The sequence below is a fragment of the Rutilus rutilus genome (assembly GCF_951802725.1).
Source record: "Rutilus rutilus genome assembly, chromosome: 12".
NCBI classification, from domain to species: Eukaryota; Metazoa; Chordata; class Actinopteri; order Cypriniformes; family Leuciscidae; genus Rutilus; species Rutilus rutilus.
The window spans coordinates 7,625,654-7,730,035 of record NC_140217.1 but is presented as its reverse complement, the minus strand read 5'-3'; the positions used below and the strand labels follow the sequence as shown (position 1 = coordinate 7,730,035).

The 104,382-nt window shown below is 37.8% G+C and overlaps 7 protein-coding genes across 7 annotated transcripts; 3 read left to right on the top strand and 4 right to left on the bottom strand.

Moving 5' to 3' along the window:
* Positions 1–7,504: 7,504 nt before the first annotated feature.
* Positions 7,505–22,812, top strand: cavin2b (caveolae associated protein 2b). Its single transcript, XM_084426349.1, has 2 exons — positions 7,505–8,461; positions 20,048–22,812. Exons 1-2 carry the CDS (start codon positions 7,904–7,906, stop codon positions 20,921–20,923), a joined length of 1,434 nt encoding a protein of 477 aa, XP_084282475.1. The 5' UTR covers positions 7,505–7,903; the 3' UTR covers positions 20,924–22,812.
* Positions 22,813–24,153: 1,341 nt separating this feature from the next.
* Positions 24,154–28,306, top strand: nabp1b (nucleic acid binding protein 1b). The gene is made up of 6 exons (XM_084427106.1): positions 24,154–24,333; positions 26,131–26,269; positions 26,369–26,440; positions 26,525–26,612; positions 26,691–26,754; positions 27,973–28,306. Exons 1-6 carry the CDS (start codon positions 24,240–24,242, stop codon positions 28,164–28,166), a joined length of 651 nt encoding a protein of 216 aa, XP_084283232.1. The 5' UTR covers positions 24,154–24,239; the 3' UTR covers positions 28,167–28,306.
* Positions 28,307–45,424: 17,118 nt separating this feature from the next.
* Positions 45,425–46,577, bottom strand: LOC311300775 (uncharacterized protein). Its single transcript, XM_084425309.1, has 2 exons — positions 45,589–46,577; positions 45,425–45,499 (listed from the first exon to the last, which is right to left on the bottom strand). The coding sequence occupies exons 1-2, from the start codon at positions 46,443–46,445 to the stop codon at positions 45,496–45,498; spliced, it is 861 nt and encodes a 286-aa protein (XP_084281435.1). The 5' UTR covers positions 46,446–46,577; the 3' UTR covers positions 45,425–45,495.
* Positions 46,578–46,852: 275 nt separating this feature from the next.
* On the bottom strand, positions 46,853–63,755 carry usp40 (ubiquitin specific peptidase 40). The gene is made up of 31 exons (XM_084425308.1): positions 63,002–63,755; positions 62,048–62,115; positions 61,834–61,947; positions 61,059–61,223; positions 60,371–60,517; positions 59,669–59,812; positions 59,322–59,450; positions 59,080–59,208; positions 58,704–58,811; positions 57,448–57,763; positions 57,151–57,232; positions 56,900–57,071; positions 56,608–56,692; positions 56,244–56,314; positions 55,455–55,816; positions 53,898–54,057; positions 53,129–53,189; positions 51,879–51,932; positions 51,705–51,793; positions 51,505–51,591; positions 51,374–51,410; positions 51,217–51,281; positions 51,054–51,128; positions 50,857–50,965; positions 50,641–50,720; positions 49,373–49,491; positions 49,130–49,195; positions 48,816–49,026; positions 48,625–48,720; positions 48,097–48,185; positions 46,853–47,487 (listed from the first exon to the last, which is right to left on the bottom strand). Exons 1-31 carry the CDS (start codon positions 63,189–63,191, stop codon positions 47,373–47,375), a joined length of 3,795 nt encoding a protein of 1,264 aa, XP_084281434.1. The 5' UTR covers positions 63,192–63,755; the 3' UTR covers positions 46,853–47,372.
* A 654-nt stretch (positions 63,756–64,409) lies between these two features.
* tspeara (thrombospondin-type laminin G domain and EAR repeats a) lies at positions 64,410–81,206 on the bottom strand. The gene is made up of 12 exons (XM_084426872.1): positions 80,569–81,206; positions 76,591–76,811; positions 75,117–75,343; positions 74,686–74,776; positions 74,419–74,575; positions 72,989–73,120; positions 72,025–72,257; positions 69,659–69,848; positions 68,512–68,744; positions 66,356–66,534; positions 66,166–66,267; positions 64,410–65,123 (listed from the first exon to the last, which is right to left on the bottom strand). Exons 1-12 carry the CDS (start codon positions 80,681–80,683, stop codon positions 64,970–64,972), a joined length of 2,034 nt encoding a protein of 677 aa, XP_084282998.1. The 5' UTR covers positions 80,684–81,206; the 3' UTR covers positions 64,410–64,969.
* Positions 81,207–88,386: 7,180 nt separating this feature from the next.
* On the bottom strand, positions 88,387–95,101 carry ube2g2 (ubiquitin-conjugating enzyme E2G 2). Its single transcript, XM_084426568.1, has 6 exons — positions 94,971–95,101; positions 94,572–94,607; positions 94,200–94,245; positions 92,527–92,645; positions 89,588–89,728; positions 88,387–89,314 (listed from the first exon to the last, which is right to left on the bottom strand). The coding sequence occupies exons 1-6, from the start codon at positions 95,011–95,013 to the stop codon at positions 89,202–89,204; spliced, it is 498 nt and encodes a 165-aa protein (XP_084282694.1). The 5' UTR covers positions 95,014–95,101; the 3' UTR covers positions 88,387–89,201.
* Positions 95,102–95,476: 375 nt separating this feature from the next.
* cep20 (centrosomal protein 20) lies at positions 95,477–101,714 on the top strand. Its single transcript, XM_084427100.1, has 5 exons — positions 95,477–95,587; positions 95,844–96,041; positions 96,990–97,074; positions 100,698–100,836; positions 100,933–101,714. The coding sequence occupies exons 1-4, from the start codon at positions 95,560–95,562 to the stop codon at positions 100,825–100,827; spliced, it is 441 nt and encodes a 146-aa protein (XP_084283226.1). The 5' UTR covers positions 95,477–95,559; the 3' UTR covers positions 100,828–100,836; positions 100,933–101,714.
* The last annotated feature ends 2,668 nt before the right edge of the window (positions 101,715–104,382 follow it).

Below are 104,382 nucleotides of genomic sequence, written 5' to 3'. Positions count from 1 at the left end.
TCACGATGGCAGTGTGCACCAATAATGTGATTATTTCCCATAATCAGAGTAAGGGCCTAATCGCAGTAAGATGTTTACACGAGACAAGCAAACCTCTTCACTCATTATTCTGATTATTCACATACCCCATATGCACAGCACAAATTATGAACTCAAATATAGTAGGTATTCTACTGGACACTGTTTTAATACCTTTTCGGGTTTTTTCGGTGATGCGCCCAAAAATGTCTTCATTGCAATCAATATACTGCATTATATCAAAGACTTTAGACATACAAAGACTTAAAGGATTAGTTCACCCCAAAATGAAAATTTACTAATAATTTACTATTTTAAATTTAATAATTTCCAAATCAATGCAGTTTCAAAAGTCTTTGAAGTGTTTAAACGGGCTGTACGCGATCACAGCTGAACAAGAGGTTGTTATCTAGCGAAACGATAGGTCATTTTAAAAAATATATATATAATTTATAGACTTTTTACCTTCAATAGTTCGGATTGAGCTGATCAACAAACGGACAGGGAACTACGTCATCACGTTGAAAGGTCACGCTGGCACCGGCAGAAGTACCGCTCCACTGTTTACAATGCGACCATACGTAGGAGGATAGTTCAAATAGTATTGTTTGCTATTATATATATAGTAATAGTATTCAGTGAATATGAATATGAATATGAATAGTATATAACATTCTGATAAATATGAATAGTAGTTCAAATAGTATTGCCGGCGCCGGCGTGACCTTTCAACGTGATGACGTAGTTCCCTGTCCGATTGTTGGTCAGCTCAATCCGAACTATTGAAGGTAAAAAGTCTATAAATTATTTAAAAAAAAATTAAATGACCTATCGTTTCGCTAGATAACAACCTCTTCTTCAGCTGTGATCGCGTACAGCCCGTTTAAACACTTCAAAGACTTTTGAAACTGCATTGATTTGCACTTAAAAACGATGGTATCCAATGAAGTCCATTGTTAGAAGAAAAATCCAGAAATGTTTTCCTCAAAAAACATAATTTCTCTCCCACTGAGGAAAGAAAGACATGGATATCTTGGATGGCATTGGGGTGAGTAAATTATTAGGAAATTTTCATTTTGGGGTGAACTAATCCTTTAAGATATAAAAAGAAAGTGCAACGCACAATATGGCGGAAGTTAAGTTAAGATTAAGTAGTTACTTCGCAACTGCTAAAAAAGTCTGTTCTAGATAGTATGAATGTGTGTAGCATGAAACCGCCAAGATTTAAATCCTTGAAGAAATGGGATAATCTTTCACTACTGATAATGTGTTGGTTTGTGTTTTATAATTAGATAATCATATATGCATCTAACTACGTTTGCTGACGCTTAGTCAACTTGCTCTCAAATGTTCACAGACCGGCTTTGACTGTTCCAATATGGCGAACAGCTTACGTATAGCCGCTAATGAGGCATCTATATACTTATTAGATGTCTCATTGTTCTGAGACATGTGCCTAGGACTGAAAATTATTTTATTAAAAAAATTATTTTATTTTTGATAGTTTCCCCATTCAAATAGATTGGAGCTGTACTTGCATGACTGGAATAGCTGTCTGAGAGGCGTTTCAAAGATGGCCGCCGAGTGAAATGACTTGCCTGAAAGAGACTCTGATTATATTCATGTCGCACAATGTTGTCAACATGAACTCAGCATGAGTTTATTAAGCACCCCAAAAATGTAATGCTTTCTTTATCACTTTGTTTACGAATCTGCGTATGAAAATGTCAGTGTACATCACAAGCACATGCACACTTTGGTCTGATTGGAACAGATGCAATTCAAGTGTTTACATGCCTGTTTATTGCGAAATCAACATACGCCATTTTACTGTGATTATGGTTACCAATCGTGTCAATCAAAGTATTGTCGTGGAACATTTATGGCATAAATGTAACCACCTTTTTCGCTTCAGCTACATTTTGGATGGAAGCAAAGGCATTGTATCACCTATTCTGATTGGTCAGTTTAGATATTCAGTACTTTTAATGTATAATTTTGGTCACACTTTAGTTTAGAGTCCAATTTTCACTATTAACTATGACTTTTGCCTCAAACTCCAAATGACTGCTTATTAGTTAGTAAGGTAGTTGTTAAGTTTAAGTATTAGGATTAAAGGGGTGGTATAATGCTCTTTTCACAAGATGTAAAATAAGTGTGTATGTGAAGTTTTAGCTCAAAATACCCCACATATAGCATGTTAAAATTGAAAACAAAAAAATATTTTTAAGGGTGAGCAAAAATGCACCGTTTTTTTGTCTGTCCCTTTAAATGCAAATGAGCAGCTGCTCCCTGCACGGGGGGCGGAGGTACGACAGCTTGTGTCCTGAAAATTTCAAAACCTTTTTTGTTTATGTTTAAATTTATGTAGCTGATGTGGAGTTAACTATCTTCTAATCAATGATTAGCATATTCTGTCTTGATAATCTATAAATCGTGTTCCCAGGGGCGGGGTTTATGTAAATCTTAGGGTTAGTGATGTCACTAACCCGGGAAGAATGTTGTGTAGTCCATACCAGCCGTTTGTTGTAGTCCTTAAAAAGCAATTTCTTTAAAAGCAAATATCTCCCGTTGCTTTGAACTTTGAGCATTGTGACTTTGCAGATGTTGTTTATGCTCAAACATCAACATTACTAACTAACTAAAGTTAAAAAAGTGAAATCATAATCAACCACCCCTTTAAGGGATGTAGAATATGGTCATGCAGAATAAGGCATTAATATGTGCTTTATAAATACTAATAAACAGCAAATATTCTAGTAATATGCATGCTAATAAGCAACTAGTTAATAGCGAGAATTGCACCATAAAAAAAACTTTTTTTAAAATAGAATTCATTGTGACATTAATTTTGAACACATTTCGATGAGACTCAGTCAGCTTTATCATTAAATACCTAAGACACTTGAAATGTGAAATGATTTGCTTGATAAGTCTGCTTGTGTTATCTTTAAAATAAAGTCCACTTTGTTTGATATTTGACATGCAGACAATGACATCCCAACAATTTTAAATGTGGCTTTATCAGGCTTCTATAGCCCATATTCTCAAAGCTCAAAAGAAAGACTGCCAAGAGTTTCATATAATGTGCAAATTTATATCAGTAAAGGAATGTGAAGCCTTATAAATAAGCTTGGCAACCACAGGCGATTTTCTCTCACAGTTATGAATAATCTACACCAGGGCTGTGTGTGGCTGTGGAATGATGTGTGTTTGAGGTTGTAAGGTAATAAATTATTTTCATGACATGCTGTAAGTACTGATTCCCACCTTCCTCCCACATGGCAGTGCCAGGTACACCAGAACCCCTCCATCTCCATAGGTTTCCCAGAGCTGGGCTGTCAGCAGGGAATCTCAATAACAAGTACAATATACACTCTGCTCAACAGAGATCCACTGCTTCTGGGGTTACTATAAGACGAGGGGAGGAAAAGGGTTTGGTCTTCAAAAAAGGAAAAGTGTAAAGAAGAGATCATAGGATCACATCAAAAATGAGAGAAAAAGGATAAAAGAAAGGCATCAATATTGAATGAATCCAAGGCATTTTTCATTTTATGATAAATCAATAATGCAGACATTGACTTTAGACACAGAGCTCAGTCAAATGAGAGAGAGAAAGAGTAATAAAATAATTGAGACAGGAGACAAAAGGTTTGAAGGGGCAGTTTGTTGTATATCATATGCATTAATTATTTAAATATATAAAATATGAGAATGGAATTTTAATATTCTGTCCCCTTATTGTTAATAGGCTAAATACACTTCTTGAGATTCTCGCTGCATGGTGTGTGAAAAATGCTAATCAGTGTTTTATATGGTGAGAATTATGTTAACTATGATAAACCCCCAAAATAATGGCACAGATAATATAACCGGGAAAAAACCTATAGAAAAGATCTTGTACTTTCTACAGTAAATTAATTCTAGAAGAATTTAGAAGAAAGCAGTGTTGTGGGTAACGCTTTACAAGTAACACGTGTTACATAATCAGATTACTTTTTTCCAAGTAACTAGTAAAGTAACATGTGGCAAGCAGTGCGGGACAGAGAGCTGTGGGAACGGAGCGAGGTCAGTGGAGCGATTGCTAATGTGAGCGCCACACCGGTCTCGGGTCTCACAGAAGGAGACCCGGAAGGATAAAAGACGAGAGAGGACCAGGCCTGGATTTTATGTGTTTTGTTATGTATACATGCAGCAGTCGTCCATGAGGGGCTGCCGCTTTACTTTAGTTTGTGTTTGTTTATTTTATGATTAAAGATTCATTGAATGTTTGCCGGTTCCCACTTCCTTCCCTGAGCCTTTAACTTTTCTACATAATGCATACTTTTAAATTTACAACAGAATATAAGTTACTTTTTCAAAACAGTAAAGCAAGATACTTTGTTTTCCCATTTATTGAATGACACCTCTCCTTGTTGAGAGAAAGTGAAGAGGTGTTGTGTGCGCTGTGTGAACATGATGGTTATTGTAGTTCTAGACTAAATGTGTGCATGCATTTACTCATCACTTTGCACTTTTACATTTGCCCAAAATAGAACTATTTTGTTGTCTGAAGGGGTTAAAAACAATCAATCAAACCCAGCCCAGCCCAGGTGGGAAAAAGTAACTAAGTAACTAAATTAGTTACTTCTTAAAGCGATATTGTAACATTACTTTTAAAACCGTAACTTTCCCCAACACTGGAAGAAAGCAATGCAAGCATTTGCTTGAGTCTCTATCATGTAGTATTTTTCTTAGACTTAAGACAGATACTTTTAAAATATCAAATACTTCACACAGAAACTGTTTTGGCAAAACCCAATTTCAGCTTCAGATAAAACACAAAATTCATAAAATACTTTCTAGAAAACACCAGCTAGATTAACTGAAATACAACACTGTAGTTACAAATCATTCCATTAAACAGTAATCCAAGGGGTCAGGGTTTGGCTGGTTATCATGGTCCATCAGTCCTCGCTGGAACATGTTCTTAATAGAGCAAAAAGCATTTTTCTCAGTTGATGGCCCATTTGAAAGTAGAAAGCAGCCAAAAGCAGGCTTTTAAGAGACTGACAAGTAAACTGTTACACAAAATAAGACAAAGGCATAATGGGCATGCAAAGTACCTTTTCATTCTCCACATTTGTCACAGCAGATCTTCATCCTAAAATGCAAATAAATATGAATCATGGTGTAGGTTGAGAAACATCACACAAAACTTTTTAAAAAAGGGTCTGTTAAGATAATGACACTGTAAGAAACTATGAGAAAGTGAAGGTGATAAGATGGTAAGTCAAAGTCAGTTATCAGAAACCCAAATATTAAACTGGGTGCCTCAAAAAAACAAAAACAAAAACAAATTGCATGCTGTAAAAAACAATAAGTAGAATCATTAAATGGAAAGCAGGTCAAATTAAATGCTTTTTTCTACAAAAAAGCACTTCAACCAATAAAGATAATGGAGTGTGGGTTTAGTCGTAAATATGTAGAGACTAAAAACACTGTGTCTCAGCAAAGGTGTTAGAATTAGAAAAAGAATTAGAGGCTTATTTCGTTAGAGCAATGTGTACAATCAACTAATTACGTAGCTATGTATTAATGCCACACTGTCTGTCAGGTGTTTTTTATTTAAAATAAAATGGTATTTTATTAATCGTATCCATCTCATGGCCACAACATATTACCATGTTTCCACAAGTTCAGTTGTTGTGGCCACAACAAAATGTGGCCACCCTTCCAGGAAACATTTCTTGCATCATTATCAGCCAAGATTTGATGCTTTCAATAAATAATCATCTTTCGATAAATTTACTGTACTTGGAACAATAAACTTTGTGCTGAACTTGGAATATTTCTTAAATTTGAAGTTGCTTGTGTGGGTTATTTGGTTAATTCTTTACTGACTCCTACTGGTGATATATAACACCAGCCTCTACTCTTCACACACAAGCTGGGTAACTTCTGTGTTTTACTTCCTCACCTCCCAGGTTTTCCACAATGTCACATTATTAAATTATATCACAAGCATTTTGTTTTGGGTTGAGGATTGCATTTTGTGAGGGTTCATTTAAATAATACTCTTTGACTCCTATTGTGTAAAAGGGGTGTAGTGGTGTATTAACTGCCATATACTGACCTTGTGTCACTTCACTGTAAGACTTTCCAAAGAAGCAGCTGTGATATTCCAAACATTCCATTGGTCTTGTTTTTGTGCTGCACTTGTGCTCTGATGTTGCAATTACATAATGTTTTCTCCAGGGGGCGACGAGTCATTTCTAATGGATATATAATCCGAGCTATGTACCTTCAAGCCTTTTGAGAAATTCCCATGAAAAACAAGAGATCAGGATACAAGTTCCCCGGAATGAAAACAATGGAGACAAGAGTCGATAAGGCAAGAATCCCCACCCTTTTAAACATAATCCTAACAGGCAGAAGAACTTTCCAGGTGCATTTCTCTCACCCTATATCTCAATCTGTCTCTTAATTCCTTTTATGTTGTCACTGCAATGCATGTTAAACTGCTAATCGCTAATTAATGAAAGGTTGTAAATTACCATGTTATTTACTACTGCACTAGCCCAACACTAAACAAGCACACACTTGCCTGTAAACTGCTTTGCATTTAAAAAACCCAATATGGACCTTTGCCAAAATTCATGTGCTTGTATGCTATGATAATGTGTTATGTAATCCATCTGAGCATGTAAAGTATCCCCAGAGAACAGGTCAGAGGTCAAGGGGAACGTGAATGGACTCTTTTCCTCTCTCAGAAGTCTGTGTTTCCACAACCATTACCCTGTAAAGGAAAAAGGAGGGGAGATGACATAATGGAGGCATGTATAACAATGCAGAAAGGAGGAAATGGGAGCAATTAAGACGTTGTCTTTGTGTGTATAAAAGGCAAACACCCAATAAAGTTTCACTGAAGTTTTCCCACCATCTTTAAGATTTGGTTTCATGATGATAGTGTTTTTATTATTCACTATATTTCCCTGCATAGTGAAATGTAAATGCAAAGTTTTCCAGTTCTGAATATGTGAAGTTTCGCCGTGCTGTTGCTACAACTGCAGACAGGAAAAATGACTCCACTCAAACGGCTTGAGAACTGTTTGTGTGACATTTTTTCCAGAATAAACTTAGAATGACTTCAACTGTAAGAAAAGGCTCTTACAAAATAAATACAGGCAAACATATACATACATTATTGTGCACATCTATGCACACATAGAAAACTTTTCCAAAACGTTGTTTAGCAAATCTTTACTCAAGGGGAAAAACACACACCTTTGTTCTATCTTCTTTTCTCTATCTTTTACTCTCCCTCTTTATTTCTCTGGCACAGATGAGCTCATTCTGCAAACATGACTCTTAATATACTATTGCTCTCTTCAATATAAACAGAACTAGAAAGCCAGAGAGAGAGAGAGAGAGAGAGAGAGAGTTAGGGGGAGGTACTCCATGTGGAGAGAGTTGCTCATGTTCCACTGTACACACCCATATACTCGCACTTGACACATGCAAACACATAACTCCCTCACCAATGGGCCGGGCTAGATGCCATGGAAACCTAGCTACGCCCCCATAGGGTGTGGATGGCCTTTTTAAGCTGTGGGGAAGCCTCTACGCAGCTCTTCCAATCGCACCAGAGAGGGAGGGAGAGAGAAAGAGTGAATAGAGTAAGAGTGTGGTTATCTTCAAAAAGGGGTGGGAACACTGAACCTGGAAGCTGAAAAGTTATTCCCAAGCCTGTAAACAGGAATTAAAGCTTTAAGAACGTGGAGGCACTAAAATCAACTGGAAGGGGAACCCGGTACAGCAAGACCAGCTCACTTAAAGGTGAAGGTAAAGAACAAGACAATTTTCCTGAGTGAAGTTATCTGTCGAGACCAAGAACAGCCTCAGAATGGGAGAAGATGCAGTGCAGGCAGAGAGGAGCAGCATGATCAGCACACATGAGAATCAGGAGCTGGTGGTGCCAAGCCCCAGCCCTACTCAGTCTTCACCCACCCATAGCCTCTCCCAGCTGGGCACTGGCGCTATCTACGCCTCTAGCGGAGAACCTAGTACCCCTGGAGCTCTGGGTGGGGGCACCACAGGCACTCTACCTGGAGATGGAGCTTCACCCACAGGCCAAGTGAATGCCATCACTGTCCTGACACTTCTAGATAAGCTGGTGAACATGCTGGACACAGTGCAAGAGAACCAGCACAAGATGGAGGTGAGACAGGTCGAGATGGAAGGGGCAGTGAGGGGCATCCAGAATGATATGACCAAGCTCTCCAAGAGTCACACTTCCACCTCCAACACGGTCAGCAAACTCCTGGAGAAGAGCCGCAAGGTCAGCGTCCACATGAAAGAGGTCAAGGACAAGATGGATAAGCAGGCCGTCCAAGTAAAGAAATTGGAGGCTAACCACGCTACCCTGATCAAGAGGAACAACTTCAAAGTGCTCATCTTTCAGGTAAATGTACAGTGTGTGTGTGTGTGTGTGTGTGTGTGTGTGTGTGTGTGTGTGTGTGTGTGTGTGTTGGGGGGCAGTTGGTGGTGGGGTATTTGATATGCTCAGGTGAGGACACTGAATGATTGCATTGTGCGAGGGTTCATTGTTGCATGTCGGATTTCACTGAACCAAGTTCAACTGTCTCCAACTCTGTTAACAATCTGCGATATTACAGTCTTACACAGCTGAGTAGAGTCTAATGAACCAAAAATGTCATTTGACTAAATTACCTCATAGTTGATTAACAGATCTTAGTTTATTAACACGTGCCTCCCTCAGGGTGGGTTCATTTTTAAAGCAGGAGAAAAGGGTCATAGTTCAGAGTGTAAAAATGAAAGCAATGCGTGAGAGGGTGTGATGTCACTTAAGGTCAGTATGAGGTGGGGTGGAATAGATTGGCTAATGCTTTGGGGTCAAAAGCTTAGACAACACTACCGAAACTGTTAAGTGCTTCTGGGATGGTTAAACCTAGTCAAAACTATCATAAGTCCTTGGGGGGGAGCAGCTGGGGCTCCAAACTAAGAGAGAGCTAGAGAGCTCGAGAGAGAGTCAATAGGGGAGGCTTGTTTTGAAGCTTAGCCAAAAGCTATTATTTAAAGCACAATAGCCTTGAATAGAAGGTGTGTCCAGAGATCAGCAACAGTGCAGCGTAATGTGTATCCTGTTGTCAGAAGACCCGTGCTGAAATGTGCTATGCTACACTGGCTAGCTGCTGTTTACTGCAAGACCTGCAATCAACCGAATGACTCAGTGATTCCAAAGTCAGAGAGTGCCGAGAGAGGCCTTCCATTTTCCCCTCTCTCTTACCAACTGTGTGGTTACTGTAGAAGTGCATTATGTAAAGAATGAGAGGGAGCCCAGCGAAACACATTTTCAGAAAGTCAACATTCCATCTCTGTGCGAAGAGAGTGTTTAAAAAGATGGGAAGGTAAATTGCCTTTGATGAAAGTGTGAAAGCCCTCAACTTTTACACTCTGCATTAAACAGTGAGAGCACTCTTTCTGAAAACAGTTTCTACAGTTGCCGTCACAGACAGACTGCTGTTTGTTAAAGCTGGCCAAAAATGTTGTGTGTGTTGCTATGGCAACTACGTTGTTTATTTGCAGGGAAATCTAATTGCAGAGTGCGACAGTTGAGATTTTCTTAGTCTAAATTATTTCAGGCTCGCGACTTCATTTTCTAAGCATTTGCCAAGCAGTTCAGACATGTCTGGTCTAAGGGAATGTGTTTAATCCAGCCATGGGGTTCTTGTAGTTAGGATGGGTGGGACAGTGGAAGACATGGAAGGAAAGTGTGTGCTTTTATATTTCCATCAGACATGCCCGACAGACACAAACATTCCTTAACAGTCATTGTCTTTTAATGTTCCTTCATTAAACCCCCTTCCGCTGTGCCTTGGGGTAGCCTACGTTTATTTCTGAGGAATGATAGGATCTGACCAATACTGAAACTATCCTCAGCCGATTAAACAGACACAACTTCAGCAGGAGAATCAAAGAAACTTTTCAAGTCATTTCTGCCAAATGTTTCACATTTACATACTACCAAACAAGCTTCACAAAAAATGAAAAAGACTTTTCCAGAAATCTCTGTGGTTTCAACACAGAGTCAAGTCAACACATTCTCAGTTTTTTTCCTCATCTCCATAGCTACATTCAGGTGTTCAACACACCCTCTCTGCCTGTGTTTTTCACTTTTATCTTCCCCTGCTACTTTGGGAATAGGGGTGCTTGGCTCCCCCTTAGGCGGACTGCATGCGCAAGAGAGAACGATGTTCTTGCATAAGCAGAAACTCTGGCTCAAATGCTCACATTCCAGAGGTGGAGCAAGTCTCTCCTACTCTCCCAATGATATAAATAGGCCAGTAACCACAATCGATTAGAGCTCCATGAGACATGTATCAAGACATTGGTCACCACAGCCAATAAAGAGAAAAGGAGGACAGAGCTTGTAAAGTCTGCTATAATCAAACATCATTCCATTTGCGATTGTTGATCATGATGCAACTTTCAATGAACACATTTAACTAATTGTCCCTGTGTTTCTCAACTTAACATATGGGTTGTGTTATAGCTGCACAACATCTCATAACTATCAGTGCATAATGCTTCAATTTTCATCATACTGAAAGCCAAATTTAGAGTAGGAAAGTGCAAGATGGAATATTTTTACAACTAGCCCTTCACTATCACCTAATAAGGCTATCTGTGCCTCTCCAGAAAGAGGAGAGAGAGGGGGGAGGGGGAGAAAAGTGTCAGTGCAAGAAGGCCTGTAGGCAGAAAGAAAGGAGACAATAGTGTTTGTTTTCCATTGTCCATCAAAAAGGCATTATCTCTTTCCAAACTTAGCTTACTGTTACAGTTCCCACTGGTGCACCGGGGGTGATATGAAAATGAGACTAGATGAGAAAAGGGCTTCATTGCAATAAAGATTTACAACATGGTTGCTCAGAGATATTTTGAATGGATGTGCAAATTACACAAACTCACATCTCATCTCTCACGACACACTGCATACATTTGACAACAAACTATGTGGAACTGCATGTTAGAGCTACAAATTCACTAGAACAAAAACAGGAAGGCCATCTCAGCTAAGAACTTAGAAACTCAAATACGCAGGAGAAAACAGCAATAAACTGCTAATTAACCAAGTCATAAAGCCTCTAGTAGGGCTGAAAACACAGTTGTAATGACAACTGTAAAGTTTTTTTTTTTGAGGACACAACAGAGTTAAATTCATTCCTCAGCAACAAAACATCCAAAGGTTAGCAGATAAAAAGCATTATCTATTTTCCAAATATGAAATGTGTGACTGTTGCGGTCACCAATCACTGTTACACTGTACTGTAAATCTGGCCTTACTGAGCAGGAGGTAAACAGAGTCATTCACAGACTTTAACGAACAGGGCATTTGTTAAGCTAAATTGTTCCTTTGAAAGGATATAGAAATTAGGGCTGTAAATATGTATGTTTATTACATGGCTTGGTTGAATTCTAATGTAGAATGCGGTCTGTTATTTCTTGATAACAGACCACTGCTAAGTATAACACACCGTTGCCATGAAAAACAGAGCGTTGCTATGGACGCAGGATTCTAACCGTAGAGACGGAACGGACTATTTTTTTTAGCGGAAGCAATACAATCGTTTTTAAATCAATAAACTCCTTTTTACATAAATATTTTGTGTCAAATTATTGATTTATTTGGTAGGTAGCCATGTAATAAGCGGATAATGTAGAGCGAGGCGGTTGTTATAGCGAATACAACCCCTTCAGGCTGATTCAAAACCCCTCCGCACAGCCTGTCGGGGTTGTATTCGCTATAACAACAGCCTCACTCTACATTATCCCTTACATATCAATTCATTGTGATGTTGTTGAAAACGACCAAAATAATTAAATTGAATCCTATCGGAATGTAACAGAATTTAAGAACAGCCAAGCAAATATTTACACCCTCAATGGAAACGTGGCCTCTGGGTGCATTTCACTGTACAGGTTTAAAAACTGAATGAGCATGTGAAATGCGTTACATGAAAGGGACTGAACATGTTTTTGCACATGAGACTAGTAACAACTATTAGGGGTGGGTTATCAATACAGGCTTCTAATTCTAAATTCTAAAACTAATTCATTAAAAGACGGCTTATAAGAATCACTTGTTTCAGGAATCAGGCCACACTGATCACACTGTATGTTTTTGATTCACTAAAAATACGCATGAGAGTAATTTGTGTATAGCATTGTATTTGTGATAAAAAAAAATAAAAAAAATTCCCAGCCATAACTATTATATTAAAGAATGAACATGCTGTACATATGTTGTAAAAGAAAAATGATAAAAAAAACTTCTCAGTTTAGCTTTTACACAGTACATTTCTATACGCTTCATGTTTTGTAGCTATCTGACAGTTGTCTAATGCACTGCCTGCAGGTGTTCACTCCCTTTTCTCTACAGCCACAATGAAATCAACTGAAATGCAAACAAATCATGTAAATCCGTATTTGACAATCAAATCAAAATTGCACTGCACTAAGATATACACACAATAAAATAAAAAAAGACACAAACACACAAAAGCACACCTGTGATAGCGTCATATGCTAAATATTAAATTATTGAAGCAGATGAAGGCAAGTGATACAGTATACCAGTGTCTGACAGAAACACTCACTGGGTCTTCCTGAGCTGGACATACACTGTAATTATCTACAAAAAACAGACATCCTTTTGCACCACTGTTATGAATACTGACAGAGTTCTGGCTCTTTGGTCCTATCTAAGTACACACACACACACATACACATACACACTGAAGAGACAAAAGCTGTTATTGTGTGTGTCCCGTGACAGGGAGCAATGCCAGCTCAGAGGGAAGACCATACACACTCACAATGCCATGGGAACTCCTGTGGACAATATTCTATATACTGGGGCAAACAGCCCAGAAACAGCAGACAGACTACACATCATTTACAAAGAAAACTGCAATAAAACCATGCCCTTTCACACTGATCTTACATCGACCTCTTCATTCAGAATAGAGGTTAAGTAATAAATCACATCAGGACTCCTAATCACCCTGTTCGGGTTTATTTTGCAATAATGATTTTCTGACTGCAGTCACTGCACATTATTCCACGTATTACAGTGTATAATAAAGGAAGGACATGAAATCCTGAAATTATTTTATTATGTGAGAGAAAATTGAATGCAACGATTGATGAATCTGAATCAAGTTAGACAGCATGTAAGAAGAAGTGTTCTTAAACCAGCATAGTTAGAGTTAAAACTAAAACTACCACATAAGTGGCAGTGGTTTCATGAAACTAATAAAAACAGAATACAATTATTGTTAATGTGATTGTGCTCATAACCATAATTGCAGTAGATGTTTTAAATATACAGGCATAGGGTTTAATCAAATTTCTCGCACTCGGATCAAAGTGACAAAACACTTCTCTTTGAATAATTGTAATAGTTTAGTTTTAAGAGGGTTGCTCATGTCATGTAAACACCTTAATCCATGTAATTCCTTACTCTGATTCCTGACAATAATCAGAATGTTGGTGTACATGTAAACATGGCCATTGTTGCATGAAGTTTTTCCAGGGCTGATTTTTCATAGAGAGAGAAACCCTCTTCCGCTCAGCTCTCCCACCCCGTCCTGCTCCAACTATTTTATTCCGCCTGACTTCTTACACACTCAAAAACATACACACACACACACACAGTACATTTCTTGTGAACACAAATAGTGTTGAACCTATAGCTAAACAAGCCACAGTACAAATTACACAATGTATAGTAGTTCAACTACAGTCAAGACAACCTTTAGTAAAAGCCGTTAGCAAAAGTAGACCAAAAGCTACAAACAAAATGACCTACCTAGCTTTAAAAGGGTAAATATATTTTAAATTATACAATTATTAGACTAAGAGTTGTAGGACAAATTCTTTGTGATGATCTTTTTCATTAAACTACCACTTTATTAAAATGAAGCATCCAAACAAACTAACTAGCTAAAATGTCTTACCAATGGTCTCTGAAACAGAGAGAAAAAAAACAGTACTTTGTCATCATGATACTAATGGAAGCTTGTTTCTGCCTAGAATAAATAGATAAAAGGTAACTGAAACGTACTGTTTTATTTATCGTTTATATATATATTGCAAGTTCTGAGACGTATATAAAGATATAAACTCGCAATTGCGAGGAAAAAAGTCCGAATTGTGAGATAAAAAGTCACATTTACCTTTTTTGTTTTTTATTCCGTGCCAGAAACAAGCTTGGAAAAAATGTATTGTTACTTGGAAAACACTATAATGGAAACAGTTGAACTTTGGTCACACTACAAAAAACATAGTTTTAAAATAGTACTGCTAAACACTCCACGCAAAAATATACCCATTTTCTTTTCTCTCCCTCTCTTTCAGTGTGTTGCAAAAATCACTGTGTATTTTTGAAAGAGATAGAGAATGTATAGGGTTACAGGCCTGCCTTTGGTGTGACACAAAAGCAGAGAACACAGGCAAGCTTATGAGGTTAAACAGCTGCTTCCTGTCAGATGGGTTGTTAATGGGCAGCAGGAAGGGAAATGCAAGCATTAAAAACATTTAGAGAATTATAGGGGCTGGAGGTCCCAATGCATCGCTAACGATAAAAAATATAAAAAAAATATCATGAGCTTGAAAATAATTCTCCACCATATACAACTCCTTCAAACACAGCCACTTTCATCTCTCTCTTTACTCTCCACACCCCACGCCTGAGCAAATATTTACCCCCCAATCCTTCATAAGTAGGCCTCAAAGTGACACATATGTCAAGTGTGTTTAGAATGTAAAGTGAATTATTGGGAAAACAACTGGATAGCATCTCTGATAAAGCTGACAGCAATGAGAGAAGAGCGTATGGTACGGAGAGGTGTCTGTGTGTGTATATCACACTTGTCAAAACTAATATAGTCAAGTCATTTAAAAAACAAAACACTTTTTTGTAAGGACAAGATTTGTCAAGGAACACAAGAAACACTGGGGTTTAAATACACAAGGTGTAATTGGCAAACAAGACACACCTAGGAACAATAAAATACCTAATCAACAAGAAAAACTACAAAGGACTACAAAACATTGTACAGAACAGGAAATAACGTAAAAGTCCACACAAAACCAGTCTGGGATCATTATAGGAATACAAAAAAGGACATTTTGAATAAGTTAGCCTTATTCATGAGGAACAGAGTTTTCAAGTTAATGGAGTTTAATTTATGGGTGAACTATCACTTTAAGACTGCGAGAAACTTGAGAAATAGCAGGCAAAGAGTAATATGCGTCTATTAGAACCACATCTGGTCAAATAAACATCAAATAAAACCCAGTCTATTCTTGCACAAAGAGAACGGGCACAAAGCATGCATTGTATGCAATGACTCACACTCACAATGTTTACCAAAACATGCTCTCTAAAAATTGATTCCTTTAATAACCATAAACTGTAACAGAAATTTACCTCTTGTGAGATCCCCTTATATTATTGTGCATATATGAGAAAACATATATCAACTCAGCTATCATAAGCGCCTACATTGCCCAAGGCGAGAGAGACCGGTTTAGTACGCAAATGAATCAAACCTAGAGTATCATTTGACAGGCTGCGCAGCATGAGGTAATCATGCTCTTTAGTGACAACACTGTCTAAAACACAACCAAGAATATGAAGACAATGTAGATGTAGAGGAGGCTATAGTCATTTACAAGTCATTTCCAGATCTCATACCTACAAGGCAGAATGCATGGAATGAACTGTTTGGTTCCCCACTGAGAAAACAACAGGAACTTGTGTCTCTGGAGGCCATAAGGAGGGATTCTTTAACCTGTTTATAACAGCTCTATGGTATTTAATACTTAATTTGAGGGGCTTTTGTTACTTTCTGTTTTTGCCATCAGCATAAGTTATTTCAAATACAGTGGTTCCGGAGACACGCCTGAACCTGGTTAACCTGTCAAGATAAACTGTCCATATTAAACGGCACAATTACGCAAGCTGCTCTCAGACATATATAAAAATGTCAACACATACTCTCATTCTCAGAGACCATCTACAGTTAAAACTACAAAGTTTAGTGGCTGTTGATAGACACTCTTCTTGCCACACAGGCTAGTCCAGTGGCTCAGTGCATTTTCTTTCCCAAATAAGCAATTTGAGCTACGGATTGCCACTTAGAGAGTCGAGGACAGTACTTGAAAACATGCAAATACAAACGAAGAGCAATGTCAAAAGCATCCAAACAACACAGAAACTCAATACACAGCATTGACTCCTCAGAGTTTTGAGTAAACTCTCCAATAAAATCTAAGCTTTACCAAAAAAGCCTTGGACTTAAAGGGACAGTTCACCCAAAAATGAAAATGCTGTCATCATTTACTCTTCCTCAAGTTGTTCCAAACCTGTATGACTTTCTTTCTTCTGCTGAACACAAAAGAAGATATTTTAAAGAAGGTTGGTAATTAAACAGTTGCTGGTCCCCATTGACTTCCATAGTATATATTTTTTTTCCTACTATGGAAGTCAATGGGGTCCATCAGTCGTTTGGTTACCGACTTTCTTCAAAATATCTTCTTTTGTGTTCAGCAGAAGAAAGAAAGTCATACAGGTTTGGAACAACTTGAGGAAGAGCAAATGGTGACAGCATTTTCATTTTTGGGTGAACTGTCCCTTTAAAGGGTCAATCTCTCTATATTAATAAAAAAAGGAAAATATTTTCTAATAAAGATATTTTTCAAAGTGATTATGCAAAACACTCTCAGTCTCATTAATGTATTTTAAAGAAATTTGATCTAATTTATCTAAAGATATTTTATTAATGAATTATAGGACATTATATTGCTTGTTTATGTATGTTTAAATTAAAAAGAATAATTATATTATAACAATGTTCACAATAACTTTCACAATGCCACAATTCTAATGGTCCTACAAGTTTTCAGGTTTCTTAAAAGCTCATAATAGTTCAAATTATACAGAGTAATACTAATATTTGTAATGACCCTGAAGGAAGAAAACGTGTTTATTTGATCTTGCTATGGTAACAATTTTAACTTGGTGAGTTGGTGCTATAAATGAATTGCATTCATTATTATCTAATTCATGATCTGTTGGAGCTGAAAAGAAAATCTGGCATGCCAAATATCGCAGGCATTATCACTGTTATACAAGACTGTGTACAGTATATCCGTTCTTTTATTTTTACAGCTCATTTTGTTCACAAGTTCCCCTTCTAAAATTCTAAAGTGAAGCATTTAATTCCCCTCGTGATTCTTTCTGATTCACAAAATCTTATCATTTGGCATCTCTTCAAGATTATTTTTAAACACATGCTACTAGTTACTCCTAAAAACTAGCTACTCCTCACCAAAAACCACCTCTTACAACCCTATCACAACAGAAAGTAGACTAATACTTTAACAAAGAAACTGTGCACAATGCAAAACCTATCCAACCCTTTGCTTTCACATATAAGATTTCAGCCAATGTTATGTCACACTGTTTTCTACTATGTTTTTAAATTCCAAGTATCCAAGTTTATTATTTGCTGTGGTAACTCTGATGAGAGACTGATGGAACATGGAAATTCCGAGTTAAAGTTTGCAGGACACTCCGCCAGATTCATTCTCAGACTGTGCCAGCAATATCAGACCAATACCTTTGATCCATATTTGCCTTCCAAAGTAAAGCTCTTTCATGGGTGGACAGATCTACTAAATCCCAAAAGCGGTATTTCACCCCTGATTTAGCATGTTGCATATATCCACAAGGATTACCGTCAGTCATTATGTATCCTTTTTGTTAGTTCTCTTCTGTTAGGTCAAATCTCTCCCTCCACTTTGACAGGCCAAACTCGCATTCCCTCACACACAGAGAGCTTCAGAGGCCAGAGTTACAACAGGGGGTTCAGAGGGGAACACAACCTTTCTATCGTGTGTGAAAAGCAGATGTGAACATTAAGGCTCTGTGCAGGCCGCATAAAGAGATAAGAGGAATCAAGGCAGGTTCGAATTCAATGTTTGCGTAACATTCTGTCAACTAAGATTCCTTCATCTCTTCGCCTTTTGAAGAGAGTTTAGTTATATCCTTTGCTGCATGATACCTCACTTCTGTGTGGTTTGGGGGTTCGCAGAAAGATTAAAATGAAGCCTGATGGAGCAAACGAGAGACATTCTGATCATTTAAATAAATGTCAATTAACTTATGGCATTTCTACTGAGAAATAAGCAGCAGTCTAGTATGTTTACATAGGAAAACTATTAAAAAGCCACACACCTGATTCCTGCATAAACTACCCTTTAAAGGGTAAATGAAACACCGTTTTAGCACCTGTTAGTTCTCACCACAATTTTGAAAAATGCACCAAAAGTGGGTGTGGTTCTCTGAGAGTGGAGGGGGAAGAGGGCAGACTGAAACACAACAACAGAGTCTGATTCAAACAGCTTCAAATTAACCAGTTTTCTCCTACAATTAAAACTAATCGAAGGTATGGTAACATTCTCTTCTATGATGTGCAACATACATACTTCTGTTAAAATCTAGTCAAAAAATGTAGTTTACTGTTTCATGACCCTTTAAAGCATATGTACATGTACTGTATGCCCAAAAACAGGGGGTATCTGCATTCATAGTACATTTTTGTGTGCTTATGCATTTCAGACTGATCGAAAACAGTGCAGTTAAAGTGATTAACTGGGAGGTTTCCTGTGTGACGTGACCTCATCCGTATCAGAATTTAGAGTCTTATCGCTAAGAGAGCGAGGCTCTCAGGCTCTCCTTTGAATTTCTGACATGCCATGGAACATTCTGATGGGGGGGGGGGGGAGACAAACAGGGCTTCTGTCCAGGTGTCCCCATTGCTACACTCCACCCCAAATGCTTCCTGACTCTCATCCTATACTCCCTTCCAAAGCTCTACACCAGACTTCCCTGCTTTCTGTTCTCTCTCTCTCTCTTTCCAATTGCCCAACTCTCGCTCTCTTTCTGTCCTGGCTGTCCTCCAAAACTCTGTGGAAACTCTGATATGAGCTGTGTAGGGTCATGCCTGGCCTTCCTTCCCAATCGTCTCGCTATTCTTCAGCCTTTATGATTGTCTCCAGCAGGGAAAAGAGGGTCTGTACACAATGTTTTTCACACCAAATGTTCTTGTTCCCTTGTGTCATTTAAAGGAATGTATATCCACACTACACATCAACACTCCATATAGTACTTCATATTACAAGCTGAGCAGAATGAGCTTGAAGATTTTCGACACTGCGTCATCTTTTAAAAGACAAATTCTTGAAACTATGGTAAAAGGTCACGGTGTGTTGATGAAGAACATTTCTTTGGCAGTGTACTTTTAAGAGCAAAAAGTGTGTTCAACTGTTTCAAATCCCTTCATAATGGCTGCTGTAAAGCCACAGACAAAACTCTGGAAATGTCCTGTTGTACATTATAAGAAGATTTTTTTCTCAGTGATTTTGATCTGGCCAATACACAGATTTTCAGAGAGGTTTCAGAGGTTTTATGTTTATTTGAATTAATTTGTCAGATTAATTAAATTTGCTACTAAGCTACAGACTTTACCATAAAGTTTTTTACCCTGTTCTAAAATCCTGATTAAAAAGAAGACCTACACTTAAGTCTTAAGATTGATTATCTTAAGACTTGCTTAAAGGCATTAATAGAGAATGATGTTATGTAGAAACTATTGAAGATATCTCCCACAAACACATGACAGCTGTATCATAAGCATTCTTAGAGTCCGGTTGCCAAGGAACCAAATACAAATCTTGCAGGCAGCTAATTTGCCACTGACTTGGATTCCTCTGTGTGGAAACCATTGCGTATTACAATAATATGGCTTTAGCAATCAAATATAGCATTATATAGCTTATAGCATTAAACTTGGGAGAACTGTGTATTAAGAGCAATCATATGTGGTGTGAAAATAACGCTGTAAATGGGCAGAACTGTATAATTTATTCTTTTTATTTCTTCATTTGTGTTGTGCAGGAGGAAAACGAAATCCCTTCAAGTGTCTTTGTGAAGGAACCTGCACCGTTACCTGAACTGGAAGAGGAGACCCCGGCCATTGATACCAACCGTTCTCAAGAGGAGGGCCTTCAAACCATCACTCTCTCCTCGGATGAGGAGCAGGGACCAGAAGAGGATGAGGATGACATTTTGAGGGTTTTGGATCTCGAAGCTGAAACCAGAGTTGAAAAATCTCGAGCTGAGAAGATCAAGAGTTCCAGTCTGAAGAAAGTGGACAGCCTGAAGAAGGCTTTCTCCAGGCAGAACATTGAGAAGAAGATGAACAAGATTGTGTCCCAAGAGAAGCGTGATAAAATCAAGAAGAGTCTGACACCGAACCACCAGAAGAGCCCTAGTGCCAAGAGCACCTCTTTCAAGGTCTCTCCTCTAACCTTCAACATCAAGAAGAACCGCAGTGGGGACGGGGAACCGGATTCTGAGGACTCGGCTCAACCGGAGAGCTCGCCAAGTGCTGTTGCCTCCATCGAACTGGCCCCTATTGAGAGCCCAACTGAAAACCTGTCGTTCAAAGAGGTTCACTCCCATCTTGAACCAGGACGGGAGGAAGTAAAGGCAGCTGTGGAGGCAATGGAGAAAGATGAGGTGCCCAGCTTCCTGAATGGCACAGCTGAGGTTGAGCTGTCGATCACAGAAGATGTAAGCGAGGAGTATGCTCTCTCTGCGACCCTGCCCCAGGACGCCTCCAAGATAGTGATGTCCCACAGTGCTTTACAGGAAGAGGATGAAGAGGAAGGAGAGGAAGAAAAGGGAAAGGAAAGAGTGCAGAGTGAAGACCTCCCTCTAGCAGAAGCTGCAGGCCAAGCAGAGGGTGTTGCTGTAGGACAAGCATCCTAATGTCCTGACCCTCCATTCCAGCCCTAGGACACCCTCCTAAGCTGAGAAAACACTCTCTCCCTTATCAGTGCCAGCCATCCCCATCAAGAACCCAGACACCTGGCCTGTCCTTGCAGAAAATAGACTTACAATACAGTCCATTCAAAGGCAAAATTCATGAACTATATGACATTTGCTTATAAATCCCATATCGCTGTTGTTAGTCCCTAGTCTTTTAGCAGAAGTGAATGTGAAAGCAGTCATATCAGTTAGTCTTATCCAACACTCTGTTACAAAACTTGCGCTTGTGAGAAACCCACTCCAGCTGGGATTACTGGACATTCTGTCTTCCTCTGGTGACTACCTGTCAGCTGAGAAAGTTGGCGAAGGAAAACAAATCGCTTACAGCCAAAGGATTCAATGGATGCCAAGCACAGTCCATCTATTCAATGGACATGTTTTGACCATACCCTGGTTTTCATCCCACAATCCCACAATTAATTTTGTTCTGGAACAGCCTGTGCACAGCTGAAAGTGATATTAACTTCATGCAACCAAGATAATTTTCATCCTTGGTCCAATTAGGTTTTGTATGGAAGCTTGTTTGCACCACAGATTAAAAAATAAAAACGGTCATTTTACTTTTTTTTCACTAGATAAAAAGTCGCAATCGTCTTTTAAATCATTTGATTCTGTGGTGTTTTAGAGATTAAACAGCACAGATATACTGCCATGTTCTATCTCTGTATTTATCAAAAAAGTGTACTCAATATTAAATTTTAAGTGTACTGTGAACCCATAAACATAGAGACCAAAAGATGTGAGAAAGCTAGTGTATTGTCCTAAACTACAAATATAATTTCTGATTTCTGCTTCGTAGTGGCTAATAAACATTTAGATAACCTTTTTCTGTCCTGAGTGAGCACACGCCATGCTCACACACGCTTCAAATCTGCAATGCAGCTTATGTGGGGGATCCTGGTCTCCCCTGAGCTCCACATATGTCTCGGACCTTTACTCAGAAAGCATTCCTGCTTTTGATGTACGGCTCTTTTCAGAGACCATTTCTCAAGATCCCGTTGGCATTGTGCTGGCTGAGAAACAGGCACTGTGAAGCCAGTCTAGATTACAGGCATATGTATGAAAGTGATGAAGGAGACGATGCATGCAAATTAGCCAGAGAAGTGTGGAAAATGGTGGAGAACTGAAAAAGTATGAAAAGTGAAATTCTGTTTGGATTTTACTACTGGAGTTTCAAAATGTGAGAACTGAATAACACAAGGGCAAATACAAAACCCCCCTCATCACTTTGGAATAAATGCGGTTAACTGATATTTGTGCACACATCATCACTCGCTATTATACAAATCCATAAATAAAATAGTGCTGTCAGCGGATAAAGAATAGCATGAGGAGCAGCACTGACCAATCAAGTCTGATTTGATATTGTGAGGCAATGAGAATAGAGTTTGGTTCTCATATGTGTTAAGTCAGAGCAAGTGGGATTTTTTTGTGTGCTTATTTCCAGCATATTTTCATTTCAGTATTCCAGTGCTGAACAAAAACATAAAAGTGTGTATCTTTGCTTTGGGTGGATGTCTCTTTTAGTTGAAAAGGGATGAGGTTTTACTTCTTTCAAATATAACAGATTTTAACTAATTTTTGCTGATGCTTGTAATCCCTAATCTGTATTTGCATATTCTTTAAGATGTTAATTGCATCAATGACTTCATAATATATATGAGAGCTATATGTTGTCTTGGTTATATTTTAGAAACATTATGATTCACGCCAAAGAAAATGGCTCAGTTAGCAGAGACCTTGTTTCTGTAACACCTGTTTACCAAGTTGTTTCACGCTCTGTTCAAATTGTTCTTATAATGCAAATAAATAAAAACTTTGAAACATGCCTTTTCATGTCTATCTTGTTCCTTTGAATCTTTAGTATGCTTTCAAAGACCTGTTTTTTTGTTTTTTTTAGTAATCCGTATGACAGAAACAGACTCAAACCTAGACTTTGAATACCTTAAACATTATACATTCATATTAGATGCTTAATAGGCTATATTGAAGTAGAATTGGCTGGCCAGAAAAAAAAAAGTGATTATTACAGTGATTATTATGTTTATAGCATGTCATATGAGTGTGTAGCTTTCCATTTCTTAAACAACCATGTAGGAAGACACACCATAGCCATATTCCTCTTGATGGAAATATTTCAATCAAGAGGTGCATACATTTTTGGTCAAGATCTTGTCTTGACAATGCAAGAGTCCAGCACTCTGTAAAGTCTCCTCCAGCACATTCCAAAGACTTGAATGAATGTAAGGTCTGGACTCAGAGGTGTCAATTCATGTGTGAAAATTATTCTTCGTGCTCATCCCAACCATTCTTTCACAATTTGAGCCTGATTAATCTTGACATTGTCATCCTGGAATATGGCCATGATGTGTCTTCCTACATAGTTGTTTAAGAAATGAAAAGCTACACACTCCATCAATTAGGGTTAGAAGAACTGTTGCCAAACATATAAAGCATATAGGGATGATTTGGAGGCCCTGCCTCCAAGCCCGAGGCCCTAGGCCCTAGGCAACTGCCTAGTTTCTTTTTGTTTCAACGTGAAGAGTGGTCAAATAGAAAACGCGCCCTCTATGACACTTTGAAAAACTCCTTGAGCACTAGCGCCATCTGGCGTTATGAAGACTCAATTAAAACAGCAGAAAACGAAACAAGCGAAATGAATGCTTATATATCATTGTATCATTATACGATTAAACAATTCACCGTTTAACATTTTCTATGTTTTAATTCATTCAAACTAAAAAAAGAAGTTGTTTAACCAGCTCAATAAAATCACGGTGTGCTAAATAACTTAGTAGATAGCGCGTTTTTCACATGTCTTCAATACACAGTCACGGTGGCCGAGAGGTTAAGGCGTTGGACTCGAAATCCAATGGGGTTTCCCCGCACAGGTTCGAATCCTGTTCGTGACGATATTTAGTTTTGATTCCCACTACAAGCGTGTAACTTTCAAACAATTTCAAACCGCACGAATAAACTTATTTGTGAACATCACTTTAATCACTTCTTATAGGAATATTAACGTAAACAATTTAGCACTTTTGTTTTTCCTTTCCTTCCTTAGTTAATATGGCTGAATTGTTCTTATGCAGTTTTAAAGGGGAACGTTTCTTTTGCAACATTCGTTAAAATCTGATCTCATTCAGGTAGCTTATATAAATACCTGGCACAATCAGTCATCTTAGGTGATCCATCCAAGGTGGCTGGCAGTTTGACTGAATTGGATTTCCTTTAACTTTTTTCCCTTTGTTGTATAATGGCAAACGCGTTGAACGAAAGTGTGTGTCTGATTAAAGACCTTAAACCTGGATTAAAAAATATTAATTTGGTTTTCATCGTCCTGGAAACTGGTAAGTCATATTTAAGTGGGAAACGTTTGCTTTTTAACGACCAAACGCGGCCTGAATGATTGCGTTGCTGTCCTCATTTTTTAAATGTTTCTGTGCTCACAAACAGTTTAATGTAGCATTATATAACTTCAAATAAGATTAGTATAATGTCTTACAATTCTTGAAGTCCGTGCTGACTTCCATAAAAAAAAAGATATTAGTCAACATTGTTTCCAGTAGTGAATCCGTGAACGAATCTTTCTTTTGAGTTGGGTCAGAGCCCGTCTACGGAGAGCCTGCCCACTCCCTATTAAGTCCTATTGTACCGAATTTTGGTTGTAGTTCCACCAGAGTTCCACTGGGGGCGATCGCCCATGAGTGCAGAATGAATGGGAGTCTATGGGGCTAGACGGCTAAATTTGTCTCTTTCACCCGATTGCCGTTGAGAAATCTCAGATTCGATAGTAGGTTTTGCAAGTTCAACATGGGTTATAGGTCGAAAGTTGAATGAACGAGTACTTATGACCTTTCGATTTCTTACAGGTTGAGTTGTTGTTGCCCATTACACGCTAGCATTCTGCTAATGAACGCTGATTGGTCAGTGAAGGACTGATTACGACCAGAGATACCGCTTGATGGCATCGTGGCATCCGAAGCGGGACCAGAAACAAACAAAACAAAAACTCGTCTAGCACGTGTATTTACCTGTGTCAGCTGTGTTGTCCATGCCTCAAGAGAAAAGAAAGTGCAGAGCGCGAAAGCACCAAAGTGACTGAAGGATTCCCGTAAAGCAGTATCTCTGGTCGTACGATGTGTATGACGTCATTGACACTTTAAAATACTTTTTAAAGCAAATAAGTGACTCTAAAAAATCTAACACCCAGCAATGTGTAATTTCTTTGCATCTCCTTTCGAATACAATATTCAAATTACTAGACAAAAAATTATATCCTGAGAAAAGTGGATTTTGAGGGGTATACTGCCATAGACCTCCATTCATTCTGCACTCGTCCTGTGAGCGCCCTCATATGGAATCAAAGTGGAACTGCAACCATTTCGGAAGCCGGAAGTGTACTGAGAGTGAAACTTCTCGCCTTATTAGACATTCCATTCTCTGGTTGGGCATACTCTTTGGGTTGGGTCTTTTCTGTGAGTCCTTTGAGCTGAGTCACAATGGCATACTGAATAAATCGTTCATATAGGGTTTAGTAGCCAAATGTGTGAAGGAGTGAGCTATTTCAGTCACAGTTACAGAGTTGTGAATGAATGAATGAATTTCAGTGTTGTTTAAAGTCACCATGAAATCAAAATTGACATTCTTATTTTTTTATGGAATGCACAATTACAAATTATTTATCCGTGAACATTATATTTTTAATTCATGTGCCCTCATAATCTTTGATCAAAATAACTTCCCCTCCTTCTTACATCTCTTCTCTTTTCTGATGACGTTTTTACTGGCGCAAGGGCGGGACAACCTGTCACTCACATGAGATCACTGCAATAGCAAACCACAACGATCCAATCAGTTCTCGATGGACAAAATCAAGTCCTGCCCACTGATCTATATAAAATTACATCATTATATAGATCAGTGGTCCTGCCCCCTTTTTTTTTTTGTGCCCCTTTTTAAGCCGTTTCACTCGGATATAGCCTACCCTACATCACAATAGGGAAGAAAAGATTTTCATTTTTTTTAAAGAAACAGATTTTTTTTTAAAAAATCATGAAAATTAGTTGGAAAGCTAATTTGCCTTCGCCAATTGCCTTACATTTAAGTGTGTTCCTTGTTTGTGCTTCTTTAACTAAATATACCAGGTCGAGTGTCTAAGACAAAGGACGGACACGAAGTGCGTTCATGTAAAGTAGCTGACAGGACCGGAAGCATCACCATATCAGTGTGGGACGAGGTGGGCAGCTTGATACAAACCGGAGACATCATCCGACTCAATCGAGGGTGGGAGGAAAGTTTATTAGGCTGTTAATAATAATAGTAATGCTTCGAATCATAATAAAGCCTTTTCATCGTGTTAAAGAAAATTACATTTGATTTCAGATACGCATCTCTGTTCAAAGGATGTCTTACACTGTATATTGGGAGAACAGGGGACCTCCAGAAGATCGGAGAGTAGGTCTTCACACTCTTATTGAACTTAAGTTCTTTGAAACAATGATGATTGCAATAACCAGTACCTTCTTGCATCTATCAAAGGTTCTGTATGATATTCTCAGAGGTGCCAAATTTCAGTGAGCCCAACCCAGAGGTTCTGGCTAAAATCAACCAAATAAACAACACCCACGTGAGTGCAAAAATACAGCTCAGAGGGCATGAACAGAGAGATGAGGGTAGAATGAGTGTCTGTTTTATCTCTTAACAGGTTAAAACAGAAGCTCATGGCAGCGCTCCTTGTATACCGAATCCCGGACCAGCTGTACCTACAGGTTGACACTTTAGAACCTTGAACGATTGTTTGACAAAGGCAGTATTTATTGCAAATAATCATATTTAATTCAGGGGCCTGGAACCCCTAAGGGGGCCTCAGCATATTTCCAAGGGCCCGCAAGATGGCGTAAGGCCCCGATAAACTCAGCGTGAAGTTCATTTTCATTCTTTGCTTACAGAAGTTTGAAATACATTTGCAGCAATGTACAGTTAGCGAACATCCCGACGCCACCCATGCTGTTGAGAGTGGCATTTAGATGAATATATAAGTCCTCCATAACAAAATAAACTCTTAAAAAATGACAGCGGTGAGAAAATAGCAGGCAAGAAAGCATCTGATCACAGCGATGTGGATATGTTTGCACCAGCTCTATAATTCGGCACTCTAGTAAAGTCACGTCACATTTATTTATATAGCTTTTTTAACAATATATTGCTTTACAGCAAGCAGCTTACATAAAAAACAGTGTCAGTGTCACTCTCAATTAGAATTACAACTTCAGTTTCTACTATAAAGCAGTTCTCCAGTGTGCTCTTTTTTTTTTATTCGCAGACGTCTGACAAAAATGAACAGAGTAGAACTCCACGTCAAAGAAGGCGGAGCCTCAGATCCACACCTACCTATTATGTACTCGGCATGGAACAATGGTAGTTCGAAGGGGTTTACCAGTCGGACTGAACTTTTCCAAAAAGTTTGATTTCGCAAGCTGTTTCAAACTTTAGAAACAAACTTATTGTTGGCCTAATTTGTTTCGAAATGACATCACACCTCTTCATTCTTCGACTTCTCTTGAAGAATATTGGGGCTTTTAAAGATGATTTAAAATAAGACAAAATAAGCTAAAATAGCTCAAAATCAAGATATAGGCTGGAATCATCTTATTTTCATTTGTTCCCTTAAAGGTACAGTACACTATGTAACTTTTGGTTCCCAATCAGTCTAGAATAGTCTGAATATAAACACTTAGAATTGGCGTACCATAGCGATTCAGGATAAGACAAAAACATGTTTTGGAAGATGGATGCATGATGTACTTGCTCATTATATAAATCTAAATTGTTCATGCATAGTGTACCTTTAACAATTAAATGGATAAAAACAAATCAAGCTGTGGTTGCTCATTTTAACCTGTCAGTCAGATGGCTCTCTCTGTATAAATATGTGATTCTTGGCCAGAATAAGCTGAAATATGTACCATTCTCTCTGCCCCTCCCAGCCAATGGCTCTGCTGTGTTTTCTCCTTCTCCTGTCCCCCGAGAGACCTCCTTTGGTAAAGGTGGGCGTCTTTTGAACCGCACTCATTGGAAGAGTGGCACTTCTTCTTCAGTACCAGGTGGAGGAGGTCATGGCCCAAAACCCATTACCACCATAACTTATGGACGGGATCCTCGCAGAGCACCGAAGAGATGAGAACAAGAAAATGCTTTTTTTTTTCTTTTTTTGTCAATTGAGTAGTTAAGAGTTATTTGATTTGATGTATTAGATTAACTTTTTCTGGATTTATGAGAGGTTATTTTGCAGAACAAAGTTGTGTACAAATAAAGTTGCTTAAAATCATGTCATGCTTGTCATATTTGTGTTTTCATAGCAAGTTCGGGCCATTAAAGTGACGTAAGCGATTTCTGAGAATCATTGTTGAACACTTGATATTTGAAATCAACACAAACAAACAAACCCCTCCCTTCATTGCTCCACCCCCAAAGCGCATAAACACGCGATGCAAGACTGGATGTCTCTTTATCATCGCAGAAGTGTAGTAAAAAACAAGCTTCGCAAAAACTAAAGAGAAATTGACGAACGAACGACAAAAATAGAATGTCCACCCCTAAAAAAAAAACTCTGGCCCTGTTCGCCGATACTGTTGTTTATGCTTAACATAAAATACAATTTGAGATCTACACTTATCAAACATGGACTTAAATATTTTACATCAGATTTCAACAGAAACGAACATTCCTTTTATTGAGGATTTCCTTCTCAAACTCCGCCTCCACTTTACTCGTGCATGGTGTTTTAGCGCACCACTTTAATCATACTGCTGGGTTCGAACTTGAAACTGACAAAACACACAAGCATGTACATAGTTCACCATGTTTTATTTATTTATTAATTTTGTAGCTTTAGTCTCACCAGGTTATCCCAAAGTGTTTAACTTGCTGTAATTCTAGGAATTCTCTCCTGCACTGGAAAGCTATCTTTCTTTCAACAGTCTTTCTTCAACTCTCCCTCTTTGCTCATTCTTTCTCCTCCCCCATAATGAGTGGACACACCCCTACTGCTGATTGGCTACAAGTTTGTTGTGATGGTCGGTCAGATACACTTTCAACACTGTTTTCAGAAATCATTTACTGCACCTTTAAAGGTAGAGCCATTATGGAGAGGCTAGCAATAGCAAAGACTGAAAGACGGTGCACTCGTATATGAAGGGGAGAAAGTGCAACACGCAAGCGCAACATGGCGGAATAAGTCCCACCTTCTAAAGAAAAGAGCCAATCACTGATTGGTAAAGCCATCGCTTCGCTGCAGCTACCGTTAGAAGCTCTGGTTCCTAGAAACAGTCAGTGTTCTGAGAGGCGCGCTTAGGACTGTGCATGCGCATTAGCTTGGTCCAGTCTAAAAAAAAAAAAAAAAATTAAGCTTGGCAAACAGTTTAGGAGAATTTGTTGTTTCCCCATTCAAAGAGATTTTCAAAGATGGCCGCCATGTGAAATGATTTATCTTTAAAGGGACTTTGGCCCTGTCCGAAATGGCACACTTCATATGCACTTTCTGTCTTGTGGACTTACAATGGCTGCCGCGTGCACGTGTGTCAGAGGTCGCACGCCTCTGGAGCAACTAGGGGTTAAGTGTCTTGCTCAGGGACACATTGGTGTCTCACAGTGGATTCGAACCCGGGTCTCTCACACCAAAGGCATGTGTCTTATCCATTGCGCCACACCACCCCTGATATGCGTCCTCAATGCGCCCTTTTGCTGAGCCCACAGCTCCATAAGCTCATTGTTTTGGTTCAGGAGGAACTGTAAAAGGCAGCTGCTGTTTGTTTGCAGTGATTGGTGACTGTTTGTCTACAACTCTTCCGGAATGCGCTGATGACGTGTGATGTCATGTGCGAGGCCGTGGTGGTATAGAAATACATGTTGACGGGCAGGTAGGACATCGTATCATTGTATTCGGACCGAACATTTTTTGGTCCTGAGACTTCCACAGAAGACATGTGTACATGTTCTAATATTTAGACCACTTTTATTATTGATTGCTATCAGGATGTGAAGAGAGTTTCAACCAGTAACTGTTCTGTAATGGGAACTTTCAGTGTAATGTTACTGTTGTTGTAGTAGGGGAGAGTGGGGTGATTTGTGCCAGGGGGGAAGTAGTTCCACCCCTTGTTTCTGGAAAACCATAGAAGAAATTGGTCATGTGACCACATCATTTTGAAAAGCAATCACTTTTACTCGTCCTCCAAAGAAGAGAGACACATGGCATGAGAGTTAAGCACATTTTAGTGCAAAAAACAGTTTTTTCCCTTTCAAAGTAAAATTTCTATGATTAAGGTTTTTTGATTGTAGTGTCTGAACAATTCTAGACAAATTTGAAAACATTTCACACATGTTTTAGTGCTTTAGTAGGCTACACAATGAGTCTATACAGTTAGCATGATGTTAGCTCTTAACTGCTGGATCATGCTAGTTTTTCCAGCTTGTGGGTCTGGGGTGATTTGTGCCAAAGGGCCTGGGTTAAGTTGTGCCAGATCCAGACCACCTAGACCTACATACTCAAAGGGGATAATCTTGAGAAGTGATGAGATGGGCATGCCTCATCATTGTTTGACTTAGGCCTGCCTGCTACTTGTTTAATTTAGCTAACACTGATTTCAGTTTTGAGTTTGCACTATGTTATTAAAGAGAAGTTTTATTCCGTTTTTAAGTGGCCTATGTCACAATAAGATGTTTAGAAATTAGCCTAGTCACTTAATTCTTATATGTTACATAATTGACAGACAGCGCTATGTCAACAGGCATCTATTGCCAAAGCCTTTTTGCCTGAAATGATTCACAAATATCATATATTGTGTTGCTATGGTGCTCTAAATGGTTGCTAGGGCGTAGCTTGATACCTTCACAATGATCCTGAGAGACTGATTGGTTGTCTGAGTAAAATGAGCCCGCCCCCTTGTCTCTATGACACTGTGATCCAGAGTTATGTTCAATACAAAATCCCTATGCAATTGACCATAGTAGGAAAAACGCATGCTATGGTATTCCAGGGTGACAATATCTAGATAAACCTTAAAAGAGTAATTTTGTATTGAATTTATCTTGCTTTCATATAGCATTACGGTTCATAACATTAAAATGTTCTGTTTTACTTCAGAAATCACTGGCACAATTTACCCCCAATGTATACCCCCAAAGGCACAACTTCCCCCGCACCAGGGGCAAGTTGTGCCATGAGACCACTTTTTTCCCAAGAGCTATATTTCTGAAACAATTTATTTCAGATCCAAAGTTATTGTTCTCAGGGATGCAACACATCCAGAAATATATGTACATCCTTAAGTTGAAGGCATTACTGCCATGGCCTCACTCAAAGTCCTTTTAGGCAAGTCGTGCCACTCGGCCGCCATCTTGGCAACGCCTCCGGGCAGCTATTTCGGACTAACAAGACCAGGCTCCTATCTAAATGAATGGGCAGAGAGTCAGAACTGCACTTTAACTGGTCACCGGGACATAAAAACTGCATGTATAGAAACAGCAGTAAAATATGATAAAAATCGCTGAAAAAGTTTGATGACTTTGCCCCAAAATAAGGTTTAAAATGCCTTTTTCCCCACAGGTTATACTTTACTACGCATGCGCAAGAGTTTACGACACCAACTTCATTTACGTCTCTATCCAGAATGCCGGTGTTGTGCAATAATCAATGTCAATATTGTTCTCCATTATTTAAATATAAGCAGGTTTGCACTTTATCAGTAATAACAATGTATTATATAGATAAGTTGTTTTAACTATTCATTTACATGAATCGGTTCAAAAGAGTCATTAGTTCGCGAATTGGACGTGTCATACGGTTGTGTGATTATCCCAGCAGTTAGGACATGGACATCCCACAAGGTTAGTGTCAACACAGAAAACATTACATCACTGGATAGGTTTTTTCGTTTATTTAGAGAGTAATTTTATGTCAGCTGAATGTGCGGAATGCATTTCAGAGAAGATAAGGCAACGTATTTTAGCACAAATCACACCCAGCGGTAATTCAGGAAAAAAAAAATCTCAGAATGCTTCACATGAAACTTCGGTCTTCCGACCTTTTACCATAATGTTGTTTTATTTTGATTAATACGCGTGCGGGAGAGAGAGCAAGACAGTGCTTAATTTGGAGACAGTGAAGACGTCTTGTTTACACTTTTGCCTGGCTCTGAGAGAGAGAGAGAAGAGCTGTGTCTGAAATCGCTCCCTATCCACTATATAGTGCACTATTTAGGGTGTCGGCCATTTTGTAGTGGTGTCCGAATTCTGAGTGAACGACATCATTCCCTACATTCGTTCACTACTTTTACCCACAATCCTCTCTGAATTCGAGTGTACATCCGATGTACACTTGCTGAGACACTATTTCCCACAATCCAACACGATAAGGCGATAGAGCGCGAATGAAAAATAAACAACAATGTCACCATGGCAACATCATTCGATTCACATGACGTCACTGTAGCTTTGCGCCGCCATCTTTGCGACCGCGGCGGTCTCAGTAATGCCTGCAATATGTTGTGCAGTTGGCTGCAACAACAGCCGAAAGAGGAACCCTGAACTGGTATTTTATTCTATACCAAAAGAAGAGAGAAGAGAGAATCATTTATTTAAAAGACTTGAAGTCTCATGTTGGTTTGTGGTTAATTATATTTCCATTATACTCTCAGTGGCCAACATTATAGACAGATATCGACAGATAATGTTTTGTCTTCATTTTATTGTTGGATCTATTTAAATGCACTTTATCATGGTAAGTTAGTAAGATTTGTGGTTGTTTTGAATATAACTGTGTCTGTCTGTCTGTTAGTTAATACCTAATCTAATAAATATTTTTCTGAAGTTCATAAAGATATTGTCTTCGTCACATGCGCTTTAGATGTTATTTTGTGTAAGTAACGTTAGCTCTGCAGACGATGCATAATCTCAGCCTTGAAATGCATTTTAAAGGACTATAACGTTAACTTAGTTCCTCCAAAAATGATAATTCTGCCGTCATTTACTCACCTTCATGTGCAAATCCTTTACTTTCCGTGGAAGACAAAGGGACATTTTTGAATATGTAGCCTAATGGAGACTCTTCTTGTCGATGTAATTAACCCTCTGGGCTTCTTCGTATAATAGTCACACTTAGCTTCCTCCCGCCCGAAAACGGGCGAAGCCTTAAAATCTTACTTTACTTTTTCCCAGGATAACCAATCAAATATATTTTTGTTCTATAATGTTTTCTGATTATTATTTAGAATTTTTAGAATTTTTTATGATAGTTTGCATTAATTATATAATTTTTATTAGCTATTTTTTCCATTAGAATTAATATATATTTTTTTATTTTATTTATTTTATTTTATTTTTCAATAAATGCAACATTTCACATCAAATTAGAGTGCAGGCCTAAAAAAAAAATTTTTCAAGTGAGAAGAGCGCCACCTAGTGGCCTCAAAATTTATAAATTTGTGTCATGTCCTATAACCGCCTATAGGCGGCCTATAGCTTTTTTATTTATTTATTTGATTTATTCCCATTCGGAAAGAAAACAATTTATTACTAATCAACCACTGAATGGAACAACACAAATTATATATCATTTTAAAGCTTAGGATCTCAGCTTTCTAATGCATCTAATTACATTTATTAATTCCTAACGAGTGCTGAGTAATTCCTCTAAAACCAAGTGTACCGCCAGCAGGCGCCACCTAGCTGCGAAAATATTCATTACCATATTTTTCAAAAATCTTGCCTTGATTAACACAAAGTTGATGTCATTTGAAAGCTTAGAGGCTGAACTTTACAGTGAATGTATCCACTTTGAAAAACTCTTAAGTATTGCTGAGTAATTTGCTGATAAATAGAATTTCTTTTTTTTCATAATCTATAAAATAATGTACTGCAATGTGTCAAAAACATCATACAGCTCATGAAACATTCTCAGATAATTGAAAATGGCACTTCATTTTTTACAGCATATTATTACAATTAAAATGAGCCAAAAATTAACATAATCTATTGCTTTTATGACAAGATATTCTTCATGGAGAAAAAAATTGCCCATGAGGGGGTGTCAAAGACTGTACAAAAAGGCTATCTCTTTTCCAAATGCTGTAACTTTTGATTCCTTTATCCAAAAATTATTAATTTTTTATCCAGATGCAGCTAACATGTAGGGGGACTTCACTAAAAAAGAATTTTCCTCCTACCTTATTTCCTTCCTGAGTTATTCCATGACAAATAAGAAAGATATGCAAAATCATAATAAAAATTATATATATATATTGTCTTTTATCCGCCGTTTCTTGGCAGGACAATGTCCAAATGTAATGTAATTTATATTTTCAAAAAATTTAAAAAGAGTTCTTTCAAACGATACCTACCTTTTGACTCTCCTTGCTATAGTTTTGGAGTTATTATGATTATATAATTTTTATATAGTTTGGGGCAAAATGTGCTGTTTCAGTCTTACCAGTTCATTTCTCTCTGTGTGTGTGTGTGTTTGTGTGTGTAGGTGTGTGTGGGGGGGGGGGAGGGTGTCTTTTTTGCACTCTTGATGTTTCAGAGTGTCACCCCTTCATTGCTGTACACTTTTTTTCAGCACAGTGGCTGATCTGTAGCTTGTACCACCAAAAGTTTCTCTGAGTTTTCCTATTTTTTCGTATTTCCCATTCATTTCCTATGTCGCCCGTTTTCGGGCGGGAGGAAGCTAAGTGTGACTTTTTTTTTTACGACCCTTTAACATATCAGAATCATCTCCTTGATTTTTTTGTGTGTTCATATAGGTAATAAAAGAAAAGTCACCAAGTTTCACCCCCATCCGATGAAGCAAAAAAATGAAACAATTCGAAACGTTCAAGTTTTCGCCCGTTTTCGGGCGAAGAAGCCCAGAGGGTTAAAGTGAATGAGTAACATTAGCCTACTGAGGGCTGTCACGCAAAAAAATAAAATAATAAAAGACAAAAAAAAAAAAAAAAAACATCACAAAAGTATCATAAAAGTGATCTAATACGACTCGTCCGTTATATTAATATCGTTATTTATTCATATGATAGCTTTATGTGACGAACAAACTGCAATTTAAGTCGTTATATTATAATCACTGAGCTTATGATAGCTTTTAATCGCAGCCGAATCATTCAAAAAGATTCGACTCGAAAGATTCTTTCATTTCGATTTTTGTGTGTGTTAAACCTTCTCTCTGTAATTGAACATCTGTTCTTTCAGACAGATATGGCAGTCTTTTATGATATTCGGCTGATGTCTCTGGCTGTGCTGATGGACGGATTAGATAGATTCATTCATGCCAGCCGAACAGCTGCAGATTCATAGATTCATTCATGACATCGCCTCGACTCTCATGAACGCGCGCCATGAAGCTCTATGACTTAAGTATTTCTATATAATGAAAGGCCAATCGGGGCAAGCCTGGGGCAGATAATAATGGACTAAAGAAAACTGGGGGTAAAAAATAAGGATCGGAGCCTAAAATATAAATTTTCTCCAGGTATCTCTGTCTCTCTCTCTCATTCAAATGGGCAGTTTGGGCCGCCATACCGGGCGAGTCGGTCGCAAATATGGCGGCGTTCTATTTGTAGTGACGTAGGTGGCATCTATGAATAGAAAACAATCATTTATAAGACCAGACGCCTGGTTATTTATTTATATATATACCGTTATATCTATATTTGAATAAACAAATGTGTTGTGTAGTGTTTTGTTCTCTTTTATTTTCACATATAAATGTAAAAAGTAAATAAATATGACAAGCAAGTGTTTTTATTATCTTTTTTTATTTTATCAAATAACGCAATAAACGTGAAAAATACATACATACAATTCATACAGCCAAAAAAGGAAATATTAAAGATGGGTAGGTAATGTTTATGACGAAAATGTCCGAGCTCTCTGGCGCGTGATAATTATGTCAGCGTCCGAATTCGCTCACTCATTTTCGTTCACTCTTTGCTGGTGTAGTGCACTCAACTGCCATTCACTATGTAGGGATTAGTGAATGAGTGAACGAGTGAGCGGTTTCAGACACAGCTAAAGAGAGAGCGCGCGCGCGACCGGGGCGCTCTCTCTCTCTCTCCGCTGTCGCAAAACCTCAACTGTGCGCATGCGCCAGTGGAACCAGACGATAGGCTTAAATGTTTCCTGGCTTGACTTTTAAAAGCAGATGATTGGCTTACCAGCGGGAGGGGCGGGACATGTGCACACAACCGCCATCTTTGCCGTTACGGGTTTTCCTTATATACTGCTAGTTGTATTGAGGATTGAGGAAGTGGCATGTCTCATAATAAATAGTCTCTGCCTCACTTTAAAGTCACTTTGAGTAAAAACTGGCACAACTCAACCCACTTTCCCCTACAGTACGGACATGTAAGAGGGGACACAAAGTTATGAGGTCAGTTCCTTAGTAAAGTGTTTATCTTGAGCATGGTTCGTTATTGTAAAATAGTTAACACAACAGTAACAAAAAGTGTTTATAAAACAAATTGCTCATAAAATAAGATGGTTATCTTTTTCTGGTTGGTTTATACAATCTTAAATATTACACTAGAATATGGCACTTGGAATATCAAAGGCACTTGTCACAAAAGTCATAGTGTGCTTAATGTGTGTTATCTGTCAGGGCAAGCACAACTTTCTGAGTTAAGATCTTGACAATGAACTACTGTGACTTTTTTCCGGACAGATTTTTTAGAATAAAACTGAGGCGAGACTGACCTCTAGTGGTGAGAGGTGAGTGATGTTAATTTCCTTGTGTAAAATCCAAGCGGCAACCTCCCCGTCTCTTTCTTGAAACCAACACGGAAGTGAGTTAAACTGCAATTCATTGACTGGCCGCTTGGCCTGGCTGCAGAAGTGAGTCAAATCTGTATCTCCCTCATGTTAAAATTACCAACTTTACAGCAGAAAAAAATATGTTTACAGCCTGGATCTCTATGTGGCTTTGGTCTATACAGCTAATTTTGCCCTTCATAACAACTGTGAGGGGGGTGAATTATTTTATAACTCGTCCGTTTAGTTGATTAATATTTAAATTTAAGGGTGTGGCCAGTGGCCACTTGAGTGACAGATGGATTGCCGCTGTCAGTGCTAGCCGTTTGTCTGCTGTTAGCCTGTTACTAGCCGTCACTTCACCTCAGCAAATGTTGCTGCTGAACTTGCCATCTCTGCAGTGTTTGTGCTTTTTTTCGGGATTATTTCATACAATTTAATACTTGGGTACAAAGCCCACGTTTTTGGATTCCGTCGTTATCGTTCGAGAGAACAACCAGCGCTGTATTTCAGTTGTTTTCCTCCGTGAACCTGCACTAATGGATGTCTGACAATTTCGTTGCTTTTTGGGGTTTTCAAATTTAAAACGTCAATAAATACTCGTTCGTTCTGCTCTCACGGAACAGATGGATTATAATTTGCTTATGTACCGTCGTCAGATGAAATCATGCAGGCGTCGGCGCTTTCTCCGTCCATGCAATAAATGCACATGAATGAGCGCGGATTTTCTAGCGTATTTACTTGCACTTCAAAGGCAATATATCTATGGTTTAACCCATTTGAGAGACGGCCAAAATCAGAATTTAAAATGGACTGAATAAGCTCTCTACGAACTTGAGCAATGCCGCGCTGACGGACCATGAAAGAGTGACGGACATGTATGCACATAAATCACTGTCACACACAAACACTCTCGAAGTAATACACAGTCTCACTTGTAGCCATGTCTTTTAACTATTATAATATTTCGAAGGGCAAAAATAGGAACGTTTAATTGGCTTTACATCATCAGCTAACTCGATCACGTCGAGCTAGGTGATTTCAGATAGCCAGGTCAGCTCCACTCACGCCCCGCCTGTTTGCCTATTTTCTGTTATCCGGGAGTGACGCAAGGCCAAGATGGCGACGGCCGGCTCCGCCCACTTTAGGCTTCAAAAATGCTCTTCAGAAACCTACGGGTGACGTCACGGACACTACGTCCATATTTTTTTACAGTCTATGGTAAAATCGCAAAAAAATACTAAATACACCTCTACATGCTTATGTCAGCTACTGTTGTTTTGCATTGAAATTGCATTGCATGAAAGTCCTAGAGTGTTTATGAATTAATAGTTGATAAAACGGCAAAAACCTCAGAAAATAAATCTAATAAGCATATCTTTAAAATGTAACAGATAAATACAGATTTGACTGCTGAGCTGAGAATTTATGAGTGGCATGTGACAGTAATAGCAGTGACATTATGATACCTGTTATTAACAAAAGACACTTCTACTTTTACTTTACATTTACTGTAAGCGAACCTGTGCTAATACTTTTTATTCCCGCCGTTATACAGTAAATAGTAATAGCAGACTTTACTAGTAATTATTCATAGTAAGGTCGTCAAAAAAGAAACACAAAAACCAAACCTCATTTGCTGCCAAAAAGCTCAGCTGACCACAGAACCTGGTCCTATTTGAAGTTCCAGTAACTGAATATGCTTGAGTTTGTTTTTGGATAAGAGCAGAGGATTGTTTTGTTTTTTTAATTCAATTATCCATCTGTGATCTTTGTAGAGTCTTTAGCCACTCAAACTCTCCTCCTCGCCGTCCATTAAGAAAATATACTGTAGTGTCCTCTTCCAGGCAGATTTGTAACATTTCCTTTTGATTGGAACTTATTAATGATTGCCCTGATGGTGGAAATGGGAATTTTCAATGCTTTAGCTATTTTCTTACAGCCACTTTCTTTTTTGTAAAGCTCAACAATCTTTTGCTGCACATCAGAACTATATTCTTTGGTTTTACCTTTTGTGATGGATGATTAAGGGAATTTGGCCTATGTTTTTTTCTTATATTTATAGTCCTGCGAAACAGGAAGCTAGACAATTTCATGATCCTTGTCACCCTGGTGTGCTAAAAATGTTAAATATGAATGGGAATATACTTCTTTACTCATAAGAATATCTAGGGGTGCCAATAATTGTGGCCAATGTGTATTAGAGAAAAACATTTATTTCTTAAAGTGATTTTCACCTCCAATCTCATTTGTTTTACCTTAGAAATTAAATTTTCGATTTAAAAAAAAAAAATTATGAAAGATCAAAATGATAAATAATACAGATTTATTTTCACAGACTTCTTTGATCATATTTACCAAGGGTACCAATAATTCAGACCATGGCTGTACTACATTAGATCTTACTAGTTTCATTTTTAGTTTTAAAAATTGGCCTCAAGACTGAAGGGGTGGTTTCCGGAATCCATATATATCATTTGAGTGGTTATTAATTAAGTTATATTTATCCTTTTAAATGATTTGAATGACTTCTTCAAGCTTATGAGATTTATATAGTTGTAGAATTACATGTCAGTTCTCTGAAACGTGAAGTAGGCTACTTCCCTTCAAAAGGGGTCAAAGGGGTCAATTATTTATTTATAGCAGTGATATGTAAAAATAACAGCAGTGATTATGAAAAGCACCGAGAGCAATCTCTCAACATTGAAATGTCATTGTGCTGAATGCCAGTCATGAAAATAAAATGATCATCTTTATTAAATGTTATTAATATGTAGGAAACATATTTCATTTATACAAATTGTTTAAAAGTATAAAGTGGATGCAAAAAGCAAGTCTAAAGTACATGAAGCAAATCTTTACCTGCAATAATCACTGGTGATGAATAATCATATGCATCTTAACTACCCTTTTTATATTATTGAAGGATTTTATCAATATTTCAAATATTAAACTAAAGAAAATAATATAATTACTCACATAATTTGAATGCAGTTGAACACTTGAAAACAGAATGCAGAAGCAAACTGAGTAAAATCAACAAGGATTACAGTCAGAGTTCTCCTTACCACATCACATTTAGGGCTAACAATGTATATTAATGTAAATTAAAATGTTCTGGTTCTGATTGATTAAAAAAAGTTTGTAAATTATAATATATCACAGCCTTTCTATACCATTGAGGATACATCTTCTATTTTAATCAAGGCAGAGTAAATTTAAAAAGGTATACCATTTGATAACAATTTGATCTGTTCCACCAATTATGTACTTTATTAACAAGAAAAAATATCATAATGAAGACCCCAGTAAATGAAGTCAGTCAGCTGGTTCTGATTCTTCTCTCACATCTCTTTCAGCAGAATCCCATAAGGACGAATGGACTTCTCCACGATCTCCTTCTCTTCATCAGCAGAGGTGCCTTCAGGAATCTCAATCAGCCAGTAGTCTTGTCTTTGGCACACTTTCCTCATCTTTGGATTGATCCTGTTCTGCATCAGGACTCTGTATCTCTTCCCGGTCTTTTTGGATGTAAACTCCTTGCTGTAGCCAGAAGCCTGATCTATGTCGTATGTTGAATAGATTCCTCTCCCGTAGAGATTTCTAGGACCTGCTTTGTAATGGTTTTTGACGATACCTGTAGCACCATCAACGCTGGTTCCATGATAGGAGACGGGCCACTCGCCAGCCACTGAGTGACTCCTCCATCCATCCGTGCCCAGCCAGGCGTTTCCATCAGGATACTTGTTCCGCACTTTGAGAGCAATGCGGTACCATCCACATGGACGTTTATATGGCTCATTACCCCGCATGCATACTGACTTGTCTCTTAAATGTGTGAAATCATGATCAAAGCCAGGTTCGAAGAATTCATCCATGTCCACAAACATCTCCTTACATACATCTGAGTTGAAACCTGCCACTGGCTCTTGTTGCAGACTAAATAGATCTGCGATATGTTGGAGCAATCCTTTTGCCAGAAAATTATGTATATTAAGCTCATTAGGATTCGACTTTCCTGTTAATCCATTGCAAGGCTTCACAGTTGTATCGAGGAGGGCAGACAGCGCCTCCAGAACAACTTCCCTGTCCATTGTAGACATAATGCTGATTTGCCTCACAAACTGGAAAAAGTCAAAAAATCGTTCTGCTCGTACACACTGATGTGGCTCTTGCTCTGCTTTAAATATGGACTCGGTTATGACAAAGAGGGAGTGGTATTTTTTTTTACTTTCAGTTTTGAAGTGAATCAGGGTCTACAAAAGTTCAACTGCCATAAACAACATAATCCATCTTTGAATATTTTTAGTTTCACTTCTTGAATAGCATGCCCAGCATAGCCACTTTTACTCATGACAAATAATAAATAAATGAAAAAGGAATATATTAAATAGCATATTAGTAGAGCATAAATGACATAGGGCCTACTGTATCTGTTGCATATGATTTAACGGCCTGTAATTTCGCACTCGATCGGCCCAAAGTCCGGCAGCCGACCAGCGCGGAAGGTCTCTACGTATTACTGTCTTTTCTCGTGGCAAAGTATTTTTTGACTAAATGCAATACTTTTTTAAATTTTTTTACATTTATTAGACAGTAACAAAAACAAATGCATAACAAGTAGTCATCACAGTGACATTATACATTAATCAGAACTGTCGAGGATAACACAAGAAAGTTACAAACTTATTTCCATTGTGGTCCTCGTTGTAGTCTGATAAACAAAATATGTATTCTCATGTATTTTCTCGTTATTTCATCTGACTCCATAAATGAAAAGGTTTTAATGATATCTGTGCATCATTAAATGTGAGCGAATGTTTGACTATTCCTTTGAACTCTTTAATGAAAATAATGTCAAAGTCAGTTAGAATAATCAAATGTAACAATTTATTATGTCAGGTAAATGTATCGTGCCAATTTCATAATCAATTCAAAGATAATCGAAACATCAAATGCTCTGGGATAAAGAGAAGAGATGCAAATCCAACATTAAGATACATGATGCTAAGAGTTTACTCTTAAGTAAGAGTCACTCTTAGCATCATGAGCCAACTTGAGTTACAAAAAGCCCCAGAGCCCTTTGCTGCATCCCATTATATAGACAGAACCTCTTTCACATGGAAACGTGTGCTAACAATGGAAATTTGCATTCAGAGGTTACACCTTTTGGGGGTATGAGACCATTTGCCTGGAGACCAACCCTCCTTTGTGTGCCAGTTATCTCTAAACTCTTAAAACCTTATTACCTTTTGTTTTACTTATTTGGAAATGAGACATTTATACCAGTTGCACTGAGACATTTCAAATGATATAAAAAATGTACAATACTCGATGATAATCATTCACATTAAAACTATGTATTTTCTTGGGTGAATTCAGGTGATCTGAGTCTGAGAGAGACATTGTAAACAGTCAGTTGATTACTCAATATATATCATGACATAATGCAGGCAAAATGAACAAGAAGGGTGGCTGGCCGCACACTGATCCACTCAAGACTGGAAAAGTCTATAAAAACGACAACATATGTTTGCTAAGTGAGCACTGAAGATAGCAATGTGCTGAAACGTTTGCTTGCTGGTGTCTATTTTGTTTTTAACTCACATGCACTTTGCACTTTTTGCACGATGCAATTTATAAAATAATAAATGTTTTTGTAGACTTTTCCAGTCTTGAGTGGATCAGTGTGCGGCCAGCCACCCTTCTTGTGCATTCTTCAATATACCATTGGCTCTACGCACCTGTAGTACAAGGACTTTTTTCCTGTTTGGACCTGTTTTTTTCTAGTTTCATAATGCAGGCAAAAAATAGAACGTTTGGTGACGTTGTTTTCAACCGTTATCAAAAGGTTAGTAAGACCTGACCTAAAAGAAGAAGTAAAATTTAATAATAGTGAAGGCTATGTGATGATGTGGGGCTATTTTAATTCCAAAGGCCAAGGGAACTTTATCAGGATGCATAGTATCCTAAAAAAAAAAAAAAAAAAATACTTAAAAATAAAAATCTGCCTGCCTCTATGGGAATTTAACATAGTGGTGCCCAAACTTATGCACCCTGTTTTTTAAGGAAGAACATTTATTTATTTACGATACATTATTCATTCACAAAGAAAATTGGTGTCCTTAAAGGTTGGATTTTTCCTAATTTTTTAAAATAAGGCATTAAGTTAAATTTGCAAAATATGAGTTTTTATTCCTCTTTTTAGTCAACTTTAGCATGGTTGCCTAAACTTATGCATAGCACTGTATGTATGTATAGATAGAGAATATAGAAAAAGTGACAAAATTCTATGCAACTGAGATTTACAGGAACCATGTTTATTAACTACGGAAAAGTCGATTGGGGTCATATAGACCCCAAGGACAGGATAAAGGTTAATGAGAAGAAAGTCTGAATGCAAAATAATCAATAAAAAAAAAAAAGAAAAAAATGAAAATTAATAGCTATACCTAATTTGGCATTTATGCTCAACAATTCTTGATGTCAAGTCATTTTATAAGTACATTACTATTTAACATTACTTTTTTTATCGGAAACAAGGCAAACAATATATAACTAAACATGCGGTTCATTCATCAAGGACAACCTCAAATGGAAAAAATGGAAACCTCTAGAAAATATGACGCAAGATCACCACCATCAAGACCTGAATCAACAGCCTTGTTCTGAGAAGGTGGCTGAAACAACTACTAACATGGGGAATGTTAGTTTCACTAACATGTTTCACTTAATATGACCAGTCTGAAAACATAAAAGTTTGTCCAAAAATAAAATTTCTGTGCTTATTCACTGCCTTTTGTATGGAAGCTTGTTTCTATCAAGGAATAAAAATAAAAATAAAAGTATTATCTCCCAATTCTGACGCGATTCTGATTCTCGCGATTGCGAGTTTACCGCTCACATTTTTTTGTCAGAATTGTGTGACATAAACCCTCAATTGCAAGCTATAACATCATAATTGCAAGACATGAACTCAGACATTTTTCTTGCAATTGCGGTATTGGACTTTATAATTTGTAATTGCATTGTTTTGAGGTGCATTTTGAACATGGGCAGGGATGGGGCAGAGCGGACGTGGAGTGGTCGACTGTTCCAGAGTGTGGGAGCATTGGCAGAGAAAGCCCTGTCCCCAAAAGTCCACAACCTGGTGCGGGGGGTGTCCAGCAGGTCCTTGTCAAAGGACCGCAGGGAACGTGTCTGAGTGTAGGGGTGAAGGAGATCTGTATTTTGGTAAGAGCATGGAGAGATTTGTAAGTGAGCAGAAGGATCTTGTAGGTGATGCGTGACTTGACTGGCAACCAGTGGAGCTGTTGGAGGATGAGAGTGATATGCTGCCAGGGCTTTGTGTGGGTTAGAACCCTGGAAGCAGAGTTCTGGACATACTGGAGTCTGCTAAGGGCCTTGGTGGGCAGTCCAGACAGGACACCATTGCAGTAATCCAGACGGGAGGTGATGAAAGCATGGATGAGCGTCTCAGTTACTGAATGTGTGAGTGAAGGCCAGAGTCGTGAGATGTTTCTGAGGTGGTAAAAGGCAGACTTGGTGATGATGTTGATGTGGGACCGGAAGGAGAAAGTGGAGTCCAGGATGACGCCCAGGTTGCGCACCTCAGGAGATGGGGAAATGGAGCAGCCATCCACAACCAGGGCCAGGTCCCCTACTTTCCTGAGCAGTGGTGCAGGGGCCACCACCATGAGTTCTGTCTTATTACTGTTGAGTTTGAGTAGGTTTGTGGTCATCCATGATTTGAATTCCTGCAGGCAGTTGACAAGTTGTGTAAGTGGGAGCTGGAAAGAGGGGTTTGTGCTGATATAAAGTTGAATGTCATCGGCGTAGCAGTGGAAGTTGAGTCCGTGTTTACGGATAATATGACCTAGGGGTAGCATGTAAATGGTGAACAGCAGAGGACCAAGCATAGAGCCCTGGGGCACGCCATGGTTGGCGGGTGCTGGATCAGAGTTGGAGCCATTTAGGGTGATGAACTGTTTCCGGTCTGTGAGGTAGGACCGGAACCAGGACAGTGCTGTGCCACTGAGGCTGATGAGCTCAGAGAGGCGGTGGAGAAGGATGGTATGGGAAACTGTATCAAAAGCAGCAGGAAGGTCAAGGAGAATGAGGATGGTGATGAGGCCATTGTCAGCAGCATGCAGGAGGTCATTAGTCATTTTGATAAGGGCGGTCACAGTGCTATGGTGGGTTCTGAAACCAGATTGGAGGGGTTCGAAGAGCTCAGTTATGTTGAAGCTGGGCAGCCACTGCTCTTTCCAGGATTTTGCTGAGGAAAGGAAGGTTGGAGATTGGACGATAGTTGTTGAGGTCGTCTGGGTCTGAGCCTGGCTTTTTGAGAGTGGGGATGACTGCCGTCATTTTAAAGCTGGATGGTACCACACCAGAGGCAAGAGATGCATTTATCATGTTTTCCATTGGGTGGCAGAGGATGGGAAGACAGGCCTTGACCAGGGTGGTGGGCATTGGGTCAGGACTGCTGGTTGAAGTCTTGGCTGAGATGACCAGTTTTGTTACTTGGTCGGCTTCCAGTGGAGAGAAGGCGGATAGGCAGCACTGAAGTGAGCGGGCAGCTGAGTGGTGAGAATCCTGTTGGGGCAGTGTGGGGCAGAGTCCAGGAGACTGGAGCTGCCAGTGGATGGTGTCCACTTTCTGCTGGAAAAAAATCCAGGAACCTGGAGCAGAGGTCAGCTGCATCTGAGGGTTTAGCTGCATCAGGAGGATGAAGACGACGGTTGATGGGGGAGAAGAGCAATTTTGGGTGTTTATGTTGGTTACTGATGAGTGTGGAGTAATACCTTGTTTTTGCCTGAGAAAGGGCTTCTTTGTAGTTTGTGACGTGTTCTTTAAATGCTTCACGATGGACAGTGAGGCCGGATCTTCTGTATCGTCTCTCGAGCCTACGTCCTATGGTCTTCATCCTGCGGAGCTCAGTGGTGAACCAGGGAGCAGGACGAGAGAAAGACACGTAACGGGTGGTGAGAGTAGCTACAAAGTCCAGGCTGAGAGAGAGGGCACAGTTGTAGTGTTCTACCATGTCATCAACTGTTTGGTAGGGGTGGTGGGTCGCTAGGGAATCAGATAGCGTGGAAGTACACACCCGTTTGATGTTCCTGAACGTGATGGGCCGTTTGGTGCACTGCCGTGTGAGAGGCACAGGGATCAAGAATAGGATGGCATAGTGGTCAGAGACAGCCAGGTCAGTGCACTGCAGGTGGGAGGGGGTTATGCCAGAACAGCACACCAGATCCAGGGTATGCTCTTTGTCATGCGTGGGGCCATGTATGTGTTGTGTAAAATTGAAGCAGTCCAGCAGTGATAGAAAATCAGTAGCAAGAGAACAACTACTGGAATCCACATGAATGTTAAAATCACCCAGCAAGATAGTAGACGGGGATTTCGGGAAAACAGTGGCAAGCAGTTCGGTGAGCTCCAATAGGAAGCAGGCAGAAGCTGGGGGGTAGATTAGGACAACCTGTAGCTGCGTGGACCCAGTCAACATGAAGCGAACACACTCAAAGGAGGTAGTATTCACTGGGGTCGCTTTGACCAGGATGTCAGCACGATGGATAACAGCAAGTCCGCCACCACGGCCAAGGCTGCGAGGCTTCTGGATATAGCCATAACCTGGGGGAGTGGCATGGTTGAGAGTCATGAACTCTTGCTGGTTCTGCCATGTCTCAGTAAGACATAAAAAATCCACTGATTTTTCCAAGATGAGGTCATGAATAAGGAGGGCTTTGTAATTTAATGAACGAATGTTAAGCAGCAGGAATGATGTCCTGGTTAGTGCATTGTCAGGGGTGACAGTGTTGTCCACACAGACCAAGGATCGCAGATTTGAGAAATGTGATATGAAAATGTAAATAGTTATTCACTGATAATCTGAACTGAAATATGGATCTTGCTTGCGTTTTCATCCACACCTAAAAATTGTGCATTACATTCAGTCAATGACGAATTTTGTACCTGGATGTGAACACAGGCTAGATACAAGCTTCGGCAAACAGGAATATTATGACTGAATAACAGCCTAAATTACAGTCTGGAATGATATGAGGGTGAGTAATAATCGCAGTCTTTTATTTTTGAGTGAATGAAAGCATTATACTCCATATTAACTCCACATAATTAAGGATATCTGTGTAAAACCTTTTACATACAGTATTGTGATGATTTTGTAAAAAAAAAAATGAAGACAATAGTTGTAACACCCTTCCTTGTGGAAAAAAAAGCACACCCTCAGAAGTGAGGCAGAGGAAAATCCATTGGCATAGGCTGAAACCGACCTCTTTGTCTTGTAGGGTACAGAGATCTGCTCCAGGAATGAATTGCATATAAAGGGCAAAGAAAGTGTACAAGCTTCAAGAAATCTCATTGATTGAAGATGATATTCCCACTTAAAATTAAGTTTTGGTTCAGCATCCCTGTGCCCATATAATCTTATTTTTCACAGGGTGGGTCAGCACTTGGTCAGCACTGTCACATTGTCTTCAGTTTGGGTTCTGTGCCAGATTCTGCCATGGCACCTTAGTGGCCTTAGTGATGGTTTTGAAGACCAATGGGCTGTTCACAGGGTGTGTTACCTGAACACTCCCACATTGATGGATAAGGCCACCTCTGGTTTCCTGTTTTTAGTTGAGCCCGACTTCTTGGACCCAGAGTCTTGTGAACATTCTCCACTGGCAGTACGCCCCCTAGTGGACAACACAAAAATCAAACTGTCATTGAGACATCATACATTACTGTTCAAAAGTTTTTTTTAAAGAAGTCTCTTATGCTCACCAATGCTGTATTTATTATAACAAAAATACAGTAAATTACAGTAAACAGCAATTTGGTGAAATATTATTACTATTTTAATATATTTTAAAATGTAATTTATCCCTGTGATTTTCAGAATCATTACTTCAGTCTTCAGTGTCACATGATCCTTCAGAAATCATTATAATATGCCGATTTAGTGCTTAAGAAATAATTCTTGTTATCTATGTTAAAACAGTTGTGCTGCCTAATTCTTTTGTGGACAGGCTTTTATGATGAACAGAAAGTACATAAGAGCAACATACATTTGAAATAGAAATCTTTTGTAATATTATAAATGTCTTTAGTGTCACTTTTGATAAAAAAATGCAGCTTTGCTGAGCTTAACTAAAAATTCTACAGAACCCAAACTTCTAAATATTAGTGTGTCCAAATGTTATAGCATTCTTAATTCTACACGTTTAATCAAATCAAACCAGCAAAGGGTTATCTTGTAATCTTGGAGAGAGGCAATAAAAGCAAAAAATAAATAAAAAATGCACCTTGTGTTGTGATTCTCCTCCCTGAGTCTCTGCTGACCAATCTCATCTTCCAGAGTAGTGAATTCTTTATTATTGTCTATTAGCAGATTCTACACACATGAAGACACAAACAAAACAAAAAAAGTGAGAGAGGCATTGCTGAAGACCCAAAGATAAAACTTATCTTTTACAAGTCTATCACACTATTTTTGGCAGCCAGTTTAATAATCTCAAAAGGGGCACATGCTGTATGTTCGCTGATCAATGTTTGTATGTGAATAAAAACCTAAATTAAATCGATTCATCATTTCAAACGTCTTGGATTAAACCGCTTGATTCATATGGATTTATCTCTTTATGAAAGTTTTGAAGCGTTGGGTGAATAGACTTTCAACAGAAATCTCAGATTTCATTAAAAATATCATAATTTGTGTTGTGTTCCGAAGATGAACGAAAGTCTTACGGGTTTGAAACAACATAAGAGTGAGAAACTGATGACAGAATATTTAATTTTTGGCTGAACTATCCCTTTAAAACTATTCAATTTACCTTGACACCTATAATATCTCCATCTTTCAGGTAGAAAGGAGCTGCCTGGAGACTCTCAGCTTTCCTCTTCTTCTTCTTTTTTGAGACCTGTTGAGTCTGGAATTATTCAGAACTGATTATTCAAGTATAATCTTAAATCTATAGCTCTTGCCTACAAATAGTCTATTCCCATTTTAACTCTCTCTTCTCACCCAGTTGGAAATGGGCATCCAGGTGTGTTTGTCAGGCAGGTGTTTAGCCAGGAGCAGGTTGTCAGGAGTGAGACCGTACAGGGAGGCCAGAGCAGCGTACAGGCCCTTAGGGGTGCTGTCCCTCCCAGCGTCCCACAAAAACTCCTCAGAGGGATAATATGCCTTCTCTCCTGGCACCCCCATATGAACCCTAAGCAATAAATCCTTGAGCCTGAACAGATTACGAGAAAATAACAATCAGTGTTTTTCAAACAGTATAAAAATCTTGTTTCTTTCTTCCATGGATTTCATCAATCGCTGTCAGAATGTCTCACCCCAGGTCTTCCTCTTTCATCAGCCTCTGAACACACACCTCCACCCCATTCCCCAGCTTCAGTTTCCTGCAGGGATAGGAGGACATTAATCCCAAATACAATAAAAAGTCCTTTTCCCACCAAAAGAGTGCTGGTGCCGTATCTGGAACCGTTCAATGAGTTCCCATCTGCATTTGGTGGAAAAAGGGCAACAGAGACCTCACACAAAAGAGCAGAGCATAAACAAAATCCTAATCTATCAACCTGAGGGTCTGCTGGTTTCCTCTGAGTATCCTGGCCGGTTTCTTGCACTCTAGCAACCACACACGCAGGAACGCAGGGCTGGGCACACACACATCCTGAAGTGCCGGCAGAGTCATCACCTGCCGAAACACATATATATGGCTTTTCTAAAGGGATGCTGATACGACAGCGCTGCATTTCACTTCCACTGTTTGCAGTGTAGCCAAAAATATACACTTCTGTTAAAAAGTTTGGGTTCTATAAGATATTTTTGTGTTTTTGAGGAAAAAGTCTAATATGCTCATCAAGCCCATTTATTACATCAAAAATACAGTGAATTTTATTACAGTTCACAATTCTATTTTAATATATTTAAAATGTCATTTATTTCTGTAATGTAAAGCTGAATTTTGATCCTTCAGAAATCATTCTAATATGTCAATTTGCTGCTCAAGAAACATTTCTTAGTCTTATCAATGTTGAAAACAGTTGTGCAGCTTAATATTTTTGCGCTGCTTAATATTTTTGTGTAAACTAATAAATTTTTTCATGATTCTTTAATGAATAGAAAAGTTCAAAAGAACAGCATTTAAAATTTCATTAAATTTCATTCGTCATTTTTTTTGCATCATTAAAAATATCTATTATGTAATGCATCCCTGCTGAATAAAATGTCTTTTGTTAAAAAAATAACAATTATTATTATTATTATTATTATTATTATTATACTGACCCCCAAACATTTGAACGGTAGTGTACAGCATTTCCTTCTTCACTAGCTTCTCTACCTTTTTTCTTTAATCATTTAATCTTTAAATGAGGGAAGGGTGTTTATAGCTCATAAAAGGTGAAGCATGTACATTTTTTCATTTTACAATATTTTCTCTTATCCCAGTTTAATATGCATAAGCTGTTTGAAGACTGCATTTTTTATTTAACAGTAAAGGGGTCTCTGAACTCACTAAAAGTATGTGAAATTGAGCCAAATGGAAAGTGCTGCACAGGTTGGTTTTTCTTCATGCATTTTTATATCAATAAACTTGTTTAATAAAAGATGAAGTACCGGTATGTAAATATGTAGAAATGTTCCATTGCAAATACAACCACTGCCCTATGACCATTTCAAACTAAATCTGTAGACCACGATCTTATGTGACAGATGTTTTACATGTTATACATTCTGTTTGGATTATGTTGTAAAATGACATTTAAAGCTAGTAAAATGACACTTAATCTTTAAGTTATTATTATCAGCTGCTGTCATTAATGCTGTGAGTAGTGAGGCCAACCTGAGTCTTGAGGTCATCGAGTGAAGCCTCCTCTGATATCTCCACATGACCAATGAATCTCATCTCTGATCCAGACCACTCTGGAACACCAGGACACATAAACATAAGCAAGCATAAACCAGAGCTATTCTCTCAAGCACTCATAATCTGACAGCCCACTGACAAAAAACAACATGAATCCCACTTGGTTTATAGAAAATTTGGTAAAAGTCGAACCTGTGTTGAGCGCCTCGATGCTCTGAGACTCTGCTGTGTGGTTCAGCTCTGGAACGCTGGAGCTGTGGATCATGTCCATGTACATCCTCACAGACAGCTTGAGGTAACCCTGACGTTGAGATTAGAGAAAATTGGAATAAAAAGTATTTATTTCCTTTTCATTTTACACAAGAAATCTTTCCAAACTGAAAACGCACCTTTGGAGGCAGCCGCCCCTCCACCAGGACCAGTGTGTCCCCATGAATGACCTTTGCCTCTTTCAGAGATGCATTCTAGGAGACACGAGTAAACGGGTCAATATTTGAAATCATTGTAAACTGAGATAAATTGAGGATTAGTATTGATTTTTGGAGTTCCCACCTCATCCATAAGTGGCTCTCCAATCTCCTCACACCAGTCCACTCTCCTTAAGTGCCATGACTCACCTGGAGAAAGAAATGCTTGTGTCATTAATAAATCTGAGAAAGCCAGTCAAGTTAAATGTGAAATTAAATATCAAACATTTGAAGAATTTTACCTTCAAGCCTCGCCATCTGCAACATTTCTTTAAGGCACTGGAATAAGAGGAACCAGCCATTTTAAAACACCTTATTTTTCACTTCACCAGTAGAATTTAATAAAAATAAAAAATATTAAAAATAAGTTCACCTCTTTGACAGTTAGAGACTCCTCTACAATAATCTCCAGCTCCTGGCCGACTAAAGGCGCGAGACCAACGCTAAAGTACAAGAACAACTGCATGGAGAAAACATATATTTTTCATTATAGAAGGTAAATTAAGAGGGTGAAAAAGTCACAAAGAGATGTTTTTTTTTTTACATTTACATGCCCAAATTGTATGGACGCACCTGTGTTGCTGTTGGCACTGGTCCAGGGCACAGGTAGAGTGAAGTCATCAGCCTGATCCCTGCATCCCGAACACTCAAATGCTCATGGACTAGAACACAGACAAGCCAATATACCATGTAAACCTTTAATGGGATCACATTGGCAATGATGCTGATGATCATTTTGAAAAGTACCTGGAGGTAAAAGTTTTCCACTTCGATCCATTTGCCTCAGACAGCACTCAACACCTAAACAAGGAATAAGAGACACACTGATTCCAAACTACAAGATATATTGGCATTTGTAATTAATTGAATCAGCTGTTAAGTATTTTAAGTATATGTGTCAGGAGCTGGACTTTTTGATTTGATTTATTTGACAAAAATGTAAATACATTCATTCATCAAAGATAACAAAGTTAAAAGAGTTTTATTTTGACAGCACTAACACCACCAGCATCTGAGCACAGATGCGCATGAGCTCCCATTATCCATCTTCATTTGTTAGTTTACTGTCTCTGTTTAACAGTTCTGTCAAATAAATAATACGACAGAATTTTGAAACAAAGAAAGTAAGTTACATGGCTTTCTATTATTAGTAAAAAAAGCAAACGTATTATACTTTCTCATATACTGTTTATTTTACAGGTTTACTTTCACAAATTATATGTAAAACCAATAAAAAATTACTTGTAGCATGTGTTATTTACCATCTATATATTAAGTAGCATGGATGCATCCAAACTTGCATACTTTCTTGAATAGGTACGTACTATGAATAAGTAATTACTTTGCGACAGCTAAAAACTACATTCGCCATATTGTCATTATCACATGACCTACCAGTGAGAGTTTCACTGCCATTCACAAATCCTGTCCCGTGGCCTCATGGGATAGTAAAGTGTCCATAGTGCACACACTTCAGAATCTCGCCTAAGTAGTTGGTCATCCGGGTGCCTTTTTTTTGTCTACTTTTTTTATTAGCACTGTGAATTCAGACACACTACTCTTGTCACATACTGTTTTTCAAGTATGTGATTACGGATGTAGCCCATATCATATATCTGCTATATAACAGCCACCAGCCACAAAAAAAACATATCGGTTGATACAAAATGTTGGCGAACAAAACGCTCTTTCCTGACAAACAAGTTCTACTTTCTACTCCTCTATTTTAAAAAGCAAAGAACTCCCGCACACTATCCGTACTTGCAAAAAAGTATCAATAATTCTTTATTGGCACTACTCCTCTAGTTTAAAATAGCACTATGCTAAAAAAAGTTGTTTTTCCCAGGCAGCACTGATATAGAATGAAAAAATAAACAGAAAGCTACGAGGACTAAGGCTATGGGACGTTACTGAGTATTTTTAAGTCTTTTCCCTTATGATTGAAAATGATTAATTATTACTAGATATTATTGGGGCTTATTATTAAGTATTCTTACCACTGAGCTCATTCTGTAGGCGAAGTTCCTCAAGAGCTTTTTCCTTCACCTCTGCCAGCAGCTGCAAGAGTCACACACAGCAAATCAGCAAAAGTGTACAACATTATGTGGATTGTTAACTACAATCAAATTTGAATGATAAACTTAAAATTATTATATGTTGCCTTGGCAGCTAACTGAAATAAAATAAGTTGAAGTACTAAAATGACTGAAATTGAAATTTAAATAAATTAAAGCCAAAACAGAAAAAAAAAAAATAATTACAAAAGCGTATAACAAAATTTTAGGTAACACTTCATTTCGATGGTCCACTTTAGATATTCTACTAACTAATAAGTAACTTCGCAACATGTCAACTAACTCTCATTAGAGTATTAATAGACTGTCAGCTTAATTTCTGCTAAAACTTTATTTTGATACTCCTCCAACATACATTCTACTGACGATAAGTAACTTTGCAACTACATGTCAACTTATTCTACTAATCTGAACCCTAACACCTAACTCTAACTTAACAGTCTACTAACAGTTCACTAGAGTCGACTAATAGTCTAATGAGAGTTAGTTGACATAGTTGCAAAGTTACTTGTTGGGGAAAGATCTGGCAACCTACTCCAGAAAAATCATTGCCAAGAAAATTCATGGACAGTCTCTCGTGTATGGCGAGACATGGCCCATAGAATCACCAAAAGTCGGATAAGACTGAAATGGTAATAGATAGATAGACAACAGTGTGTATTTGTGTGTATACATGCATTTTCGTCCTCACCATATTCCCTGAAGCTGAGACTTTACTCTTTTTCTTCCCCTGCTCCTCCTCCTCCTCCTCTTCCTCCTTCATTCCACTCAGTGGGCAAAACTCCACCTGCAGCCACCGACAGTCTGAGGGCGTTGTCACGGTAACCATGTCACCATTGAGGCTGAAGATACTGTGGAAAATCATGGTTCATATTATATCATGTATATATATGCACTTCTCTAGTATCTGTGATGGGAAATGTTATGTTCCTTCCTTTTTTGAAAGATGTTTATTTAATTGAAAAATAATTGTTAGTTCATTGTTCACTTTGTTCATTGTGCCACTATGATGCTTTTCTAATATTACCTTTCATGTAGTGTGTAATATAGCCGTTTGTGAATATAAAAGGTCTGTGAAGTTTTAAAGATCAAAGTGCGCGAGTAATAAGTTATTGTCTCCTAAACGAAAGAATCGATTTGCCAAAATAAGTCGTCAGTAATTCCAGTCACAATTCCATGTGACATATCATATATCTACTGTATATAAAGCCGACGCCATCGTTACTTTTCGTATCAATCAAGTGTGCCGCACAAGTCCTGAAAAGTGGAGCCAAAACGTTTTGATCGCAGTATACAGTAGGTCGTAAACTCCGCCCCCTCCATGTAATCTAAAGGTCCGCGAGACAAACTAAATCAAAGTACACTTCAAATGAATTGGAGCTTTAACTTTAATTTCTACATTTTCATTACTGTTTATTTCACACCAACATAAAGAGTTTTTCTGCAGTGATCTATACTAACCGATTCACTACTGTGCAGACACAGATCCCGAATCAGCGCAAGATGTCAGCGCCATATTGGGACATTGGCGGCTTCACTTTTCTACAATGAAAGAGAGTGAAGGTCCGTCGTACATGTTTTTTTACAGTCTATGGTATCATTGTGTATACGAGTGCTGGGGAAACCTCTAGAGCTGAAATTCAGATATGGTATAAGGCGTTTAATTTCTGACATGCGCTGTAAGCGGTAGACCAATCACAACAGATTGGGCCATCTGACCAATCAGAGCAGGTTAGGCTCTTGGATAGGAGGGGTTTAGAGAGACTCAATCCTTTATTGAGCCGTTTCAGACACTGTGAGAAAAGAGGTGATGTGCAATGTATATTATGAGAAAATTTAATTTTTTTTGACCTTGCATGCATGTAAACCTGTCGTTAGAAACATTTCAAATGGCATAATAGGGGCACTTTAATGAAACCAGAGATATTTCTGTCCATCATTTGAAAGTCCAAGCAACCAAAACGTTTACACACTTCAAAAAGTTCATAAAGACATTGTAAAATAAATCCATATGAAGCAAGCGGTTTCAACGGAGGAACAGAAATCTCTCAGGTTTCATTAAAATTATCTACATTTGTGTTGAAGTGTAGATGAACAAAAGTCTTACGGGTTTGGTGAGCAACTAATGACAGAATTAACATTTTTGGGTGAACTAACCCTTGAACTTAAATAGCAAAATTGATATTAAACACCTTTTAGCTGTGTTAAAAAAAAACACTATCGAGAATCGTGAAATTGCATTCTTTACCTGCTGTCTAGTTCCTCTGGCTGAAGCAGCAGCACAGCGTCGCCGTCCTTCAGAGAGAGCTCTCTCAGTGTCCTCTGCATGTCCTGAGGTGGAAAAACCCTCCAGCCACTGGCCCCGCCCCCACTGGCCCCTGGACGGCTCTGCTCCTGGCACAAAAAGGCCTCTTGGGGCCCTAGAGCCTCGAGGACTTTACCTAGAGTGGCCCCACCAGCAAAGCCCTTCATGGAACGCACCAGACCAGATCCATCAGTGTCTCCGACCCCTGACTCGTCCCCACATCCCAGCTCCTCTGCAGAGGGACGCAACACAGTCAACAAAACAGGCTCCCATTCAATGCCAGTTTGTACCGCCACACCACTGACCTGAAAAAAGAGAGAGAGAGAGAAAAGGAAAGGAAAACGTCAATTTGGCTCTAATGTTTTGAAATTGCAATCCACATATCTCTTTTCCACCATCTGAGCGCCAATGCCCGATCTGACCCTTTACGTGAGTTTACACAGAAGAAATGGCTGTTCTAGGCTGAAATTTTTTTCAAAATTAGCTAAATTAAATGACTTTAGATGTTTGTATGGGCAGGTTGTGTAGCATCATTGTCAGTATACAACTCTCAAATCAGTGGAAACATGGGCCAGCTCTGAAAGGTTCACGGATCCCTCAAATGAGCACAAATAGAGCACAGACTCAATATTTTGGTAGAAACTTTGGTAGAAAAGGGATAATATCAATTTCATAACAAATCCATATAGGATAGTAGTATTGTAAAGTATTGTTAAAGTATTAGTTACCCACCTCTCTTCCATTCCACACAAAGAGATCAGAGCCATTACACACTCCTGCACTATAAAGCGACATCTGGTCATCTGAAACAACACAAGAGACATAAATGATCATCCAGAATAACTAATGTATACTACTGTAATAATACTGTAAAACTAAAAGTTTTATATTTTGATATATTTTAAAATGTAATGTATTCCTGTGACGGCAAAGCTGGAATTTCAGCATCATTACTCCAGTCTTCAGTGTCACACGATCCTTCAGAAATCATTCTAATATGCTGATTTGGTGCTCAAGACAAGGCTGTCTGAAAGTGTCTGGAAGGGCTTTACGAAACGTGTTAGTGCAAATATAAGTACACTGTAAATGTATTCACCTGTCAGAGTATCATACAAATGTAACCCAGCTGGCACATTCTTAGCCAATGTCAATGCCATGTCTCCTTCCCAAAGATCCTGCATCTAAAAACCAAAGTCAAAGGTCAGAGAAAACTTGGCCTATTCTGTCAGATCTAATTCATTTACATTAAAATTGTTTTCGCTCATGTCAACAAAAATGATCAGCTAACATTGAAAATGATTGAATTCTGGTCGCCTTGTCACTGAAAAAACCCTGAATAAAAACACAGCTATGGAGTGAGGACTAGTAACGGGATCAGTGGTTGTCACCTGGTAGATGGCCAATCGCAGGTCTCCCACAGTCTTTCTGCGGTCGAAGGTGACTGTGATGATGGAGTCTTCTCCCGGGGCTGTGGGGTGTAGGGCTCCATTTTGGCAGTGATAATAAGGGGCCAAATGCAGCCTCACTTCAATGCTATTGCTGCTGGCATCAAACTCAGCTCTACAAGGCACATATGACATGAACATTGCATAAAACACCCCATGCCAAGTGTGTATGAGACTATGAGTGTATAAGTCACCTCCTCTGCTGAACTCTTGCATTCTCTTCTTGTACCATCTCCACCAGGTGAGGAGGCACTTTGTACGCAGGGTTTCCTATGGCTGTTTAAAAAGACACCAAAAAGCTTTTCTATAACCATGTTTCAGTATTCACCAGTGAAACAAATAGATTTTCACTACATATGCACACACAGGTTAAAAAATTAACACTTTCCAAGCACTAAATGCAAGTTAAGATTGGCTTTTGTTTCATGTGTTATACAAAATGGCCATCCAGCAGGTTTGACCCTGCGCACATACACACAGACACAGCATACCCTCTGGAGGTCTTTTCATAGTTGTCTTCCTGTAAAAGAGCATGTAGGCACTCTCTTTTCCCTGAAACTGCTTCTCAATGTCCTTCAACGTAATGGATGAGACAGTGGAGTCATTCAGGTCAAACCAATGACATCCGTCAGGGTCTTCTGTGTCTCCTGCGGTTTCTGGCTTTATGTTCTCTGGGTTGCTTTTGGCTGAAGTTGAACTGACTGGTTCTGTTGGACTGGGTTCTGTGGCCGCAGGAACAGCATTTTTCAGAGCTACACGGGTTCCATTGGAGACCAGCATAAAGACTTCAGGGTGGTTCTGAAGAAACTGGAGGAAGACAAATGGTCATATGACTTTTTCAAATCTCAATATAGTTATATTGATCAAAATAACCTTAAAGAATTGACTGAAGATGCACCTCTGAAGAAAACAAATCCATAACCAACCATAAATAAAGGCACAGCTTAATATCATTAAAATCTAGCTTCCTAAAGTTATTCTAGCATTTGAACTACAAAAGTTAAATGATATATTGCAGCACTGCTAATATTGTTGGCCAGTATGATAAAATGCAATAATAACACACTACTGTTAAAAAATTCTGGATCAGTAAGATTTTATTTTTTGGAAGAAGTCCCTTATGCACACCAAGCCTGCATTTATTTGATAAAAAAATTAAGCAAAAACAGTACATTTGTGAAATATTAAAACAAATAGAAATTAACTGTTTTCCATTTTAGTATATATTAAAATGTTATTTATTTCAGAAAAAACCCTGAACTTTCAGCAGTGTCAGTCATTCTAATATTCTGATTTGGTGCTCAAGAGACTTTTATTATTATCAATGTTCAAAAACAGTTGTGCTGCTTACATTTTTTGTGCAAACTGTGATACTTTTTTTTTCAAGATTTGATGAATAGAAAGTTCAAAATAACCAATTTTAGGTGATCTGGAAATATCATTACGGTCACTTTTGATCAATTTAATGCATTCTTGTTGAATAAAAGTTTTAATTTAAATAATAAACAAACCTTGTTATAGTGTAATTATACATTTAAGTACTGAGTAATATTAATTAACTACATGTACTTATAGGGGTAGGTTGCATGTAATTATGCATAATTTGTAGTTATTAATATAGTAACTACATGTAACAAGGACACTGTAAAAATAAAGTGTTACCAAAAAATCTTACTGCCCTGCAAATGTTAGTGTATTAGTGTATCTGTGTCTCTATAGTGTGAAGTATATACTTTGGAACCCTAACCTTGCTGATGGTGCCATACTGTTTTTTATATTTTTTGCTCCATGGCGTGCCGGTTTTATTCATCAGCTTTTGGCCCAGCTGGTCTACAAGCACACATTTTGACTCCTCCTGAAAAAAAAAACAGGTGAAAATCAGTATGTGAAATTTGTTTGCCCACAAAATTTAAGAAATATTGATTACAGCTGTTGTGCCTTTCAAAACTCTGTTCCCTTTATTGAGTTGTGAAGTGAATGAAAAGGCATTTTCTTGATTCAGAAGAGGGAATTTCATTATTCCATACACTAAATAACTGCTATAAATCACAAAAGTGCTAATAAATATTTCAAACATCTACTTGCCTTGCACAGCTGTAGAGCTGTATGGTGTAATAGCATACCTGAGCCAGAATGCCAGTAAGAACAGAAAGTGGATCCTCAGTCTCTACACAGTTCTCACTCTCCTTCTTTCTTTCCCAAACTTTGGCCTCTTGTCTTTGGGTCTTGGCCTTTATTTTTACCTCTTCCTCCTGATGGACGTTGGGGGGTGTCACAGACAGAGATTTCTTGTTACTTTTGGATTGGACTGCTTAATATTGAACCATACATACATACAGACAGCAATAAAAAACAAAAGACTGACCGGTGCCTCCCAGTGGCCAAGATGATCGATGTCTTTGATGTAGACATGATAATGTCCACCATAACAGCCTCCTTTATGTATGATGACAGAGAAGAGCTCATACGAATACTCGGAGTCTGGCCAATTGTTCTGTCAGAAACACAGAACATGTTCATCCTCTGCTTTAAAGTCGTAGTCATTTTAGTTCTGCATCTAGAGTTCTGCTTCTATTAACTAGCTGTTTCTAGCTAAAAATGTGTCTATGCTTAATGAGTCTGGGAACAGCATAGAATCTCCACAAATAACAGACTTATTTACTTGGCTGGAGAGTTTGGAATATGTATTTGTGTACGATTCAGCTCTGGTACCTGCTCACAAAACGCTCTGAGGTTGAATTCAAGAGGAAAAGTGTAGCTCCCGGTCTCTTTGTAGCGCTCACACTTGGCAAAGTCAAAGTTGAACCTCAACAAAGAAATGGTCAGGAATGGAGGAAGTTTTCTCAGTTTAGCAGACTGTGACAAAAGACAAAATTAAGCAGGTTTATAATTGACTAACTCATCTGAAGTGCCATTTCTCATGTTAAAGGGATAGTTCATCCAAAAATAAAAATTCTGTCATCACTTAATGACCCTCAAGTTGTTCCAAACCTGTATGAATTTCTTTCTGTTGAACACAAAAGAAGATATTTTAAAGAATGTCGGTAACTAAACAGTTGATGGAACCCTTTGACTTCCATAGTAGGAAAAAAATACTGGCCCATCAACTGTTGAGACCTTATTGTAAAGTGTTACCAAAATGGAAGACAGCTATTTAAATTGTAATAATATTTCACAATATTACTGTTTTACTGTATTTTTTATCAAATAAAATCAGCGTTGGTGAGCATAAGAAACAACCTTAAACTTTTGAATGGTAGTGTACCACAGGGAAACAGGTAAATAATGAAAAATGATGATGTCATGACCCCTTTAAATAAATATCTAACTGTTGATTTGGGGATTTTGAATAAATCTCCATTGTTGTATAAGGCCTTAGGAAGATAAATGACCAAATTAACAGTATTGACTGACCTTAGCGGCCCGAACCAGCTGGTCACATCTGCTGCAGCGGTAGAGATTATTCCCCTCAAACATCTCCTCCTCCACAAACATGTTCCACAGCGCCTCCTCTAGTCCACTCACACCCCGCACTGACACGGTCAGGTCCAGAAAGTCCTCCTGAGAGAACAGAAAGATAGTGATCTTGAATTTTTGCATTTATTGCTCAAAAACACAGTACAATTGTGAAATAGTATTACAATTCAAAATAACTGTTTTCTATATGAATATATTTTAAATAGTATTTTATTCCGGTGATGCAAAGCTAAATTTTCGGCATCATTACTCCAGTCTTCAGTGTCACATGATCCTTCAGAAATCATTCTAATATGCTGATTTTTGTGCACAAGAAACATTTATTATTATTATTATCATTGATGTAAACAGATTTGCTGTTATCTGCCATTATACAGTTTTTCTTTAATAAATGCTTTTCTTTTGAACTTTCCGTTTGAAATATAAATCTTTTGTAACATTATATGTCTTTACTGTCACTTTTGGTCAATTGAATGCGTCCTTGCTTGATTACTGACCCCAAACTTTTGAACGGTACTGTATCATAAATATTAAATATGCACTGATTTGTGTGCTGCTTATATTTAAAGCGGTTACAAACTGGACTGCTAGAAGACAAATTTAGTCGCACGTGATCCATTCTGACCTGTCTTTCACTAATATTGCCGCACTCCTTGCAGGTGATCTGGTTGACAAGCGTCCCATGGTACAGCCGGTGTATGAGACTGCTGCCTGAAGTGCCCACTAAAGAGCTCTCCAGAGCACTGAACAGGATCCGGTTCAGCTCCTGAACATCCTGCTGGCCCATTTCCTGAAGACAAAATCAAAGCATAAGATGAAAGATTTGAACAAACTGCCAGATCATTTCAGTTTAGCTTTAACCATTCTTTAACCAGTCTTAAAGTGATAGTTCACCCAAAAATTTTTATTCTGTCATCACCTCAAGTTTTTCCAAACCTGTATGAGTTTCTTTCTTCTGTTGAACACAAAAAGAAGATATTTTGAAGAATGTTTGTAACCAGACAGTTGATGGACCCCATTGACTTCCATAGGATTTATTTTTCCTACTATGGACATCAATGGTTACTGTGTGAACTGTCTGGCTACCAACATTCTTCAAAATATCTTCTTTTGAATTCAACAGAAGAAAAACTCATACAGATTTTTTTGGTGAACTATCCCTTTAAGGATCTGGGCTTAAACACAAAGATAATGGGGTTAATTATGAAAAAATGAACGGTTGCTGATTTTGCCTTGAGCAAGATCATTTAGCAGCACAATTTAGATGCTGTGACCCTTGTGACCCTGGGGTACCACTTAACCCCAGATCACTACAAAGGGACTGTTTTTGCAATTAGTCACTGTTACATGAAAAGTACCTGCTAAATACAAAGTAAGTACAGATCATAAAGTCTTTGTACCTCATTGTTCGTCCAGCCAAAACTGTCCGTCAGGTCTGTCGTGGAGGCTGTTAGCTCATCCACCAGCAACAGATGAGAAAACAGTCTCTGTAGCTCCAGAGGAATCACACGGACCTGGGAACACGCAGAACAGGAAACATCTATCCATCTGATCCTCTGAAACACGTACAGTATAAAGCTTCCATTCATCTCCCTCACACACTTTTATACACACCTTTGCCTCCGGTTTGGCCTTGTCAGCAAGACACCCTAATTCATCCGGTCCGAGATGGAACAGCTCCTCTGTGAGAGATCATTTTAATTTAGAACACATCATAAAAAATATAATCATCCCAAAATACTGTCATTCTCATGCTGTTCTAATCCCATATGACTGTTTTTACACAGAACACAAAAGCAGAATTTTTTTTTTTTTAAGAATATCTTGCACACTCTATCTATAAAAAGTGAATAAGGACTTGGTTGTTAAGCTTCAAACTGACAGAAAAAGCACTATAAAAGAATAGAAAAATGGTTCATATGACTCTTGCACTAGGTCTTCTGGATCCATATGATATAATATCTTTGTGGGCCAAACAGGAACAAATTTAAGGCTTCATTCACTGAAAATCTTTATTATCCAATGTTATTTATAGTTATCCAATGCAAACAGTTGAACTAGAGTACCAATTATAATCTGATTCATGAACAAATCTTTGGCCCTGTCCCAAATGGCACACTTCATGTGCACTTGTGGTCTTGTGATAATGTGTCCCGGGATCTTGTGACTTTGGTTTATTTACACTAACAGTGATTTTTTGGTATCTGTGTGTGCATTCACACACATCCTATAAAGATCCCGTAAAGACACGTAACATCAGGATGTGATTAACACAAACTTTCTTCTTTGCATTTTTGCATCGGGTAATCAAAAGTTCTACACAAACTTGTGGTCTTCACACCCACTTGAACACTTGGGCCATTTACAGGAAACATGTCAAACATTTCATGTCAAGTGGTCAAGTGCAAAGACCGCAAGTGTGGGTATTTGGACGGTCATCACTAATTTAACAGTATAGAGTGGCCAGAATTCTCTTCAGAAGTAGGTCAAGTATATAATGACAGTATACTGATTTTAGGCCATTTATTCTTTTTTAACAGTAATGTCTTTTTCAACCTTTCATCTTACCCCTAAACTCTGGTGTGAAGAGTAGAGTCTGTATCAGAGAGTTGAGGTAACAGGTGCCACCCTGATTCTTGATCCCGCAGAGCTTGACTTTCCCTCTGGGTGGAGGAGGCTCAGACTCTCTCCCCTTCACACCTGTGCCAGGTGTAGAGGAAAAACCATCCCCGTCCTCCTCAAACAGATCTCCAAACATGACCGCAGCTGCCTTGTAAAGCTTAGTATCGGTGTAAACCTCCTGCCCTTTAGAGAACCGAGTTTCGATTACTGTGAATAGAAAGTGTTTCCCCTATTGCTATCTCATCTTGGTCTTCCCAAGCTCTCGATTAACGATCAATGGGCTCACCCTGGAATAAGATGACTTCACAGGACTAAACATCGCTTTTATAAACCAACCGAGGAACTAAATGCACGTTTTGCCCTGTTTAAGTTCCTCTGGATGAATCACAGGTGTCGTGAGTAAATCTCAGCCCTTAAAACGGAAAATGGAAATCTGAGAGGTGACTGCACTGCTTCCATATTTCACCATTGAGATTTAAAATAACAATTATTTCTCGTTGACAGCCGCTGTACTCGTTTCGTGTTAACGCATTAACTAAATAATATTTTAAACGCGACCGTTTCGTTCGAATCGATACGTTTCTTAGTAGTAATAATGGTAAAAAATGAAATCTGAGTAGAAGACATTAATGTTTCTAGGGCGCAGCCATGTTTGCTTGATGACACGTCTAGCCGCTATGCATTGTGGTACTTGTAGTTCTTCACTGTAACGGCCTTCCTTGTGCAAGTAATCTCGTTTGACTTTGAACTACATCCGGCTTTTCCGTAGCTTGACGGGTTCTGTAGTTTTATATATAGGCCTATAATAAATATATGTTGTTTTCAATGACCATACAACCATAATCTATTGTTGACCTCATAGTCACCCTGTAAATGTCAATTAAAGGGAAAGAATTCAAAAAAATGTATTCTGTCATATAGGCCTACTCAGTCTCAAGTTGTTCCATCCAAACCTGAATGAATTTCTCTCTTCTGTTGAATACAAAAGAATATATTTTGAAGAATGTAACCAAGCAGTAACCAAGCAGTTGATGGGCCCCATTGACTTCCATAGTATTTTTCCCCCATATGGAAGATGGGGCCCATCAACTGTTTGGTTACCCATATTCTTCAAAATATCTTCTTTTGTGTTAAACAGAAGAAAGTCAGTCATACAGGCTTGGATGGAACAACTTGAGGGTAAGTAAATGACAGAATTTTCTTTTTTGGGGTGGTTCATTTTGTTGCAATGTTTTGATATGCTCTTTTTCATTGTATATTTGTATGTGTAATAATGTGATATGTATAATAATACATTTCAATGTATAATAATCTCATACAAAGCCCAATGTAATATACATATTTGAAACTGAGAAACATGAGCATATAGTTTATTGATAAAATAAAATCAATTAATTGTAGTGCAAAGAACAAGAGGTCAAATACAAATATGAGACATATAAATAACATTATTTATTACACTATTTTACATGATTGATATAATCTTTAAAACATTGTATGGCACTTTCCACAACTGAGTGTACCCTACCCTATTCATGGAAAGTACTGTGTATTGTAAATAGAAGTTACTCAGAGTCTAAATGTTCTGCACCCTCATTTCACTTTCTGGATTTGAGGGATGTTCAATGTGCACAAATGTTCATTTCTTGAAACCGAATAGTCTTTGCTGAACCAAAATATAATTTTAAACTGACATGATTTTAGAACACGATTGAGATTCACCACTGAGTTTTTCCCTTGCATCTTGACAGTTTTTTTTTTTTTTATGCAGATGAGGTAGTTTTCAGGAAGTATCAAACTCCAGATTCCACCTCCTGCCAGCTTGATTGACTTCTCTGACATTAAAAAGTTTCCCATGAAAGTGTAATAGAAAACGATTAAATTCTATCAAAAGCTGAACCACCGTTTGTGCCCTCAGTGGATCCTCAGCTTGAAGACTTTGGAAAGAGGTGCTTTGGCACTGGAGTACATCAGGTATGAACCCTCTGCTGAGGTAAAGAACTCCCAGTCACTGCATCCTATAGTAGGTAACCGATGGACAGGGACAAAACCCTCATATCCCTGCCATCTGTCAGAGACAAAAACAACAAAAGTCAAAAAGACTACTAAAAAAATCTTCATTTATTGCAATAGTCTTTATACACTGTTAAAAAACAATGATCCTAAAAAAAGTGTGTTTTGCAGCAATGCTACAGAAGAAACATTTTTTGTTCCCCAAAAAACCTTTCAGGAAACAGTTTTTTAAGAATATTATTTCCAATATAAAGAACCTTTTGTGGAATGGAAATGTTCCATGGATGTTTAAGAGATTGTTCACCCAAAAAGGAAAACTCTATCATCAATTACTCACCCTCAGGTCGTTCCAAACCCTTTCGTTCATCTTCAGAACACAAATTAAGATCTTTTTGGTGAAATCTGTGAGATTTCTGTCCCTCCATTAACAGTTACGCAACTACCACTTTGACGCTTCAAAAAGTTCATAAAGAGATGGTAAAACTAATCCATGTGAATCGTGCCGTTTAGTCAAAATTTTCTGAGGAGACTCGATCACTTTATATGATGAACAGATTGAATTTAGGACTTTTATTCACATTTTACGCTCTCTTTATGAACTTTTTGAAGCATCAAATTGGTAGTTGCGTAACTGTCGATGGAGGGACAGAAATCTCTTAGATTTCATCAAAAAGATCTTCATTTGATAAGATATTTAACACAGTATAAAATGCTGGGTTGTTTTAACCCAATATTGGGTCAAATATGGACTAACCCAACATTGGGTTAAAAATGCAATTTAAAAATGGACAAACCCAGCCGTTGGGTTACATTTTTAATGTAACCAATGCAATTTGTCCATTTTTTAATTGCATTTTTGTCCATTTTTGATTTTGTCCAAAATGCAATTTGTCCATTTTTAAACTGCATTTTTTAACCCAACGTTGGGTTAGTCAATATTTGACCCAACATTGGGTTAAAACAACCCAGCATTTTTTAGAGTGACTAGTATCTCTAAACAGTAGCACAACCAACCGCAATGCCAATGTCTGAAGTACTGCAGCGTGCATAAATTGATCTAATGACATGTTTATGATGTTTACGTTTTAAATAATTACCTGTATATAACACTGTTCAAAGAGTAAGACGATCCGTCATAAGAGTTGGCTACAACTAAAAAGTGCTCATCTCCAAGCGAAAAGAATTCCCAGTCCACCGCACTGCCATACAAGAGGAAATAAAAGTCAAAAGATGTGAATTATGATTGACTCTCAACCCCCAAAAAATCTTTTATAGTTCAGGCTTTACCTGCATGTTACAATGTCTTGGAACTTGAGGAACATCTTGGTTGTCATATCAAGTTCATATATAGTTGAGTTGATGGTGTAGAGGCTTGGTCCTCTCTCACACAGCATGTGTCCATTGGCAACAGCGAGGAAGACTCTGTTTCCAATCTGAAACATTTCCCAGTCTGTAGCCCCAAATGTCTAGAGAAATTAAAGATACGTTGAAAAAAAAAGATAGATTGGGCTTGGTAGTAATAATAATAAGGGTGACACTTTACAATGAGGTCCCACCAGGGTACGTTTACATGTTTTTCCATTGTGTTTTTCGGTTATCAATCCCTGTTCACACGGATTAAAGTGAAAACGGTTAAAAACGCTGTATTATGCTGCCAGGCCAGTAGTTGGCGATGTCACTTTGTAAAGAAAAACTATGAGCCTATAGACTGAACACATAATACGCATGCGCATGACATCACTGTTTTCAAAAATGTGTGTTTTTGTAGTTTACACAGAGACACAGAAACAATTTATTTGTTACAGTATTTATTCATCTTTGTTAAAGTTAGTTAATAAAAATGCAACTGTTCATTGTTAGTTCATGTTAGCTCTTAATCTGGATTTGAAATGAACTACCGAAGGTAATGTAGCTACTAATGTTGTTAAATAATTTGAACAAATGGAACCTTATTGTAAAGTGTTACCAAAAAAGTTTTCCAAAGCACTGGAAAAGGCTGATATACGGCTTTTATTGTTATCTCTCAAAAAATAGGTTAAGGTAAAAGGCTGCCTACGCTATTTCTTATATCAAGTCGAGGTTAACCCTCCAAATGAATATAGATGCAGTCATGCATTAGTATTTCCATAAACTGATGCAAACACTTATCTGTATTCTTCATAAGTTAAAACCATTGTAGTGTCTGTTCCATTTTTGGGAAACACGGTCCTGCTGAATTGACACTGACTGCATCGATAACTTCACAAGATCCATATCACATTTATGACTTCAGTTTTGTTAGATGGTAAGATCTCAAGAATTTAATTATAGTGTAACATCATCTAAACGCTTGATATTAACAAAAAACTCTTCTTGTTCTTTATTCCCCTGTAAAACACATCTGCACACAGGGAAATTCCCATCTGAAACGGCTGACAACATCACAAGCGGTGAGTCTGCCTCGTTAAGTCTGTTGACATGTACATTGGATCAGTGATTTAGAGCGAATTCAACAGCGATTGAAAATGTTTAACACTTTTATAGTTTCGTGTGAAAGCAGCCATTACTTTTTCATCTGACTTCCGATTGCAAATTTTTGGTCATTTTTTTGTAAAGGGTGTTTTCCGAGATGCTATTTTTCATAGAAAGAAAGTGGATGGTGATTTATATTATCAAGCTCCAATTGGACTACTTTTATTCATTTTAAAGCTTGGTAGATTTTATATTTTGGAGCTTCGCCATTCACTTCCGTTGAATGGAAAAAGAGTAGCTCCAACATTGTGTCTAAGCTCTTCTGTTGGGTTTCATGGAAGAAGGAAAATAATATGGGACTATTATATATAATAATGACCCGAGACTGAGTAAATGACAAAATTGTTGGGTCAGCTGTTCCTTTAAGTGATATTTATCAGAAATCACCTTACCAATCCCAATACCCATGAACAGACTTTTTATATATCTCATGTTTGCAAAAAAGATGAATGTCTTTTTCCTATGACAATCATTATATGTTTAGTAAAATAAATTGCAGTGATGAATGAAAGTTTGTGACATCAAGATTTCAAGCAGTAAATCTCTTCGGGGTCTTTTACGGCGGTTAAAGCTTTAGTTCCCCCTATACTTAAACAACCCCAGCGATACCACAGACGCCCCGAGGAAATTCAGTGAGAACAGGTGTCAGGTAAATGTAAAATAACATGCTGCAGCTGGGAAACACCTACATGAGTCCTTCATGCAACTTTTTTTTATTTATGTCATGATTTTCCACTTCATTTCCACTTCATTTAACTCAGGATAGAAATGTACCTCATTCACATCAGTGTTTCCACTCAAAAGTAAACCACTTCTAAGTTTAAGAATGATCCAGTTTATTTGATCCAAGCCATCAGCAAGTATCAGGGCCTCACACACGTCCATCACACACATTTTGAAATCATAGGAAGCTATATGCTTCCTAAACTCACCCTTATAGTCTGAAAGAGCTGAAAGGCTCCACCAAGCCAGATATAGATTGATGAATCTGTTTGGGTGGAGATGCCATCAAATGCATTGGCCACTGCTAGGAAGTGGTAGGGCCCTACAGTGAAGAACTCCCAGTCATATGCTCCTGATGTCGAGATGGTCTGGTTCACCTCAAACGTCTTGGTGCCTGGGTTCCACTTATAAACGACACTGTTAATGTTGTGATTCCCGTTATCTAATAGGGATGACAGGTACATAATATAGGGGTTTAAGATAAAAGATAAAACTATTCTCACAAATGCCACCTATTTTAAGAGCAGTAACTGTAACAAAATGAAATGCTGAAACCATTTACTGAACTGAATGGCATGATGATGGGCATTCATCTTTTTTGGCTTGGGGTGAATTTAGCAGTATTTTAGGACAAAAGTTTGGATTAATTATGATTTTTTTTATTTGATATAAAAAAACAATAATATTGTGAAATATTATTACAATTTAAAATAACGGTTTTCTATTTGGATATATTTTAAAATGTACTTTATTCCTTTGATCGTAATGCTGAATTTTCATCATCATTACTCCAGTCTTCAGTGTCACATGATCCTTCAGAAATCATTCTAATATGCTGATTTGCTGCTCAAGAAACATTTCTTATTATTATCACTGTTGAAAACAGTTGTGCGGCTTCATATTTTTGTGGAAACCGTGATACACTGTAATTCAAAACTAGTATGATTACAAAAAAGAAAGAAACTAATGAATACTTTTATTCAGCAAGGATGCAATAATCAATTGATCAAAGATTCCTGAAAAAAACATTTATCACCGTTTTCACAAAATATTAATTTTGATAATGAGCACCAATAATTTGAGCATCAAATATTAGAATGATTTCTGAAGGATCATGTGACACTGAGGACTGGAGTAATGATGCCGAAAATGTAGCTTTGCCATCACAGGAATTTATAGAAAGTTATTTTAAATTGTACAATCATTTAATAATATTACTGTTTTTACAGTATTTTGGATCAAATAAAAGCCTTGGTGAGCATAAGAGACTCCAAACTTTTGACCGGTGATGTATGTACAAGTCTATTGATGATAATATCTCTTGATTCAGCCCCACCACACCATTATAGGACCAACCTGTTCGGTGATTGGCCACAGCCAAAAAAGCTTCATTATTAATATGGAAGGCTTCCCAGTCACGAGCGCTGTGCGTCTCCAGGGTCTGATATCTCACAAACTTCAGCCTCTTATTACTCCACCTATAGATCACAGACAGCTCTTGCTTTCCGTCCGCTGGGCCCACGGAGTTCGACACCGCCAAGAACATCTGGCACACATACAACACACACAGTGATAAATGAGCTTGATACAGACAAACAGAGATAAAGTTACACTTATCAGTCAGTCTGTCATTTGGCTATCACGATTCCAGCTCGCTAAATTTAGAACAGTGTGAAGATCAGGTGGTAGATATATACTGTATAATATAGCTTAGTATGAGTCATAATTTCATTCAGGCGAAGAGTTTAGTGATGATTTAACTGATACAAATACAGGCTCCATGATTTACAGTAATGATAATGATAGTTGTAAGGAGCTGCAGGTTTCAACAAAGAAGTTTTATTACTTCCTATTCTTTATAATTCAAGATCTGTGTGATATAATTAAGACTAAACATCTACACTGCAGACAGACAGATGTGTATAAATGATTCATTCAGGGAAGGGAAAGATCATCAGACAAAATTAATTTCTGTGATTGACTACACTGGTGATTTAAAGTTATTGCGTATGTTTGTACTGAGTGTAAGGAACACCACATCAAAACACATCTGTCTCCTGAAGCGCAGTGTAAAGTCTGTTCTCTGTGGATCTGTGCATGATTGAGTGGAAAACATTCAGGACACGCTTATGGTACTGAACGCTGTCTACTGTATCTCTGAATGAAGCTTCTCACTTCTCACCTGCCCCCCTTAACATTTCACCTCAGGCTTTTTCTGCCAGTAATTCTTTCCTAATGAAATGTCAATCACTGCTCTCTACAGCTGCACTGTACAACCTTTGCCTGCCCTGTTTACGCGCAGTACGCAATTTCTGAGAAACGAATTGGAATGAAAATATGAATAGTCTATTTTGATTTCATGGCGACTTTAAGATGTGTAAGCTTAATATTCAAATGAATTAGATTAGATTTTAAAATCAAAGTGTCGATTTTGAAAAAACTACTTTCATTGACACAGAGATTCAATTTCCTGTTTTGTAGTTTTAGCCTACCTAGCCTAGCCTAGCCTAGCCTAGTTTTGCATGTTGGTTAAACCATACTGTATTTTTAAGGTTTTTCAAATATTTATATTTGATATAAATTATTTATACTGCACATCATTATTATTATTATTTTTTTATTCATGTGCACTCATAATCTTTAATCAAAAACCTTCCCTCCCCCTCCAATAGACATCTGTCTTGGAGGAAGGTTGGACTATCCAACTGCCTCCATTTAGTTAGCAATGCCCAATTTTTACGATCCAATCAATTCCCGCAGGACGAAATCAAGTCCCGCCCAACATTTTCTCTCATTCCAAAAGCCGTTTACTTACTTTACTCACCGTTACTTGCTGCACTTGAAAGTTTTAGCCTTTTACAACATTATTATCGTGTGGGGGGAACGTATTACAACACGTTACAGAAGTAACTAGTTCAAGTTCAAGTAGCTTGTAAAGTAAAGCATTACTTTAAAATTTCTGAGTTACTTTTTCAAATAAGTAACGCAAGTTACTTTGTTTTCCCATTTAGTGACTGACAGCTCTCCTGTCTCCATATTGTGAGAAATCGGGAGTAAGTGCAGAGGCGTTGTGTGCGCTGTGTGAATATGATGCTTACTGTAGTTCTAGACTGGGAGCATGCATTTACTCATCTCATTCATTTGAACAAAAACAGATTAAGTATTACTCAAAATGAATAAATACAGTAAAAAAAAAAAAAGCAAACTTAGAATATTACACAAACATGCAATAATCAAATATGTTAAATAATATAAATATACTTTATGTATATAATCTCACTTGTCTTTATTAACCAATGTCTTTGCTGTTGACCTTCGATGATCAAAATCAACCAATCTAATAAGCAAAAATGTCTTCTCTTGCATCCTATTCTTCTGCAATTCAGAATGGCAGCACAGCTGAGAGGTTTGTCTGAGCTGCGCCCTCTACTGTACAGGCGTGAATTTGTATTTCGTTTAGTCTGAGGCTTATTTATTTAACTTTTGGTGTGAAAGGGCCTTTACATTTGCCAAAAATAGAACTTTTTTTTGTTATTAAAAAGCAAACAAGCAAGCCCAGCCCAGGTGAGAAAAAGTAATGCAAAAGTAATGTAACGCATTACTTTCCATAAAAAAAGTAACTAACACAATTAGTATCATTTTAGGGAGTAAAGCAATATTGTGATGCATTACTTTTAATGCATTTACTTTCCCCAACAATGATTGTTATTATATTTTCTCACCTTCCTCCCTATCGTGAATTGCTTCCATGCCTGGGCCTTAAAGGTGCTGATGTTCTGGTAGAGCTGGAATTGGCCATGGGTCCAGCGGTAGATGGCAGAGCCTGGTTTGGTGGCCCGATGAGCCATAGCAGCAAACATCCCAACAGAGGGGATCTGGAAAAGCTCGATGTCCTGAGTCTCTGAGGTGGTGTAGAGGTCCTGGTAATCATCTACATAGTCTAGTCTGTCTTTATCTGTAAATTAAAAGAACAGTACCAGGGTTTTGGTCATGGTGATCTTGATGTACCATGGTATTACCTTCTGATGCCATCTCCAATGCAACAGTACTTTTTCATAAAGGAACTGATCACTTATGAATAATACTAGGTTCTGGAGTTTATATAAATATTGCATTTTAATTGTAAATATGACATGATTTTGTAAATTAAATTGGCAAACTGTGGCTGCTTGATTATTTAAATCATCGCAAAAATGTAAACTGTATTATCGCACAGCTCTATATATAACGTATACAGTTGGATGTATATTATATCCAACTTTATTCACATACATACAACACACTCGGTTAAAGCGGAATATACTATAGCATATCTCAACTGCCAGATTTTTTTATTTTCATAGAAGAATGTAAACTATATTATCGGTCAGCTCTATGTAAGCATGTCCAACTTTATTCAAATACATACCGAATATCATGTAGGACTATTAATATTTGTAGCATATCTCAATTGCTTGTATTATCACAAAATGTAAGCTATATTATCGCCCAGCTTTAATCTACTATAAGGCATGAAGATATTAAGATATTATAAACATTTACATCAAGGTTATCTGTAAAGCTGTTTAGAAACAGTGTTTATTGTGAAAAGTGAGATATAAATAAATTTGACTTGACTTGTTAGGTCATAATCTTAAAGTTAAAATAAAATATTTTGTAAGTTAAAAAAACGTTATTTCTTCCTACCTTGCAGCATAGAGTGCCAGTATGCACCATCACATAGGAAGAGGCCCCTTTTAAGAGTGTCAAACCAGAGTTGTCCCTGCTCTGCCGCAGTGCATGCTGGTTTAGACCCCAGAGTCACACGGACCTCCGTCTCTGTGCATTGACGTGAGAATGCAAAAGTTCAAGTACACATACTGAACAAATACGCTTAAAGTAATATTTCTTTTTGAGTTACATTAAAATATATTGTAATTTGATGAAATCTGTGATTATTGGATTTGCACAATACATACGTTTTTGATGTGTCAATGAAATTGGATGACTATTTGTAATGGATCTACTTTATCAAAAGAATATGGATATGAAACAATAAACAAAATCTCTGCTATGTGATCATAGACGTAAAGTGCAAAACAATATGTCTCAGACTGTGAGGTTGTAAAAGTATTAACCAAGGTGTGTAATCAAGATCAAAGTTGCCATTAGCTAATTTAAATTGTCAATACAAATTATATAAACACAGTATTGTTTGTCATGCCCGAGATGTGTGCCAGCGTAAACCCCCTCGTCACCAGCACACACTCAATCACTGACAGCTCTCACTGCGAGCGGCATAACCTCTGTTTTCCTTTTCAGAGCGAAACAAGTGTCAGATGTTTAGTTTGGGATGATAACTCAATCTGACCATGGGCGATATGTCATCAGTGCCGTCTTTTGCACCATAGATCTGTTCTTTTCCTCAAAATGTTGTGCATGGCTCCAGTCATGATAAAATAATTTTTTTGTAATGGTTCATTGTAACTCTGTGTTAACATTGGCTATAATGATATGTTTAACCAGCCTATTTTCCATTAAGCATCTCAGTTTTAACTCTTATCATGCCCTTAATCATATATATATATATATATATATTTCTTCTGTGAAACACAGATATCCTTTTTTATACAATATAAAATACATTTAATAAAAACTAGGACCTGGGGATGTCAAGCTTCAAAAAAGTAGTTAAAGGATTAGTTCACTTCAAAATGAAAATTATGTCATCATTTACTCACCCTCAAGTTGTTTCAAACCTGTATAAATGCTGCAGAAAACAAAATAAGATATTTTGAAGAAAGTCGGTAGCCAGTTGATGGACCCCATTGATCTTCACAGTAGGGAAAAAAAAATACTATGGAAGACAATGGGGTCCATCAACTGTTCGGTTACCGACACTCTTCAAAATATCTTCTTTTGTGTTCAACAGAAGAAAGAAATTCATACAGGTCTGGAACAACTTGAGGGTAAATAAATGATGACAGAATTTACATTTTGACGTGAACTATTCCTTTAAGCATCCTTTAGTTAAGTCACTGTTCAGTGATAGCGACCTTTACAATTGTTTAAAATTGCTCCTTTTGCATGACATATTTAAAACCTTAAAATCATTTGAATTAAACATTTAGTTTTACCATATGGAGGGATCAGGACATCATTCATGTGGGAATTTACTGGCAAGTTTGACAGAATTGTAGGGACAGAAAGCTCAACCAGTGACGGATTGGAGGAGGGGCAAACACGTGACGTCGCGTCCGATCCAGGTACAAGGACAAGCTGGCGCAGTAAACCCTTAAGAAAGAAGACAGATCATCCTCTGACCAACAGGTATGTTTGTGTGTATGCTAATATATTTTACATTTTAAGCAATATAATTAGCAATATGAGAATACGAAGCTCACAGAGAACAGGCCTTTCCACTTCCTTCGACTTCCAATGTGGAACCTGGAGCCATCGGTGCTGAGATCAGAGGGAAATGGCTGTTTATGGACCCTGGAACCCATCAGTGGAAGTACATTACTCACAGGACTCAACTTTGAACTGCAACATTATGTTTTGTTTCTGAATCTCTTATATTTTATGGTTAGAAGGATCCCACCCCTAGAAATAACAAATGTCAGGCGCTTTAATGTTCTAAATGCCACCCATACACTTAATTTGCAGCTAATTGCTCAAGAATTCATTGCAATAATTGTGCACATTTTGGACAAGAAATCATATTTTAATCGTATAAATTGTCCAAATTTTTTACTTTGAGGTCATCTAAATGCTTAAATCTTGTAGTGAATACCTAAAAGGTAATAGGGTCTTTCTACTGCCGTTACAGACTCACAGTTCCAGTGGGATGCCGCAGTCCAGGGTGAGGGTGGCATGGTGGCCACTGATAGCTAATACCATGCTGTGCCAGTGGTTGTCCGCCAGGCGGATTCTTTTAAAGCTGAGACGTTCCCTCCCCATTGAGCCCCGATAGATGAGATGGACTTTGTCTTTAGAGAAACGCAGGCCGAGCAGGAGTTGATTGACATCTTCCTTCACCACAGCAAACAAGTACTCATTCTTCTGGAAGACAGAAGATAAAGTAAGGACAGTCAGGTTTAGGTTGTCATTCATTTGGGTCAATTTTATATCATAACCATTAGTTATACCTTCTTTCTGACCCTTGCAGTTTTTTTAATGGTTTTTTTTGGTTAAATGCCTGAAATAAGGTTTGTGGTTGATACAAGTGTAAGATATTTTCACATTTTATTCTACAACTTGTGAAGCTTTCACTTGTCCTGAAAAAAAGGGGCTAAGGGTACGTTTACACAACAACGATGTACTTTTTGTTTTTCGTGTATAGACAACAACGTTATCAAAATGAACCTCTTTCATGCGGATCAGTGAAAAGGTTTAAAAACGCTGTATTATGCTGCCAGGCCAGTAGTTGGCGATGTCACTTTGTAAAGAAACACTATGCTCCTATAGACAGAACGCATAATAAGCATGTGCATAATGTCACCGCTTTCACAAATTTGCATTTTTGCAGTTTACACAGAGACAATAATGGTATCGTTTTCAAAAACTTGCACTTTGAAACCGTTTATATACTGTCTATGTTATTGTTTGAAACCCATTTTCAAAAGTTCAGGTCCCCAATACGATGTTGTCGTGTATATGAACGGTCAAAACATATAAAACGTTTTCAGCTTAGTTGAAAACAGTGTCGTGAAACGGCACCTCAATGGGACTATAGAGGTTGTCGGTGACATTAAACATTATCACGGTGAACAGGAAAACTCATCTACTCACTAGTCCGCTTTTACTGACTCGTTGTGTTTATAAGCGCTATATCTATAAAAATGAAAATAAAACTACTCTACTCATGGTAAATGTTTTTTAAATAAAGGCTGAAATAGTTGTCGAAAGCTTAATGATGGTGACATTGAAGTCATGCGACCGTGGTGTAGTCTGTTTGTAGCCTATGTTTAGCTTTTTGCTTCTGGCTATTGCATTTAGGCTTAAAAAGTCATACAATTTTGGTTAATTTGTCAAGATTATCATGATGAATAAAACTTCAAACTCAATATTGAGTTTGAAGTAACTCAATAAAACTCAATAAAAAATGAAAGAATCATAACTTTTTCGGTCACAGAGCTTATTTTCTGCAATAATCCAAAAGCCAGTGGAAAAATCCTACTGTTTTTTTTTTTTTGAGGGAACCAGAGTGATGCTAACTTCGGGGACTTTCTATTATGATTAAGCTGGGCATGAGCATTTCTGGACACAAGCAGTTCTGGCATTAAATGTCTATGTCAGTATAAGCTTACCTTCACACTGGCTTGAGGCACTTTCAGAGTGGCCACTATGGAGAATTCTGCAGGGAAGTGAACACAGTTAATAAAGAGCTGAGAAGATGGAAAGGTTAGTGCCTGCGTAGGTTTGAAGAGCTGGACTCCACGAGCACCTCCCTCCTGCACCATACGGACCCCAGCCAGAGCCTCTCCGTTATGGGGCAGCACCCGAGACAGCAGGTCCACTGGATGGAGATCTGTAGAGGAAGAGGGCAAAGATTAAAGACAGAAGTTGAGGAAACAAGTAGAAACAAGTTTTGGTTGATTAGCATGGTCTAGTTAACCCCTGCTGGTTAATGCTGTAACTACACCCTGTGGGATCATTCAATAGGCAACATTCTTTCTTTCTTTCTTTATAGGGACCTTAAAGATGACCTATTATGCCCTTTTACAAAGTCTTAATTTTGTTTATGGGCTCTACTAGAATAGGTTTTCATGCTTGAATGTTAAAAAAATGTTACACTGTTGAAGCGCCTCTCTTCCCAGTCTGTCAGTAACACTCTTTTTAGTTTCTGTATCTATGAAACCCCTCCTTTCAAAAAGCACAATGTGCTCTGATTGGTCAGCTGGAACAATGTGTTGTGATTGGTCAAAAGCTTCAAGCGTGATTCGGTAAACTCACACCCCTTCGCCTAACGGCGAGTTACAGCACACTAATAACGCAACTCAGCCAGGCCTTGTTCCCTTTTTTGTGTATACCTTGGGTGGGAATAATTTAAATGAGGAATATTGTAATGTGTACGTTCCCAGAAGAAAACTGAAGACATTTCAGGGAGTTTGGAAACAGTGCTCACTGATATAGAGAATAACTCCCTTTGGTGTGGACTTGGAGTGGAGTATGCTTTGTAACTTGCTAGTTGCTAGTCAAGGGTTTGGGTGTGTTCTTGTGATGCCATTCAGAAATGTCGGGACGTAATTTTTCCTGTGGTGGTAATTATGACTGATTTTCCAGGTGATTGGTACAAAAACTTCTGCAGTATGGCCAGAACTGAGCTCCATGAGTGAAGATGGGAGCAAGCAGGTTGCATAGTTCCAATGCTGTCCACGCCAGCCAAATAACTGTCATTGAGAATGGGATAGATTTCTAATGGATAAGGAATGCTACTTTCTATTAAGTTTGATAATCAGTAAGTGTCCGAAATTGTTCGTTTTGACCAGTATAGTTGTATCATTAAAAACCAGGAAACAAATATCTTTTTGTGAAATGGCATGCTTGAAAAGTGTGCTTGTGCCTTGTGCTATATATTATACTTTAAAGTCGGCACAAATACTAAGTTGTGATAGTCTTTTCTTTCCTGTTGTGATGTACTGTATATCTGAGTGAAAAGGCTTCTCGTACAAGAAAAAATGTGATCTCATGTGACAGGATAAGAATAAGAATTGTTCATTTTGGCCTTGTTCAGGCAATTAAGATGCGTTTTGGTCAATCGGATCACAAGTGGACCGTGGACGATGCTAAATATAGTTGTAAACAGGGTCTAAAACGTTTTGAGCTTGTCCACTTTCATCCACTTCCAGAGGTGTCGAAAACGCATTCAACTGGATTGCTTTCGTGGTGCAAACGCTCATGTGGTCGAATGAGTTCGAACAGCCACAAAAGACCGTCTACTCTCCGCCTACAGACCTAACGCATAAACATTATGGGAAGTGCGCTAGTCAAGCGAGATTTAAACTTTGTTGGCTGAAGACCCAAGTTTGCTTTGAAGAGGAAAAACGTACACACACTCTCCGCATTTGTCCTGGTCTTGTGACTGTCAGAGCAGAAACGAAAGCTAAAGTTCTCCGTATTTTTTTCCGTCGTCTCCGGGGGCGTTCATATGTAAATTACGCAAGCTGATTTTGTCCATTAGATCGAAAGATCTGAAAAAATCCATACATTTACCCACCCATACACCCTCCCCTTGAAGAAATCAGGACAGAAGTGATTGAAAAATGAAAAAGGACAATAAAGATGGATTGAAACACCAGGTGTAAACGGGAATGTGTCTCCCTCGTCTACTTGTTGAGCAAAACAAATCTTAATACATTACCAGGTGTAAACAGGGCCTTTGATTTTGTGACTTTAAAATAAATAACATTTTGTTTTATACATTGCTATTTAATGCAATGAAATCCATACATGTGGCTTGAGAATCTGAATACTTGGCGGCCTATGCATTTTTGCATCTGCGGATGGGAATAGCTCTTGATATAGTTCATTAACTAAAGTATGCAAATTGCCTTCCATGCAAAATATACAGAGGTAGGGCAGACAGACTATTATACCAGCTCTCCCTGGTTCACAGAATTTACAAAACCCTGAACTTTGATTTACTGTCATTCATACATGGTTTAAAAACTTTTAAATACGTCTCAAGTAATGTTTTTATTAGCAGCCCAAGTCTATGACTTCATATGCCCTTTGTTTTCCTTAATAGTATACATAGTCTTAATCTAAATATGCAAAGTGACATGAGCATATGCATTTAATGACAGCATACATGAACTTGCAACTGATACTCTTGGATACTGCATGCTTCTTACTCAATGTTCAAACTACAAGTAAATGTTTAGGAGGGCAGCCGATGCACAGAAACGATATGCTTCAAATGAAGATACACACTGATGACAAAGAGATGTTATAGATGTTCAGTGACAGAACTGCAATTCCCTAAACATTCCCAGCATTCTTTGGTTCATCCACATTATTGTGGTATTTACAGCTTCTGTAATAACAGTCCTTTAGCAGAGCTCATTGCCCTAATTATGGACCATTTAGATGGTGTGCTCTTGACGTACAAAAGCAATATTTTAAAATACCACTTAAGGAATTTACTTTGGTAACTTTCTAGTAAACTCTTTTTTTTTTATATTAGCATTTTTCATTTTCTCATTTCTTTTGCATTGGTATCTAATGTAATTGCCTCCGTGGTATGAAAATTGGGGAATTTAAGCCCGAGGGATGTCGCCGGGATTGGGAAGAGTTTACATTTTTCCATTGTAGAGACCAAGCTGGCAACAACATGGCAATATCCCCAGCCTTCTGAATGCATTTGTGTGGCTGTGTGTTACGTCTTCACATTTATTTCTTCTATTAAGTGACATTGTGGTGGTCAGCATGACACATTACCATGTTTTTCAGTGTCATTTTCAAGTTTGTCAGTGAAAACATGCTTGAGATGCAAAATGAGACATTGCAACACAATCTCATTTTACGTTTTGGCGAATTGGTGGCTAATTTGGACTCGCAGTCGTAGATTTTTGTATGATCTGCTTTCATCCCAGTGGCAGTTATGTTTAGGGGTGAGGTTAGGGGAGGACCTTTATGCTTACTTTTGTCTAAAAATCATTTAAAAAAAATTGTACAATTCAAATTCATACAAAACTGTCACCTCTTTTCCTGTGAGATTGGGTTGGACGTGATGTGTGAGAAAAATCTGCCTTTTTGCATGTCATTTCCAATCAAGTTGTAATTTCGTAATTATAGGAAAAGTGTAATTAAATAAATAACATTCAAGCTATGAAGTTAATCAAAGCAAGGGCAAAGGAGTATGACATTTTTATTTAAAAATAAATCATTCCCATCATTGTTTTCACCACAAATATGCTAGAATTACATGAATGGCATTTGTTGGTTCAGACACTTAAAAAATGGCAATAAGGACAGAATTCTTCTATGACGACACACACACACACACATATATATATACACATATATATAAGATTTCATATATATATATAAAACAAAAATGCCCCTAGTTATACACACAATAAACATTCAGGACCATTCAGTCTCATTCAAGACCTTTACAATCTGGACCTGATCTAATCTGAAGAATTTTATTACAGAGGAAGACACTTTTATCTTGGTGCCTGCTGATAAACAGCTTGTAGCACGAGGACACAAAGACTAGTTCATGATAAATAAACATTATTCAACTAGTGCATTGAAACAATTTACAGCATGAATCTCACCTGTACAGGGTTTCCATGGCACGACGGTCACACTTTCTGTCAGTGGTAGAAGCAGCAGACACCACTGCAGTGCAAGTAGCCATAATGAAGGCACCAAGTTGTGATGTCCTTCCATTAGATAGTTGATTTGCTGATAAAAATGTTCTTACAAACTTTTGATTGGCCAAAAAAAAAAAAGTCCAAATATGAACTTCAGGATGGTCCAAAGTTATCCGCTGGTCAAGATGCCTTTAGGTCCTGTATTCTTTGTTCCCTGAACTGTCCAGAATGGAGTATGTCCCTCATTGTGTAATTTTGATTAAAGAATCAGCTCAACACCAGTGAACATGAGCTACTTAATAAAGTTGTTTTAAAAATTCACAATGTACGAAGAGCAAACACTGGGTATAATTTCTCGATACACACTAAGTTAAAATACATGTTCTTCCCAAGAAAGTCCTTCCTCATCCACTTAAATGCTAATCATTAACAAGCAGTTTAAAAGCCAAAATATTTCTGAAAGTTGTAATCAAAGTCCTGAAAATCCACAAGCTTCTCTTTTTCCCCGTTGCTCAGGTGCGTAGAGGCGATCAGAAAGCAGCTAATTCACCTGTCACCTGCAGGGTCAGATGAGCATGTTAACAGATCAGAATTACAACTGAGAGCTCAAGGGGCAAAAGTGGTGTATTTAGCGAGACATTCAAATGAAACCATGTCAACATGAGAGGAGGGGCTCAGAAGGAGGTACAGAGGCTGAGAGAAAGGCAGACAGAAAGAGAGAGAGATTTCCTGCTGTCCTAATCTCAGCATTTCATTGCTTCATAACCCCCTCCTCCCTCCCTCTCTCTTTCTGTTTTATTTTCTTCCTCTGGGTGGAGTCCCTCTTGGTGTCCTGATTTGGTTCAGTCTCACTTGGTAATTGTTTTATTTTTAGTTTTTTTGCTGTCCTTTACTGATCTGTAGTCGAAATTCTCCTTAACAACATGAATGTGTACATTGAGAAAAGCACTCTTGATCTTCATTGTTCAGTATTTTTAAACAAGATAAATGATTTGAAGTGCAATAAGTTAAAAAGTCTTAAAGTCCCCCTGTAGTCAGTGGTGGCCTTAAGCATCTGGGGGCCCGTTTCAATAACTAATATGGGGCCCTACACACATAAAACATAAACATAATAGTGCAGAAAAAAAAAAGGATTCCTGTTGGTTTGCATCAATGGTATATTATTTTATTACGTGCACTTTCAGCTTCATGAACAGGCAGCTCAACATAGAAATAATCCAACCTTACTTGATAAAAACTCACAATTGCGAGTTTACATCTCGCAATTCTGACTTTATTTCTCAGAATTGTGAGATATAAAGTCAGAATTGCGTGAAATAAAGTCAGAATTGCGTGTTATAAAGTCAGAATTGCGAGATATAAAGTCAAAATTGCGTGTTATAAAGTCAGAATTGCGAGATATAAAGTCAGAATTGCGTGTTATAAAGTCAGAATTCTGACTTTTTTTCTCGCAATTGCGACTTTATATCACGCAATTCTGACTTTATAACACGCAATTGTGAGTTTATATCTCGCAATTCTGACATCTTTTCTCAGAATTGTGAGATATAAACTCAGAATTGTGAGATATAAAGTTTTTTTTTTTTACCTCGGAATAGTTTATATCTCACAATTCTGACTTTATAACACGCAATTGCGACTTTATATCGTGCAATTCTGACTTTATATCTCCCAATTGCGACTTTATTTCTCAGAATTGCGACTTTATATCTCGCAATTGCGACTTTATTTCCCAGAATTGCGACTTTATAACACGCAATTCTGACTTTATATCTCGCAATTGCGACTTTATTTCTCACAATTCTGACTTGATATATCGCAATTGTGAGAAAAAAAGTCAGAATTGTGAGATAAAAAGTCGCAATTATTATTATTTATTTATTATTCATTGGCGGAAACAAGCTTCCATATGAAGGGATGAGGTGATGACTCCGAGATAGAGAACATGGCCTTTTATTTCACAACAAAAAATAAAACTAAAAACTACCCCATGGGGGAAACAGGTGAATAAGGCAAGACTGGACAAGGTAAACAGCATCAGGCAGAGCAGGACAAGAACGGTAAATAACGACATCGAACTGGCACAGGACTGAAAACACAAGGAAGAATAAATAGGGAAAGAAATCAGGAGGGTAACAAGGTAGAGCAGGTGGAGCAAATAAACCAAAAATTAGGTGACAAGAAGGGCAGGGTTAAGACAATAGAAGAGCATATGGCACATAGAAACAAACATGACAAGCCATGATGAACGAAAGTCTTATGGGTTTGGAATGGCATGAGGGAATGAGATATCCCTTTAAGATGAATGAATTAAAAGTCAAAATTATGGTGCGTTCAAGTCATGTTCAACTCCACCAAAACATTGTACTTACAAGTTGGAAAACTGGAGTCCCGAATTTCCGAGTTGGGGGCATCAGTAAGAAAAATGGCAGTATGTAAAAAAAAAAAAAAAAAATTAATGTTTACAATATTTTACTAATTTGCATGAACAAAATACGATAATATTGTACAATTACAATAGCATATATAACGATTTACCACATAAATTGAATAACAACATAAAAAAGCAAAAACACACCTGATGCACATTCTTTATTCATCATTTTGCAGAATTAAAGTAAGGTTTTATTTTACTATACTTCGAAAAAATTTAATTATCACTCAGAATTACGATGTTGTGATGGCATTCATGTGCATTCAACTCATTATTTCCGACATGACTTGAATGTACCATTAGCCAGTACGCAGAGGTGGACAGTAACAAAGTACATTTACTTGAGTACTGTACTTAAGTACACTTTTTGAGTATCTGTACTTTACTTGAGTATGATTATTTCTGGAAACTTTTTACTTTAACTTCACTACATCTGAAAGACAAATATCATACTTTTTACTCCACTACATTTCTGTCAAGGTCCTCGAGTAGAAAGTAGTAACGTCAGTCAGGGAATGATTTTGGTTGCATTTTGGTTGGAAATGAAAGTCAGGTTGACGTCCGAACACGGCTGATGTTGGTTTCTGACGTCAACACGATTTTCATTTTCAACCACAATTCAACGTCTGTCCAATGTTGGAGATTAACATCAATCTGGCGTTGGATTCTGACATCAACCTGATTTTCATTTTCAACGTTGGGTTTGGTCTTCTAAATGCGAATTTTGTCATTGTTTTGGTGCACACTAGCTTATAGATAACAGTAAGGCTAACATATTCAAAGCCAAAAAACTTTAAATAGGGCACTCTTTGAGGGAAGAGCCATTTGGGTGTCCAAAACCATTGTGGACGTTATTGAGTGCACTTATTCAATCTCGCATTCAATCCCACTACTGGAACTGTGTTCTAGAAATAAATGTGATATTGATATGAGGGCAGGCATAGATTCAGAGGCATAAGGTACTGTAAGTATTACACACAACAATGCAACAATAATAAAACAATGCATTGACATTTACTTTTGATACTTAAGTACTTCTGTACTTTTACTTAAGTAAAAATCGGTCTTTACAACTTTTACTTGAAACGGAGTAATATTTGACCAGTAGTATCTGTACTTTCACTCAAGTAAGGAAGTTGTGTACTTTGTCCACCTCTGCCAGTACGCAACATAAACAGAAAGTCAAAACGTTAAATAGTTGCATTTTCTCATAAGAATTGGATTAGTTTTTATATTAGTTAAGTCCAGACTGCTTAAAAAATATTCCCCACCTCTCCTCAACAAGCTGCACGATTCGAGGAATCACTCCTGTCCGTGGCTGTTAACGTTACACCCCAGTGTAGTTTTCCCAGACATTTTTGTTTTGGATGATTTGTTTTTCTCTCACTCTCGGCCTCTCCCTCTTCTGGTACTTTTTGGGATGTACAACCCATTAATGGCTAAATGATGTGGGTTTGACTAATTAGTGAGTCAGGTATTATGTTACAGTCAACTGCTAGAGTTCTTTAGCACACATTCTACCTTACCTACACACGACTACATTCATCTTTTAGCAGTAGCATAGATGGTATAGGATAAGGTGTGCAGTAAACGCTAATAGCCTTGCCTGCTTGGCTAAATATCGGTAAATATGAGCAAATATGGCAAAGCTTGCCTTAGCAATCTATACCAAAGCACAACAAACCACTCAAGACAAAACATACATGATCACTCACTAGAATAGCAGGTTTGCTAATAGTTTGTGAGCTAATCAAAACAACATCTGAGGCTAAAGACCAGCATGCAGTTCACCTGACCCCACTTCACCTTTGTCGCTTAAAGTCTTTTTCACATCAAAGCCAGCAGAAAAGAAGGAACATTAGAGATGTTAAAAGGGGAGGAACACAGCAATTGAAATTCTTTTGGAAGTAGAACAACGGCCTTTGACAAACAGTTCATGTGTAATATGTAGTGGATATTAAAGAGCTGTGCTACTAGTTCATGAACTCTTGACAGAATCCCGCTTTCCTAACCTGTATATTTCTAGGAGATAATGAAATTTTAATCCCATTAGAGGAAAGCGGTCTATAACAGACTTCCAAGACAGCCCTTTATCATAAAATGGTGCTTTGGGTTTCCATACTTCAACTTGTGTTGCTTCATAGTTTTGATGACTTTAATATTTAAAAAGTGGAAAAAAGGGCTTTAACCATTACAAGTCCACCGTTTTATAGTTTTAAAAGTTATATTTTTAACTTTACATTATTAATGGACAAATTGTCCCACCCAATAATTGATATTTGACAATATTTGACAAAAGTTTTTAACTAGCCTATACATTTTTACATTTTTGATGGCTTGTCGCACCCAATATTTGATATTTGACAAGAAGTTTTAAAAGTTCAATTTTGACCTTTATGTTTTGACATTTTTTAAATATTGAGATGGCTAATAAAAAAGAGGCATTTTACCATTCTCAGAAACCATGCACAAAAACTTCAGAGTGGCTCTTCAATTTTTAATGGTGACAGGGTGCGAAATATGATGGAATAATAGTCAAATGACAAACTACTTGACTTTATTTGGTCAAATTTCACCATTTTGAATTTAAAATATAGGCTCTTATTTGTGTGATTCATGTAATTCATAACTGAATGCGAAGAGACAAGAAGTATTTTTCCGGTTTGCATTTTCAACATAGGCATTCGAATAACGGGCGTTTACATGACACCGTTTCAACTAAAAATGAAAAACTTTGTATGCATTTTGAATGTTCATGTACACGACAACAGCGTTTTGGGGGCCTGAAAATGCAAGCTTCTGAAAACGGGGTTTTAAAGTGCAAGTTTTTGAAAACAATACCTTTTTCAACTCTGTGTAAACTACAAAAACATGAATTTGTGAAAACTGTGACATCATGCGCATTATGTGTTCAATATATAGGCGCATGCTAGTTTTTCTTTACAAAGTGACATTGCCAACTGCTGGCCTAGCATGCATAATACAGAGTTTTTAATAGTTTTTGCGGATCCATGTGAACGGGATCATTTTGATAATGTTGTCGTCCAGTACATTTAAAAATACAAATATTTGCAAAGAGTTCAAAATGATTACTTTACAAAAATTATTCTTGTGCTACTGTTTTTCTTTCTCTTCCCTAAATCTATTCAAATCTTTTTTTTAATTGAATTCCTTTAAATAAAAAGACAATTACCATTGGGGTATTTTTAAACCAAACAACCATCCAACCCAATGTTTAAGATATAGTTACAGCCTTGGAAAGAAGTATTAATAAAGAATAAAGAATAAAGAATAAGTAGGTGCGTTCTTTTGAAGTGTACATAAAACTTCACAAAAACATCTTGTGAACCAAATACGGAATCAAATGTAAACAAGTCATTACAAATTAACCAAAGCTCTGTTGGTTTATGCAGGTCAACCTTGACGTCAGTCTCAGGGTTGGGTGAACAACAAACTGGACTTTAGTGAACCTGTTTCAGATTAAATTGTTCAGGAGTGGTGTAACACATGATGGAGAGAGAAGGGAGTGATAGAGAGAGGTGTGTGTCATGTTAGTTCTTCTTTGAAAGATGTTGTGGTCTTCCGTTTGACCCTGGGGCTGAGCTGTGCTTTGAATCAGCACTGTGTGTGAAGTATCAGACATGTTTAGACAGGGAAACTCATCCCCTAACTGCAGGGTTTCGTCTCCCATTGATGAGATTCCAGAAGAGATGGACGCAGTCTTGCTCTTATGAATTTGAAGATGTTCAACGAGTTTGATTACAAGTCTATATGATTGTGGACAACAGAGGGGGGTAAAAAGACTAAATAATGAATATAATTGTGCACAGATATTTATTTATCTGATAAAAGATAAATATTTATTTGATAAAAGAAGTTAATAAATGCAAATAGAAATGCAAGGAACATTTCTTATTATCAATGTTGAATATACTTTCCTGATTTAATTTTTTTCTGGAAACCATGATACACCCCCACTCAAAAGTTTGGGATAGTTAAGATAAAATAGAACTTATTACATATTTTTATTGATCAAGGACACATTAAATTGATCAAAAGTGACAGTATATACATTTATGATGTTACAAAAGGTTTCTATTTTAAATAAACGCTGTTCTCTCGAACTTTATTCATCCAAACTATTAATATTCAAATAGAAAACAAGTTATTTTAAATTGTAATAACATTTCACAATATTGTTTTTACTTTATTTTTGATCTTTTGAACTTCTTTCAAAACATTAAAAACCTTAATTTCAAACATTTGACATTATATATATTTTTTTCCATTATGTTTGGTATTATTGTTCCTTTAGAGAGAAAGACTGTGTGAATCCACCAGCGGGAGGTGATCAGAGGCATAGCTGTTTTGTCAGCAGTTGACAGCAAAGTCATCATATTTGACATTCAATTACAGTAATGTGTGGGAGGCAATAGGTGTACAGAACAGCAGCTTCTGGCCTGTCAGTAAAAGGCAACCTGCGGTCTAGGATGCAGATGGTGAAGCAGATACACACGGAAGCAACTGTCCAATAATGAGCCACATCAGCTGATATGCCATTAAAAATAACAAGAGTTAATCCAGCCTCTGATGTGGTCAGATTCTGCAAATCCTGATTGAGCTCTGCCAAACCAAACAGGTTTGATATCCACCTCTAGTTCAGTGGAACGTTGTTACATCACCGCATGCACAGTGTGGGGTCAGTAAGTTCTTTCTTTTTTTCTTTCGTAATGAAATTATTACTTCTATTCATTAAATTGCTTAAAAGTGACTAAAGACATTTATAATGTTACATATTTCAACAACCTTTTTTAAACTTTCTATTAATTAAAGAATCCTGAAAATATCATGTTTTCCACAAAACTATGGAGAACAGATGTTTTTAACATTAATAATATTAAGAAATGTTCCTTGAGGAGCAAATCAGCATATCAGAATGATTTCTAAAGGATCATGTGACGGTAATGACGCTGAAAATTCATTAAACACAAAAACGTTAAAAACTTTTGAATAGTAGTGTATTTTGTATACAGCTGCCTATGATTTAGAGAGAAGACAACACAGGAAAAAGTACATGTAGGAAATTCTCTACATGGCAGGTAATTCTTTTCTTAAACTGAACTTAAACTGTAACTAAATTACTACAGCATTTTCATCAAATTGGAAGCAAACTGGAAGCTTAACCCACTTTATCCTACTGTTACATGACATGAATCAAGCTGCAAATGTTTCCCTGCATATTTGACAAATTTCCCTTTTTTCCCCATCTGCGCTGGAGCAACATCAGAAGTGTGCAGAAACCATTTTGGATTTTATACACATAATAAAATAACAGAAGACGTTCATAAATCACAAACACTTATTGATTTTATTTGGCTATACAATCCTTGAGAACAGATGAAAGGCAAAATACCAAATAAAGAAATGAAACATTTCTTAATTGAAGTGATGGTGGTGTAAATCAATTATTTTGGTCTGTCTTTCAGCTGAAGGCTGGACAATTCCAGCTTGCTGCTGCAGAATCGTAAAAACATCAATAAATGCAAAAAGTGAAATTTGACAAAAACACTGACTGATCTGTGCATTACCAAATTTCAACATTAAATGTAATCAAATGTTCGTAATTAAAATATTTATTAAATCTCCATCAATAGACATGATCTTTTCCCACATTCCTAAAAGATCAGTAATACAGTCTGTTCATAAACAAATAGGTGGATGTGATAGTCACTGCGTCGTATGATTTCCTCAATGCATTTTATTAGGAGGCATTAAAGCATACTGTCCTCAAACCAATGGTGATTCCACTGGTTATCTCATGGGTATAGACATGTAACAGGCGTGACAGACAAACCGGCAGCCCAAAATGGCTGTGAAAAACGTTTCAGAGACTGATGCTCGACTCTCTATTAAACACTGTCCGGTGAACGCATGACATTTTGCCTTATTCGACAAAAGCCATTTGTCTACGCATCCACCCAATCACAGGAGAGGGGAAGACTGGGACGAGAGTATGAAAGCCTGGATGGGAATAAAGTGCTCACACGGGTGGAGGTAGGGGGCACACTACAACACTCACTCTTCTGCTGGGACTTCGTATCCTCACAAACGTCAATCCTCACTGTCCTGGAGTGTGAGAGTGTGTCTGTACACAGGAGAGTCAGAGACCCAGAGATTTGCGCACAATCTGCTTAGCTAGTCGATTGAACTGCTCTCTGTCCTCACGCCACATCTTAGAGGCGTCCACGTTTGCGCCGCTCTCATCATTGGGCTCTGTAGGAGCAAATGGATCATTATTTACAATTAATTAAGGATAGGCACTGATGAGATTAAATTATAAAAGGTATTAAAACATGCATAAAAAAGTATATATACTCAATATATATAATACAACATAACCTTTAAAACGTGCAGCGTTTATCTATATATGATCTCATCATCATTGAGATATATCGTTGATCTCTCAGGAACCACTTTAAGGCAAGAAGGATCGAGACAACTCAATTGTGAAAAAGTTTCTTCATCACTAAGTGAATGGTGACTGACCGGCAAGCATGCTGACCACAGACAGCAGGATCTTCTCCACGCTCTGCACGGGACTCCACCTCTCAGCGCTGCTCTCATAGCCCATGGGGTCATCACCGGGTGCATGCAGGATTGAGATACACACACGTCCATCTGGATAGACTACAAAAAAAAACAAGTTATGAAGTTCTGTTATGAGTTTTCTGTTGCCCTTTGTCCTCTAGACATCTTTGCTGTCTTCATTGCCGGTTGACTGAATACATTTGAATAAACTTGCGACTTGATTATATCTGCATTTTTGTCTGTGACTCTCTTTTGTGCAGCAGCTGAAACAAACTGACTCTAAATGGTGGATCAATTCACTGCATTTCATCCCACATAGTGAACTACTCTCCCAATTCATTATAAAAAGGCCATGAAAAGAGTTGACGAACAGATGTCAGGGCCCTCAAAGGATCAAAAGAACATCGATTTCTGCTAAAATTGTCTAGCACACAAATAAAGATGAGATTTTTTAACCCTGGATCAGGCCTGAATGAAGCCACCCCCGCACTGCACGGTATCAGCCACTCAACAGCACAGCTGATGTTATCTCCTCTTTCTCTCCACAGATGAGGACAGTGATCAGAATCTGAGCCGTCCAGCTCTGATAACCGCCTCCAGAGCCCCGGCTCCATCAGAGGACAGCAGGCTGGTCTGCTGCTATCTGTGGCCTGCAGGAAGACCTTTATCTGGGCCCACTTCCCTGTCCACACATCCACCAGCAGGACCAGAGGAAATGCCCTAATCTTTACAATCGGTCGTCTTCTTCGATTAATCTATCGATTATTTTCTGAATAATGAATTCATCCTTTGGTTAATTTACCAATAAATAATAACCAATCATTTTGCAATAAATAATAACAGTAACTAATCTATGTATGAACTTTTACCTAATGATATTAATCATCACAAAAGATAGTGGAGGCCTAATTAGGAAAGGTGTTTACTATGACACTTTTGGGGATTTACATCAGCAATTGCTTACAAATGCAAAATCTGAAATGTTTAGTTCATTCAGGAGATTAAAGTAGCTGCTTGAATATGTTCATTCAGCTGATTGATCAAACAGCTGAAGTCACAACCACATTCTAACTAACTAACAAAAGCTGTAGTGATAGTATCAAACATGGCAGTGTCCATTAAACCGTGAACTTTTAAATAAATGAGCGCGTAATTAAATAAATGAGTCCAATTGAGGTGTGAGTTCATCCATTATACATTTTAAATAACCAACAACAGCGTTTAATGCTTTGTAAGCGGTTGCAAAAGTGCTGTATGAACGCAGCCGTATTAAGCGCAAAATATGGGACTGACAACCATTTTCTAGAGCTATATAAAAATTCACTATTATAGTCCAAATACTTGGGCTGCAGTCTCATAATTTTGAGGTAGAAAAGCCCCAGGATGTTTTCTTTTCAGATGCTCCTGGATAGAAGATGTGCTGCTGTGGGTGAACTATCACGGCAGGCCATTTCAGTATCACAGAGCGTGCAGAGCACCATTTTATTCAGTCTCTGTTTAAAAAAAAATGTCCATACTTTAGATCAGGCTCGATATTTTTGTAATAACAGCTGGAAGTCAGTATGCCCGGGAACCTCCATCATTGGTGAACATAAATAGCGAGACGAATCGACGCATTGCACGCAAATCAACTAATTTACACGCATCGTTTCAGCCCTAGCCCTAACCATAAAGAAACTTTGGGACAGTCTACACTCTTCTACGTCTATGGACTGTAACTGCATTAAGTGTTTCTCAAACCTGCTCCTGGAGGCTCCCCAACACTGTAAATCCTAAAATGATTGGTTTTGACTGTTGAAGGGATAGTTCACCCAAAAATGTAATTACTTATTCACCCTCAAGTTGTTGCAAACAACGAGTTTCTTTCTTCTATTGAGCAAAAAAGAAAATATTTTGGTAACCAGACAGTTGACGGCCCCCATCGACTTCCATTCAAGGAACACAAATACTATGGAAGTCAATGGATGTCGTCAACTGTCTGGTTACCAACATTCTTCAAAATATACATTTTTTGTTGTTCAATAGAAGAAAGAAACTCAAAAAGGTTTGGAACACCATAAGGATGAGTAAATGATTTTCATTTTTGGGTGAACTAGCCCATCCCTTTAAAAAATTCAGTTATAGCATCATTACTCCAGTCTTTAGTGTCACATGATCCTTCAGAAATCATTCTGATAGGCTGATTTGCTTCTGAAGAAACATTTATTATTATTATTATCAATGTTGAAAGCAGTGATGCTTAATGTCTTTGTAGAAACCCTGATTCTTTAATGAATAGAAAATTCAAAAGAACCGCATTTATTTAATAGAAATCTTTTGTAACATCTTTACTGTCACATTTGATCAATTTAATGTATCCGTGCTGAATGAAATTATAAAGTATTAGTTTCTAAAAATAAAATCATACTGACCTCAAACTTTTGAATGGTAGTATATATAATGTATAATATATATTTTTAAATAATTTCCATAATTTAAGTTTAAAGACTCGAGACTTTATTTTAAAATTTAGACACAGAACTGTAATTTCCTTTTCTGTGTCACGTTATTTGATTTACATAATAACTTAGAGCGGTTAGAAATTATTTGAATTCAATGTGAAAATATAGTGAGCCTGTGTGTTTTTAATACATGTTAGATGTGAAACACGCTCCAGATTTAAATCAAGGCTAATGAAAACATTATGTTGTGAACATTGTTTATCCGCCAATTACTTTAATAATTAATTATATAACAATACTAAAAATAATTTCTAATGTGAATATTTTGTTATAAATAACTGTAACATAAAACTTAACTGAATTGAAGCAATCTGACATTCATGAATATTTGAGTCACCAGACCCCACGTACACTGTCTGAATGCTGAATGTGTAGTCCAGAATAAAGACCACTCACTGTTTGGATGGAACATGTCACAGGTGAACCTCATCTTGGGGGGGCTGAGGGGGTAGTCTGAGGGGAAACTAAGGATGGCAGGGAACACACCGCCCTCAAAACATGTGTCCTCTGGTCCCCTAAAATAAGAAACCAAGAAACAATTTTAGAGAGTGCTGCAATATATCCAGACAAGCAGGACCGCCATTTATTCATTTGTATCATTTAATGCTTTGTTCTAAAGCTCAGAGCTAATAAGAAACAATGAACTGAAGCATTCCAGTAGTGACCCCTCGACCCCCCTAAGCAGCAGCTATAATGTCTGGATAAGCTATTACTGTAATGCCCGCAAATCCCTAGCATTCAGTAGTTTTATTAGAAATTTTAAAGCACATTTACACAGGCAACTTTTCAGAATGATTCATTCCGAAATTCATTTTTCAGAATACAGTAAAAATCATTAACATCAGGAATTAGGTGAACCTACAGAAGAAGTCATCTCTCAAAAAAAAAAAAAAAAAGACAACGCAAATTAATAATCCAGTCTAACGGCATTTTTTGGACAAACAATATTCCAATGTATTCCAAAAGTTTATTTGCGAGAATCACTTAAAAATATGAGGCAAGTGAAAACATTTACAATCTTCCGCATAAAATACATATACTTAAACAAAAAATAAACCTATTAAAACAATCACAATCATAAAATCACACAACTTCATAAATCTGAATGATCTACTGACAGCATTGGCAGAACTTCATAGAATCATGCTCAAAGGCCCATTTAACATGCAAATCTCTTTCTGTTTACTTATCCAGCTGTCTATCAAATACTGTTTCTATGGGCAGATATTGATCGGTAATCATGATGAGGAGCGCATCAAACGAACACAGTTCCGTATCTGTGGAACAGCTGTCGGGGAGTTGCTAGGGACACTGTTCCTTATTATGCTTGGCAATTAGTTTCACTTAAAAACTTATCAGTCAAAACCACTGATCTAACCACCAGTTTGGTTTACCGGAGGACACATTGTTTGGTCTTATCAGTTATCATCACTTTTTCCATGTGTTATGATTCTGCGAGTAACTTGTCTCATGCTTAATCTACAAACGACACCTCAATTTTTCAGCTGCTGAGGACAGGTGTGCTATTACTTTTCTTAATAATAGGACATTTTTGTCAGTTCATTATAAGCATGCACTGCAGTTATGTCGTCTGCTGCTTTAAATGCTTGAGCTCAGGATGGATTCTGATTGGCTGTCAATGTTTTTTTTTTTTATCATTCATCAGCTGGGGGAAAAATGATTGTGAAAGAGATTCCATCGGTATCGATTATCTGTGGCAATCATTATAGTTGTGGTCTATTGTTTTGGGAGCATTCATATTCATAATAATTAAGAAAAATGTATTTTTATCGTATATTTTTATTTTCTTTAACATTTTATTGTCTGTTTTCTGTCAGTACACTGCAAACTAAATGGATTAATAAGAATAATAAAAGATTTACTATAGTGAACGAGCGAATCAAGCTATGGCCCTCTCTGCTGGGTCACACTAGACATGGCAGAGAAAATCTGTTTGAATTGAAACAGTCACTAAAATTTCAAGAAACACTTTTTCTCACCCACACTGAGCAAATTAACCAAATAACAATAATAATAATGAAAACAAAACAAAACAAAATAATACTTACATAATCAAAGCCTCCCATTCAAAGAAATTCTCCTCATTTACAGGCCCTGTATGGATGAAATGAGTCTCAGTCAATATTCTTATCCTAGATAAATCATTAGATAAGTTACTCTACAGCAGGGTTTCTCAAACTCGGTCCTGGAGGGCCACTGACTGTCCTGCACAGTTTAGCTCCAACCCTGATCAAACACACCTGAGCGAGCTAATCAATGTCTTCAGGATCACTAGAAACTCACAGCTAGGTGTGTTTGATCAGAGTTGGAGCTAAACTGTGCAGGACAGTCAGTGGCCCTCCAGGACCGAGTTTGAGAAACTCTGCTCTACAATAAAACCAGGTTAATGGAGCAGTTTAAGTAACTGCCCTATTTCATACCTGCCACAATCCCCTCTGGAGGGTTGAGAGTTAGTTCTGAAAAAAAGAAGAAAAAAAAGATAAAATAGCTGTATTCATGTAAATATGCTGAACAGTAAATACATATAATAAAAATCATCATCATCACAGTTTATTTCAGTGACAGAACTAGACTAAAGAAATTAGTTTCGGAATACAGTTTCAGTTTATTGAGTGCGACTTCTGTTGCCTTACATCCTATTAATAATTCATACTGTCATCATATGTCAGCGAAGTTCTGGAAGTAACGTTATCTGTGTCTGCTCGAGGGGACAACCGCAGCCAAACTGTTGCTACCAAAACAGTGTAAAATCCACAAGTCACAAGAACTAGCAGTGCGCTGCCTTTTAAATGTAACTTAATTGCCAATAAGTGACTTACGTTTGTATTCGGCCATGAGTCTTTTTAAAGCTGTTCCAGCCATTTTACAGCCTGGTCTAGAAAGAAGTTGTTTTGGCACGAAGGGTGACGACAACTGACACGATGAAAAGGCTTGTCCTTCCGGGACAAAAGCGACCAAAGAGTTTCGCATGCGAAAGATTTGCCACTCCACCTTCACTTCCGCATGACGTCAGGTGGCTGTCCACGTCATCTTTCCACTGACATAACAGATCAAATTTGACTTTAAGTTGGAAAAAAGGACTAAAGCAACACCCTGAAACTCTCTTAATTACTTGCAATATATGTTGATTAACCACATAGAGTTATTTATTTATGTATCTCCTTCGACGATGTGATGCTTGGATTTATGGTGTTTGTGTTAAACAATGAAAATGCTTTTTTAAAGAGGCATTCTAAAGGTTAAAAATCTACTTTATTTTAAGAAATGTATTATTTGATTTTGAAAACCAATATGAAGATCCTCTAATGTCCCTGGCCAGAGTGGAATGGCTAAGTATTAGTCCAACTGTGCGTAGTAAGCGCAAACTGACCTCTAGCGGAAGCGTCTGAGAAGTGCAGAAGGGTTTCAATGGCAACCATCACAGAGTTGAAAAGCGGTGAGCTGATACTCAAAAATTGCAATAATGCCTCATATAATAGTGGTTATGGTTATTTGGACAGTTTTTTTATTTCAAGTCTACCGTCGTCACGTTTCATATTAATGTTGTTAACGTTATATGTTTTCCAAAGCACCACATTTCTCCACAGTTGTTGTGTAGGTTAGCCCAGCTGAGTGCAGTCTCTCTCTCTCTGTTTCTCACATTAATAATCTACTGCTGTCTCTCTCTGCTCTCACATGAATCGTCTCTATAGCCTTAAAGGAGACGCTGGAGGCCCGTGGGGTGCTCGGGCAGCTGAAGGCGAGGATCCGGGCGGAGGTGTTCAGCGCGCTGGATGACCAGAACACGCCGCGCCCGCCGCTGTCGCACGAGAACCTGCTGATCAATGAACTGATCCGAGAATACCTGGAGTTCAACAAGTATAGACACACTGCATCAGTGCTGACCGCAGGTGAGCAGATGAGCCCTGCAGGAAGACCATGTGCACGGTCACTCATTATACACATATCAAAGGGTTAACTTTGTTCACCCAAAAATATAAAATATCCCATAATTTACTCACCCTCAAGCCATCCTAGGTGTATATGACTTTCTTCTTTCAGCCAAACACGATCGGAGTTATATTAAAAATATCCTGGCTCTTCCAAGCTTTATAATGGGAGTGACTAGTACATGAGTTTTTGAAGCCCGAAAAAAGTGCATACATCCATCATAAAAATCCATACGGCTCCAGGGGGTTAATTAAGGCATTCTGAAGCAAATCGAAGCAATGAGTTTTTCTAAGAAAAATATTCATATTTATAACTTTATCAACTATAATCACTGGCTTCCCGTAATGGTCATATGCGAGTGTAGTTCCGGCAGAAGAGTGACCTCTGACCTGACGCATGACGATGATAAAGCAAAACAAAACACTGGTCATTTATTCGAAGTCTAAAACAAGTCTACTACTCTCACCTAAGCTTATGCTACTCCTACATCCTACATCATGCGTCAGGTCAGAGGTCACTCTTCCGCCGTAACTCGACTCGCGTTTACCGGAAACTAGTGATTATGGTTCATAAAGTGATAAATATATGGATGTTTTTCTTACAAAAAACGCATCGCTTAACCCCCTGGAGCCAAACGGATTACTTTTATGTTGGATGGATGCGCTTTTTTTGGGATTCAACATCTCATGTACTATTCATTCCCATTATAAAGCTGGGAAGAGCCAGGGTATTTTTTTTACATTTCTCTGATTGTGTTTGGCAAGAAGAAAGTCATATACACCTAGGATGGCTTGAGGGTGAGTAAATTATGGGATCATTTAAATTTTTTGTGTGAACTAACCCTTTAATATAAAATGCATTATAAAAACAAACCTTTGAAGTTTGATTTCTTTAAAATGATGTATCAGAATCAGGTCAGCCTGAAGTTCCCTTGGACCGTCAGTTCATGGCCAATGAGCTCAATGTCGCAGAAGATTCAAGTGCCAAAGCAGTGTAAGTATGATTGTGACAAATAAGTAAAACTTTATTCATAGAGCACTTTTTAAAGTAGCATTTACAAAGTGAATTACAGTGTACAGTACAAGCCTCAACAATAAGGAGGCTCAGGGTCAGTGTGATGGACTGTTACTTTACCTATTGTAGTGCATTCAGATACAAAATACAAAATAAAAGCATGCTATCAAAACAATTCAAGAAGTAAGTAAACCGTATAGAATAAAACAATTACATAGTATTTGACGGAACAGTTAAAAGACCAGCTTCGGATGAACGGAGATCACACGTTTGGGTGTAAGGGCTTAAGATCTCTGACAATTTTGAGGAGCCGTATGGAAAGCCTTACAGGTAAGAGAATTTTAAAATCAGCACGAAACCTGACAGAGAGCCAGTGTTAGGGTTAGTTAAAATGTTGGCAGGTCAAACATGCACATGTTGGGAGATACAAGAAAATAAAACTGACTGAGTAAATATAAGAAGTACTAGAAAGTTAATAGAAATTAAAACAACGAGAAATGTAAACGCAGAACAAAGTAAGGAGAAAATGAAAGAAGTCAAAGGTACAATATGCAAGATTTTCTGCCGCTAGAGGGCACTACATTCCAAACAACAACAACGGCGTAGCTTGATGACGATGTGAAGGAGCGTGGAATGATGGGAACTGTCGTTTTAAACTCCACCGTGGATGTAAATCAGTCAGACGGGAATCGAAAAATCATGTTCATGGATGAGGTTAAGTTTTATTTTTATAATGACATGCTTTTTGTGGCGAGGGGGGCGTGGTTCAGCGCGGTCTGTAATGGGAGAGAGAAGAGACGAGCGGGAGGCAAGTAGGTCAAGTACAAATGACGAACACCTGTGTCTTATTGTTGTGATCCGCGTGGAGAGACCGCTTATAAGCCGCGCGCTGGAACGAGAGAGAGACTGAAGAGAAAATTGGACGCAGAGAAAGAAAACCGGTGGATCCGAGCTCTCATTTTTGAACTGTTTTGTGCCGTCGCGGTTACCACGGTATGCGCTGTGCGCGACTTTTGTTTGTTTTGCTTTATTTTAATAAAGTACGAGTCCCAGTCACGCCGACCCGTCTTCTTCCTTCCTGACTCTTGAACCTCATCACACCTTTATTTCATTTAAATGAATTAACCGCAAGAAAAGTAAGGTTTAAAGGGATACTCCACTTTTTTCGGAAATATGCTCATTTTACATCTCCCCCAGAGTTAAACAGTTGAGTTTTACCGTTTTAGAATCCATTCAGCCGAACTCCGGGTCTGACGGTACCACTTTTAGCATAGCTTAGCACAGATCATTGATTCTGATGAGTCCAGTAGCATTTCTTTCAAAATGACCAAAGAGTTTCAATATTTTTCCTATTTAAAACTTGACTCTTCTGTAGTTAAACCGTGTACTAAGATCGACGGAAAATGAAAAGTTGCGATTTTCTAAGCCTATATGACTAGGAACTACTCTCATTCCAGCGTAATAATCAAGGAACTGTGCGGCTGTACCATGAGTGCAGCAGGCGTAATGATATGACGCAGCGCCTGAAAATAGGTCTAATAGGTTAGACAAACTTAGTCCCGGTCACGTTGGAAGAAGTTACCGAGCTGGGGACTATTTTCAGGCGCTGCGTCATATCATTACGCCTGCTGCACTCATGGTACAGCCGCACAGTTCCTTGATTATTACGCTGGAATGAGAGTAGTTCCTAGCCATATAGGCTTAGAAAATCGCAACTTTTCATTTTCCGTCAATCTTAGTACACGGTTTAACTACAGAAGAGTCAAGTTTTAAATAGGAAAAATATTGAAACTCTCTGGTCATTTTGAAAGAAATGCTACTGGACTCATCAGAATCAATGATCTATGCTAAGCTATGCTAAAAGTGGTACCGTCAGACCCGGAGTTCGGCTGAATGGATTCTAAAACGGTAAAACTCAACTGTTTAACTCTGGGGGAGATGTAAAATGAGCTTATTTCCGAAAAAAGTGGAGTATCCCTTTAATACTAAATTGGTTATCATAGATGTTACTGTATGTCGAATTCATTGTTGTGATAACGCGGCGCAGTTTTACGTGTTCTAAACAATTGTTGTAAAAGTACATTCGAACATACCCACATCATTTGCCAAAATACTGATTAATCTTTATGTATAACACATGCTATATTTATTTACATGGCCAGAAACACCAGACGTGATAAACAATGTCAATAAACTAGACACAAACCTAAAGCAATAATACTTCCCTTACATAAACATAACTATTACCGAATGCTACATTTGGAAAATATTAAATTAAGCATGCTTTGTCGACAGAACCAGCTGCAATCAGTAAAGAATAATTGTGTTCCATGACGACTGCACGAAACAAGCTAACGTTTGTTGCTTGATAGACGCTACAACTACAACTTCCGCATTTGTCAAGGACTCCACGCAGTGCGAGCGGAAACCGAGGGTAACGCGGATATGACGCAATTGACTGGCGACTCCCAGCTCTAACGCCCCGTTTCCTTGGTTAAAATCGCAATTTTCTCACGATTTAAAAATAGTTGGAAACATTTGGGATATTGTAAGTAATCAACTTAACAAAATATATAACACTGGCCTTGAGATTATGGGATATTTTAATGCAAAATTCTTACATATTGTACCTTTAATAAGTAAATAAGAGTTCTTTGAGTGTGATACTTTATAATAGTGCAAATTGAGTCTGATTATGAGATCCTCTGCTTGGGACCATGTAGTGATTCAAATCTGACTTGACACTTTCAGCAAGGAATGTTGGCGCAACACCATTAAGACATTTAAAAATGTAATAAGAGGGTTGTTGTAATCAGTTCTGCAAGACACAAGCAGAGTGTGATGTGATTTAAGTGCTGGATGTGATTCCTGTCTAGTACGAGGAAGCATTCTTGTTGCTGCATTCGGAACTCATTATAAGTGTTTGATAGAGATTTTGGGTAAGTCAGCCAAAACACTACTCCAGTAGTCAAGTCTAGATGTAACTAACACATAAATGAGTTTCTTGCTCAGACCAACATATATGGTGTTACTCGAATACTCACTCTTACCACCAGAAACACTTTATCTAAACTTTTATTCATTGCATATTTAAGGAATAGACCACCCCAAAAATAAGACTTTGAACTTTTTTCTTCTGTGAAACCTGAAAGTAGACATTTTGGAAGAATGTCCATGCTGCTCTTTTCCGTACAATTAAAAGTGAAAATTACTTGCCCTCACTTCGTCCCAAACCCGTAAGACTTTAAATGTATAAAAGCCTAAATTCGATCTGTTCATCATATAAAACGATCGAGTCTCTTCAGAAAATTTGGAACAAACCACTTAATTCATATGAATTAGTTTTACGATCTCTTTATGAACTTTTTGAAGCGTCAAAGTGGTAGTTGCGTGGACTTTCCTCATATTTAATTTAAAATATTTTTACTTGTGTTTCAAAGATGAACGAAAGTCTTACGTGTTTGGAACGACACGAGGGTGAGTAATTGATGAATGATCCCTTGAATGGTCACCAGGGGCTTCAAGCTCTAAAAACTGCATTTTCATCTTTGGGTGAACCATTCCTTTATGCTTTTTGTATTGCTCTTTCTTCCTGTTTTTAGGCCATTGATGTATGGATTGCTCCATCATTTCCTCAGCAGTAAAGAAGAGCACAAAGGAAAACTCTTCCTAAAAGGCTCAGCAACAGTGCATTCACAAGAACCACATGGCCATCTCAATGCAGAGTCATAACCCTGATGGGTAAGAAAGGGCTTGAGTTTGACTTTGCTTGTTTTGTGTAAATTTGTGTAAATCTGAAAAGCTTTCATCCCATTCAGCTGCTTTTTGTGTTTCCAGCTCTGCAGTCATCAAGAACCAACATACAAGAGGATGTCATATGATCACAGATAGAGATAGTGAGGGCACAGTTTCCATTAAAGAGGCCAAAATATTCTGTCACTCTGGTTTTAGATACTGAATATATCTACATTTCATTTTTTTATGTTGTTTTTTATATTCATAGTATTAGTTATTCAGTTTAGGTTCTTAAGAAAAATACAGTCCGTTACAAAATAGTCATATTCCTCATGTATTAAATGTAAATAGTCTTGAGATCTGTTTAACTGCTTTTGAATTTGATGTGTTTGTATCCTTTTCTTTTCAATTCTGCACATGCAATATTAAATTTACATTTGCAGTAAAATAACAGCCTTATTTTTAGTACACATATTTGTTACTAATTTTAGCTACGTTCGCTATGACAATTATGCACATTTTGGTCATTTCTGCAGTCTGGGTTGAAAATGTTAGCTAATCTTAAGATAAGTGCTTTGAGTGCTCATCTTAAATGGCAGTACATTAAAGAACTGTCAAAACAAGCCCAGATTGTGAGATAGCTTCATGAGTCTTTCTGGTAAAGCCCCAGGTCCTTGAACTTTGAACGTTCTTTCTTTTGATTGGTTTTCATCCTTCACTCTCTTTTCATCTTGCCAAAGCCAACATATCTAGGAATGACATTTGAACTACAGTTTCTTGTTTAAGCTACTCTCTTTTTTTCGAACCTTTGACTGTCTAATTAATTGTCTGTATCATCAGAAAGTACTTGTACTTCAGAAGAAAGAAAAAAAAATCTCCTTCTTTAATTTGAGTGCTTCTATTGAGAAACTTTTAAGACTCTCAGTTGTGTTGTACTATGTTTGGTTTTCTTTCACCTCAAAACAGCACAGCTCACAAACATTGTAAACATCATCAGTTGCCAAGTTCTTCAAGTTTACACTTATTCCTTAAAAGGTAAGTCACTTCATACTCACTCAATACTTCACTTGATAGCTTTTTGCACTGATTATCATCACAGATAAGGGGTAATAAAGCACTTAGTTGATGAAATTTTCCCAGTGCATTGTCCCGATACATTTTCTTTCAGTAGAAGGTTATCATCAACAGATAGATCATGTGAAATATTTTGAATAAATACGAGCAGCCAAATCAGCCAAATATTTGCTTCCTCTCCCGCTGCTAACTGCATTCCAACAGGGACAAATATATCCAAACATGTATGGCTCTCTAAAATGGTGTTTACATCAACATACTCGGGATTTCTTTGGGAACTGAACATGCATATATAGAGGTTGTAGATAACAGATATTTGTTCTTTATTTAAAAGAAGTTTAACTTTTTAATTCACTATATGTAATTTCCTGAATTAGTGTCTTTGGGTTCACACCTTGTAAGATTTTGTCTAGGGTGTTGACATTCTATTTTACTAATGTAGGCAAATCTTAATGCTCCAGTTACTGGGAACGGCTTCACTCCAAGTGAGTTTTTGGATGAGTCTCAGGAGATGAACAGCATGTGCCTCACTTAGCTTTAATCTAGCACATATTTCCCGTTCCCTCCTCTCCTTTAGACACACTGTCAGGACAAATAGTGTTCTTCCACTAAGGGTACAGCTAAATAGGACTTCAGCATAGGCTTTGAAGCCAAAGCAGGTATAAGTCTGCATATTGTAATTTCTTTCCTACATTTGATTGGTTTTCACTTATTGAAAATAAGGAATTGTTTAGCAAAACTATAAATTCGGTAAGCATTTACCACCTCATGAGTCATGACTTTCTTTTTGAAAGGGAAGCAAAATATTGTTGCTGCACTCCCAACTGTACAATACAGTACAATGAAAAAATAGACCTTACAAGTTCTCCATAAGACTTGTGCACTGTATTTCATGTCTTTCAAAGACATACAAGATCTTTGTGAGCATTGTTATTCACTGATAATCTTCCCTTCTGCCATAGTTTTCCTATCTTTTTTGTGTTCAAGAATATTCAAATACAGCGCACTCAAAGACCAATCATTGTTTCTTCATAATCACCAAATCTAAAAAAATGAGCATATTTGAAAGCTTTGATGAAAATATTTTCAGTATGGCTTCATAACGCTTGGAATATAGTGCACAATTTGTCACACAGACTATTTTGTCATTTTTTTTGCCTCTGGTCGCCATTACTTTCACTCTATGGAAAAGAGCAGCTTGGACATATCTCAAAATATCTCATTTTAATATCTGAGGTTAAATGATACTATAATTTGTTAAATAAAAAGTTAATAATGCACACTGTAAAAACATCCTTATTTATATTAAATATATTCATATGTGATGTCACACAAGGACTACTGGGAAAATCTTTTTACTTTTTTCACTGTGAATATTATAAGTCAGTTTTTATTTGCAAAAAAAAATAAGTTTTTCAGTAAAAACCATTTACAGTTTTTCACTGTATATATATAATAACTTACCAATTAACAGATTTTTACTGTAGTTTTAGTGAATATGTCATATCATGTGTTTTGTGAACACATGCTCAAACAAGATATTTGGGTTGCACTTTATTTGACAGTAGGCTACACAGAAAGTACTGGTTAATATAAGGTATAACTACATTAGTTAAGTTATAGGTTTAGGGGTAGGTTCAGGGTTAGTACCTAGTTATTACCCAGTTATTGTAATAGCTATAATAAGTGCAACGGAACAGCAATGTGAAATAAAATTGCAACCGGTATTTTATATGTACTGTGTTCATTATTTAGTGTCTCTGACTACACAAACTAACTGCATGATTCTCCACAGAACTAACAAACTACTAAACTCACATCTATATGTTCCTGTTTCTGCATGAGCAGGTGCAATACCTCACATTCCTTAATTGGTATTAGTCTTTGCCGGAATGAGAGTCTGCAGCTTCCTCTGAAGTTTATTGTTGGTGAGTAAACAGTCAAAAGACATCCCAGTGAAAGCCTATTTGTCTTAACAATGACACTGCTGTTGCACCATATTTAGTCACTCAATCCAAGTCTTTCGGCGTTCCCTTCTAAACACAGAATACAGTCGAGATCCCAGGCAGACCCCATTGTCCTTATATGGCACAACACAGACCTTAGTAGAGTTGTGCATCTCTCTCTCTCACTTTCACTATACCCCCACCCCCCCTTCTCTATCTGTCTCCATGACACTCTCTCTACCTCCCTTCCTTCCCTTCGCTCATCCAGGAAAGCTTGATGCTGACCAGTGACAGAGGCGCTTCTTTCTCTGCAGGCTTTGTTTCTCCTCCATCTCTCTTTTGGACCGCAGCAAGGCCTCGAAGCATACCAGCCATGGTCCTGTTCCCTGAAACATCACAGACGTGATTTACTGGACGCAATAGGAGGTTGTCCTTATATAGGAACTTCCATTAGATAGCAAGAAGCCTGTTGTGGGAATGGAGGGGACGGAATGTGATGTGCGTAGCGATAAGGGTCCCAAAAAGGATCTCA

Coding starts and splice junctions, on each gene's coding strand:
- cavin2b (XM_084426349.1), top strand. CDS start 7,904: ATGGGAGAAGATGCAGTGCAGGCAGAGAGGAGCAGCATGATCAGCACA. Junction 8,462..20,047: donor TCAAAGTGCTCATCTTTCAG/GTAAATGTACAG, acceptor TGTGTTGTGCAG/GAGGAAAACGAAATCCCTTC.
- nabp1b (XM_084427106.1), top strand. CDS start 24,240: ATGGCAAACGCGTTGAACGAAAGTGTGTGTCTGATTAAAGACCTTAAA. Junction 26,270..26,368: donor ATCATCCGACTCAATCGAGG/GTGGGAGGAAAG, acceptor ATTTGATTTCAG/ATACGCATCTCTGTTCAAAG. Junction 26,755..27,972: donor CGGACCAGCTGTACCTACAG/GTTGACACTTTA, acceptor TGCCCCTCCCAG/CCAATGGCTCTGCTGTGTTT.
- LOC311300775 (XM_084425309.1), bottom strand. CDS start 46,445: ATGACTCTCAACCATGCCACTCCCCCAGGTTATGGCTATATCCAGAAG.
- usp40 (XM_084425308.1), bottom strand. CDS start 63,191: ATGTTTGGAGATCTGTTTGAGGAGGACGGGGATGGTTTTTCCTCTACA. Junction 62,116..63,001: donor CTTCACACCAGAGTTTAGGG/GTAAGATGAAAG, acceptor GATCTCTCACAG/AGGAGCTGTTCCATCTCGGA. Junction 57,072..57,150: donor GCAAGAGTTCAGCAGAGGAG/GTGACTTATACA, acceptor TGTGCCTTGTAG/AGCTGAGTTTGATGCCAGCA.
- tspeara (XM_084426872.1), bottom strand. CDS start 80,683: ATGGAAGGACATCACAACTTGGTGCCTTCATTATGGCTACTTGCACTG. Junction 76,812..80,568: donor GCCATGGAAACCCTGTACAG/GTGAGATTCATG, acceptor CTTCCTCTACAG/ATCTCCATCCAGTGGACCTG. Junction 74,777..75,116: donor TGCGGCATCCCACTGGAACT/GTGAGTCTGTAA, acceptor GATGGGTTCCAG/GGTCCATAAACAGCCATTTC.
- ube2g2 (XM_084426568.1), bottom strand. CDS start 95,013: ATGGCTGGAACAGCTTTAAAAAGACTCATGGCCGAATACAAAC. Junction 94,246..94,571: donor TCCAGAGGGGATTGTGGCAG/GTATGAAATAGG, acceptor TCATCCATACAG/GGCCTGTAAATGAGGAGAAT. Junction 89,729..92,526: donor TGACATGTTCCATCCAAACA/GTGAGTGGTCTT, acceptor TTTTTTTTGTAG/TCTATCCAGATGGACGTGTG.
- cep20 (XM_084427100.1), top strand. CDS start 95,560: ATGGCAACCATCACAGAGTTGAAAAGCG. Junction 96,042..96,989: donor TGCATCAGTGCTGACCGCAG/GTGAGCAGATGA, acceptor ATGATGTATCAG/AATCAGGTCAGCCTGAAGTT. Junction 97,075..100,697: donor GATTCAAGTGCCAAAGCAGT/GTAAGTATGATT, acceptor TCCTGTTTTTAG/GCCATTGATGTATGGATTGC.